This window comes from Chroicocephalus ridibundus, chromosome 1 (assembly GCF_963924245.1).
Source record: "Chroicocephalus ridibundus chromosome 1, bChrRid1.1, whole genome shotgun sequence".
Taxonomy (NCBI): Eukaryota; Metazoa; Chordata; class Aves; order Charadriiformes; family Laridae; genus Chroicocephalus; species Chroicocephalus ridibundus.
The window spans coordinates 159649889-159794067 of record NC_086284.1 but is presented as its reverse complement, the minus strand read 5'-3'; positions in this window follow the sequence as shown (position 1 = coordinate 159794067).

Below are 144179 nucleotides of genomic sequence, written 5' to 3'. Positions count from 1 at the left end.
AAAAGAGGAGGTATGGAAAATGATGAATCTTCCCTTTTTTGTCTTCCTTTTTGCCAGTGCTGCTGTAGAGGAAACCGTCCCCTTTAAATAAAGAGTTCCCTTGCTGTCAGCTTATTTGTCTACATGATTTTAAATCTCTCCTATAGCAAAGAAAAATTAAATGGGCTTTTGCTAGTTCTATGACATTTGTAACAATGCAGGGAAGAAAAAAAGCCCATACAATGAGCAGACAAAGGATAGGTGGAAGAAACTTCAAAGAAAAATGATGTACAAAGGAAGAGTAAGGTGGTAGGAAAACCAAGTTAATGGAAGAGGCAAAGACTCTGTCTGAAATTAAACCCTAGATAAAGTGGGACAAAAGACAAATCCTGCAAATGCAAATATATTAATTGACTTGTATTTGTGAAAGATGCACCGTGTGGAGCCATGTTTTCCATTTTCATTTTGTCTTTCTTGAAAAGGCTACTGTTATTTTTCCCACTAGTATTGATCAATGCAATAGAAAGCTTGTTTTCAAATAAGATCATTTATTGGAGAATTAAAAAAAAATGAAGATTAGTTAATGAAGCATTGGCACTTTTATTGACTCTGTGTGTGTGGGAGGCCCGAGAACATAAAAAAACCCCAAACCATGCTAATAGACTGCAGAAACAAGATAACACCTATGTATTTCGCTGTGTAGAAGATGCTTTTAACAAAATGTATCATAAAATGAAAAAGAGCTGTTTATTGGTAACGGTCATTGTTTGTTTGCCGTCCTGGTTTTGCTCTTCTCCCGTGATGAAATGAGTGTATGCACTACATCACTACAACCCTCACTCCCCATGCCAAGCACTTGAACTGAAGCTCTGTGATTCAAGGGGCTTCAAAAAAGAGCTCCCTGTGTCAAGATTTAGACCTCCAATTGTAATTTCACCTATGTGCTCACCTGCATTTATATTCCTTCTCTGCAAATGGAGGACTGGTGGTACTTGCTGTCTGCTTAGAAGGAGGCAGCACCCATCCTCTTCTCCTGTCCGTTGCATCCATAGCATCTCTTTAGTTCTTGTTCCCTTCCTCCCCTCAGAGGGTAAGATTTTTAAAGCAGCTTAGAAGTGTAGGCCCTAAATCGCAGAGAAATTACTGAAATTTGCATTTTTAAATGCTTTGTTTGGGTTTGTAATGGGACATAGGATGTACAAGACATGCTTGTATCAACTCTACCCCTACATCTCCAGAGGTTATTTTCACAGGCATTGTGGACCAGCCGGGCTCCATCTCAACCTCTCTTCTCTTAGAGAAAGACAGGAGACACTATCGAATGAATCCTCAAAGTCCTGGGACATATTGAGTGTTACGGGTGTTTTGATGCATCTAAAACCTTAGTGTTGCACTCCTCATCCATTCTCATGCACACATGTGTGGACACACACACACACAAACAAGCAATACTGAATTGGGCTTGTCTGTTCTCACCCAAACTGATGAGTTAAAACACATGAATTGAAAAAATTGAGGGACTGACTGACAGTATGAAACTTCAGGTTACTCATATTGCAAATACAGTGTATTTGTCAGTTCACAATAAATCACCTCATTGTCATGTAACAGACAGCATGGAGAACGTTAGTCTCCATAAACATCCAATTTGCCTACTTGTACTGCAAGTGCTCTTCTCTGGGAACGCTGCTGCAGCGTTTTACACGCTCTCTTGCTCACACGTGCATGTTACTTGAAAGGATGCTGTTTTCATAACTGCAAAATACCACTGGAGACTAGGCAGTTTTATTAAAAGTGTGTCTCCTGCTGGCAGTTTACATGTTTTGACAACCACTTGGAAAGCAGCAATAATCAACTCGAGAGCGTGCAGCATATGGCCTCGGTGATGCATGGCAGGAGCGGCGGAGGCCCAGCTCCGCATCCCGCCCGCCCTCGCCCCCGGTGTGCTGGAGTGGAAGGCCAAAGTGCAGCTCCGCGTTCATTACCACCTAATTATCCGGCTCAACGTCTTTCAAAGTCATTTTTCCTCATGACTAAACTCAGTCCAAATGTTTTTATTTACCTGGGTGGACAGATATTTGAAAGGGTTTCATGTCATCCCATCTTTGCACGCTCGTGGCTCCAGTCTGAGCAGAGGCTGCACCAAGGTAGGTCTGTGTTATTTGGGGACGTGAGGGAGCTCTGCTTTCTGCTGGCCAAACATAACTAATTTTGCAAAAAAAGTAGTAAATTCTGGGCTCCCCTCTCCATATCCTAGTGCAATTTGAACTGTCACATGCATAAAATGAATAATTTTTTTTTTTCCCCCTAAAATTAATTATAGTGAATCCTAGGCCACAGAGTGAAGTCAGCACGGGGGTGACAGCACAGATCTGTCACAGGGAACTGTAGGTCAGCTTCTAAATGGACAAGCTGTTTTTCTTAAAAGCATCTTTCTTAAGCATCTTAAGCATCTTTCCAGTGCTTAATTACACTGTTAAAAGAAGGCCTTTGGTATCATGTACTTTATCTGTTACTTACAGATGGATCCTTTGAGCGCAAACGAGAATATAACACAATGGTTGTGTCTTGTGGTGGTTGGATAAAATGAAATTTTGTTGCATTTCATGAATTTACTACTGATTTTACAGATACCTGTATGGAACTTACAAACAATAAACTTTGAAGGAATAATAGTGGAAGGGATGGAAACAGTTTTGAGAATGAGGAGAGCTTCTTGCAAACCCATGTAACTGCCATGACCAAAATAAGAGAGGCTTTCTTTTCCTCTGGTGAAAAGTAAAACAAAATTAAAGGCAAACTTCCTACCCTACACAGTGCTTTATCACGGCCAGATTGCCTTTGCTTAGACCCGGAGCTAAGCACGTCTTCTTATGAGGAAGAGTCTTATTCATCGTGACTAGAGTGGTTTAACAAAACATCCTGCCAAAACCTTTCTTCAAGCTTTACCTTGTCTTTCATTTGTCGTTCACCCCGGTGCTATATCGAAATCCATCCGGTTCTCCTCTTTATGTCTCATGAAGGTAGGCTGCTCTTTCCAGTCCATGCTGCAGAAACTTTCACCCAGGCCCTCACCTGCAGATTAATTAAACTTCTATAGATTCCTGAGTGTCTGCCCCATCCAGTGTACCTGCCTAGGTCTTTCTTTTGCATCTCACGGAGAATCTCACCATCATCTTGGAGTAATTTCTGCAACTTTCCCCATATTTCAATATCCTCATTTTGCTTGTTATTTTCACTTTGTCCTCTGCAGCATCCCTATTAGCTATATCTAGGCTCCTTTTAAAAAACACCCTACGTCCCCTTAATTTTATTCAGTGGTGCTGGATGTGATAAATGGTTTGTCTGTCCCCAGTTACTTTTTTCTGCTGCTGCTTCTTTTTCCGGGTCTGCTCCCCCCTTTTCTTTGTTGAAATGCTAGCTGAGAGCAAACGATCATTAAAATAATTCATACGCATGACAGCCGGCATGCAGCTGGCCTGTGCAACTAAGAAATCTTACTGACGTTACCTGTGTCTGTTTTTGTTTATCTTTTCAGTATTTGTTCGTTTTTAGGGTATTCCGGCTTAAGTAATACAAACTTGTTTGGACCAGAAGTTGTCCACCTTTTCAGAGATTGTCTCATAATAGTACTCAAGGGAGACTTAGTGTTAAATGACGCCCTGAGTACTAATTTAGCATAAACAGTAAAACTCCCAATAAATTTGCGCAAGTCTATACATTTCCAGAAGGAAATATGGGATAATTCTTGTTTGATAACTGGTGCTATCAGCAGGATATCCTGCAGATCCTGGTGGCAGGACGAGAGGCAAGGGGTACAAACTGAAACACATTAAATTCTCTCTGAACACAAGAAAGCACTTTGTTGTTGTTGTGGGGGCTGCCCAGAGAGGCTGTGGAGTCTCTGTCTCTGGAGATACCCAAAACCTGACTGGCCACAGTCCTGAGCAACCTGCCCCTGTGGACCCTGCTCAAGCACGGGGTTGCACCAGGTGATATCAAAAGGTCCCTTCCAGCTTTGATTCAGGAATCCTGTGATGCCTCATGGCTGAAGCAGTGAATTAGCAAATTGACTATGAGACCAACGGGGAAATTTCTGACAAGAGGCTTTCCCAAGCAAATCGTCAGGTTCTACAAAATCAAAGTTATCCTGTGCACGAATTTTGTGTTTATTTAAATTGTTCAATGACAAGAAAAATTAAAGGGGTTATTTCACTTTGAATTGTTTCATCAAAAAAAAGAATGGTCTCTGGATTTTTGGAGCTGACGTTCATGCTAAATTTTAAGTGCGTTTAAGGGAAACAGCACTCTGTGGGCCCTGGGTGCAGTGCCATAAAGGGGGCACCATTTCAGCCTGCACATACGGCCTCGTCTCTTTGGGAGCGCCCGTCCCCTACCAGGCAGCTCTGGGGGTTCCCGGGGGCATGCCTGGCGCCTCCGGCTGGATCCGGTCTTACTTTTGGGTTCAAAGCTCAGGAGAAATAGTGTGGTTTACAAGGGACAGAGCTGTAGCTTTGCAATTAAAAAAAAAAACCCTGATTTTTCCTCTTCTCCAGAATTAACCTCTTGGCTATATGTAAGCCTCTCTGTTCCCATTATTGCAGTGCCTCTCGGTTGTCATTAACATCTCAGCTGCACAAGGAAGCAGGTTTGCTGTTTTGAAACCACAAGTCTGAACGCCTTAACATCCGACTGTGTTGCTAGACTTTTATTTTAAATATCCCCGGTGTTATTTTCTAGCTACTACTACTCTTCTAGGTTGTTCTTGGGGTGAAAGTGGTACCGGCGCCTCAGATGTCCTTTGACATGGTGCGAGCCTTGCATGACTTGCAGAAAGCTGCCTGCATTTCCAGTTTGGCCCAGGGAGCCTGGAAATTACTGTTACTGACAGAAACATGGTTAGTACTCTCTGAGAAGAAAATAAGACTTTTGACTACAAGACATATACACTAAGCAGGGCGGCTTAAAGGTCATGGCATGTTGTATCAAAAATATTTGAATGTAGTATCCGAGCTCCTTGTCTAATGCATTAAAAGTGGTTTTTGTCAACACTAGTCACTTGCCAGCGTCAGTGTGGGTCTTATTCAGTGTATTTGCTGCTGTATACGGCTGCGTGGGAGCCATAATATCAGGTCAAGAATATTGTCATGGGTTTTTTAAAATACTTTGGGTATACCTAAATTCTGACTGTTAGTACTGGACGTTAGCGTCCTTGGGCTGCTGCTCTAGCTAACGTGGAAAGATATGCTCTTATTTTGTATCACCCTCTAGCAGAGCTTGATTTACGTGCTCTCTCCTACTTGCCCCTTTGAGGTTCAGTCTCTCCATGCTGCAGGCAGGAGACTGGAGTCTGCAGAGCCGTTCTGTGGCCCTCCCCGTTCCCCAGCCTTGAACGTTTTAACGTACAATACAGACCTAAGCAGAGCTTTAATCTTCACAACTGTTACAGAAAACACCATTTCCAAGAACACTGTTCTGTATCCATTGCCCCGGTTCTGTTAGTTTTTCTGTAGTTTTCTACTTCGTAGTTAATTCATGTAAATATTGAAACGTGGTCAGTCACGCTAATGTTATTTTCCTTAGATAGGTTTACTTAAAAAGGAATAATGACACAATTTTGCTAGTGGATTTCTGGGGATCTTGCAGGGGTGAGCTGGCTGGATGCTGGTAGTGTTCCCCTTTGTTTCCAAATGGAAATAACAGCCTGGACAAAGGTGGCTGAATGAGTAAAGAAAATCAGTATTATATGAAAATTCTCAAATGGATAGCGTGCTTGTGTTGGCCAAAATACGTTCATCTCAGGCTCTGTTCCATGCAAGAAAGCTCAGCACTTGTACGCAGTCTCTGACTGCAAAGTGGGTGTAAGAAAATTCCCAGTCCTGTCTCCTGCACACAGTCCTCTCATGATTGGTCCAAACATTTCCAAATTGCACAGTTCCCTCTGGAAGTCTCTCTTTGACAAAGCATCTCATGACTAACAACTCTGGTTTGAGAAATGAGCCCACGAATCAGTGTTTATGTTATCTAATGCATGTCACGTTCATTCCACACAATGCTGGTTTCCCTCAAGGTGCCACGGTTCGCTACATTAGATGTCTTGTGTAAATCCAAATGCACCGTTATCAACACAGCCTGTGCAGTAAAAAAGTGTGAGGAACTCTAGCTAACAACATATCCTGTAGTGATATTCATCGACCTGAACGGCTCATTTTCTCAAGTGCACAAAAACATTTAACTTTGCTCCCCTTGCGCAGGGTAGGTCTTGGTGTTTAGACTTCCAAGGCTCAGACTGGAAAAGGCATTCATTCAGGGTATCGCGTCCTAGTGGATGGAGTCTTCTAAATGCCTTCGTGAATCTGTGCATGGGGCAGTGAAGAAATAACAGAAGCCCATTGTTTGTATAAATCAGGATGTTTCTTTAGCTTTCTTGTCCTGACGCTTTGCATCTTGAATGGTAAGCAGTGAATTCATTAAAATATTCTTTCTGGAAAAAACAGGATAATAAGCTAGCACTGGAGATAAAAACCACTTCCTCAACAAGTTGGTAAAGGAGATTGCAGAAGTTGTACTTTACACATTGTCATGAGATGTGTGCTTTACCTTTGTTTCTCAGTATTAGTTATCCACCTATTGATTTTAGTTTTCCTAGAAGTGATTCTTGCTGTTTCTTCCACATTTACCTTGTAATTGATGCAGTAACCTTTTGTTAGCTTAGAAATATACTCTTTAAAAAGTGCAAGGTACATCCAGAATGCAAATATTCCATATTCCTTCTGTGTGGATTGCTCAGAGCTGATGATAGGTAAAAGAATAATAATATTCTGGGCAACGAAATATCCATCTTTAAATCTGGTTTCTCCTTATCGTTTCACGCAAGCACTGAGGACTATTAGCTGTGACACCTAAAAGCATGTACTGCTTGTGTTCGGCATGTCAATAGAAAACTCCATTAACATTTCTGAGATCTGAGTGTGGTATCATGTGAAAAAGTGCTTTAACAGTGATTACAGACTAACAAGAAAGCACCTTTCTTCATCTTGATGGGTCCTATGCACTGGTTGTTTTGATTTAACGGCTTGGAAAAAATTTCTGTGGTGCTTTAACAAGCTCCATTTGTCAGTACAGTAAGTTGCCACTTTCACACAGATTATTTAATGAAAACATTTCATAGCTTCAGAGCTTTACAAGCATTCAGTTAGCAGCCCTTATTTCACCATAGAAGGATGACTTAAGTGCTACCCTGTTTGACTTATGGTGATACTGGAACAGGGGCCATGTCATCTGTTAACTCGCAGCCTCTCTGTGCATATGCCACAGGACTCCGTGTAACAGGAGTTATTTCTAAAACTGGAAATAGTTGCTTGGCTCTGCTCAGTTATAGCTTTGCAATGCGTAACAGTATCCAAATACAGTTGTTTGTAATGCATGTTGCCGGTAGCTTTTCACCCGGGGAATCTGCTCCCTGATGAGCGATGTGTAAAGAGGAAAACTCTGCAGGGTGAGAGTTTAACTTGGCTTCTCATGCCCTCCTGTTTGTACACCCCTCGTCCTTGCCTGGAACTTCTATTTAGGGTGAGAAAAGTTCAAAACATTTGCTAATGAGAAACTCAGCAGACCAGCAAGTTTTGCCAAGGGGTTTTGTTCATTTATTAGGCAGCAGGGTGTGACGTTTCCCAAGATCCTGGTGGTGTTGATTTAGAAGGGTAACTCCATATGGACCTTCATTGACTCCAAAGGGAGAAGAATATCAGCCTGCTTTTGGGACAATCTGATTCACAGGTGATGTTTGTAATCAGATGCCCAAACATGACGGCTGTGAGCATTCGGGCTGGCAGTACTGCAGCTGTAACACACAGAGAACAGCAGGCCCTGGAGTCCTCAGCACAAGAAGGACATGGATCTGTTGGAGCAGGTCCAGAGGGGGGCCATGAAGATGATCAGAGGGATGGATCACCTCTCCTATGAAAACAGGCTGAGAGTTTGGGTTGTTCAGACTGGAGAAGAGAAGGCTCTGGGAAGACCTTATAGCAGCCTTCCAATATCTGAAGGGGGCCTACAGGAAAGCTGGGGAGGGACTTTTTATAAGCGCATGTAGTGATAGCATGAGGGGTGATGGCTTCAAACTAGAAGAGGGTAGGATTAGATTAGATATCAGGAAGAAATTCTTTACTGTGAGGGTGGTGAGGCACTGGAACAGGTTTCCCAGGGAAGTTGTGAATGCCCCATCCCTGGAAGCATTCAAGGCCAGGCTGGATGGGGCTTTGAGCAACCTGGTCTAGTGGGAGGTGTCCCCGCCCATGGCAGGGGGGTGGAACTAGATGATCTTTAAGATCCCTTCCAACACAAACCGTTCTACGATTCTATATGGGATAAGGCATATGCAAGGTCTCTTGAGAGGATGATGTGTGTGGGAGTGTGTATGTGCAAACATGCATATATATACGTACTTAAAACTCTATGTATGTACAACATCCCCCCCCCCAAGTCAGTGAAATCATATATTGCACAGAAGAGTGTGCTCATGCAGTTGGTATAGGGATGCTCCCGAGGCCGCTGCAGGGGTGCACCCAGTTGCGGTGAGGAGCAGGAGGCAGCCCTGTCCTTCTGCACATGCCAAAATCGAGGGTACTCCACACCGGACACTTTTTGTCTCCTCTGACAGTTTCTGAGGGATTGGTTAAGCGCTTTGGTACTACTCAGCCTGGAATCCGGGGAGCTATAATTTATCTGCTTATCGAGTGGATGGCATTTAATATCATACGCATTCAAAATCATCCAAAAATCAAATAATTTTGGATCGCACGCACAGACTCAGCACCTTATTTGCATTCATTGCTATACAACATCTGAGGGTTTCTGCCTCCCCCCCACCCCCACCTCGCATTCAGCCTATGGAAACGCAGGGATTTTGTGGTGGCATTAAAATGCCTGGGCGACATCCTTGCGCTATTTCAGCCTTTTCTTCCACACCCAATTTTCTTGCCGGGGGTGGGGGTGGGGTGGGGGGGGAGGATGTGAGAGCACTGTGCCTTCTTTTCCTTTGGTGACTCCGGGCGATGGGGCTGGCTTTGCGGGGACCCCTCCGCTGCCCTTCTCCCCCCCGCCCCCGGGATGTCCATTGTGCCAGGCTCACTCATGCATCCCTAAAATTCCGCGCGTGCAGCAAAACGCCGACTTCCAGGGGCAAGGAAGGACTTTCCCGGAACTTCCCCCCCCCCCCCGCTGGCTACAAACACCGCGTTTGTTTTATGCCCCCCTCTGGAAACAGCCCGGCCCCGAGGAGCCCGCCCGGCTCCACGCTCCCCAGCCCGGGACAGCCTCCCCCGCCCTGCCCCGGTGGCGGCGGGGGGGGACAGCCCCCGGACGGGCCCCCCGGTCCCCTTAATCCCCCCCCGGCTCCCTCCCCAGCCCCCGCGTTGCCCAGCCAACAGGCCAGACAAGCAGGTGATGCATTGACAGGGAGCAGATGGTCTCCCGCCGAGGTAAGCGGGGGCTCAACAATGAAACCATATTGATCATATTGCTCCTTTTCTCTGCTTCAACTTCGGTCTTGAGGTTTCGCCGCTAATAGCATCTCCCCCCCCGCCCTGACCGCGTCCTTCCTCCCTCCCCCTTTCTCCCCCCCCCCGCCCCGACTTCCCAATTTCATCACAGCCCATCATGTCCCAGCCCTCACCCTGCCCACCCAGCTCCAGCCCTGTGTCCTCCCCGCCCGAAAAGCCCCTCTGCAGGCCGGGGAAATCACAGGGTGCCCGCCATTTCCATTTCCCTTCTCTAGCTGTGGCCGCCTCCCCCCACGACACTTTAACCCTGCCCCCCCCCCCCCCGCACTTCACTCACACCCCCTCTCTCCTGCCCTCCCTCCCCATTCAGTGTGGGGGGGAGGAGACGGCCAGCCCCCCCGTCCGCCCCCCCCCCCAGTCCGCCCCACGGAGACAGGGCTCCCTTCACCCCCTGACTGTGCACCTCTCCCTCCCCGTTCTGTCCCCTTGGCCTTTGTGTGCATGTGTGTAAAAAATAAACTGGGGGGGGTGTGTGTGACAAATTTGCTCCCACCTGCCTTGGGGAGAGACCTTTAGATCCCCCCTTCTCCATTTGCTGTCCTGTCTGTCCCCTCCTATACCTGCCTGTGGCCACAACTCCTTCAGGCTGCTCAAACACGTTAAAATGACCGCAAAAGCTGATGCCTTTCACTCCCTGTCCCCGTTACGTCCCCTCTGCGCGCCCTGCTCCGACGGACAAGCAGCCAAAAATGTCCCCAGTCTCTTCCCCTGCTTGTTTCTCCCCCCTTCTCCCTAAGCATTCCCTGGCAGAAGCACAAGAAGGAGCCCTCATGTTTCCATTTTGCTCTTTCCATCATGTCCCCCCCGCCCCTCCCCACTTCCCTCTCTAGTCTAGTGTTGTGTACAGATAAACAAGAGAGAAAACCTGGGCCATGGGCCTGCCTGGCCCCCTCCCGCCCCGTTCCCCAGCCGCAGCCTTGTTTTCACTGCTGCGTGAAGATGCTAACGCCCAGGGCTTGAGCACCGCTAGCCACTATTCACAAGTTTAATACTAGCTTCATAGCTGTCACATAAATTCATTACCGACTTCAGGCTTCGAATGGCAAGAGGGAACTTAAGAAAGAAAAAGAAGCAGCATGTAAGGAAAATGAAAAAAAGAAATCCTCAGGGCAGTTTTCTATGGTATCTGCACTTGTTTGCAGGTGGTTTTTGAAACTATAACTACTGTAACTCCACGCAGTGTTCTCCAAAGTAGCTGTCACATTGTGTGGGTTTTTTTTAAAATCTATTACCCCGGCACACACACACACTTTTTTTTTTTTTACAGTAGATAAAAATGCCTATAAAGCCTTCACCCCTCCCATTTCTTTCTGAGAGAGTGGGGGGGGGGGGAAGGAAAGCAAAGAAAAAGGCTTGTGAATGAATGGAAAACAATGCAGGGTCACAAAGCTGTCGCAACCAATGTCATAGTGGCGCTGCTGGGCAGGCTTACAGAGGACTTCTTGTTCCTTGATTTTTATGGTGATCGGTAGAACGCATGTAGCACTTTGCGAACAGGTTTAGGACAAGTGGCAAAGAAAAGGCCCCTCACAATAAACTCTTTTCTACAGCATTGGGAGCATTATGCCCGCAAACACCTGTGGTTTGCAAAGAGGGAGCTGTAAAGGACACACACAAAAAATATATATAAATAGAGGGGTGAGACATTGTTTTCAAGTTACACTGCATGTCACAATTGTGCACAATGGAGTTTTGTTTTTTTTTTAACTCATCTGAGACTATGGAGTTTAGAAAAGCACCAGAAATATTACTGAATACAAATGCCAGCATTTAGAGGATGCTGAGCTTGGGAGACAGAGAAATGAGATGAAAAGAGAAATGGAAAGATCAGCCTAGTAATCCGGCAGGGTATCGGTGCTGCTCTGTGACGATGTGGCAGGAGCTAAGACTCTATTATTCCTTCTGAAGCGTGTCTCCGAAGCAGCCACCAAATCCCCACGCTCTGTGAAGCAAGGGCCTGTGCTGAAGGTGGAGGAGCATCCTTGTTTATACCACCCAGCCCAAGGGGGGCTGGTATTACAGTCTAGACTTTCTTGTCTAGGTACTAGAAACTAGTTAAATGGGATTAGACTATAAAAAATCCAATTTCTCTTCCTCTTGTGTTGAAATAAAATAAGAAAGTAGGATTAAGGAAACCCATAAAAATGCTCCTCAACTTCACTGACTTCAGGCCGGTGAAGAAGACATCTCTGCACCCCAGGGTTTCTCATTCCCCTAAGTGTATTCTGAGTAAGGCCCCAAAAACTTCTTGGGGTAAACACTGCTCTTCATTTCTGAAAGGACAGGTATTTACTTTCAAAACCTGTAACAAAGGTGCTCACTAGCATCCAGGAGAGCTCTGCCCAGGCAGAAATCCTTTCTTCCCCTACAACAAAGTAAGTTGTTCATTATTTCATAAAACTTAAATGTTGTATGAAGCAGACTTTCTTGCCATTTGAAAAAATATAACTTATTATGATTCTCTAGATCCTTGGGCCATTCCCCTTTTCAGTTCCCAGTTTTTCCTTTTGGATGCAGTTCCTTAAGACTTCACATTTCTCTTTGTACGTTGGTTTTTCTATTTATTTATTTACTCTGCAGTCTTAAATTTACCAAAACCTGTTTTACTTTGGTAAATTATAGAAAAACCAACATTCCTTGTCTTGATTAGTTCTGTGTCTAAGAACTTTGTTTTTAAAAAAAAAGAAAAAAAAGACTTCTCAATTGCCCCCAAACTTCATCCTATCTCTTTTCAATTATCGACATAATTATGGATACAACTTTGTTGATTTATTGAAATATGGCGTATTTGAACCAGAGAAGACTGCTGCATGTTTCACTTGGAAAGTGATCTGATATCGTGGCGAGGGCGTTAACTGAAGGTGGGGAAACCAGAGCGTGGTCACACATCTCTTGTACGACAGGCAGTGCTCGGAAATATCACGTCTTGATTCATTTGGGAGCCTCTGGAATCAAGCATGACTTTTTTAACTGGAACAGAAATAAATAAGCAGGCTTTCACTTGAAAGAGAGTTGTATTTCTGAGGGACCCACAAAAGTAAACTAATGCTTGGTAGTTTAAGATCACTAGCCTGAGATCTGCAGCTCCTCTGTACAGCTTTCCTGCAAATCGGAATGAGTTGGGAGCAACTACAATGAAGGAGGAACTGAACGATATGATCTACTTCATTCTTAATAAATGAAACCGTCTTCTCTGTTCCCCAAACAATTTGGTTGTGTTTTATTTTAAAAAGGGAGATACTTTTTTTTTTTTTTTTTTAAGGTGAGTTGGAGCTTTTTAGTTTTATGTAAGCACTCTGAAGGTACTTGCACAAGAATTTAGTATGAAAACTCTACTACTGCAGTTTAACCTTGTAGGGGTATGGCTTGTCCTATTAAACCTACAGTTCAAGGTACTACAGTTCAAAACATCACTTCTTAGTGCAAAATTCTTGCTTTCTGTTAGTTACCTCTTGTATCGATATGACGGAATAAATGTGAGGTTTTTTTTAACTCCTCACATAGACCTTAACTATGGAGTTGAAACAAAGTACAATGAATCTTTTGTTGACCTCGGCAGGCTTTGCCTCGCTCAAAATTTCAGTGAAATTGCTGAGCAGGGAGTTGCTACTCTGATTCTGTGGTTTTTTACCCCTTTGAGCAAGCCTAATTGCCACAGTAAGTGTATCGCATTTAGGAGTTTCAACCCCAGGTACATGCATGTGTTCCTCTCCTGTTATGAGTTAGATATGCTTACCTTACAATTGGCAACTGCATTAATTACCCTGAGTTAAACAGCAATCTGTTATCTTTGGCTAAAGCATCACCAAAACCTTTTGTGTGGGACAAGCCTTGGGATATTTGTGAGAACCTGACTCTGACTGGGTGCGCTGGTGCTAACACCGTCACTCCTAGACCTTAGCACGCAGTGTCAGATGGGGCAGGGGAGCTCTTGCTGCTCCCATTCTGTGTGGGCTTTAGCAAAACAGGGTTGTGAGTAAGTGGCATTTCCTTGCAAGTTTAAAGAAACATCAGTCAGGGATTTTAGCACCTTAATTATGGATTTTAGCACCTTAATTATGTTACCAGTGAAACTGTGGTTCTCCCATGCCTCTTGAAATGCTGATGTGCTTACCTGTGCTTTGTGATAATGAGGTTAAGTAAGTTCAGCATGACCAGCAGTGATTTACTAGTTGGGTGATATTTTGCCTGTAAGTACTCGAGACTGATAGCTTGATTGTGTGGGGTAGATCTGCTTTCTGTATGCTTCGCTAGTTGTCGCTTGAGCGTGGACTGAGATTAAGATATTTTCTTTGCCTTTGGATCTGTTCCAGACACTTTTTTGGACATCTCTGGACCGTTCATCTTTCAGAAGTCCAGAGAGATGTATACTATGTCCTATTTTGGTCAACTTGGAGTTGATCAGACAATGAACCTCACATTCAAATGGATATTGGCTAGGACAATTACAACATAATTAATTATTGCAATTTATCACTTTGCAAATCACTAGTTTGCAGCCTAATCCAGGAATTCTTTAGAGCCTTGTGTAGTTCTGTTAATACCAATCAAGTGTGGGACCTTGAGGCCAAAACCTTTCCTGGTTATCCATCTGTATACTTTCATATATAAATAGTATTACTGAAGTTGATGGGACTAGTTAGAAGTATAAAGCAATGCATGGAAGTGGTTGCAGCAGTGAATCCCTAATTTGCCTTCATTCATTATGAATTGCTTGGCATAATTTGATTTATATATACAAATACCTTCGGACATGTATATTTATATACGTGCTTAGGCACATAAGCAAAATTTACCTTCTCTTCCAATAGCGACGAAGTAGAACTTTTTTAACCATAAAGCAAAGGGCAGGTCAAGCTTTTTGAAAATGGCTACATACTGTTATTAGGACTTCGTCATTTAGTTTTGTAAAGTCTGTAGTCATCCTTTTTTGCAGTTCTTGTTGGCTCTGGGGAGTTTGCTGACTGTGGAAAGACTATTTTGATTGAGATAAAGTCTTCCTGACACTCAGAATATACCCTTTGACCCATATCCTCTATTTCTGCTTTCTCATACGCACACTCTTCCTTTTGTTCATGGCAAGGAAACGGATTAAAGAGATAGCAGGCAGTGTGAATTTTCAGCTCTGACAGAGCCTTGAAGCATCATCAAATAAGATTATTACTTTGAGAAGGGCAAGCAGTGTACTTGTCTCAGCAGCCTGACAGCGTGTACTGACTTGTTCTTAAAGGTGCTCTCCTGGGCAAGAATTGATACCACTGAGCTGAATTTATCTGAGTAAGGAGTGCTGGAGTGGACGCTACGGAGTTATCCACTATACAGCTTTTGGATTCAACCGTGTTTCTGTAACAGGGTTTCTAAGTAAACAGTATTTCGGCTTCCAAATGCTTCAAAATGTAGCCCTGCCACATCCCTGGTAACTGCAGTCATTGGTTTCCGCACTGTGGCAGCAGTCTGGTTGTGTGGAGTAAACTGAAGGACAGGATCCCAAGTTTCCTAATTGTTTCCTGACTGCGCTGAGCAGGGAGCCTATAAAAGAGTTGGGATTAAATCTGCATCTGAGCAAAACAAACAGGGCCCATTTATTGTATGCTGAAAGAGGCAGACTGGTTGTAGTTTCTGCCTTTCGCATTATTGTCACCGTGCTACGAACACCATGGCTGCTTCCTTCGCGCTGACAATTGAGAACTCCAATATTCCATACCTTAAAAATCTAGCGTTATAGTTTGTTGCATGGTTTTCCACTCATTCATGTTGCTCCTCAGTAACTTAGCAATGACCAGTCAAGATATGCACACACCATATTGTTTCACGTGTTTGACTAGAACACTGACAGATTAATAGGAAGGGTAAATAGCTACGCACTCTGTGGTGGCTCAGTGTGGGCTGGCAGGATTGACTGCTGCCAGACTTTGTTGTATTTGCACAGAGGAAGCCGCAGCAAAAGCCTGCTGGGGCAAGGTGACGTGGGTCATGGGTATTTGTTTCTCATCTCTATAGAAAACAATTGTCCTCTCAATGGAAGACAGCTTTTGGAAACTATGTGGTTCCACTAGTGGGGAAGCATTTGTACTTCCACAGCACTAAATAAAATGCAGCTATAGAGAGGCAGATGTGTTAAGTGTCCGCAATACACTCCATATCACGCATGGGACTTTGCGTTCACACACCGTTAAATTATTTTCGTCTATTTCTTTGACTTGCTCAGTTTAGAAGAAAAAGGGTATTGCTCAGATTTTTATTGATAACTTCCTGGCAATTTCTTCTATGCTGAATACTTCTCTATGACATCAATTTAAGAAGAGCACAAGGGGCTGCATTTGTCCGTGAGATAACTACTTTGGTTATTACAAAAGATCATTATTTTAACAATTGCTAGAGCATCACCTAGGAAGCTCATCTGAGACCACATCTTTACAGAAATAGATACCATAAAAACCTACAGTGACACTGAGCTTCTAAAGTCATTATAAACTAGACAGGCACCTAGAGTAGTATTTTTTTTCCCTAGTTTCCAGTCGGAGGTGCATTACAAGGCCAATTTTAGACAGGTCAGATACAGGTCTGAGGTCTAGAGTCAGGACCATGGCTTCTTCAGCTATGGAGATGCTGGGAGGGCAAACTGAGGCACTCAGGTTCAGTTCCTTGGGCAGGTGGTCTCAGTGCCTCCCCAAGAGATGAAAGTCCTTGTGAAGGTCACGTGAACATATATCAGCTGGATGTACATTAGGTAGTTTAGGTACTGCTAGTGTCGTTGTGGCAGTACAGAGCGCTGGAGAGGCTGAAAAAAAAACACTCAGGATGTTACCATGTGCTATTTCCAGGCTGCCCCTCCTGCCCACCTCAGAATACCTGAGCTTGGTCGTTGGCGCTAGCTTGGGGGTGCATCCACACAGAATACAGTCATGTTATCAGGCAAACCTGATGTCATCTCCAAAGGTCACACAGAGTGCCCTGCCCACGGCAATTTTAAGCTAGAGTTTCCAAAACTCAGTCTTGTGTCTTAACCTCCCTCCTTTCCTAAATTGTCCTTGAGGGTAAACCAGGTTTTGCCATGAACTGCAAAGATGCAGGGACTTCCCACTGTGTCTGACCACCACAGAGCGCTGATTACACAGCGTTAGGAACTTTTCTGTGGATGAAGGTTTGTGTAATGTTCACTTATGGGATGTCCTGCTGTCAATTTGGTTAGTATATATGATTTTATTCTAGGTATGGTGGTGGCGGCATGCAGTGCGTGAAAAGCGTCAGCCTCATGCAGCGTAGGCATATGCCCAGTATAATATTGTTTTGTCTCACATTCATGCGGTTCATTTCCTTGAGGCAGAAAAACCCAAACCAACCAAAAGAATGGATGATTCTAAGTAAGTCAACACTTTTTTGAATTCCTGAGACTCACTTAAAATAATCTGTGGTAGCTGGAGAAACTATTCATCGCCTATGTATAATTTTCAACGTTAACAGCCCATAAGAAAATCAGTGTGGGAATCAACCTCCTATTGTTAAGATAATGTAAATACCTGACAAAGAGCATTAACTCCAAAATGGGAGGAAAAAGGCAATTCCTGTCCCTCCTTCCTGCAGTCTGTTTTACCCTTTCTCTGCTCCAGTGTAATTATTTGCACTATAGCGAGGTGGCCATAAAGTACTATTGGCCTGAAAGCGCGGTGGCATGAACAGGTTGCTGTGGGGTGAAGCGGTGTGTGAGCTTGCAAAGCCTCAGTGGCTCCCTGATGAGTTCCCCTGGCTGCGCAGTAAATACCAAAGGGCTCGTCTTTCAGTGCAAGCTGCAAAAGCTACTTTGCATTGCTTGCAGGATAAAAGATCATGCATGAGGGTTGTAGACAGTAATAGTCTCTATATTAAGGCTCCAGTTTGCCTCACTGTATTTGTCTCATATAGATGTGATCTGATTTGGTGATGTTTTATGGTGACTTTTGTAGCGGTGGAAATGACTGCAGAAGACCTAAGGATCCAGACTGGGCCCCAGACTTTTTTTTTCCTCCTCAAGTAGAATATTTGAATAGGTTAATGGCCACAATAAACCTGTGGACAGTCCAGAACCACATCATCATGTGACAGTGATTAGTTGCTGCCGTTTGGTAATGGAGACAAGACTCTCTTTTTCCCTCATTTACAATGACCTCGCCAGCTGTCACTGGATCTTTTCAGCATATGCAGAGACACTGTGAGGCCTCCGTGTGATGGAAGAGGGCTCTGGTTTTTGGGTGTACTAAGTTTTACTGAAACTTCAAGTTTACTTGGACTATGTATATTTATATACTCCATTTACATGTATATGAAATTCAGGCAGTGCAGTCATGGAGAAATTAAACGTGTTGTCTTTCAGTTGTCTTCCAAGGTTTCTGGGCTTGCAACAGATATATTCGATTTGTTTGATGGTAAAGACACAACACAACTGCATTGTAAAGAATCTTTACCTTTATGCCAGGTATGCCAGACTGTAGAGTTTGTAGAGCCAAAAGGAGAAGAGACATAAATAAGAAACAGTGTCAAACATGAAGATGCCTCTAATAACTTCCTAACTCATATCGCTGGCAAAATACTGGAGACTCTGTGTAAGTTTTATGGTGTTTGGAGCCTTTTTTATTTTTCTTTGTTCAAAATGGAGACGTCCCTGCCTGTCTCTCAGCAGCTATTGCAATATTTTCTTCCTGATGTCTCCCTGCCATGGGGCAGGCAGGCTCAGGCATCCCAGGAATGGCAGCGACTCCTTGGTCAGTGCAGGACACGAATGGCTTCAGGTATTGCTGAAATAACTACCTCAGGTAGACGTCTTGCCTCGGGAAAGGGAAATGCCCCAGTAACTATTTTTTATGCTATATGGCTTACGCATCAATATTCATAGAGGTCTTTACAGAGGCTCCCCATGAAATTAGGGTGTAGTTTGATGTTCCCTATGAAGACTTTGGCTAGTAGGGCCTGGTGCTGTCCCACTGCACAGGGGGTGGCATTTTCATCCCAACTATTTTGGTGTCTCAAATTATACAGTTCCGGCATGAAAAAGCTGTGCAGAAACTGTTCTGGTCAAAACGCTGGCTTAAGCTTGAGCAAAGGAGCTACTGCTGTCCCCTTAGAGCCCTAATAATTGCCTTCTTCAAAGTAGTTGCCTATGTGGGTAGAAGGAGAAACTAGATATATGTGGCAACTGGGATGTGAGCAAATATACGGGAGGTCTGAGAGTGTGGGGCAATTGGGCTCTTTAGAGAGATCATATCCTCACTTCCCAGTGTGGCTTTTGGCTGTCTGGATCTGTACAACATGTTTGATTCATTAGTGTCCATCATATTCATGATGGATCTTCATCTGAATTATACATGGTGGGATTCATCAGCAGCTGTACATTTAGGATTGGTAAAGAATGGAATTAAACAAAAGCTGTTTCAAATTTTACTGTTATGATTGGATTTTCTTTACAAGTTGCCTGTTGCAAAGTTAATGGTTATATAAAGTATTACTATTGGTTATTTCTGGAGAATCCACCTCATTTGAAATGTTTGAGGCATTGTTTTTGTGGTTGCAGGTAGCACAAACTGGTACTGTCAAAGATACCACTGGAAGTTAGGCACCCAGTCTCTGTAGAATTTAAATAAAATTGTGCAGAAAGAATGTCTCATGTAAGCATATTGCCACAAAGTATAGCAAAAAAAAAAAAGCAGACATCAATTTACTTTCTTTAATGAACTCACAGCGAGCATCGGCGCAGGCAGCAAGGAAGAGTACATCATACTGCAGTACACATGCACAACGGCTGCTTTCTAATGTACATTTAATTTTTTAAGGACAATAAATTACGCTGATAGAGACCAACTAGCTCTGGGAGACTCCAGATAGGCACTGATGAATGATGAGCAGGACTAAATCCATAATGCTGGCTTAATTGGTTTATTTATTTTTTAATAAATTGCTGTTTTTGCATACTCATTGCCAGGAAAAAAGAATGTAAAATTGCTGATTTACTTTCCTTTCAAAGCATTTGAAGGAGCAGGGCATCCCACAGTGTATTTCAGTGCCGCCGTTTAGGCTTGCCTGACGGCCAGGAGGAGAGGAGGAGCATCAGAGGAGTCGCTGTGTGGCGCAGGGGCTGAATTCTGACCCACTCAGTGAGGAGGCGGGTAGAGGAGAGGGTACGAGCCTGGGTACCGGCGGAAGAGAGGAAGGAGGGAAAGCTCAGTTTGAAAGAGGAACAGGTGCTGTAATAGGATGAGCAACATAAGGCAGGTGGTATGGGCATGTAATAGGAATTAGCCCCAATCACCCGCACAGTTTGAAAGTTTCAGAACTGAGAAAGACATATCACATTTGCAAACCACTTTGGCATCTCCCAAATGCTATGAACAATGTGGGTGGTTAAACCCCTGGGGGCTCAGTTCTGTTGCCTTTGCTAATTTTACTGCTGGAGTAGTCCCTCTTCGGTGGTAGTAAAAGGGGGCCCAGAATCTGGAGTTCCCTTCAAATGTATGACAGAAAGACCTCTATAAAATGGACTCCGCCTAAATGATTCAATAATTAAACCTACAATTAAGATAAAGATAACATCTGGAATCTTAGAGGAGAATTGCTGGAAAGTAACAAAAGGCATGTGAGTAAACCTGTCAGGTACAAAAGTCTTACAGAGAGAAGGACTGGCCTCATGGAAATATGAATAATTTGGCACTGTTGTCACCCTCCTGCCTTGTAGGGAGATGTATGTATGAGCTCAGGTGCAAGTCTGTAGTTCTGGATCTCTGTCGCAGCCCCTGAGCCCCGCTGGCAGAAAGCGTGTCCCTTCTCTCTCAGACGCACGGCCACTGCTGTGGGAGCTTGTCGTCTTTCCATAACTTACAGTGCCACTGGCTCCAGGTTTCATATGAATAATCCCTGAGCCATTACCCAGCCCTTTCTGTCAATATGATGGTAAATACTGACAGCAGGAACACTTTTTACTGGAGCACTGGTTCTTTGGAGGCTGTAAGTAACCCTGCCCTTCTGCAGAGCAAACGTCATTGATAGTTTTCTGCCGCAGCAGCTTGTACAAATCCTGCAACAAAATGATGATCTGTTAAAAAGGGTGGGTCACTCGCGTTTCCAGTTCAGGAGGTATTTTTCAGGAGCTTTTATTTCTTGCAACGTGCCCCTGCGCTGCGGGGCAGGACAGGCTGTTGTTTTGGAGGACCTGCTTGCTACTGATCGCCGCTTGCTGCTGCAGAGCTTCCCTGCTGCGCGAGGAGTGGGGTGGAGAAACCTGGGTGGTTCGGGGGCAACCTGTAGCCGTGGGGACTGAGGACCGAATTTGGGGTTCTGCATGGAGCTCACCCTGCTATTATTACCTAAAAATTTGTAGCGTGGTATTGAAGTTCATTCAGGCTGAAATTTCATGGACGCAAAATTGCAGTTGGGAAGTAGGTGGGTGGTTTTGTTTTCCCCCCTCCCCTCTTTCTTTTTTTACAAAAGGTCTTGAGCTTTTGTGCTGGTTTCAAGCTGGTTAAAATATTCTTTTTCTGGTGAATTTTAGTATTTCTTTAGCTTCAAAGTGCTCATAAGCAAAATTATAAAAAAAACACCACACGGTAGCATTCAGAATGCGTATAAAGGCCAAGATACAGGATTTCCGTATTTGTTGTACCATATTCTTCCAATGGTCAATGAACAGAAGGGTTCAGTTTTACTTGGCCATATTGTCTGGCATTGTCTGGTGGCTGTGGAGACAGTAGTCAACTTACATGCTATCAGATTAGTTCCTGCAGAATTTAATTAAAGGGGTCTGTCTACACCAGCACTTTTTCTGGGTAGGGTTTAGGAAAACCCTTCCCTCACATAAAAATATCTTGGCTTTTGTGTTTCTTTATTCCATTTGGAGTGTTCTTTTTATCAAAGCTTCTGCTGCATTGAAAACCTGCATCACGTACAAGCTCACTGTGGAGTCTGTAGCTGTGATGAGAGATTGTTAACAGAGACAGAAAATGCTGCCGAAAGTGTCAGTGCTTTTGCAAAACAACCAGCTCTTAATGACTAGAAAGTGTCATTTGAAATCCAAAATTCTTGCCCTTCTGCTACTGGCTGGTTTGTTTATTGATTTTTCAGAATATCAGTTTGTTCCTTCAACAACAGCTAAGTTTTTGAAAGGCAGACGTGAAGGAAGCCTCCACTGAACTCAAAATCCCTTTTCAAAAATGTGGAGATGAGCAAGCGGAACTGCAGACCCCGTTTGCTTATCGTCCCACAGCTTCCGTTGAGAAGCAGAACCAAGGGCTCTGTGCCTGCAAAAACCGTGACACTGAGCTAGCTACGCATTTGCCCTCTTCCTGATTTTCCACACGGAGGGTGTGTGGCCCTCCGGGATCAATCCCCTAAACGCCTGGTACGACGGCAGCCTGACGCCTCACACATCCGCGTCCTCCAGCTCCCCGCTGGTGGAAACGCGTCCCGTACGAAGGAAAAGGCAAAGGCAAAGCACAATTATAGATCTTTGCCGGGTTTCTGATGCTGGAAAGACCCAATCGAAATTTCTCATCCGGCTGTCCCGAAGAGAGGAAAAACACTTATCGTAAAGATTCATGATCTGAGAGCCCGATAGGATCTGCCGTTTCCATAGAGCCGGGCCCTAGATTTCCCTTTAATGTAATTAAGCCTGAAGATTTATGAATACAACAGGCCAGAACTTGATCCATGTTCATTTTCAATTACTGCAGTGAAAGGCCTCCATCCAGATGTCTCTATTTACAGCATTCACACAGGCAAGACTGGGGGCTGGCGGCGGGGGGGGAGGAGGGACCGCAAATTGTCACACTTGTTAATTCTTCACTGAGGACACTCAGCAGAGGTCTTGGCTTTGACCCGGCGACAAAAGGCAGGGGTCCGCTGGAGCAAGTGCATCAATGATGAGGGGACTGACCCGCCGACCCGCCGGGGTCACTCCCTCTGCTTTGTAGGTATTTGGGTAATAATGGGGGTTCATTCCTTATTTTTATTTCTGTTACAGTGCTGGGGCATGGAAAGAAAGAGAGGAGCTCTGATGTGAAAGACAAACATACATAATGAGAGGATCAAGCTTCCCCTGGCAACAGTAACCACTATGAAATGCTACAGGGGAAATACACAGTACTTAGTGACCCACATAATCAGGCCTATTTTAGCAGCATTGTTTTATTTTCCTTTTGAAGCCTTTTTTTTTTTTTTTTCCATGTTCCCAGATCTAGACTTTAGTTTGACGAGCAATATTTGGGCATAACGTCTTTTCTCTGTTACCGGACCTAGCCTGGTGCCCTAGGTAGGCTTTTAAATCATGCGTGTGGCGGCTGGTACAATACCAAGCCTTGTACTGTCTATGTGTGTTTTTATTCCAGTTCCTCAGGGCTCGTGACAGACTCATGCTAGACACTTTTTTTTCCCCTTAAAAATGCTCAAAGAAAAGTAACTGAAGTGTCACTGTGAAAAGAATACTGTACCTTTCAGATACGCACACAGAGCTCAGTGCTTTGTTCGTCTTCGCCAAAGCTAGTGAAACATTGTGTGTTCCTAAAAGCGGCAGTTTCTCTCTCATAATGGCGTTTCTATTTTCACAGCACAAGGAGTGAGGCTGTGACAGCACAATATTGTTTTCACTGAACTATAATTGCATGTCATAAATTAAAATATCTTCATTAGAGCAAACCCTTTACAAATTTTCCAAAAGGCTAGATTATTTCTTGAAATAGCAGAAAATGTTCCACTCCATTAGCATTTCAAAGAGATTTATTTCTTTTGCCTTCTGAAGCCGTACCTTTTTTGGCTCACAGATAGGTTTAGAGGTTTTAAAGGGATTTGAACAAACTTTGCCAATGTGAAATTATGAGCAAAACCAGAAGCCCAAAGCATCCTTTCCACTTTCAGGCAGTGAATAAAAGCTGCACAAATACTGCCCAGGAACGGCTGCTATATAAAACTATGTGGAAAAAAAAAAAAAGGGGGCATGAAGCACTGATGCTATCAAAAATGTCCATTTTTTATCACTTATCAGGGTAAAATTCAGAATTTCCTAAAAAAAATAAGAGAACAACCCTGAATAGTGGGTGCCACTAATTAGGATAGCCATCTTGTAATCAGTGTAAGACAAGGTTGAATCCTGCTCAGTTGGCTTCAGAGATAGAATTTGAATGCGATTCATACTCGGCCATTGCTCTCACCATGAGGTATATTTTATCTTCAGGTTTAAAACCTATTTTAGCTTTAGGCTGTCTTGGTTTTTAGCACAGTTGTCACCTGGGACTTGCTAAGCCTCGTGGCTCTAGGTTTCATCTGTAGTGGGGCTCCTTGTTCTCATAGACAGACGGGGAGAGCAAGGCACAACCATCGTTTCAGGGCCTCTATGTAGTTCTCACCTATCTTTTTGGATTAGAACCCTCTTGTCACGCTCCTGGTGTCCCACCCCTGCAGTACCTCTGAGGAAAGCCAAGGCAGGCAGCTACAGGTTGTCAGGGAGGGACCTGGTGGTTCAAAAGGCTGATCAATAATAAAGAGAAAAACTGATAAAAATATTTCAGTAAAAGAAAATTCCAGAAAATTCTGCTACTGTTTATGGCTAGGGTGAGAAGATCAGAATCCTCAATAGCAAAACCTACGTTAAACTGATTCCAAACCATCACGGCAAAAGGAATGGAGGAGTTGGCAAAAAGGATGAGAAGGATCTTTCTTCTCATTAACCATCCGTGGGAAGGATTGGACTGATCCCAACCAGTCTTTCTGGCTATAAATTACAATTTTCCGAAGAAACAACCATTTTACTTCTACGCAGAAAGTCAAGGATTTATTTTATGAACTAAGAAGTGAGGTACAAGATATGTGGCATGATCTTGTTGCACTCATCCGTTCAATTCTTCTCTTGAGGTCAGGAGAAAGGATCAGCCCGTGATGGTGATGCTTTCCATAATCTTTATTAACCTTGATCACATCTTACAGAGCACCCTGTGCAGGCCTACTGGGAACTGGGCCAACGCAGAGCATTTCAGAAAACCCCACCTGCAGTGGTCTGTGATTAACATTGCAAGTATAGACAAGTTGTTGTAAGTGTGCACTGGTGGTTTCCATGCCATCTTGCTCAGGTGGTGCTCGTACTTTGTTTGGTTCTGCAAAAGGCATCCTGAATAAACGTTGTGAATTTTTATTTAATGTAAGATCAGAAATTCCATAATTTTAGTTATTTCTGATTAAAAAGCCTTGACAAAAGATGACGAGAGAAACCCCTTGTTTGAATGAAAATGTTAATATGAACGTGATGGAAAAGAAGGTAGATGTTTGCTATTTATAAGATTTGTTTTATTAGAGAATGCTTTAACTTCACATTATTTAATATCACAATTAAACATGATTACATCTTGATACAGTAAGTAAAAAGCCAACAAAAGTCACCTTTCTTCTTTCAGGGAGAAGCGACTCTTTCTCTCTCAAGCAGGGAATTGAGGCAGTGCAGTTCAAGCTCCTCTTTGAGGGAGGAGAGATTGAAGCCCACAGTGTAGACCACAGCTAGCAATTTGTACGGCATTGTTGAAGCAGCCCAGGGGCTGCTCTGTCCTCAAGATTCACTTGTGTTAATATTCAAACTGAAGTTTTCTATCAGATTTTTACAGAAGCACGGTCCTGCTGAGGTCCATAGAGATGTGCTGATTTAAATCAGTCATTATTTTTTCTTCTTCTGCAGGTAATGATGGTCTCGTCTTGCATCCCAGGACTTCAAAATATATATTCCAAGGTTTGACATTCAAGAAGTTGCATATTTGTTTATTAGGGACTGAACATGAAGTATCACCACGTTGTAATTGTAATAAATAAATACTTAGTGGGATTTTATCATCTTCTTTCCATGACATACTGAGACGCTTTCAACTTTTAAAATACTCTTTAGGTACCTTTTCAAAGCTTTTATTCTGAAATATATTGCTCCAGTGCACTTGAATTTTAAATGCTGTTGTAGGTAATGTAGTCAGTTTTCTCTAACCTTGTACTTGGTGGATGGGGAGGAGTTCTGCCGAGGCAGGGTTTTCAGGGTCAAACATGCTAAAGGAACGGAGTTTGAGAAAAGAGCTTGTCATATGAGTAAAACTTAGCAGAAAAGTAACATTGTGGGAGCTAGCTTGTGAATGCAGTTGTCATGGATGACAAGCAAGGTAGCTGGTAGGTGTGACATTGCGTCTGGACTTGCATAGTTTTGGTGACTAAAGGAGTTGAGGAATTTGGATGTTTGAGGTTCTGGTCTCTCCCTCATGCCCAATTTATCTGGCAGAGGGCAGCATCACAAACCTGCCAGCTCTTCAAGGGAAGACACCAGTTCCTCTGTCTTCTCCTTCCACAGGGGGAACTGGGATTTGGGGACCTCTGTGGTACTGGTCTGTCTCACCTATGCCCTTATAGAGGCTCTGGATTTGACTTTGAGTCTTCAGGGAAGACTTTGGGGTAAAAACAGGAAAGGGGAGGTGTGGCTGAGGTGTGAAAGGGGGGAAGACTCCTCCTGCAGTGTCTCCTCCTGGTGTCTGTATATACCGTTGTATCAATACAGCTGGTGCGCTCATGAGTATTCTTTTCTGCAGTAAACCCGTCTGCAATGGTCAGGGGTCCCACGTATACCCAGGATTTATGCATGGGCTTAACCTGGACTTGGTTGGTTGGACAATGGGACTGCTCTTGGTACAGATGGGGTGCACTTATCTTTTGCAGGTTCAGGACCGAAGCTGATGGGTCCGTAATTGCATCTCTTCCTTACACAGTTGAATTTGCCACTCGGCAAAACGACCTGAGATGATGTAAGCTGCTTTATTAATAAGATATAACCCTCCCTTTTCCCCCATACCCTCTTGAATTCTGCTCCAGAGATGACTGAATTCATCCTACATAATCTCAGCAATGAGATCTGGTTGCTTTACGCTTTTTGGAAAGATAGTGTAAAGGCCTGAGAATGGTCAGAAATTATGATTTACTGCCGGCACCTCTGACTGATGCCAGTACACAGTCTATTTTCCAAGGGTTCCTCTTTCTTTGTTAACCACAAACAGTAATGGTATCTTGAACTTTCATATACTGGACAGTTTTGATCTGTTCTTCTACAAAATGTTAATTTCATCTTATTGTTATTTGTCCTTTAAACAACCAGCCTTTATGCCTGCGATCACATTTATTGGCTTTCATCAGGCCTCAAGAGTGTACGTTCGTCCTTTAGTTTATCATTTACAAGATGAGCTCATACCCTCGCTGAAAATGCCTGAGAAAAAACACTTGGCTGCCATTGGCACACCGTGGATAATATTCAGGTAAGCATTTATTTATTTTTCCCACTCTACCATGCCTTTCCCTGAAGATTTTGAACACTTTGTCTTGAGCCACAGCGCAGAAGGTTAAGGTACACTTATGAAAGCCTTTGAAATACCAGCAAAGACACCTGTTTTGCTTTCTCAAAGAAATCAGACCAAGTAATCCGCTACGCAAGGCATAAATGACTTCCTATCACAGGGGAGGCGATGTATTATTTTATTATAAGATGTATTATTTATTATTTTTTATAAGATGTATTATTTTCAGAGGGACAAGAAAAATCTTAAACTGACCAGCAGCTCAATATTGCAATATTCAGTAAAATATTTTAAAGCAGTTCATATTAAAGAACTCCACTTTAAACAAGGTTAGTGTGAGCTTGACGATCTTACTCACTTACTGATTCGAAGTCTCCTGAAGGCCAGAACATTTGTAAACCTCTTTTAAAATAGCCTTGAATCCAGTGTCATGGAAACATGAAAAGCATTTTCCTAACCTCTAAACTGTATGGAGTTGTGGAGGACTGATCGGTCTTTCTCTTAAGTATTTTTTTCTGACTTAGATGAGCTGTGCTTAGTTGCTTATTTTTTTCCAAAATGTGTTTTTTTGTTAAAAACACCTGATATAGTAAGTAGAACCGCAAGTACTCCCATTTGCCTTTTGTGCTGTTAATGTGATATAATTGCTGTCGTGAGGATGGTTTTAGCTTGTTCTCTGAACAGGGCCAGGAGTCTGTTGTCACATTGGTGTGTTACAGATACCAGTGCTCCCTTCAATATTCAAGTGTTTTATGAAAGTAAGAGCTAGAAAATTAAAGTAATTAAAGTTGAAAATCCCCATTGCAACTTCATTTTAACTGAGATGCCGTTGATCACTTGTATTTTGTTTTTCTCCTTGCGGGTTTGATAAATGAGGCACTTGCCACACCAGTTAAAATTTCAAACTGCGTGTTTTGCTGTGAGGTTTCAGATGAAGTTTATTTGCTGCCTAGGTAACAAATCCAGATGTGGCACTCGTCTGTGTATTTTACTGAATTATGTGGAACAAGCTGAGGACAAACACGGGAGACCGAACTCAGTTAAAGTATATGCTGTGGTATCCCAGTGCGTTACTAGGGGAAACAAATATTGTACTCCTTGTCATTTGGATTTGTCTGGAGGTGAAACCAGAAGCTTGGCATTTGGACATGAAGAACTGCCTGTATGATTTCCATTATCTTTCGTTGACCTAAGATTGTTTTATTTTAGAAAGTAATTGCTTTGCGTATTGATTAAAGCCTCATGACTCTAGCGTTTCAACAGAGGAGAAAATTCAAGCAGAGGGAAGAACAGGATTGATTGCTGCCGCAGAAAACTAACAGCAGTCTGTGTCTTTTTATCTCTGACAACTTTAATCTTGGAACTGGTTTTCTAATTGTGATTCACTTTAAAGTGTATACTTCTGAACCACAAAGCTCGGCTTGCTGCTGGAATTGATAGTTATTGATAATAATTTTGCACGTCGGTGTAGTACAGAGATATGCCTTCTTGCCTTCTTGGAAGACCAACTGCATTTTCTAGACAGTAATTCACCTGGCAAACAAAAGCACCGATACTTTGCCACTAAAGGGATTACTGAGAAAAAACCCCACAGCCCTGCCATAACATATCTAACTTTCTGCTCTGGGCTGTTTAGCATGATAATGACCTGAGATTCAATACTGTAGACATTTAGAAAATATAAAAGGTATTTTATGTGTTTAATAAGCTTAGAAATGAAATATTCACAGTACGAGTACATTGTGTTTCTAATGCACCTAGAATCATACTGATTTCAGTGGGAGATTTCGCAGTATCACAGCAAATTATCCTCCCGTTGCCAGACCTCTCCTCAAACCAAAATGAGTAAGTGATCTGAAAGGGGATGGAATCATCTCTCTCTATTTTGATGAATGGCTCAACTGCTAAGAACAAATAGGATTTAGCAGCTATGGTGGTGTTTGTGGTGAGTGCGGTCTCAGGCTCCCTCTCTGGGCTGAGACTGCCCCTGCTACAAGTCTTTCCATCTCTGCCCTGGCTTTGGAAGCAGAGTTGAGTCTTTCACACTTTAGGAAGCGGACTGGGGGGATTGGAGAAGGAGAGAGAATGAGCTTGATTTTGAGCAAAGAGCTGGGAGCAGTCCTGGCTCCACCGAAGTCAATGAGAGTTTTCTGTGGCCTTGGAGAGGGTCATGATTTTGTGTGATGGTGGGGATCTATCAGCAAGGCCGTGGATGCCATCCCATGCTGGATCTGAACAAAGCTGCTGACAAGTTTCCTATGAGGGAAATGTTCAACAGAAGGCAGTTTGCTGGGCAGGAATGAGATATAGAAATACTCAGTCGTGAGGGACCACAGCTGAAGAGGCTGGAAATAGTTTAAAAAAACCCCACCACTCAACTTGCATCTTCTCAGAAAATAAGAGAAATGTTGGCTCCTAATGTCTAAAGTTCTTGCACTGTAAAATGATTAAACACATTCTGAAGGTTGAACAACTCCATTTTATCTTATCGTCACTAAAAGGATGACTAAATTTGGTTAGCACTCCAGTCTTGTTAATATTGATTGCAGTGCTTTAAACATATTATGAGATGTTCTGAAATCTTGGGAATTACACAGACTTTTCCCTTGGATACTTAAGGTCAAATCCTGTCTATTCTGTGCACTTTGATAATTGCAGGGACTGTAGCGCACATTTGCTGTGACCAAAGTAGCCTGAAGGAGGATCCTGACAGTATTGTCTCAACCTCCTCAATAGTTTTGCTTGTTGTGTCGGTGGTTTAAATGTGGATTTGTACATTTATGGTGATAGCTCTTCTATAATAGTTCAGAGAAATATTGGGAATACATTATATATTCAACATGGATCTGTACTCTGAATTATCTTCCATTTTTAAAGGCAGTTGTTTGACTTAGCAGTGGTGTGTTTGAGAGACTCCATAAGGTAATATTAAATTTTAAAAAAGCGCACATCTGTCAGCTCTTGACAGCAATGAATCTTAAGTAGGTTTGCAAGTTATTTATGGGTATCAAAGTGATGTTCCTATTGTAGATCAAGAGCCATAGCGTGCTTCCCCTCTCTCCTGCTTTCCCCCTTGCAGTGCTGTAAATCTAACTTCTGCCCATCCTATTGTTCGAAGAAAAGCAGCCATATTGTGCTGATTGCTATTAAATTAAAGCAGAAAGGGAGGGAAACAAATGCGGAAGCCAATCTTACCAGCAGGGATACCACTATCTTTTATCTTGCCTTTTGGGGGTCACAAAGTCATGGCAGGCAGCTGACCTCTGATAACCTTTTCAGTGCCACAGCATGCAGTTTCTTTCGGAAGAACTTAATTAAACACAACTGAAGTTCCTGGCTAACATTTGTTCCTGAAAAGAGTCGTCTTTGATTGGTGTTTTCTGCCGAGGGGACAACAGAGATGCTGCTTTTGTTCCGAGGAGAAAAGTTAGCATATGTTAGTTAAGGATTTGTGGTTTCCTATAGTGGTGCTGGGTCTTTCTGAAGATTCAGTGGGGTTCTCAGCTAGCACAGGAGCACCACAGCAGTGGAGAAAAAGCACAGCAAACAAGCTTAAAACATGTTTTAAATGAGGCTGCTCCAACTTACTGAGGGCTATGTGTAGTTTGGTCTAAGGGAAATAAAATTATATTCTCCTGCTAGAGTTGGTGATGTATCTGTGATAGGCCGTGTCTTCGGTATGGACCATGCGGTATGGAACATGTAACCACTAAAGCTTAACTGTGAGCCCTGACAAGATTAATTGGAGCAAGATGAGATTGATTTATTTCTTCTGTTGTGGGAATGTGCTTGCAAAGAAGGAGAGAATAAATAGTTTTTATGGTACAAGATATAAATTGAGAACACTGAATTTAGACAGCACCTGCCAGGTGAAGCGTGCGTTGTCGTGAGTAAAGCTTTTTAATTGCAGCAATATCTGGATATAAGTCATCTTCTGTGTGCTTTTTTTTAGTTCGATCATACTGGCATTTTGTACGTGGAATCAGTGGCAGAACATGTGACTAGAGAGAAAGGCTGTTATTAATGCCTGGAAATGGAGCTGGGTTCTGTACTTCGTGTTTGCTGAATCTCTTCGAAACAGGAACCATTACTGACAGGTCTCTTGGTCTAATTCAGTATATGTGAGCATCTGTACGAGCCTTTGGTGGAGATAAACTTAACATTTTAGCTTTACTGCACTAGCAACAGGCAGAGAGAAGACCTTTCCTTTTCTCAGTGTCATGGGCTGGGAGTTGGCAGCACCTAGGTCACAGGTTTGGGCAGGGAAGATGTTCCAGCTCGCTGATAGGAGGAGTGATATCCCGACAGAGGGGCAGCTCTCATCAGCTGCTACCCGCTGCCATAGCATACGGGCTTCTCAGTTTGCAATGTCTCACTTTGTTGCCTGGGTCGAACCATGTGGCCTCTCCGGCAGCTGAGCTCCTGCTCTGCTGGAGGTCCTTTCTCAGTGGGATAGGAGCTCCCTGTGAGCTCTTGGGGCAGACAGGAGCAGAACAGCAGCTCCTGCACCTGTGGGGTGTCCTGGTTGTTGCATGGGAGGTGGCGCTCCTTCATAGAGTGTGCTGGGACAGGGTGTGGGGAGAGAACGGGGAAAAGGATACAATATACCACAGGAGACCCCTTCTCCTTGGCTAAAGAGGCACCCACCTTAGCAAATCCCAGCTAAGCAAAAATTTTCCCATTATTTGCTCTTCAGTCTTCTCTTGCCTCCTTTTGCCCCGATCTTTGACACTGTTTGTCTTAATCTTGCAGAAGAGAGGCATGGATGATGTTTGCTGAGGCTGCGTCGCCTTCCTCGGAGTTAATGTGTCTCTGTGCAGGCAAAGGGTGCGGAAAACGTCTGTTTTCGGGGCTGGGGCCGTACTGAGCAGAAATGATGCAGTCAAAACTGCCTGGGAAGATCAGGTTACCAACTCATTAGAGGGAATGCGTCCTAGTAACTGTAAAATGAGCTTCCATATTCCCTCATTTCTAGCATCTAATTTGCTAGGTGGTTTCGTATATTAGCATACATTGAAGTGTGTGGGCACTTGTGTGGCTCTTTCTTTAAGAAACAAAAACATTAACCCTCTAGTACACCACCTGTTTGCACTTCATTGTCAACTGTGAGGGGTTATTTTATTGGCTTCATTGTTTCACTTTTCATTAACTTTTTTTCTTTATTAACATGCAGGCTGCAATCCGATTTCTTTTTGCTAGAAATGGACTTCGTTTGTCATTAATACCATACTTCTGGCTGCATTTCTTTATTTAAAAGAAATAAAGGTTTTCTTTTATATCTAGTCTTTATATCTACCCTTGCTCTGTGTGTCTGTCCTAGTGGCTTTCCAAATGTACTTGATTTAGCTTTTCAATATGTAATTAATGCCAAACAAGTTAATTGCTTTACAAGTGTCCAAAATTCCCTCGTTTCATTTCTATTCATTTATCAACCTTCATTATACAGCCGCTGTTCCACATAAACACAAATGATTGTTAATGAATGCCTAATGTCGTATTCATTAGAAAATCAGGTTAATGGCTAGTAATGAATATCCGAGCTACTTGTTACTTTCAAGTATGGTTTTTTTTCCCTTGTTGATTACAATACGTCTTTAATCGACAAAGAAATCATACCTGTGTGTTAGGCCAACTGAAACATGATGAGGTCAAACCTTTGCAAAAACCCACAACCATTCCCATATTGCAGGTGCTTTCTCTTTGGGGGGAATACTAAAGATATTTGACAAAGACGGACAACCTGTAACTGCTAGTTTATCCTCGGTTTGTGATTAATCTACTTAGGGGGACTACTCATGTTCTTAAAACTGTGACAAAGATCATTCCTAGATGCCTTTCTACAGTGAGAAGAGATCATAGAGGATTAATATCTGTAGCTGGCACATACTGAGCCATATAGTAATTCTAGTGAATAGCACATTTCCCATTGTGGCAGCGCGTGGTACAAACTCTAACACTTTCCACCTAGTTTTGCAAGCCACTAAGGTTCAAGATAGGTGAGCACTCAAATTGAAAGCGGTGATAATTTTTATACTAACTAAACTTGATGAGATAGTACTATTTCACGTGCTTCTATATATCCACGTGCTGTTACAGATCATGGGAATGAGCAGCTCTTACGTAATTTAGACCCCAGATCCCCAGCTGCTGTATATTGTTCCACCCCATGAAGATGATCTGCCCCTGTGAACTTCTAAAGCAGCATTGGAAGAATACATCTGTATGGCTAAAACCGCTGCTCCGATAGCTGATGCATGGAAATACAGGTCTGCACTGAATGTTGGGTAGGACCTGAGACATTCAGGAAATGTGATTTGGAAAAGACCTTCTTTGAATCACAGGTAAAACTGAGTCCTGAATTTTCTGTAGCTTAAAGTTTACTTGAACTTACCCCAGAGCAGATATGAGACTCTACCCTGACCAAATTGCTTTCTAGCTACGAACATTCTTTCGCCTCTACCGGAGGTAGCTCATTTTAGCTTCTGATCTCTTTAACTGTTGTACATTATGTTAACTCATTAGCATGGCTGGTGTCTCCCTCCTCAGTTGTGGCTGCATTTCGATGAGCGGAGCAATTCTTAGATGTTGGCTACAGTGAAATGTTTTAAAATGTTGTGTTTTGACTTACAAGGGTTCAGTAATCCTGATCATGCTAGATTATTCAAATACAAATGTGTGTATATGCATGCATGCATGGTGTCTTTTCGCAGATATTAGAGATAAGTAACATTGAATAAAATCTCTTGTCTTGCGTTATAAGGCTTTGCCTGCCAAAAAGATTTGGCTATTTGACGTTGTATGTCCATAATAACTAGGCTGTATTTCATATTTTATTTTATAAAGCGTTGGCTCATCTTTGTTTGCTATCGCTTCTGCCATGGTAACATGAAGGCCTAGAGATCCTAGGAGCATTTGAACTGGAGCTATAGCTCTTCTGAGGGCTCAGGAAGCAAAATATCTGGTATTGTTTGCATTGACATCCATCAACAGCATTCCTGTTTTGCCTTATTAGACCTTTAAGGGACTTCACAAACATATTGAACAATAATGGTGATGAACACAGTCCTGCTGGACACCCCAAGCACAACGGCTCTTTACAGCTATAAAGAAATTACTCCTTATTGGTAGCTAAACCTTGAAATAACACATTTCCCTAATTATAAATGGTCCCCAGAGTGACTGTGCAGACTGCTGTTTGTCAGACATTGCAGATAATTTTTTTAAAAAAGAAACACAATACAGTTAAAATGTAATTGACTCTTTATAATGTCCCTGTCAAACAAATTACAATGTGAAATAAGATGAGAGAATTTATGCAATGAAAGACAGTAAATTGTATTTATCACTTAATGAAAGTATTTAAGTGGCAGTGCTGCATCAGAGGGCATTATCTGCTCCCAGTTCATGTTGGTAGTTTGGTCAGGGTCCCTGGACCCATGGTCAGGATTAGGGTCCTGTATCAGCCCAACAGGTAGGTGTGTGTTACGTATGTTGTTTGATCTCTGGGAGCAGCACTTAACACTGCTTATGGTCAGAATAATTCCCAAGTGTACATCTCATATGTTGAAAGTCGAATATGTGCTGTGGGATTTTTCTGAATCATTTCTACTGACATCTCAGATTTCATCAGCCCCCTCTCTGTCTGCTCAGCACTTTGCACGACTGAACTTTAATGAACGTCCAAAAATGTAGGCGTGTGCTGGGGTTGCTCATTAGGCAAAGACAGCTGAAATGGCTGCTAGATACAATACAGAAGAGCATTGTGGTATCTCCAGGCACGTCTTTTGTGGGTGGCTTTAGAACATATGTATGATGGATTCCTGGGTCTGGCCTGGAAAGGTGACCAATTAACCCCAATATAGGGCTTTAACCTACTATGACAATAATAGTGAGTTAAGTCCCGGGTATCTGATTTTACTTGCTTATGATTTTTTTGAGCAAGTCAAGAGTGTCAGCCAATATATGATGGAGAAATCTCATGCTTTGTCTTTCAGTTGGGCTTGGTGAGTGGAAATATCTGTTCAGGCAGTCTGGTTTTTAATGGTGTCTAGCCCTAGATGATTTAATTTCTAGTAAATTATCAGCTGAGTATTTGATTTCAGAAGCTGTTTACTAGTGTGACATGTACAGAGCTGAGAAGCCGATTGAGGAAACCTGATTATGACAGATCACCCTGCCACACTGCAAACCTGCATTAGGCAAGACTAAAATATGAGATAAAATTTCTGTTATGCCACCAGAGAGTATTCTTAGGTCTGTTATACCTTTGAAATCTCTGTCTGAAGTATCTTCTAGAAATGATGTGCTCAGCCTGCAAAACCAGAATAAATAAAGCCTCAAGTAATTTTTAAATACATTACGGGCTGTCCCTTATTACACAGCCTGTGTGAGCGGAGTGTAATGGGATGGAGATGTTTCCTGTTGCTCTGTTACTGGCACCAGTCCTCGGTTCACAGAGGGTTGTTTGGCTCTTCAGTGCTCTTCACTGACGACCATCCTGCACACAAATAGGATGGCTTGTATTTTTGACCCTCTCATTCTGCTGCAAGGAGGAGAAAGACCCTTTGTAGCAAAATGTGTAGACTGTAGACATGCTTGGTATTTCAGAAGTGTTGCTGGCAGCTGAGGAAGGACTGGTGGGACAAGTAAGGGTGAGATGCCCGGGCACGTGGAAGTCCTGGACTGAGGGACAGAGCGTGGCATGTAGCATGGGGAACTCATGGAGTAGCACAGCTCATCGCTGCCAGGTGAGCCAGACCTACAAGCTGGCAGCGAGCAAACATCCAACGGGAAACACCATCCTAGACCTCCCTTTTCCACCCACAAAATTAAGCAACTTTTAACACTTTTTAGTAAGTGCTATTGCCACATCAGTAGTATACAGCATGTCCAAAACTCCCTTCATAACTGTGGGAGATGCTTTTGCTTATTTTCCGTGCATACTTAATTTCTCATGTAGTTTTTAGGAATTTCTGTTTTGATCAGGCTTGGAGCTAGTATTTTCATGCTGTTGGATAGCTCTTGATCTTCTGACTGATTAAATAACACCTTTTCCACACACAAGGATTATAAAGCAACACAAAACAACAACAAATAAAACCTCGCTTGGTGTAATCTTTAGTACTATTTCTAGTACTATCACCTTTTGCATTTAGTGTGCTATTCAGATGACTCTGTGAAGAATATTGTAGGAATACATAGATGTTGAAGCATTGATTTTATTATTCATCTGCTATGTAATAATCAAAATCAGCTTTATAGGTGCAATTTTCTCTTCACTAGAGGTACAAAGCAGAAAAATTACAAGAATAATTTCATCTTTCTCTTTCAAATAAAAATAAATAGATGAGTTCATCAAGGAAATTGCTGACCTGTTATATTTTTTCTTTCATTTGCTAATGATCCCCTTTTTGAGTGAATGAAGCTTGAGCCTGGTGATTTTTCCTGCAATGTGTACGTGTGTATCTGGTAAATTAATGTCAGTGTGCTGGGGAAGATGGTAGCCATAGGCCAGGGCTTTTCGTTGCCATGGATCCATTGCAGACCTCTCTGATTGTAGCTTGTTACGGCTTTGTTTAAACAAGTAGGAACTGGGGGAAAAAAAGGTTTTCAGCTATTTCTGTCATTTACATTTTAAATGTTCTAATTGTCCTAATTTCCTTCCTATTTACAATGAATGGTTAGGGGAGTAAGCCTTCAGTGGTGACCACTACACTCTTCAACCTCAGGCCACACACTCTGTCCATGTTTTTTTTTCCCGGTGCTATTCTGGCATGGAAGGATTTAAGCCTGCCTCGGGCTGCCTATGGGAGACAACATGCTGTACCTTAGATACACGCATACTCATCACCTATAAAATATTGTGTGAGAAGTGACAGCGCTGATTTGAGCATTAGTTTTAGAAAATATTGCTCAATGCTACCATGCTATTGGACTTGGTCAACTGTGGCACTTGCTGGAATTCACCAGAGTGTTTTAAATAGAGAAATACACCCTCATAATATTTTCCATTGCTGTTTGTATTGAGACTGGGTTTGCGTTGAACACAGCTTGCCATGTGTGAAGGCCAGCGACCTGCTCTGGCCGTGGCAGTGGGTACCAGCCTGTGCTGCAGCCGCTGGTGTTGTGCCGATGTCGGGGACAGTCATGGTGACAAAATGTCAGTGGGCATCTGGCCTTGTATGGACAGTAATAAAATGTCTGTGTCCAAATGTGTCTTCCAGCGTGGCCTTCCCATGGGGTCTGCGGTGAAAGATGGGAAATGTGTGAAATTCTGCAGGGGTCTGAAGAATCAGATTTTTGGTACATTGCTGCTGGTCTGAACTCCACCTTCACCAGTGGACCTGTCTTATCTCTGTGTCCATGTCAGCTATACCTGTGCAGATAGTGCCTCCCATCTCTTTCTACAGACCTTCTCCTGTGTATTGGAAGAGCTGCTAGACCTTGTTTTCATTGCAGTTAAAGTCCTTTTTACCTTACTATATGAAGAAAATTTAAGGTGGCTTCAAGTGATGTACATCCAGTTTACTGTTACTTTAAAATCGTTTTTTACTCATCGAGTGGGTGTATTTGCTTTAATGTAGATGAATCCAGCTTGTTTCTAAAATTGAGAGCGGTATTTTACCCTAAGGGAGAGTATTGTGACTTTGCTGTCACTGGAGATTTTTAAGGTTGTTACGCTTACATGCAATATTTTGTAACGGTGCCAAGATAAGATTGATAATTATTATCCACTGACTATGCGTAATGATGTAATTAATAACAGTGCTAATAATAAAAGCCAATTTGTTGGCTGGCTTTCATTTATTCAAGTCTGCAAAGTGGGGCCCAATCTCTTTCTCCTTTCTTTTGTTCAGCTGTAGCATACAGCTCGCTCAATGACAGCGTCTAACTTTTCTAAGACTGCGTGTAACCCAAAAGACTCACCCAAAAGACCACCCAAAAGGGTGGCCACAGAAAGCGGTCCAATGAAGTGCCCCAGCACTGTAGAGGGAAGGGGCAGGATTAGGGCCGCAGTTACCCCATTTTCTTCCTCTTTTCTCATGGCAGTCCCAAACTGTAGTCACCTTCTGCATTTCTTCAGCCGTGAGGTTTTTAGGGCAGAGGCAGTGAGGAAATAAAGCTGGTGGAGCAGCTGATGAAACATCACATAAGATGCTATTCCACCACCTTTTGCAAATGTCACTGTGATGATGCTGAGGCAGTAGTCATTCCTGGCCTCTTGGCTTTGGTGTTCCTTCAGCTTGGCCACAGACCTTTCTGCCTGCCTGTGTTGTCTATTTAGGCTGCGAGGGTTTTGGCTCAGGATCTGTCACTTGTTTCCTGTGCAGTGTTGTGCATGGTAGATCTCACTTCTTCTTGGCCCTCAAGTTGTACAATTATAAAAGCTGTAGTCACAAAGACGACAATCTGTCTGGGAGGGAGAGGAAAGGAGATGGACTGATAAACTTTAGTCTAAGGAATTATCTAGTCAACATTTGCCTATATGAATCCAAATAACCATGGCAGTGGGCTCATGCTTTTATTTGGCCAACGTATGGAAGATTCCCCACCTGCCTTTCTGACATGATACATATTTCCTCTGCAGTACAAATAATCCGAGTGTTTGTGGCAGCTTCTTCACGTTGCATTTTCCTCTGCTATAAGCGGCTCTTAAAGCAAGACATACCTTCTTCCTCTTGTCGCCCAGTTGTGGAGGCACGCAGAAGTGAAGTCCATAGTCCTGCAGCCTTGAGGTGTGCAGAATGCTGCTGGAGTCAGCAGCGGGTGTGTGCAGAAGTCTGCGGGGCTACCTTGATAATTTAAGTTCTGGCTCTCTCACAGCACGTCCAACAAAATAATTTCTCGTTGGCCAAGTTACGCAGGAGCTTGCAGCCTTTCAGGGTATTTCTCCACAACGCAGCAGCTCGGGAACATCGCTCCGACTGACTGCAGCGCTGCGGGGAGGCTGCTGGTCCCTGACGGGCAAAACTTGCAGGTTTTGGTGCAAATTCTGAGCCTGGAAAGGGAAGAGGGGATGCAGGCGGTGCTGGTGTGCCTATAGCGATATAGATATACTGGTAATACCCTCTAGTGGAGACAGGAGGTCTGCCAGCAAAAGGAGGGGGTTTACCAGCAAATTTAAATGCCAATTTGAACAGCTTCAGGAGGGCTTTATCAAATAACTGTATGGCTGCTACAGGTTTGTGTATAGGAAATATTTTACTAGTACATTTGTGCTAGTTAGAGAATGTGATTTATTTCTGAGAGGCCTAGACACTGTTGTTACTCAGGCAGAGCTGTGTAGTGTAGACCAATCTTTTGCTACATCATTCTCAGTGTTATACATTTACATGGGGCTAAAGCATTGTATTTCTAATTAAGTAATTTACACTCTATATTGCATAACTACACAATAGAGAGGCTGTTAGCACTTCTTTTTTTTTTTTTAAACTTGTGTTTTCCTGATGACTGCAGGTAGCAGAGGTGAAAATTTGTTGTGTGCAATTTATCACTGCTATTACTCCTCTGCTTCCCTGCGAACTCCATGGGAACACTGAAATTTCTGCTGGTGAAATAGAAAGAGGAATATGAGAATTCAGATGAATAAATAAGTAAATAAGTGAACAGCACCAAAACTTTTTTATTCTCTAAGTCATTTGCATGTAGAAGATTGCATGATATTTTGTCAAGATTTATAGCAATATTGTACTGGGATGTTTAGATATTTTTCAGTAATTATTAGTCTGGCATATCTTCTACTTCTGTTATAAACCACCTTGATTTTAGTAGGAATAGAACTAAGATATATTACTTTTCCCTGATGTCTCTGTTTTGTTAGGAAATAGTATCAGTGTCGTAGAGGAGCCTCAAGAAAGGGACAATATACATAAACCAAAAAATCTCTAGTCTCTGCCTTGAATAATTTATCACTTAAGCAAAGAGTATTACTTCGAATTGGAATATGTTAAGATGGAGGAAGAAAATTTGTTGGAGATCTATGCTATTTTGCATAGTTCAAAATACACAGTTTTACAAGTTACCTTTCACTCACAAAAGCTACGTGAGAAATTGTTTATTTAATAATACAATAGACAGAATTTTAACATATTTTTCCAGACTTTTATCAGTGTTGCAGGTAGGGAAGCATTTTAACATAAAATATCCCAGTGGTTACATTATTTAAAAAAAAAAAAAGGAAATTAAACTGCTGTAGATAGTGCAGCATCAAAAATAATAGGAAAAGAGCAATGCTGGTCCTTCAGTATCAATACTTAATATATCAATGTGTATACTCTCATTAGCACGTTGGTTTGATTACCTGGTTAAGTGAGAAAAGTTTCCATGCCTTTGGATTTTGGATGTTTTTTGGATGCAAGGCCAACCTTTACTTCTGCTTGTATCGTTTTGGTTTGCACACAGCTGGAAGAGATATAAAGTGCAACCTGGTTGTCCACACCCTAAGGTAGTTCAGTGGTCTAGAAGTTTGCTTTCCGAGGTGCAAGTACCCACAAAATTACTGGTGTAATTTTGCTGACATCTGAGGAATGTCTCTGGACTTACACCTCCGTAAACAACAAGCTTAATTAGGCCGGTCGTGTTGCCTGCTTAAATTCTGATGGGCTCAGCTTGTTAAATTGGGTTTTAGTCAAGCCCAGAGAGGGTGGCACTTAAAGAAAACGCTTAGTATTGGCGTAACGCTGCTTTCTTTGACATCTACTGGAAGTTTTGGAAATCCCATCACGGCTATCTGATTGTTGAAGCCAACGTGATTAATTATGCATGAGTGGGTTGGCATGCTAGGTACGGCATCTTAAATTTGTGTGAATGCACCAAAACCACAGGAGCCAAGGTTACTTTCTGAAGAGCGAAGTGGCTATGTTGGGTTAAGACGTATTGATTAAGAAACGCTGCTTGAATGAGACAATGGCACGTGGCTGGAGCGGCGCTGGAGTGACGATCTCGTGGATGGCTTGTTTACTCTCTGTCGAAAGCTTCTCTTCAAGGGAAAATCACACCCCTAAAGATAAAATGACACGAAATTGCAGTTTAGGATCATGTGATGCTATTATATATTACATGGTCTGTGTGGGATAGATGGTGGGGAGCAAGAGGCGCAGCAGCAGAACTGCGTAATCTTCCCTCCAGGTATAAGCGACTTAAATTCACCTACCAGGCAGGTCCTGTGAGGCACTCCTGTTTGCTATTTGTGCTCTGGAGGGAGTTATTTCGGCTGTGATCTGAAAGGCAGCCAGCCTGCAAGGTGCCAGCCTGCTAGCCATCCACACTTTTTTATCACAGATTTCTGGAGCTTGGTTTTGTGCTATTTTTTTTTTTAAGAACCATAGAACAAACTCCAAATTCTTGGCAATAGCGGTAAAACATTTGCCTATTTTTGTTTGCCATTTTGAAAGGGATTCAGTTTTCCCCTAGATCTATATAACTTCTCAAGCTTAAACAAAGTGCAGAGAAATTAATCTGTGGTGATTTTAAATTTTTTTTTCTTTTGAAAGCTGTTAGAAAATGAAATGGTGAGTAGAAGAGGGAGGGACACTCAGCTTTTACTGGAGCAGCTCTGTTATTTGCCCTGAATCCCTGTGTCCTTGGACAGACGGAGAACAGGTTGCCCAGAGAAGCTGTGGATGCCCCATCCCTGGAAGTGTTCAAGGCCAGGCTGGATGGGGCTTTGAGCAACCTGGTCTAGTGGGAGGTGTCCCTGCCCAGGGCAGGGGGGTTGGAACTAGATGGTCTTTAAGGTCCCTTCCAACCTGAACCATTCTATGATTCTATGATAAGTCATGGCCGTGAGCTAAACAGATGGGTGGAAATGCAGGACTGCCTCTCCCCTGTGGTCAGCGCATTGCCCCAGTCTCCCCATCCTGCTCCGGAATGATGCTGGGGCTGGACCACAGCCACTGCCCCGGGGAGCTCACGGTGCAGTGGGAGGGCAGTGCCAGGAGGCAAGGACACGGCAGAGGCAACGCTTATCACACCACAGTTACTGTAGCAAGAATTACGAAACTAACTGCAATATGTGATTCGGACCAAGACACAAAAATAGCCCCAAATCCCCCTTTTTGTATATAAAATCCTAAAGGAGTAGTAAACCGTGTTTTGTGCGATGCCAACTGTATAGAAAAAAATGCAGTAAGTTCTCCTGGTGTTTTCCTTTCTCTGTATACAAAGGTATGTTTTAACTCACAAGAACAGTCTAAATATCCCATTAATGCCTTATGTGTAATATTAGCAAAACCCCTTTCAAGATAGATTACAGTATTTTGATTCGTTACTCATCAGTATGTATAATTATCGTTTAACAATGTTATGAAGGACTGATGAAGGGAAGCAGGTGTTTAAACATGCAGTACCAGTAGTTTGACACAGCATTTAATTCTCTTTATTTGCACTTTTTAAAGACATCTATTCAAGGAGGGAAAACAATGAGGCACTATATAGTCATGAGTGTTTGCAAGAGAAAGAAAAAAGATGTTTAGTCAATTTTTGGAGCAAGTATTTTTTAATTAATATGGGTGAGGTTTTTAATGGTAGTATAACATTATCTGAAGTTAGTGAAGGTAAAGAAGTGTGTTACAATTTTAGAGAGCGCAAAGTTGATATCCTTAGGTGGGCTGTAGACCCATAAAATGTTTCTGGGTATCAGGGTTATGAAAACTACAGCTTGGTTCTGAAAAGCCAAGTATGATTTTTAAAGTCCACACACTGGAGGGTGCCGCTGCCAGGAGGTGGCTACCAGGGCCACGAGGAGGGCCAGCACAGCCCCATGGGTGATGCCCACCCTCCCTGCCCCATGCCAGGCTTAGCTGTGTCCATTACCTCCAAGAGGGTCAGCATCCCTGCTGGAGGACACCAGAGGGAAAGAACCGCCACCTCTCCAGGGCTTTATGTGTCAGAAGTTGGGATCTTCAGGACCAAAGAGTACTGTGAACTTGTGCCCAACCATCTCCTTGAATGAGAAAATTCCCATTTACCTCCAGGCAATGCTTTCTGGTAAGAGGTGCTTACCTCTTAGGTAAGCATAGAGGTGCAAACCTCTATGATTATGAGCCAACCTTTACCAGTAGCAGTGGTCTCCCTGGCCACTGCAGTTTGTCTTCTCGTAATTATTACTATTTAGCTACCAAGTCTTAATTTATATAGGTTACTAGAGCCTTAAAAATAATCTTTATTTGGGTTAAAAAGTTGTAATTTCCCTCCCCTCCCCCCACCAGATTTTTCTCTAGTGTCCAAAATAAGGCAAAATGAACTGGTTTGCATTCTGAAGCAGCAGGTTTTGTATGGAGGTTTAGCGGGCACTAGTGTAACCAGAGTAGGCTCTTTGAAGCAGTTCCGCAATGCAGCAGCGCCAGAGCTGAGCTTCCTTTGAACAGCAATGTGGCACACCTGGCTGTTGCTTCTTTGTCAGTGGCAGACAGGCTGAAGTCTTACGAGACGATTCGGGACACCTCTATTTAGTTATTAGCTCTGTTTTGTTGTGGAAGACCAGTTTCAACAGTCTGGGTGTGTTTGGTATTAATGTTGCAGCCTGACAGTTCTTCCCGGTGAGACTTTCATAGCATCACAGAATGGTTCGGGTTGGAAGGGAACTTAAGGATCACCTACTTCCAACCCCCCTGCCCTGGGCAGGGACACCTCCCACTAGACCAGGTTGCTCAAAGTCCCATCCAGCCTGGCCTTGAACACTTCCAGGGATGGGGCATCCACAGCTTCTCTGGGCACCCTGTTCCAGTGCCTCACCATCTGTTGATGGGGGAGAGGTAGGTACCTCCACAGAGAGGGCAGTTTAGCCACGTCTCCCAGTCCTGTTGCTACTCTGGTGGCTTCATATCTCTTTTTTATCACTCTCCAACTAATCTTCAGCTAGTTCTGTGCTGCTTCACTTGCTCTGTTTCCCAAGAACCATCCTCCGCAGGAAAGAAACCTATGGTTACAAACCCAATGATTGCTCTTCTGAGAGGCAGAACGATTTTTGCATTAGCAATTGTGCTATTGCCATCGTGACTTGCTTTAAAGGTGACAAATCTATGCCCTGCCTTATGGTGAAAGTCATTGTAAGTGATCCTAATGATCCCTGTCAGCCGTGAAATGCACACATGAAAAATAAACATTAGACGGTGTTTCGTGATTACACCTGTGTTTCTCTTTGCCTGATAATTTTGTTTTTCCTGCACGGTATTCTATTATTTATGAAAATGGTGTCTTTTTAAAGTGACTTACTTTATGGGCAACCTTAATATTTCTTTTCCTCTGTTTACTTTGTCTCCTAATTGCTATTACATGTCATTAACAGGGAGGCTAGAATTATCGCACCTGCTGGGTCAAATAGCTGAGATTTTTCTTCCATTTCTCATTGATCACCTTCTTCAAATTGGTTCTCAGCGTGCTTAACAGGTATAGAAATCTTCCGTCTTGCTTGTGCTTTGTTTTTATTAGGCAAATTTATTTATTAGTTCAAGGGTAATGCTTACAGTGAACCGAATTGCAGCTTTGAGCAGATCTGAGTTTATATACTGAGTTAGGCCCTGGGCAGAGGCAGTTCGGGACCCTGTGTCAGCTCTCACCGTTTGTCTTGGAGACACATCTCTCCTACCGTTTAGCACGGGAGACAACCTGGGCAAGGTATTATCATGCTCAGCAATCAGTCCTTTCCACTTGTGATGAGTTCGGTGCAAATTCCCTAAGGATGAGGCTGTAAGGCTGTAGTTTCCTTTGGGATAGGGTCTCCCCCCAGTCTGCCCCTGTGAGAAGTAAGAGGAAGTAAATATAACAGTATAGGCTACCTGTGTTTTATAAGTGTTCTCTAGCTGCTAAGGACTTTTCCTTCTTAATATGAGTGTCAAATGTTTTTATCGGGGAACTTTTTTGCTCTACACATGCGGTCGTCTCGCTTTTCATCTCTAGCATACGTCGTGCCCAACCAAGCCCTTCAGCTACCATAAAGCACTTTACAGAATTTGCATGCAGAGGTGGCTGTGTAAATGACAACTCCTTTAAAGGCTGTATTTGAGTTAAGGAAGGGGTTTGGGGATAAATACAGGTGGTCAGCATCGACTTTGTCCAAGGGACCTACCCCCCAGCTCACCAGGTGGCTGGTGCGTGGGGCTTGGCAGATCTCTGCTAAGATTTTGCTGAATTGCCTTCTATTTTTCATGGCAGTTTGAAGACTTAAAGAACGTATTGCCTACAGACCTCAGCATTGGTAGCTGGCCTGTTATTTCGGGTGCAGAGGTCACCCCTGATGCTCCTGGGCTCCTGCTCAGCAGAGGGGAGTTTTGGGGGAGCGGCTGCTGCAATTTTGAGCGTGCAAGTCAGGTGCCTGCTCTGCATCCTCTGCCAGCGATGTCTCTCTCTTTTGGTTTATACTGTAGGGAGCTTAGGAAGCCGAGCCTCCTTATTTAGGCAGCTAAATATGCACCCTGATGCTTCATTTCCCGAGGTTTCTGTCACGGACAGACCCCTGTTGTGGGGTCCCAGCAGTGACAGCGTGGCTTCCAAGCTCCCCCCCTAGGGTGCCCTGCTGCCTGCAGTGCCAGCACTGCCTCTGCCCCCAGCCCTGCCTGCCCCCCCTGGCCAAGGGGCTTTTCCTTACCCACCCCCTCCCCAGCATCTTCCAGCCTGTTGAAGAGGGTGAGTATGAGTTCAGCTCCTTCCCTCAGATAGCATCCGCTACGCCGCATGATGAGAAGTTATCAGGGCACGGAGCTCTCTTGACACACCGTGTCCATGATGCGATACCCAGAAACACACCAGCTTTTGTGATGAAATATTCCCATTTTGTCGGAGGGCTCCAACACTGAAAAGTTAACCGGGCTGACTTCAGCAGGAGCGGAGGCTTTGGGCACGCCAGCGGACACTCAGCCCGAAGAGCAGATCCTGCAGCGATGGGCTCGATGTCGTTTTAATATGGCTTTTGTGTCTTCATGAAAAAAAGAAAAGAAAAAGTAACTTCTGGTGTCAGTTGCATGAGAGTTGATGTTTAACTTTTTGGCCTTTAAGAAATTATAGTTTGACATTAAGTTTAACTTTCCTGGCTAATGAAATTATCATGATGGAACAGCCCAAGTAAATAGTAAATACAATAACTCTTCTTTGCCTGTTGTGTGCTTTTACTATTCATAATTTTTAGGACCATAGATATTAGATACACTTACGTAAGACTTAACGAACAGTAATTATCTTTTGGCTAAAGAAAAAGCCCAAACGAATGCTAAGCTGCATTATCGCTTGGCTTCTGACATGAGCTGATAATCAGATTTTCTTGCTTAAATCCGTGGTGCTTGAACAATGCTACCCACTGTCTGTCCTTCCCGATATTACCCTTAATTAGAAAGAACAGAAACACAAATCTGAATTATTTCAAAATCTGGTTTCCATGGTCAGTGGTTGGAAGGGCTTAACTTTATTACAAATAAACCTGGCTTTATTTACTAATGAAATCTGAAATGTTAGGCCTGTAATAGTAGATAGTCTAATAGTACGGTGTTTACATGCTGAAAAATCTTGTGCGGGCAAAGTATTTTGTAATAAATCGTTAAGTAATTGAATTATGATTCTTTTATCCCATTAATAAAGCAGAAAAGGAGACCCATAGGCAGCCCTATACCATAGTTTAGGGCAAGCAATGAGACATTGTTCTCTAGCCTTGCTCTTTGTATGCAACTTTTTTTTAAGATGCATTTGGCGAATGCCTGTTTCTGTCTTTCCAGATATTTGAGGTTTTGATTTGTGTTTTTTCCTAATCCTTTGCATTTACTGGCCCTTTGTTTCCAAACACTTGACATAGTAAAAACTTTTTTATTTTTTATATATGTGGCTGGGCAAATCATTGTATTTCATTCTTTTTATTTGTTTAGAGGGTTGGAAACCCACTTTTCACCACTACATACAATCTTTTAATTTGCAGCAATAACTTTTATTCTCTTTAAAACACCAGAAAGATTATTTTGTGCTACCCGATCTCTCTTATTCCACTCTGATATAATTGCAAATCTACTTCCATAGTTACTGTTGTGGTACAACGTAATTTTAGCAAAATGTAACTTTAAATCTACCACAAAACCAGAAGAGTACATAAATAATTTTTTTACTGCATGCTTTTTGTTCCACAGCACATGTGTATATATATATAGCACATTTGTTAATGTACCAGCATATGTACAAACCTTGTATCATTAGCTGGAGTTTTCTGCAGCATTTTCAAGTTATCTTCTTTTTCTAGTAAAATACATCTTAAATAGATGTTTGGGGCATAATAAATAGTTATTTAAGAGAAAAGCCAGGAAGAAAACCGCAGTGTTCTTGGCAAGCCAACAATTGAAAAGTACAGGTGCTAGGAGTGGGTATAGGCCTAAAGTAAATAGTTATGTTGTTTTTTTTTTTAATCAAAAGAAGGTACCTTTCATTCTGAGAAATTTATTTCTTTTAAATATTTGCAATCCACAACCGATAGCACATAACGCCACTTTTCTTTCTTCTTTGACAAAGGGAATAGCTTGTGGTAACAAGCAGATGCTTGAGTGGGCTGTGTGGCATGAGGTGTACCATCAGCCAAGAAAATCAATATTTACTGTTCTAGTATCTCTGTGGTGTGGGAGTTTGCCTTGTTTAAAAAGAGGATTGTGTATAATATATAAGGCCTTGCTTTTAGTTAATCAAAAGAGGGGTATTATTGAAAAGGGCACGTTCTCTACAATGAGTCACACTTAACCCTCCATGTCCTATGGTCCTGGTCTGTTCATTTATTATGCAAAAAAAAATCAAACTGAAACCAGCTGAACGTTTGGATCCGAGAGGTGCTTGCAGCCATTCTCTTCTTTGACAGTATTGGTTGCTACATAATAAATATGCTTAATAACAATGGTAAAAATGGTACTCGTTCACTAGCAGGGAAGGCGAGTCCCCAGCCACTGTCGGAGACCCCCCAGACCAAACGGCCTGGTCAGGGCTTGCGAGAGCGCAGTTCTCCTGCCGGTGATGGCAGCAGGGGCCAGCAGAGGATGCGTCAAACCCACCGTACGGAGAAGTGCTGAAATACATGTCTATGCGCTACTTGGGGAAATAAACGTTTGCCCTCAAGGAAACATTTGTAATGAATAGTACGATTAAGAAATCTCAGAAACAGTTTCCCAGTAATAATGGTTTACTTTTCGAGATTACATTTTACTGGAAAGACTAAGATCTCTGTTTTGCATTGATCTCCCGCTTTTCACTTTACATTATGAAAAGAGAGTTTAATCCATTGTGATAAATTCTCATGCAACCTTTTCCTGCACTGAGCCTTTCATCTGTAATTTTTAAATTCATAGTGGGGGAGAATAAACAAGGAAAAGAGATGCTAGAGATGGCTATAGGGAAGCTATGAAGTTTGTGAGCCAATTTGGTGAAACAGAAAGGTACTTACTCATGGAATGGAAATTATTGTTCATTTCACTGTTCGGCTTTGCTCTTCTCTTTCTTCTTCCATGGTTTATTAGGCAGATGCTGTTTACGATGCCGCACTTTTAACTCCTGTTTATGGGTTTCAGTTATGCAGGAGCATAAGCCTCTACTTTGTAAAACTCTTGATCCTATGGAAGGCTCTCAAATGTGTCAGACACTGAGCACTGCTTATAGTTTAATGAAAAAATGGAGTAGTAAGAGTTCCTAAGTCAGCTCTCTTACTGCTTTTCACTGCACTCTTCTTTTGCTGTCTTTGCCAGGATTGCAGGATTTGGGAATCCAGAGGGGAAGAGGGATTCTGTATACAACTAGAGGGTGGAAATGTTTTTGAACACTTTATGCACAGAGAACGAGAGCCCATGCAGAAGGGTGCTAAAGGAGCGTGTTCTGTCTCCCAGGAGCTCAGGAGCTGCATTACGTCAAGTCCTGAGCCCGGCTCAAAGACCAGGGCTTGGCTTTGGGGGCTGGTGGAGGGACATCACCCAGTGAGCTACTTCTTCCCTCTAACTACCTGTGAGCCTCATCCCCTGATGCTGCCAAAATCTCCTCCCTTGGCTTTTCGTGGCATTCGCTGGCTTATCTGGGAGATTGGGGTTAAGTGCCCAGGGTGAATACTGTAGAGCTGCCGTGCGTAATATAGGCAAGAAATTTATTTCAGTCATTGATGCCTCTCTTGACAGCCGGTGGGTTGAGCAGCACAGAGGGATGCGAGGGGATGTGGAGGACCAGGTCGGCGTGTGTGGGGGACTGGCCGAGGTCACGAATGCTCACCCAGGTCCCGAAGCTGTGGAGGAAGGACTCGGTGAGAGCTGTGGCAGACACAGGAGCACTGACGTGCCAAGTTAAATGCACAGTTACTGTGCATCTGATAAACATTCGTTCTGCATAAACCAAAACAGATTCTCTGGTAGTCATCATGCTGTGATGTTTAATTGGTCTCTGTGCAGCTCCTGGGAGTCTGCGGGCCTTATCTTGCCCAGCTTCTGCTGCATAGCCTTAAAAAGCCCACCTTAAAAAATTAAAATAAAGTTACTTGTTTGACAATGAATGTGAGAAAACAAGAAGTGAAGATGAATGGAAAAACCCGTCTACATTTCAAACGGCATCAAAGCAATATATAAATCTCTTCCTTCTCTTTATAAACTCTTCATGTTCATATGCCTGGATTTTAAAAAAGACAGATTATGCTGGAAAATACTTCCTACACCTCCACTTCAGTGCTGTTGCTTTGGGGCAGCAGGACAATGTCTCATTCAACATGCACAGCGGTGTGTTGAATCTCACTCGTGTTTCACTTTGCACAGTGGTCACAGAGGAGGAGCCGTCGCTCCTGGCCCCAGACTTGCAGCATCTTTGAGGATGTTGTGTGATCCTGGGCTCAGCACCAAGCTCCAGGGCCTTCCAGCTAAACTGGGGAGTCAAACCGAGGGGGGAGGGTGTTTCCTTTCTCAGAAGAATACGTGTGAAAATCCAGGCAATAAATTTGTGTTTTCAATCAAGGGAGGCTTAGGATGTTGGACCTGTCAGTGTTATAATTGTGAAGCTTTGCAGTTTGACTGTTTTTAAGAAGAAAATAGAATATCAAAAAGAAGTTCAGATGCGTGCTCGTAGTGTGGGTGCACAAACACGCATATTGTACACAGAAGCATTCAGTGTTTAGTGTCTAATAAGACTCAAAGTGGAGAGGAGTTATTTGCTATAACTACACTTGTACAATAAAATTATTCTTGCATTGCATGTGGTAGCATCATCTGGTGACGTAGACATACAGTAGAATCAGACCACATGCCCTCTTTATGGTAAATTTTTAATTTTCAACAATTGTAAATGGGTAAAAAATATCATATGCCAATGAGTTCCTCTTTCTTGCTTATTATCAGCAGCATAAAGGCATCATGTGTTGCTTATTGCATTACTTTCTTGCTGCTCTTGTCTTTTTCAGCAATGATGGTTGTAATTTGCTTGAACACACCAGTACTTTTTTTCATGCTAAGAAGAACTCTTTCAATTATCTGGTTTAATCTTCCCCGTAGTCCAGAACAGGTCACCTGGTGGACGGCACTAACATTGAAGCAGAGCAGTCCAATCTACATTTAAAGAGTTCTCAAGATTGAGGAGGCTGCTGTATTTCCCCCAGGCCAACTGTCCCAACAGCTATGTCACCCTCAGCAGCTTATACTTTTCTACATCCACCTTCCCACTTTTGGATAATACCGTACATTTATTGATCTCTTCAAGGTAGTCGTCTTCAAGGTAATTTTTGCAGGTAGGACTTTTATGGCCTTTCTTTCCTGCCTTGTTGCAGTCCATAGGCAAAGAAAGCTTTCATTGTGGCTTCTTTTCTGCGTTTCTGTATGACTTTGACGCAAAATACTGCTTTTTTCAAGATGGGCTGGAAGTGCACCAGAAACGTCATACTGATTTCCATGAATACCATATTCTGTGTTTTGGAAAGAGCCATGACGACACCTCGGCATGCAGGACCTACTTAAGAATATTGCCTTGAGTTGTTAGGACTCAGCAGGAGGGACTGTGTAACCTTTTAGCTTACCCTGAAAAGCAGAAGGTCCAGTTTGTTCCTTCCCAGTAGTCGAGGGTCAAATGTTTGCTCAGTGGGGAGCAAGACATTTTCTGTATAGTCTCCAGCTTCAAAGGAGAAGTGGTGTGAGGCCAAATGCCAAGTGCTTTGGAAATTTCTCCCAATAGACTGAGGGCTACAGTTTATCTCAAATTATTGCTAAGAAAGGGCAGGGATTCACCACAGGGAGTCTTGATAAGCAGCTCAAATTTAGGAACTCCCTCAAATCCTCAGCAATAGGTGTTTGGAAAGATACGCTGAGAACAGGAGGGGAATTTCTCCATTTAGAAAGTCTGATGTTTCCTTAAGATAAACTTGGATCTGAGAGATGTGAGAATTTTCTGACTTGTATTTTCAAAGTGACAGAACAAGTGTGACCTAGGCATATAGTTTCCAGCAATATATGGGGCAAAATTAAAATGTTCTCCATGTATTAGGTTGCAAGATTGTTTAGCATTAATTCATAATGTATTTAAGTGTCTCAGACTACATCTACGTATAGATTGCAAGTTGAATGTCTGACACGAAACTGCTATAAACAGATATGAAAAATAGTTAATTTGTGGACATCAAAAAGAATATTGGTAAAACAGGCAAGTTGGAGCATTCTGAGTGTTTTTCAAATTTTTACATGAACTAACTTCACCCTATGCAAGTGTGTAAATAAGTTGTAGTTCCTAGAATATGAAGGAAAATGTTTTATTGGTATATTGATTACCGGACATCGATGCTGCATTTTTAATCTTTATTCATTATGATAAAGTTTGGACATCCTGCTCTTAAAGTTGCATGCTATTATTAGTGATTGAAGACAACAAGGACATATTGCCAAATTTTAACTATGCAGGTTTAATTTTTCCATATTCACTGTCAGCCACAGGCAGAGTCTTCTCTTTTTAGCAGTTTCAGCTGCAACAGCCATGCTGCTTCTGAGAACGGCGTCAAGGAAAACAGCTTTACTTTGCTAATGTGGAAAGATTTAGACTGTTTCTTTGAGAAACACCGGTGTTCCTTGGGACCAGGGACTAGATCTCAAGCAGAATTTATGCCTTTATCTAGGATTTGCCTTTTGCCAGAGCCCTGAACTTTGCCAAGTGTATGATTATACGAAAAAAGAAAATAGTTTGTGCTTTGAGAACGATTAGGCAGCTAAACTCTTGGAAAAGTCCGCAGACCCTGAGAGCTCCCTCCCTTGCATCCTTCTGAACCTCCCTCCCCAGGGCTGTCTGCCTGGGCAGAGCTGCGGTGGTGGGGGGCTGGCAGCCCAGGGACTGGGGGTGTGTTCAGGTAGTCCCTTATTACAGCTGAGAAGCAGAGAGGACGCTGACGATGCTACACAACCCCAGAGGAAACACAGAAGGCTACAGAGCTTTGGATCAGTTGCTGCCCATCTCTGCTAGCTGAGACCTGGTCGCTCCCTGTCCAAGTTGCCTTCCTCCCTTTCACCGCAAATCACCCACAGGCACAGCATTTCCTGTGATCATGTACCCCTGACATTTATGAATTATCATTTACAGACGAATTAACAGAATTGCCTCTCTCGGTTTGGGCTGGTCGAATTAGCCTTTGTATTTGATAGCATGTGTTTCTTTTCCTTGTTCTGAGCCTAGGAAGGATGAAAGTGAGTTAATTTCCCAAGAAAATGTTCACCTTGATTAAAACCAGCAAGATTAGGGAGTAGTAGGGAGAAGCTAGATGCGAGAGGTAGGGGAGAAGCAAATCACAAGAGAAAGGAGAGGGTATAAGGAAGCCTGTAGGTAAAATTGAGAAATGGAGGTAGAGACTACTGGTGGCTTTTGAGCATGCCAAGGCAAAATTTAGACACTGCCATAGGAAATGAGCTGCTACAGTTATGGGTAGAGTTGATAAACTCGTGAATGCTTCTGCTTAGATGCTTAGCAAATAAGTGGTCCTCTGAATGTGAGTGGGATGGCTCACTGGAAATCAGATCCTGAATTTTTTGTCAGTTAGGCTGAAAGGTTGTCCTCTCTGGCTTTTAAATCCAGTTTAGTTACAAGGAAGCTGTCTTGTTGCAGTCACTCCCAGTTCAAACAAGGGGAAAATTTAGGCTCTGTGCAGCAAAGCGTTTGAGCCCATAAAAAGTTAAATGCAAAGCAGTTAAGTCTGGCTTTGGCTTTAACCCTAAGCATAGACTTAAGTATTTTGTCAGGTCCCACGTACGATGCCTGAATCCTTTACTTTGCCAAAAAGAAATCTGCTGAATTATGTTGTGGGCCTTTTTTCCTCCCCTCCAACATAAATTTTGAACATAGCCAGTGTTTCTAATTATTGTCTGGTTACTTTAGACAGGTATCTGCCTGATTTATAGAAAGCTCGCTCAGCAGCACGACTGTCATTCAGGATTTGGCAGAAACAGCCTTCTATTATTTGGTAGTGGTTTGGTTTCTGGAGGGCAGGCTGTAGACACAAACAGGAGACGTAGCCCTCAGAAACATTCATGCAGCATCCCTCAGGAAGGGAGGGGAGGTTATCCAAGAGTCCCCATGCTGCTGTACTCATATAAATGCTCCCTCTTTTGTTGCTGCTGGACTCCAAAGAATAAAACCAAAACACAAAGCAGAGGCGGCACCACTGAGCGAATGCCACAGTGTTCCCTTAATCCATGTGGATCAAAAACACGAACGTTTTGATTCTGTAAAGAATCTTCCTCAGCATGCTGGATTAATCACATGGATTAATAAAACACTGTTGCACTCACTCAGTGGTGCCTCCTCTGCTTTGTATTTTCTTTTATTATTCTTTGGAGCCCTGCAGGAACAAAAGATGGAGCGTTTATAAGAGTACCATAGGCACTGGGAATTCTATAAACCTCTCCCTCTATAAGGTATGCTTCTTGAATTTTTCCCCATGGATCATGCCCTGCAGATTTGTCTGCGTACTAAGCCCTGTGTTCCTATCTGCCTGAAATACACAGAGTTTAAAACCTGTGCTTTTTCCTTTCATTGTGTTTCTATTTAGTTCTGCAGAGAGTGTGGCAGGCAGCACATGTGGAACGCTCTCATTTAACTGCTTTTGTGGAGCAAACACTTTTGTGTGTCATTTCAGCCACTGGTTGGAGAGTGGAGCTGGTGGGCAGGGGCCGGCTTCAGAGAAACCCTTAAATCCAACAACTTTCATACGCAGGAGTGACTCAGGAGGTACATACAGACTGCACTTTTGATTAATATATACTCACACATAAAAATATATGCTAATGTTAGCCTTCATGAAGCCATGTGATAAGCTGCCAGCATCCGGCACCTGACTGTTCAACCTCCTCTCTGTGCGCTCATTCCAGCTCTCTGTATTTTTTCCAACATCTGCTTTCTGAAAGCACCCTTTTCTGCCTTGTAAATGTGAGGCTGACCCCTTCCTCGGCTGTAGGCCCCCACTTCTTTTCATAGGTGCAGGACGTAGGATGCGTAGTAATCAATCTTATCTCATAGATAGGTTAAAGGTCTGAAATCTCAGGATTTAGCAGAGCTAAAATTGAGGCTTTAAACTTTGTAAACAGCATACGTTAGGGTCTCTGGATGACCCTAATGGAGTTAATTTCAAGCATGCAAAATCACTTCTTTTTCATGAATAAGCTGCAATTGAAGTTTTTTTGATCCGTTTATGTATGTCACTCAGAGGGTTGGCTATACAGTAGTAAAAAAGAGTCCTAATCAAAAATAACTTGAAGACTTTCTAAAACATTCTGCTCATGGATTTGCATACCCAGGTTTTGTATGCATACAAGGAGACCCTGTAAGTGTTCCTGTGTTTATTATTTATGCACAGTAGTTAGAGATTTTGGCCTTTATCTGTTAGTTTGGTCTCACAGCCTTTCCACCTTTCAGGGCACCTGGGTTACGTTGAACCTAACAAATTACAGTGTCACGGTCTGTTATAGGAACTTAGCATGCATATGAACTGATGTCCTCTATCCTAGGCCTTCTGGACACTAAGTTATCTACTCTGTGGATGAAGATCTGTTATAAAGAACGTAGGTGCCATAACAAATCAGTCCAGCGTAGTAATTTTCCTCAAACAGTGAGTTTCTGTATCCTTACGGAGATGGACGTTTTCTCACGTGGCCAGGGGAGCATCTTTGTTGTTACATTCCTCGTTGTTTCTCAGGCTTCCTAAATTCTTTCTCTTCCTACCCACGCCTCTGTTCTGGCACAGTACTGCAGCATCTCCCATTTATGTGCACTCTATACAGTGCTGGATGGCTGTCATATTGCACCCACCGCTTGCTGAGTGCTCCAGGGTTCAGCCACACAGATTTCAGTCCTCCAGCATCCCCTGACCTTCATGGGATACAGCTCTTCAGACTCCTTTTCTCTCGGTGCCTCCATTTACTTTCGCTGAGACCAACTTTCCTCCCCTCTGCCAGAGACTGGTGCTTGATTGACTGTAGCATTACACCACCAGTGACCTGACTTTTTCTTTTCAAATGCTGCTCTGAAAATGAATCTCTTTTAGGCTGATAAGGCCAATTTCAAGCAGCAGGACGTCCTGCAGTGAGCTCCTCCTTTACTTTCATAGTGTATCTGCTTTGCCTAGGATTCCCTTTTTTATAGCCTGCTTTATTCTTTGAGTTTTAGAAATTCTCCTATGAATCATGTTCTACTATTGATTCATACTATGTACTATTCATTTTTCTACCATGTATTGCAGAAATTGTGGCACTTTGTTCTGTGGTTTTATTGTGCTAAGCACTTTCTGCTATCGTGTTTTGTAGTCAATAATGTTGAAATATTGTTTGGGACTATTATCTATTGGTGATAAGTGATTCCAGGGTTGTGCAGCATAATTTTCCATAGAAATTGTGAAAGTAAAAAGCATAACAACATGGAAAGAATTGCTCAATAAACAGAATTTTAAACATATGGGGTATAAGCTCTTTCACTCTGTGGTGCCATTCATTAGTGATGAATGGAGAAATATTTTCCTGTACAGACTGGTGTCATATAAGTATCCACTATAAAGCTTTTTACATCTTCCTTTCATGTCTTAGGTGCTGACCAAAGTCCTGTGGTGAAAGGAGAAGCAATGTCCCTGATAATATGCTATGGCTACTGACATATGTGATACGTTGCAAGGGAATCACATATGATATCTGAATATGTATTACTACTGCTGCCAACATGAGCATCAACTGTAGAGTTATAGTTGTCTAGAGTGGGAGCAATGACTGCTAGGTGCTGCAGGTACCTATCTAGTTTCCTGTAATGTTTCCTTGTTCAAAGGTATTTCTCATCCACCAAGACAAAAGAAAACACTCCCTTCCCCCAAGTCTTTACCTGGTAAACGAAACGTGTATATTCCTTTCTATTCCTAGATGAGAAGTGTTAGACTTCATATGTTTTGAGCTTACTAAGACTTTAGAGAGAACCTGATGGACACCCTCCTAAGCAATTAGAGAATTATAGTCAAGGTTACTCTAGAATAGACTGGATACAAAACTGACTACATAGCTATTCACCCAGTGCTACAGTTTGCAGTGCTGGAGATGATGACTTAAGAAATCTGGCGTACCCTGTCAGACGCAGGGCAGAGCCTGTCTGTTCTACTCAGCCCCGATCGCTGGAGTGTTTTGTAGTAGACCACAGGAAAGATGTAGTACCCATTTTGGAGCAGAAGGGATGATAAAAGTCTTGGCAAATCAGGGAAGAGTCTTCAAGAATACGAAAGGCTGTTGCAAAGAAGGAGGGAGTAATTTTTTTCTCTCCGTCCATGACTGATAGAGCAAGACATAGTACTTTTAAACAATAGCCTCAGAATGTAGTTTCAACCTTTTTTTTTTTGTTTTTTAAATGGCAAGGATATATACTTTGAGTGCTCATCATTTCTCAAAATAGCTCTGACAGAAATCTGTCAGGACTAGGACAGGTAAAGCTGATCCTGCCTTGGAGCCGGGGATGGAATAAATGACATTTGACCTCCTGTGATCCTGTACAGATGCATTTAGAAGTGTTTCTCTCAATACTGTTGTCACATTTCCCACAGTAACGGAGTAGGCATTCTGCCTCTCATCAGGCAAAGCCGCATAAACCCAAGGCTTAATGTTTTGGAGAACTAGGGATTCTTTTAAGACCTGGGGTCTAAATAAACTTATTTTCTTAACTGACTGCCTTGGGTTAGGTTCTAAATCCATATTTCAGCATCTGACTAGGCTTGGGTTTCACAACTGATGAGTGTTTACCAGTTAGCGAATTAGTTCATATATAGAAACCATAAATGTTTTATTCTAACATATCGAAGACATTTCTGTTGGGATGGCAGGGGAGTGGTAGGATAATTTTTTTTCAATTTTTTAGTACTAATTTAACACATCATTGTATCTGAAAGACACAACAGCAAAGTCATTGTCCCAGTGCATTCTTGCAGTTTTTTCCTTTGTTCTTGTTGCCTGAAGTTAAACGTTAATGTGCTCAAGCACAGAAAGAACATAAGCCAGCTTTAGGTCAGTCTCATCTCCCAAAATTGAAAGGACGGTCAGTTTAATCTCTCTCCACAGACTTCCAAATGATTTCCTCAGTCTCAGACATATTACCTTCTGAATTTTAGATTTGTTCTTTGTGGACCGCAGGGCTTTTGTCTGCAGAGCCAGAGCAGTTAACCTGGGGGTTATTGGTGCATTTTTAGTGTACGTATACTGTACAGTCTGCAGGTTTTGTACATAATGATTAGAATCAAGGTTTGCCCTGGCTATCCTGATTGCTTGTAAATGAAAGGATAACATAATACATGCTTTTTACTCTGGTTAAAAGAACTATGGACAAATTTCTGGCATATATTTGGAAGCAAGTGATTATGGGAGAAACATAGCTTTCCTTTTATAAATGCAGGTTTTAAAAAGGATCAGCCTTTAGAAAACTTGTGCTAGGAAGTGACTTCCCAGCAGAACTAAACTTGAACATGCAGTCCAAATGCAAATTGAAAGTTCCAAAAGGAAACCAGCCCCCAACTTTTTATTACTAGGACTATTTGCTTAATGTCAGTTGGTTTTAGCCTTCCTCATAACTCTTGGGAGCATAACACATGATTTCTAGTATATGGGATGGATAAAATTATGGCTTAAAGACTGCATACCGGCTGGGCTCAGGCAGAAGAGCTGAGACGGGAGGAGAGAAGCAGATACACTTTACAAGGCTGTTCTCATCGTCCAACTGAAGGTCTGATACAAGGTGATTTTGGGCCTGCCAGCATAAGTTTGTGGAAGGACTGCTGGGTCCCATGTCTTCAGCTAATCAGATTTGGGGTGAAGAGCAAATTTATTCTAAAAGCAGGAAGGAGGAAATAGGGTGACAGGTAGACCACTGACTATGTGGTGGGTCTGGAGAGATCCCAGGTGTCCTGGTTATGAAAGAAAGGCTTCAGTAAAATCCCCCTAAGGAGCCTCTCATGGTGGAATTAAGAGGACCAAAGTGACAGGAAAGGTAAGTAAGGGAAGGATAGAAAAAAGTCTGCTTAGAGCGAGGGGCCGTGGAAGATTTGTGCAGCGTTTCGTGGCAGAGAGGGAGGGAGCCGCTCCAGAGCATGGGACGCTTGGTGGGTCAGACAAAGGAGAGCCCTTGTGTATGCTGCAGCAGCCCTGGCACACAGCTCCACTTGGCAGAACAGACAGCAGAAACACCAGACCAGCAAGCGGAGAAAAAACCAAGAAGCTGCATATCTGTAGAGATACATCCAACAGCTGCAGGACACCTGCGTGGGTTTGTGCCTATTCCTAGAAATGCTACCGTACGTCCCTTCCCCAGAAATATCCTCTTTGTCTGGGAGTGTGGGAGTCCTGTATTCTCTGTAGAGCACACAAATATGGCAGTCCTCCTCATTTCCTCACCTAAAGGTACAGGTGTATCAGAAAAGTATGTGGACTTGGGGAAAAAGAGGAGTCCTACAAGAAAACAAGATAGCAGAAATCAGTAGCTGGTCTGTCTTGTTCAATTAATTTCTCTAGATTGATGTGTTATTTTTTCTCACCGGGCTTTAGCTATCTAGAAGTTGGGCAACTAATCTAAACTAAGCTATTTGTCTAAGCTCTTTTTATAGACAGAGAAAAAGATAAGCACCTTCTCAGATGATCACTGCTCTCTGCTTTAGATATCTACCTTAGAAGCAGGAGTACCCGTCTCTGCCCAGTGACCCTACATGCCTGCCTTGTCCTTCATCATTGGATGAGGCCTGAAATTACAGAAAGGTAGCAATGACACTTGCAATGTAAAGCAAAATTTGGGTATCTGGTTAGGGCTGCATTAAAGCTATTGCCGATTGGGATATGGAAAAAAGAGAGGAAGGGAAGCCTTAACCTAAGTCAAAGGTAAGTTGAGTGTTCCTTTAATAAAGGAGAGGCCTCACACCCTGTGCAATACATGTCAAAAAATGAACAGTTGACCATACTGAAAATGACCTCTCTTACTGGAGCACTGATTGTGTTTGGTGCAATAGCAAGTACTGGAGAAGTTAATTGCTAGAGCAAGGAAGGAAAGGGAAGAGCGCGATTTCACTGAGACTTTGTGCTGAGACAATGTGCGTTACAGGAGTAAGGAACCCCTTCTCTTGAAGAGACGTAGCAAGATCAAACTGGCAATAAATAGAACTGGCCAATAATGCCAGTTCTGGTTACTAAGGATTGCAGGTAGTGTCCTTCTGCTCCTGCTCAGCTTTTGAGACAGTCTTTGTGCATTTAACCTCCTGTGACGTACTTGTCTGCGCGCGTCTTCCAGCATCAGTCAGTAAGCAGGTTTTCGTATTTCTGAGAGTTAACTCAACATTGTGTAGGATGAGGAATATGATGAAAACCTAATGCAATATGTATTTCCTCCATTGCAAGTCATAACAATAGTACTTAAGTTATTTAACTGAGAAATTAAGCAAACACAGCAGTTAGACATCTTGTAGAAATCTTGATAATAACAATAAGAGGTTATTTTATATGAAGAGCGTGAAATGCTGTCAGTACGATCAAACAATAATAACCTGATGCAATTTGTCAAGAGTTGTTCAGAGCAGATGTGCAGAGATCCTGTAACCAGCCTGAGCGATACCACCACGTGTTGATGGTGACAAGGAAAGACCAGGAGGAGTTTTCTGAGGCCGTGATTAAGGAATTTTTAAGTGCTTTTGAGGATGTGTTGAGTTGTATTGTTTTCCAGGAGAGTATCTGAATGGGATTTAATCCTATGCTCAAGCACTTTTTCTGAAAGTGGTTGTCTTCTGGAATCAGCTTTCATTTCCATTTGTGGTCTAGTGACAGCCCCCACCTGGATTTGCAATGAGGTCATTGGACCTGAAAGGTGGGGCTAAAGGTATCTAAGTAGCTTTCATGGAGACTTACTCTGTTGCCTATAGCTACTTTCATCTTAAATAAGGAAGCGTGGCATGTTTGTATTCACAAATCCCGTTGTGCAATGCTCTGTCTCAATTGGGGCTGTCTGTGTCTCCATATTAATTCTGAGGGCAGCTGCAATTTCCTCCATTTCATGCAAATTAGCTTCAGCCTTAAAGCTCCTGGCAGGTCGCCAGCGTAGCCCTCTTTGGCAAAATTTGGATTCATCTGGGCAAAGGTATTAGCTCTTTTGCTTCAAAGGCCTTTATTTAGGCAAATATTTCAGTATTTTAAAGACAAATACTGAAGAAAATTTGTATCTTTCAGACAGATGCGTTCTTTAAGTACTAGAATGGCCCTAAAGAGAGATAAATAAACCAAAAATAATTAAAATAAAGGTATACGTTCTTGCTGCTTATCTTGAACATTACTATAAATGCCACTGCACCAGTGCCATTAAAATGCACGTCAGGAATTTTCCTTGGCTGCCTCTATGTGGCCCTTTAAGGTCATTCAGCTACATAATGACTTTTAAAGATATTCTTTTTGAAATGGAAGGACTTTTTTTTTCACAGCCTAGCTGAAAAAGATATTCCACAGATTTTCAATGCAAGTTTTAATGATATCTTAATTCCATCTCTCTGATTTTTGCAAAACAGTTAAACTTTTTAGATTGCACAATGATTTTTTGTTTTTGTAGTTCTTACAATTATTCTGAGAATGTTTTTAACTTTTGCATCATTATAAATACTCCATCTGTTTTTCATTTTATTCTGGGTATATGCTATTCTTTTTAAAAGTCTGATTTAATTTTTTTTTTCTGTAAAGATAATAAAGGTACTAAATTCTTCCTTCTTCTGTTCTTTTAACAAGGCTCATATTCATAGATTTCCCAGGCACCCATTATTTAAATTCTAGTTCTACATGGACAGTGACAATAGCATGAAAGGTCCCGTGTTCACGGTGTCACACTGATTTTGATCTTCGTTAGTTAGCAAATAAGATTTATCTTTTCCAGATGTTGGTGCCATATAATTTCTTGACCTCTTAGAATCAAGACGTGTTTGTCCTGTATGGGTTATCATCAACAGAAGTAGAAATCCTGCAGGAGAGAAAAGGAGCTGCCGTTCCGCTTGTGGAAACATGTTATTTTCACCTGGTACCCTCATGTCTACAAACCCTCTAAAGCACAATGGAGTTCCACAGGTTTGTCACTGAGATGACTTACTTTTCTCTTTCCTATTACTATTGACGTGCAAGATGATAAGGTCCCAGGCTGTTTGTAGCATCTAAAGTGTTTTCCAAGGCTAGTATTTAGAAAAACGTCACTATATTTGCACTACAGTAACTGGAGGCACTTTGCAACTGACTGTCCCCTGGTTCCTGTAGTTATTGAGCCAGCATTCATAAAAGCTCCCAATTTTTAGGCCGTCTGTTGTTGTATGCAGTTATGTCATATCTGCTGTTATCTCCTCTCTAAGGTAAACCATGCCAACCGTTTCAGTTTCTGTTCAAGAGCTTTTCTGTGGCCTTCTCTGGGCTTCTGTAATTCACACAATGCCTGGTCAGCCATGGAGAGTCCTCTCCTCACAGAGAGGTGAAGGCACCTGGTCTGCCTTGTGAGTTTCCAGGGTGATAAGAAAATTATATAGATATTCATTCTTCAGGAATGGATTGAAAATTACCGTGGTTTATTGTTCGGTAAAATATGGTTAGCTTTTGTAGCTGCTGTAGCTGGTCTCCTGGCCAGATGCTTTAGGGGGTTAGGTTTTTAGAAACATTTCTATGACAGTCAGCAGATAGTACAGTCTATTGTTTTACTTGTGCTGGAAAATCGGTTATGTCACAAAGTGAAGAAATAAACATAGCAGTTTGCTAGGGATGCTGAAATATCCATTGTGACCAGTCACAGCCAGTGAACGTGACGTCCACAAGGTGATGGATGTCTCTCCTTGAGCGGTTTAAAATATGTTAAAAACTTTCCTTGTAACTCTGGGAAACATACTTCTGCCTGAAGAAGGGAAGAATTTGATTTGAAGTACTATCTCAGCCACAATCAAGGCTGGTGGATCATAAACTCCACGAAGTTTCACCTTCTTTTAATCATAATTTGTATTTTTAAATAGATATTTATTTACCAAGCAAGCGATTTTACAGGGAGCTATGTAGTGACTTGGGTACAAATGGTATCAATTTGATCATGATTAATTAGAATTTAATTTAAAGACAATACAAAAGTTCTCAGACCTTGGAATACTGAAAGACAACTGTTGACATTTTCTCAATGTATTTTGCGTATGTAAAAATCTTACTAAGGTAAACAATTGAATAACTGCCTAAGGCTTTGTCCAAATATGTTATTAGGTACATCTATCGGCACAGCTCAGCTTTATTTTGAATGCTGGTAATTTCCATAACACAACTCATGTCCCAGTTTATTGCTAGTTGGGGTGGAGTTCCAAGGTATTTTGGTTATGTAGTTACTTTTTTTTAACACAGAACATTTCCCAGATCAGGTACGGCTGAGAGTGTGGTCAAAGCAACTTGAAGGCAGTAGCACAGATAAGCACAGAGGACAGGAATGTCCTAAACAGCTTTGCCTGCAAGTTTTTGACTCATGAAGCTGCATCCTGGAGTTACAAGCCTTGATCTTAAGCTTGACCTGGAAACTGGACCAGAGCTTCATATTTGAGTCCTGGCACTCCACTTCTTTCTGTGTTGACATAATTCTACTCTGTGTTCTTTTTATGTCATTGCTACATGTTAATCAAAATTAAAATACTGTCCCCAGAAGGTCCAAGGAGGTGCTACCAAGGAACTTATGGCATCAGTTAAATCACCTTTATAATTCTTTAGACTCCATCAGCTAGTGAAGAAAAGAGAATAAAAATAATACTAGAAAGGAAACAGCTGCCTTAGTCTGTGCAGGTGAAATCCACTTTTCCATAGACATTACCACTATTTGAACTAAACAGTATGAACTCCTACTTATGCTAACAACTGTTATCAACAAGATTTAGTGGAGCATTCAGCTGCCACATGATGATTTATCCGTTTGACACTCTCACACAAATTAAAGGGAATGATCAGTGCCTGGGACTGCACCAAAAGTAACTAAATCAGCAATTGTATCTGTTCATAAAAACTTAAGAAAAACCAAAACCATCAGCACTGTCTATGCATGTTATCTGTGTCCAAAATTTGGGGTAGTCCTGGAAAAAAACTGCTTGCCTAGTTGACAGGCTGAACACATAATGAAATAACAAGTGCAGATACAGATTTCAAGACCTACCTGCTAGTCAAATCCAGAAAGTGAGTCCAGACCTGTACAGAGCTAGCCTTTGTGGTCCAGTTGACTTCTGCTTACTCCTGGGTTAGTCATATGGCCAAGAAGATGCTTTGGGGAGGGAGGTGGGCCCCGTTGGTACCATGCTGGGCCATGTGATGCAGAGAGGGTGAAATTCTTGCCCGAGGTTTGGCAGTGACAGGGACAGGGTCTGAGCAGGGATCAGGCTGCACACCTGGTTTTGCTTTGTGCCTTTTATCACTGAATCTATGTGAAGGAAACTGAGGTGTCTTGGCTGCCTGTACTGTCCCTTTTGCCTAATGGGACAAAGAGTGGCTTTTGCCTAGTGTGTTATAATTGTAATGCATATTAAAATGTGCGTTTATGTACTACACACAATATATATGCCAGAGTTGTAGTTGTTCCCAACAGCAGTAGTTAATTACTTACAGGTCTGTTTGTAAATAGTTGCTTTTATTTTAAAATGGCTTTGGGGTGCATTTGGGACTTTATTAATGACAGGCAATAGCCAGAACCGTCAGCTTTCCTCAATATGGTCACCAGTTCAGGAGGTCTGCACAATATGGGGATATTTCATCCTATAGAGGAATGTAGGTAAGATCTCTTTTTAATTAGAGGGCTAGAAGAAAAAGAATCACTTCAGTGAGCAAAATGTGCTTAGAGGTCTTAGATGAGCTTTTAAGTCCATTTGATGGAACCATCAGACGTATTTACCAGCCTCGGTCCTTGTAGGTGAGTGTTTGCTCAGAGGTCTGGGACTGACTCTTCAAGGGGCTTGCACACTGCAGGTATTCAGTATAAATTCATATGCATCAAGCACTCAGACAAAGAGAAGTGTGGAGGAACCTGCGTGCCGGCTGTTTACACAATGCACCTCAATTGCCTGAGAACAGAAGACGTCTGTTTGAGAGCTCTACATTGCCAACCCTTTACGTGGGTCGAATTCATCATTTTAAGAAAGGGAGCGGCAAGATGAGAGGAGCACGAGATGGTTTATTGCAAAGTTGCCTTAACGTTTGAGAAATGGAGAAATTTGGTCGAATTGTACTTTTCAGCCATGACTTGCCGTCGTCCATCACTCGGTGCTTTAAGAGTCATCGGGGATTCTTGCGGTGAGCGCAGCTTGCTGCCAGAAAATCTCAACTTTTGTTAATGTATAGGCATTCATCATCTGCTGTTCATTAACACACATATTGCTAATGCCTGGCAATGGAGCGAACATTTTTCTAGAGTGGGGTCGAAAAACTAATTATTCACCATATGGTGGCCGGCTCAGCAACAATTGCTGAAGCCATGGAAGCAAAAGGAAGTTGGCTGGTTGATTTCTTTGGGCAGTTTGCACAGTGATGACTCTCTTGACACATGCCATTCATGTGGCCGCTGCATAACAGATGGGCTAAGGCTGGGAACTGTGGAAAAATCATGGCAGAGATCTGGTGGCAGCCTCTGTCTTTTTATCCTTCAGAATGACTTTGGGTCACGTGGGCTGTGAAAATAACAAGTAGGGGATTGTGCTCTGAGGATTTCCCGGCTTCTTTCATAAAGCCAGAGCGTAATTTTGACTGCCTTTTCGTATTTTGTTTATTAAAGGGATCAGGGTTTTAGATGAAAGAGATTACTTGGTTTGTGGTAGGGGGCTGTGCTGTGCCCATGACACTCGGCTCATTGTTAGCAGGAAAAATGCTGGCAGTTTGATAAGGGATAAGAAAATGGAGGGGTTTTAAATTAAAATTTAAATTACTCCTTATTTGTTCTTTTCTCATTTGTAAATCTCACATAGGCAAGTTAAGATAAGAGCTGTTTTAGATTCAGAATACTCAAACCTGAAATGAGTTAGTGTTTTTTCCAGAGGAGCTTAGTAAGGGAGGGTAAGATTAATTTGAGCATGCTGCCTTTCCAACTTGTATGCTTTCTGGATTTCATATCGTCCCACCAGTGCCTGAATGGGGAAGGCACCGAAAGTTTCCAAGCAGGGGTTTGCTGAGCTTTAGTGCCATTCAAAATTAAATCGGCTGGGTTTGAACTGTCTGCCAATTGCATTATAATTGATGATAGCAAATTGTGGCAGTTGAGAATTTTCTCATGTCTCCTTTCACAAGAGTTTGGAGGAAAAGCTGATGAGCAGCAAAGGTATTGCCAGATCCCTTCTGAAGCTGCGCAGCCTGCCCGGATGGGTACTGGTCAGACTGGTCGTTGCAGACGTAGGATGGGAAAGGAAAGGTGACGTGAAAGCAGGACTGCGCCTGAAGTTGCCCTGCAGGAGGGAAGGTTTGCAGGTGAATCAGTCACAGTCTTTTGGGATTTGGGTCTGTCTTGTCAGGAACAAAAGACAAAGTTTCTTATGTGAAATGTGGTATGTGAGGTCTTGATTCAGGATTTTCATTCTGTAAACATTTCTTACTGTTGTATTTTATCTAAATATATATAGGACCTCCTCCCCCTCCTAAAAAAAAAAAAAAGAAAAACAAAACCAGAAAGAAATGAAAACCTCTTAAATGGCAAACTTCAAGCGATATTTTACAATTCACTGGTTTTGAGTTTTCTCTTTATAAGCAAACGAGCACATTTGGCTTATCATCATGACTTCACGCTGTTGGCTGTTCACAGGGAACACTGTCATTTCAGTGGCTGTGTGCCTCAGAGACGGCATAGTGACACTGAGCAGGCCATCGGGTGAACGCCACGTGGCTTTCAGGGTCCTCACATCAGCCCTCATGCAAACCCCATTTTCCGTTCTTCCATATCAAAACCTGGCTTGTTGGTTTTGGAAGTGGGATCTGCTGCTCTTGTGGTGGTGCTCAGGGGCAGCCTCTTCGCAGGCTGGTGTTTGCTGCATCAGTGCAAGCACACAGGAGAGATTAAGCAAAAAGAAAATAATGTGGTTTTATCTTGGATTCTCCTGTCGTTATTTATGACAGGCCAGGGGTAAATAGCACTAGTTTTTATTAGGGCACAATGCTTTCCAATAGGTGATCAGGAGAACACATTTTACCAGCTCTATCTCCTCTATGAGAAGGAAGTTCACCACCCCATAACACTGCTGGCACTGAGTATTGCTTCTGGAGAAGGAGTAAACCAGTGTGTTTTATTTGATTAACTTCTTCATCAGCTTTGCTTTCCCTGCGTTAAGCTGAGCAAGTGTAATCTGGGGATACACTGTGTTCCCCTTAGCCCTGCTGGGCATGACCTGCATTTCTGCAGATCTGCTTCTCTGGAGATATTCAAAACCCACCTGGATGCGTTCCTGTCCAGCCTGCTCTAGGTAAACCTGCTTTGGCATTGGACTAGATGATCTCTGAAGGTCCCTTCCAACCCCTACCATTCTGTGATTCTGGGCTCTTGTGATCTCCTTGGTCCGTGATGGCTCTTTCTCTTTCCCAGTGCTTACCTCACCTTCCCTCAGTGGTTCCCCTATCTGCAGTGGGTGATACTCCTGTTTTTAGCAAGAAGTGGGTCCAGCAGAAGATTAGGACCATTGTCTTCTAGCAGTTGCTGGAGAAAGTTTCCATGTCTCAGTGGGTTTAGACTGCTAGAAGACTGGATTTTCAGAACACTGCTCCTCTTTAGCTTTTGGAGGTAACTCCAAACCCTCAGCACCTAATGAGGTGTTCCTCCACCTGTGCTGCACCCGCTCCCCTGAGCTTGCAGAGCTCTCTGCTCACTTGGCTGGAAAAAGTCCCTCAGATTTTGCATAGAGATTTGCAAGGAATTCTTATGATTGTTATTTATGAATTTGCATGCCTGCCAAATGTGATGGCTAATAATCTCCTTTCCCATGAGAAAAATCCAGAAGAGGATAAATATTTATAAGGAAAATGCCACAAAATTCCTCAGGCCTCAGGTGAGATGTAAAGGCATTTTGGAGACTTGAAGAGAGGAGAAGATGGCATGAAAGTGTGTCCGTATACACATTTGCACATAAACGTACAATATACATAGATACACACACAGTTCCATGACATTTTCCAGACATGCATATATACGTATGCAAGCATATATTTGATAGCGCACATTTATTTTAAAAATAAAAGGCGCATTATTAACAATACTGGGTCACAAAGAGCAAAGTCAAGGAGACTAAATGTAAGAGTGGTCCTGGTTTAGAATGGCAGACGTTGCCCTAAGACCTTGCAAACCAGTTTCTTCATAAAGTGCTTCCAATCTAAAAGATGATTTTTTAGTGATTTCGCCATACACAGCTACTTGTCTCCTTGTCTGTTGTTAGAATCTTATCTGAGTATTTTACTAAAAGCATTTGCATTCTTTTTTTTATTTACAGTGCAATTAGGGAAGTGTAATCTGTGTTCCTACCCTGTTTATGAAATACATTAAACATACAGGGCGATCTTTAGACTTTAAAATGTCAAAACCAGTTTGGTATGAAGGAGGTGAACAGCCCAAGTATCTGTGTGGGGGTCAATATTCCACCTTATAGTCCAGTTGCAGAAGACATAAATTAATTTCTCTGTGTTAATGAGACTTCAAATGATTGTTTTTCTTTTTTAATCAGCTGGAATACCACACGTCATGGGAAACAGGGTTTAATACGTTGACTATTTTGCTTGAAGTGCTCTGGAAGACTGAAATTTGGCAGAAACGTTTCTCAAATCAGAATTTGCTGTTGCTTGCTCAGGTTCCTGCAGGAACTGGCGATGGGATGGGTTGTACATGATTCCTTATGTGAAAATTAAGCTGTGGCTGTGCTTTGGCACTTCTGCTGCTCACTAAACAGTTTTGTTTTTAAAGTTTGCTTCACAAGAACCTCAAAAAAGTATTCAGGCTTTTAAAACAGATGATAGATGACCGTAATGTTTTGCTTTATGAATTAAGATATGTTGTAGGAAAAAGTTTTGTTTTGTTTTTAATTGAACTAAATACCAGACATTCAGACATTGAAGTGCAGGGTTTAAGTTTAGCTTTTGTTCACCCCACTCCCCACCCCTCGATGCAACCAGCAAGAGAAGAGCTTTGAAGCCCAGATATAGCAAAAAGCTTTCTTTTTGTGTCAAGGCACAAGATCTGCCATGCCCTTTGTCTAGGGAACTGGTACACGCTGGCCTGCCCAAAAATCTCTATAAATTGCCATAAATGATGGGTACAGAGCAATGCAGCCATTTCTGGCGAAGACCTGAAGCCCAGGGTTTGCTACTTTATCCAGTCCTCTTAAATCATAGCACAGTCCTTTGCTGAGCTGATGGACTCACCCATTTGGATGGGATATGCTGTTTATTCTGTTGCTAGGCTAAAATGCCTCTTACTTTAGGAACAGCTGAATTGTGTTGCTGTCATCCTTGTTCAATACACATCTCATGTAGATTATATGAACAAAATTGGTTTAAATAGGAGATTAAGTGAGGGATGTGTGGTGATTATATGTGCCTCTAAGCATTAGGTTCGGTATTTAAAACTTTGCTGTGTATATTTTTTCTAAGTCTGTTCACACAGAGAGTAATAAAAAATCCCTAGTCAGAGTATAGGGATTTTTCCAGGAAGGACATCTTAAATACTTCTTGAATTAGCCTTGTTTCAGTTTTGCCAGCCTTATTTGATGAATCATCAGAAACGTTTACTGGTTTTTTTGGCTTTGCTACCATCTCCACCATGCTGAAGCGGGCCATTAACTCAATATAGTTTGGAAGATCCTCCACTGTCATTCTCCTGTCACATATTAGCAGTTTCAGAGCCATAAACAATGAAAAGAGAAAAAAGAGAGAGAGAGTCTGGATATTTTTTTCTTCACTTCCCTGTGTTTTATTTACACTATATGTTTTCATCCTCAAGCAATTGAGTTCAAGCAGATAGTTTAAATGGGAGATTAAGCAAGGACCGTACAACCCCTTTTGGGGGGAATCTTAGACAAAACTTTAGTGTCCATTTCCAGGAAGCAATTCAACCTGAATTTGATTTTAATTAGATTAGGGTGGGGAGCAAACCTCCCTGCTCTTAGTTATAATTCTTCTCAGAAGAAAATTTGTCACAAAACTAGCACTAACCATGGAAATTGGTGGTTGGAGGGGACCTCAGGGTGGCTGGAAGCCTCCAATGAAGCAAAGATCAGCGATAGTTGTGCTGCTCCTGACTAATTTGTCTCACAGGCTTGTGAAGGCCTCCAGAGGTGGGGTCTCTGTACCCCCTGAGCTGGTGTAACCCAGTTGGACATACCTTTCTTGCATGGGACCCGGTTCATGGGTTTGCCGCTGCACTCAAAAGCAATTGAACTTGGAGCCCTGGAAGACATTTGGGTTGTGTCTGGTGGTTGGAGTTTAAAGCAGGTTGCTTCAGATTATCTGCAAATGGCTTGGCACATAGGGATGGGTTTTTTTGACACAAATAAATTTAATCCCATTACCATGGGATTAAATGCTTCTGTGGCCTCATAAACCTGTGCTCATCCTAATGCCACAAAATGCCTTACTTGTTATTTGATCTGGCCACCTTTACATATATTCCATTTGATGTCTGTGTCAGCATCAGGTTTTTGTATTGCCTGTGAAGCGTACCTAAAAAAGATTGATGGTAAACAGGTCTTGCGGTTTTCTTCTATTTGCCAGAGAGTGTGTAATGTCATTCCATTTATGATAATGTTCTCTGCATTTCACCAAGACTGTATGATAAATTATCTGTGGATATGAGAGCAACTTACACTCTATGACTTTTTGGTCATGTACTTCAGTGTTGCTGAAAGTTGTCAAAAAACACAAGGGAAGTGACTGGTGAGCAGATTGCTTTCTGATAAGAGTAAGGCATGTCCGAAAAGATGTCAGATGCTTGTATATGCTGTGGGAGTCTAAGCCTATACATAGCTACACAACTAAATAGAATAAATGTTTGTAGCAGGTTGATTGTATTTATTGTGTTGGTACACTTGCCAAACACATGACGTGGTGGACACTGGGATTGACAAAAATGACAAAAGTGATAGCAGTGAACAAACTGGGGATGTATGAAGCAGAATGAGAATACAAGTATTCGTGGTGTGCAGATTTTGCATATAAGAAGATTCAGTTTTGGTCCATCACAATTTAGCCAAGAAGCGTATTTTCTTCTCCATGTAGCTTTGGTCTCATGCAAATTTATAACAGTCCTGTAAATGTACATGCATGGACACAAGCAAGAATATAGACACCATTAAACTCAATAAACTCTGAGCTTATTCATATAGCTGCATGATAGGGCTCTAGCTGCAAGACAGGAATCTTATTTTCTCTGGTTGCTTAGTGCAGATGGCAGTTTTCCATAACCCAAAAGTTGTTTCTGGCACCTACCATCTGCTAAGGAAGTCCTCATGAACTGTATTGTGGAAAAAAAAAAGCAGAAGCTTAAAGACAAATGGTGGTTTTGGATGGAGGAAATATTTTTTCCCTATCCTAATAATGAAAACTTTACTAAGTCCATGTTTTTGATAGGCTTTTTTTTTTTTTTTCCCCAAAAGACAGGATTTGTTGGGAGGGTAAGAAATTGATCTCATTGGAAAAATTATAAAAAGGAGATATGTGTGTTGACAGCTGGGATGTGTTGATGTGGTGGCTCTTTTCTGTAGCTATCTAATTTTTGTTCTGAGAACATTACACAAACTCAGGCACTCACTAATGCAGCAAACAAGGACGTACTGCCAAAGCAAATTCCAGCTGTGAACATGCAATCGATTCCGTGGCTCAAATAGGAGAGTACCCTATGCCTGAATGTAATTTCCATGCGCATTTGTCTATTTGGCTGCTCCCTCAGTCTTTGGACAAGTGCAGTTTTGCAGTCAATGCAGAAGCTGACCCCGTCGATCTAATAATAATAATAATGAAAAATATTTGTTGCGTGGCGTGTTTGGGTTTGCATCTGGGTTTTCATTAGTATTACCTGAGTGAAAGCCAAATCCTGGCGTACGGCTGTGTGGGTGTAGTTTGACTGGCAGGCGGGTGTCTGCCTGAAACGCGGGTGGGAGGTGTGTGCTGCCTTGGTAGGGGTGGCAGGGACCGAGTGCTTGCTGGCAGGTTGTCCCCACCTGATGTCCCCTGGGTGTGAGGATGCACCTCCAGTGCAGGGAGCTCTTGGGGGCTGCCTGCTTGTAAGACAACATTGGTCTTCAGTGCTGAAGAGCTTGCAGGTTAATGGGAGGTCCATAGCAAGGGTCCCTTCCCACTCTGTGGCAGTATCAGTGACACATTTTGGCACAGCCATGGCAGCAGCGTTGCCTCCCACGCACCAACCCATCTTCTGGGTCGCTCCAGCGGGTCCGTGCTGGTGCCTGCTGACCTCCGCTCGCAGCCTCGGAGCATGGGACGAGCTGTTGCCGATGATGAATAGAGATTAGTGACCAAACCTGTGCTTTTCTCCCAGCAGGCACCCAGCAGAACAGCAATGACCATGAACAATGTGTCTTCTGCAAGGTTTTAGGCTTGGGAGAGCACTTTTGGGAGCAGGGAGCCACAAGAAAAGGCATTGGGAAGCATTTCTGGACTCGGGGAGCACAGCCTTGTGTCCATGGGTTTCAACTAAGGTGGTAGACACTTCTGTGCAGGTGTTTGTGCTGAGGCTGGGGGGAGCCTCCAGGAGGGGTGTGCTGGCTGTGCCCACCTACCCTGCGGCAGCCCCCTGGCTGGAGGGGCTCCGGGCGTGAGCCAGGTTCAGCCACGCTCTCACGAAACCCTTGTGAGATCGGGAGCAGGACCTGCTTGGAGAGCAAACCACAGCATCTGCTAACCTCGCCTCCTGCTGTGCTTTGAACTCACACTTCTGGAGATCCCTCGTTTTGCCCCAAAATCATCTGTGCAGAACAGGCATCACCATCAGAACTCTCAAGTGAGTTTGGATGGACTGATTTTGGTTTGTTTCTTTTTAAAGGGTGATGAATACTGGATGGGATATATTACTATTTAGTGCTGAAATGCAAAATTTAATTTCACTGAGCAGTCAGACAGGAGAAATACTTTCAGACACTCAGCTGAAACATACTGGATGAATTGGATTTAAGGTCTGAATGTGGTTAATGTACATTCCCTGTACCTGATGCTACGCGGGACCCAGCTCCATGCCTGTGAAAGCACTTACACGTACTGGGCGTTGGATATAGCAATATAGTTGCAGCTTTTTGTGCCCAAGTCCAGGGCCGAGGACACAGTGGAACCGAGAGGGACTGTCTGCAGAGCCAGAGCGTGCAGCTAAATAGGCGCAGAAATGTTCTTTCGAGCTGAATCAGAGACCGCCTCGCGTTTTGAGGAGTGAACGTTGACAGTCAGCAGCTGAGTTCCCCCGAGCCATGCTCATCGCAGGGCTACAGGGTGTATTTTTTGAGAACGTCTCAGGAAATTATTTCCCATTTTGCTCAGCTGTGGCTGTGGCCATTCAATTTTGTTTCCTGGGAACATGGTGCATTCCTTATTTCCACATTACAAGTATGGAAAAAAAATTATTTTTCAAATAATGTTGTGCTTGGTATGCAATCTGTATTTCATTAAAAAATTCACTAGCACTTGCTGAAAAAATAAATTAACCAAAAATCTTGGAACGTGACAAGAGCATATAGGCTTGTAGTAAAGTTTTATATTGTTTTTACTAAACCACAGGCTTTGAATTCTGATTAAGTTGTGTTTCAGACTCTGGACTGAAGGTATTTAACACTTTTCTTAGTTCGTATTCTTTCTGAATAAACTGTGTAACTTATGGTATAGTTAGGCCAGAGCTATAACAGCCTTAATAAACTGTTGATCTCTGAACATAAGGATTAATTCAGCTTGGCTCCCACTGAGTTTGAATCTCATGTTTGTCCCGTTTTGCTTAGCTTGCAATTTGCCATTTTTGACACCAGGGAATCCACACCAGATACAGCAGTTATGAATCTGCAAGGAAAATAAATAATAATAAAAAAAAGGCTTCCCTCAAAGCTTGTACTTTATTAGAGCAGAAGGGAGCTGCTCAGAAGGAGCCTTGATGGAAAGTGCAGGTCTTCTGCTGCCTGGGAAGCCACAACCCCGGGCTGAATCTTCTCTGTGGTGAGGAGAGAAGCAGTTTCCATGCAGCCCTCAGCCTCTCCGCTGAGCCGCCTGCTTTGCCGGGTCTGAGGTTGATGGAAACCCGTCCGTGTCGTTCCTGGTGCCTCCCCAGGAATCCCGCCTGGGCTGCTGTGTCGTAAGGCTGTAAAACTGATCTGGAAGCAGAGTCTTCTTTTCATTGCTCAGCTGTTAAATAAACAGCCTTCCCACATGTTTTCGAAAAAAGGAGATTTTACAGAAATGTGTCGTATTCAGATTTTCATTTTAAATATGTATCTGTACAATTCTGCTGCATGCTGAACAGCTGTTAGAAGAAAAGTTACCAATAAATAATATTATCTTTCTGGCTTCTAACTGTTTAGTGGGGCAGAAAATTATTGGGAAGCCAGTATTTGTTCAGTTAACAAAGGAGTCAAACTATTTAATTTAACTAAATGAATGAACACCGATAATGGAATTTTCCTGTCATCTATTAATTTTACTAAAGAGACCTCTAAAACGATTGTAACGGTTTTGTCCCTTCCATGCCATCTAAGGGCCAGACTGTGAATGTCATATACTGAGAAACAGTTGCCGATATAAGTAATACAACTGGCATTTAATTGGTGTAACCTCACTGGCATTATTTTCATAACTGTTGAAGGATTGGTGATAGATTTTAGCCTGCCACGCTCTATCCTTTTTAATTTGATTTTCAAATGCTTTTACAAGTGAACAGTCTATTATCCACTCAAAACCAGAGCATCGCTGCTGACTACCCGTTACTAGTTAGCCAATACAAGAGCTATTGTGGGAGCTCTACCTTATAGGAAGAACTGCTGTTCAGCCTAATTAATACAGATTATTAGATTAATTTTTTAATTGAGTCGCCTAATTAAAGTAGCCCCCCTACTTGCAGTTAGGAAGAATATATCTATTATCTTGCGTTCTCTTTCTCCGTTGCCGCTGCGCGTTCAGCTCCTTGCAAAATTGCCGCTAAGGAGGAGGAGGACCGTGCAAAGTGGTCGCTGTGTTTGCGTTGGTTGCCAACTTCCAGACGTATTCTGACAATAACAGGTTTTGACAGAATTTTTAAAGCGTTTTGCCCCCCTGTTTTGGGGCGATGATGAATGTGCCATACAGATGACCTTTACACAAGGCCGCATGCTAATATTCAGAACCGTGCTTTTGTTTGTCTGGAACAATGGCTGTCATTAAGAAAGCTGAGGTTGCCAATATGCCCCCCTGTTTCAGCGCCGGATCCTTCCTGATTGGGCACCGGGAAGCATCGTGTGCCTTTGACTGAAATGACATGGAAGATGTATGGTCCGAGTGCCGTCCTGAGCACCACTGCTGTGATGGGAAGAAAACCACGCTGACCCAAATAGACCTGCGCTCAAACAATGTCGCACCAAACGAAGACAACATATTGGGAAGAAAAATGCTTGTAAACTGTGTGTGCTGGAAGATGTATTGGCCAGACGGCCATAGGGCAAACTTTGAACTATTGAAATCTTTAGAAATATTGTTTAGTTCTTGAACAATACTTACAAACCTAATTAATCAAGCATAGATGGTTATTTTCACTCTTTACATACTGCATCATTTTGGGACAAGAATAGGGCTGTCACATTTATTTTGCTGACCACTTCCCAGGTGCTTGCTGGCAAAAGCAGGGCTTGAACATACATTTCCACAGCAATCCTCAAATTCCAGCCTTAAGAGAACTCCTGGCCTTCTCCTAACCCTTAATGTGCTTCAAAACTTCCCATGTGTTTCCATGTTTCTGTCTGTGCATTTCTTGGGCTATGACATTTGATTTTCTTTTCGGTTTAGTTCATTTTATATTTAAGTACTGCTAGGAAGAAATTTGACATCTCATCCAGAACATATTTTAAACCTGACGTGAACATAAAGAGTGATGGAGCAGCTAATGGCATAATTTTAATGTCAAACCAATTGTATATGTATCTCTCAAGAGATGTGTGGGTAAGAAGTTCAGCAGAAGACCTGTTATTACTATTATTTTTTTCCCTAGTGCTTCTACTACAGTTTTATCTGTAGAAGCTCTTGGAAACTACTTATGGCATGAATTCCTCTTGAACTGGGTATAAGCTAAGGACTTCAGTCTCTTTTCAAACCTCATACTCTTTGAATCCACAGTCCTACTGATTTGCAGATTCTGGTATCTCTAGCTTTATATTACTACTGTTATAATAAATTTTTACTGATTTCAAATTTTTTTTATATACACTTTGTGGCCAAAGCCTTCTAGACTACTTACATGTGAATAACTTGACATTTTGAATTACTTTTAAGAGCTATCATCATGTTTACTAAGTCTTGAAACTAATTTGTACAAGCAGTAAACAATTTATGAAGATGTTAAAAACTTTAAAATTCACCTCAAGCTACTACGTACAGCAAAAGCCACAAAATATTGTCTCTTCTTGTGATTAAAATCACTGAAACAACATTTTAATAGTTAAAATAGCAATTATTTTTATATTTATTATAATAGAATAGTCACGCTAATATGTGTAAGTGGCCTCCTAAAGTAAGCTTTCATTAAGAAAAATGACTTTATATGAAAAGTTTTCCAATTCAGACCTTATTTACTATAGGAATGGACATCCTTAAGCACAGGCTTCATTGTGTTTGAATGCAATGCAGTGAGATATGCCCATAAAATACGGAGCTACTGAAAGAACCCAGGAACCTTTTTTGCAGTTCTAAGTCTACGTACTAATTCATATGGATGGCATGTTCGTTACTGTCTGATTTTTAAAGTACTGTTTTTAGCCTGCTCCCCTAGTAATCTCATGTACGCATATTTAATATAATAAACAGTCCATATAAAAGCATGTCTCTCCCAGCCGGGCTCGAGGTGGTGTGGGAAAATGTTCAGCCCTTGCTTGTCAAGGTCTGCTGCACAGGGAACAGAAGCATCCACTGCCAGAGATCTTCCTGCTTGCAGAAACGAATGGAAATACGCCAAAGGAAAAGCTGTTTTGATCGGGCTAGAAACATTGAATTAACGTGAAAAATTAAAAGCAATCCAAGTTACGTGGATCTTCAGGGATTGTGCACACAACCTGATTACAAAGTGAGGGTAGCTGCGTGACGCTACCGGCTAATTTAAGGACGCTGAGCTGCTACATCTGAGCAGACAGCATTTCTGTCTCCCAGCACTCAGAAATGACGAACTGAACCATCTCTTCACTTGGCATTCAGAAATTCAGGATCGTTGTTTTTATTCTATAAAGACTGGACAGGCAGGATTTTCATGTAAAAGGGAAAAAGAGGTGATGAGTTAATAACTTGGTGGTTGCTGCTCCACTGCATAGCATTTTAACTTTTTTCTCCATCTGTTTCAGTCCATTTTAGAGGAGAGGACAAACGGGTTGTGCCACCACAAGTCCTGGTGCACTGCAAACATGGCATTTCCAATTCCCCCCCACCCAGGAGGGATTCCCCACCAGGCTGAGGGGCAAGAAAGGACCCAGACCTCCTCAGATCCTGTAATCCAACATGTGTGTGGCTAAAGATGCTGCATTTGGTGTGCTGGGAAAGCTTCAGGAGGCTGTGGCTAGTTGGTGAGGGCAGAGGTGAGGTGCTGCCTGGGGCTGTGGTGGGGCAATGCCCTGGTTAATCCGTCAGCGCTCAGCTGTGAGAGAGCGGGTGCTGGGCCAGGTAGATGTTACCTCCGTTTTATCTCCTCCTCCCCTGTATGGACTCACTCGCTCTGTTTTACTTTCCATCTTGTCTTCAGCAGCACCAAACCAAGCCTGTCTGAGATTTCTTTATATCATCTAATATTCCATAGCGTATTTCAGAAACCAGTTACACCATTCACCATGTTTTAGACGCAAATGAAAAACCTGTCTTTAGAGTGTATTTTTCATAGGTTGGAGCTCCTCTCCCCTTCCTCCAAGACCAATTTAAATATTGATTGCTCTGGAAAATGGAAATTTCTATCATGAGGAAGTTCATGTTGAGGTTAATGCAAGAGAAGAGAAACTGAGCTGCAAACCTAAACAGTCCAATTGCGAGTCGTTACTCTGCCTTTTCAATGATGTAACGTGTTCAGGTCCCCGATGGCCTTATGAGTCAAATGTTGTTTTGGTCACTGTCTTGGTATATCTGTCCTTAGATGAAGATGGAGGTGACTTTCTGGCCCCGCTATGGTAGGAAGATGGTCAGCCCACGTGTCAGGTGGTCTGCAGGCACCACTTCGTCCTCCTCCATCATTCACAGACCTTCTGCCTGCACCAGCCACAGAGGTTTTATGTATCTCTATGTGCATGCAGTGAGAATAATACATAAGTCTTTCTTGGTCTTTTTGGTGCGTACATCTATACGTCAGCTCTGTTGCTGAGCGAAATCCTCACTTAGGTTTTTTTCCCAGAAATCTGCTCAGCTTTTCCTGTGCCTTCCAGGGTCCCCCCAGCCGTGGGTGTGGAAGGGGGCAGGAGCAGCATCCAAACCTGCCAACCTGCGCCGCACACAGGCTGCGTCTGGGTGGCGGAGGGTGGCGGCGGCCCTGGCAGCCCCAGCAGCCCCAGTTACCATGGCACTGGAGACATTCTCCAGGCTTCTTCATATTCCGCGAAAAAAATGCTTGGGGCAAACACCTTCTTTCGCAGAAATTTGGCATGACCGTCTCCTTCACCGCTGGCCTGTTCTTCCACCCATCTCCCCACAAAGAGGTTAATAAATGTTTACTTTTTTTCCTGTTTCCATATGGTTTGTTCACAGGCTTTTGCTTGTGTGTGTATGAATGCTCACTTGCATTGACTGCTGTGAGGGAATTGTTCTACTAATGCTGGCCATCTTCAAATCAATGCCTGCACATAACAACAGAAAGTGCCTCAGATGTAGTGGTTTCCACAGGACTATTGTTAGGCCTTTGTTAAGCATTTTTGAACCTAATAAATAATGTCAAAAGTCTCTATCCTCGCCAAAAATGTTCCTTTTGAAACAGTTCTAATAGTATTTTTGTTCTGCGATGTCTCCCAGTGTTGTGAAGAATTTGTGCCTCACAATGGGAATCTGGTATATCGCGTGCCGTGTTTATTTATTTATTTATTTATTTAGAGATGTGAACCCTTCTCTTATGGGCAGGCATTCCCATTTCTTTACATAAATGTTAGTTTTTTCTTGACTAACCATATCACTTGGAACTTCAGTGCTGTAAACGCTACTAAATTCCACAAAATACAGGCGGATCGAATCTTAATAATGATGGAATGAGGGGAAGGAAAACAAATTGCTGAGCTTAATGATATGCTATTTCAGTGAACCTCCTTTGTGTTTTGTTGCGTAACTCATAATTAAATTAAGTCTAAAGCAAGGTTTTAACAATTGCTTTATGCACTGAAAAACAATGATAGCAATGGTCAAAGATGATCACAGTAGAGCCCTCTGGCTGTAATATCTATTAATCTAGACCTTAATGTCTATTTATTCTGGAAAAATCTCTAATTGGAGACTCACTGTGATTCGTTATATCTTATATAGTACCTATTAGCGATAAACTTGAGCCGTCCTTAATCTGTGGTTTAGTTTGTGGATAGTATTCCCAATCTGCAGTGCAATAGTGTGAGGCAAATCAAGCTAGGATGAAACATATTTGCTAGATGTATTTTATTTTTGCTCATTTTACTTTGCTTGTTTTAATTGGGCTCTGGGGAAAAATGTCAAACATCCCATTTCTGTGCATTCGTACTCTCTGTGGCGCCAAAGCTGTTGGATGCTATCTGTATTAAACAACTGTTTATACCATGGGGTTTTTTTTCAGACATCTCACTCAGCTTAGTGCTAAAAGAGACATTTTAGCTTGTTTTCTGGCTACAGTAGAAAGAAATAATAGACTAAATATTTAGTAGGAACTGCTTACTTGTGGTGTTTTGTGGGAGGGTCTAAAACAAATTTCAGCTCACTACAATTGTAGTGGAGAATGAAACTCCATTTGGGGCTTGATTAATCAACCTTCCGATACTCCTGATGATAGTTTAGTGGACTTATCTCTGTGTTTGTTTTCTTTTACAGCCAATGCTTTAAAAAAAACACCCAAAAATATGTCCTCGCACAGGGATGCAGCACTCTTGGCCCCTGAGCTATGGCAATGGTGCGGTAACGGGAGGCAGGAGTGGGGACCGCGGCTGCCCTGCCTTCCCAGGAACAGGGGATGCTGCCAGTCCTGCCTGATGGAACACCGAGTCCATGATATCCCTTTGGAGTGGGACAAAAATGAGTTCTATCACTGCACTTTTAAAGTGCTGATAAATCCTGAAATATCTTCACTTCATCTGTTGATGTAGGAAAAGGGGATTAATTTGGGGTGTGGAAAAAACACCTGAAGAAGCCCCTCTGGAAACAGAGATGCGTGTTACCTATGCAGGGAATAATCAATTTTAGCAGAAGTTTTAGTAATGGCATTTTTGTAGATATTTTTAACTGCTGTGTTCCAAATTTAACTTGTAATTTCAAAACAAAATAAAAGATCTCTCTGGAGAAGGTTTCAGCCAGTAATAATGGTTTGCTGTCAGAAGTTAAATAACAGTATTATCAAAGTGACTGCCAGAAATGAAAAGGAAAAACCCCCCACATCTTAAAGGCTGTGTGAAAGTTTAAAAAGAAATATTAAGAATTTAGTTTTGCCATTGAGATTATGAAGATGAATACTGGATAAAACAGATCTATTGGACAGGATAAGTCAATAATAGTTTTTGAGTATATATGTGTTTTTATTTTATGTTACAACATCAGAAAAAAATTATGGTGAACTGTTTCCTAATATTCAAAAACTCTATGTAATTTTAAATAGCAGAAATTAGAAAGAGAGACATTCTACTTTTCTTGTAAACTTAGGTGGGTCCGAAAGAGTTTTAGAGTGAGGACAGAGTTAGCTTAGAATTATTTTGTAATTCACTAAAACAATAATTTTAACACCTACGTTTTCACTGTGTGTTAGGTTGCACAACACCGAAACACTGCTGCAAGGCATGACTGACCAAGTCCCCAAAACCACAATACGAATGCTGCCATTGGTTTACTGTAATAAAGTGGGAAAATAATTTTGTTACAGATAAGTGAAAAGAAAAAAGTTGAACAAAATAAAAGAGGCTGTGAACAGCACCATTCTCAACACTTTAATGAATGTCTACAGTCAGACAGACCTATCAAAATAATAAAAGAAAAATAGTGGAATGGCAGTCAGCTTCTTAAAACACACCAGTTATTATCCACCGTACCAGAGTATACAAAGCTACTGTTGATAAAATGGGGAAGGCTTCTGTCTTCTGAGGGTGAAGTTGTGTTGCTCATCTTGCTGTTGTCTTTGGGGTTTGTTTTTTTTTGTTTGGTTTTTTTTTGGGGTGGGGGCGTGGTTCTTAAGGACTTTCCTTCTCAGGAAGCTGTCCCCGTTGTTAGCTAGGACTCTCCTGAGGAAGTAGCTGGTTTGGAGGCTGGTGGCAGAGGCTGCCAAGCTGTGAGGTGTGGTGGCTCCTCTGTCACCAAAAGTGAGTGCCAGGCTGAGCTGTGGTGGGTAAATTACTGGCTGGACACGGGGATGCCCATCTGTGTCCCCAAGGGGCAGGCTGGCATGGACCTGCATGATGGTCTTCAGAAAGTCTTTGGGAGGTCTTCTGCCTCCTCCTGCATCCTGGTGGCTAGTGCTCTGGGGGAGACTAATTCCTATCATTTGAATAGTACTAAGGCAACGGGGCTGTCATCTCAGCTAGTTCCAGAGGGCGCTCCAGTTATTGAAAAACTGAATAATAATGGTAATAATCATCTAATGGCATTGTTCTTTTTTCCTCAGACAGACTGCCTGTAGCCATGCAAGGCTGAGACACTTTCTGGCCATTGCTCTTGCCAGTGCCTTGGACGAGGGGAAAAGAGGTGATGCCCAGCCTCCCCATGACAAACTAGCCTGACCCAGTGCCTCTGCCTTCCCCGCACAGCATGCAGGAGCTGCAGCCTGATGAGGTCTCTGGTCTTAGGGAGAGGAAGGTATTCAACCACAATTCACTCGGGGGGTGGGTATGGGCTTGCTTTAAAGTAGTTAGCTTCAGAAATGCACCATCACTGATGCAAAATGGGCCCCAATGAGTGTTTTGGGTAGGTAGCCCATGCTGAAACTGGTGTTTCATTGGTACCTGAGGTGGCTAGCTTGACTCTAACGTGAGTATGTCTATATGCACAGTCATTAATCCCCAAGGTATCTTAAATCTCCGCTGCCTGCTTGTTCAGTTACGTTGGTAATAGCTATTGTTCCCTGAGTTCACATTTAGTTACTGTAGGAGGTAGCCAAGAAGGTCAGAGTTTGAATGACTTTTTTTCTCTTAGAAAATCTCAGTCTTCTTTTTACACAGTATGGGATTTTTTACAAGATTTCATCTGATTTTTTTTTTTTAGAACAACTGGAGAAATTTAAAAAGGAAGGTTGATATGGTCTGTACTGAGACTGAGTCTAATAAAATATGTGTGGTCTTCTGAAAAATGAATCCAAGAATCCTAGTAAGGATTCAAAGACCTTCATGGTGTGGATTGTCTGATGCACTTCTAGTACTTTAGTATACAGGGCAGTTGTCCGTATGAGTTACACTAATTTAGACAGTCCAAAGAAATAAAGTGATCTCTTGGACATCCTAAATAATTAGAATACATAGGAGCTTTTTTTTTTCCTTTCACAAATGACTGACGGAATTGTTATATTGCTGGAAGAAACCTGAAGTACTTCTCTTACCCATGAAACATCTTTCCTTTGGCTTGTGAGATCTGTAGATTTCTACCTCTCTATACCACAAACAACATGCCCAACCTTATCGTTCATGTTCAAAGAAAAGTCCCTGTAACACAGATAGCAGATGCAAGAACAGCCCTTCTGCAATGGGCAGAGGCCTAGACTGGCCCTACAAGTCATGTTTAGCTCAGTAATTAAAAACATGGAGGTTACCTGGTGCGCTGGAAAAGCGAGAGGATGCACAGAGGGCAGGGAAAAAAAATCTGTTCATTGCTATTAGGCTTTGGCAACAAATGGAAAAGAGCAACTGATCTGAGTAACCTGATGAACTTCCAGCACAATGAGTGAGGCAGCATCGGGTGTGCTAAGCAGCAGCCGTGAGCGTTGCTGAGCTAGTGACAGTGCTGTGGGTGCCCTGAACGTCATATGCCAAAAATCCAGCTGTGACTACTGATGCCTCTCTGTGTGTGCACAGTTTGAAACTACACAAATTTTAATTGAACTAAGATTCACTGCCTTTCAGATGCAAACACGATATTATATTTCCAAGGGCAAGAGCATACATTTCCCGGTAGTTTTCATTTATATGAAATAGAATTCCTGTGGGGAATCTTCATTGGTTCTGCTGAGACATTTTTTCTTTCAGACTACGTTTCATTAGTGCATAAAACCCAGAGAAAAAAAAATAAATTAAAAACCTTGCAACTGCTGCTGATGAGGGGAAGATGGAAACCTTAATATTAAATTGACTGTGAGAGAGAATCTAAAGATAAAGATTTTTGGAGAGGAGAGTCCTTGGTGATCAATATTTGCTATTTCTTTTGCTGTTCACATTCCTGCAATTTGCATTTTCTCTTCCTGGAGATTGTGGAACTTCTCAGAGGAAATCAAGAATTCAGCTCTTCTTTTCTCACCTCACCTTGCCTCTCCCTTCATCCCTTTAGAATGAATACCTTTGAACATTAAGGATTACATTAAGCAACATGACTGTCATCTGTTGTTCACAGCTGCTGTCATCCCTACTCACGCTGCCTTCTCAGTGACCTCTTCAGTTCTGGTTTCGAGAACCTTTACCTTGCTGTGATAGGTATTTGCATTGCTTGCCGGCAGAGCCCCAAGGAGGCACATCTGATGTTGTTGGGGCTCCTGCGATGTAGGTCGCCGGTCCGGGGCCGGCTGGGCAGGCGGCCAGAGCTGCCCTCTGACTGCGGGACGGGAGCCGCATGAAACTCAGCCAGGAGTTTGGCTGGTGTTAGGCATCAGCTCTTGGCTGTGTGCTTTTCATACCCCCACTGCTGTGGCTCGGCTGGAAAAACTTTGCAGTCTGCACCTGGTCTTGCCACTTTTTGGACCTCGCTCGCGAGGGGAATTTTTTGGAAAGACAAGGAGGAGACTGTGTGTGATTCATTGTTCTCATTAGAAGACAGGACAAAAATTCTTGTGAGGATAGTGGGGGAAATTCCCTAGGAAATCAAAAGGTTTGACAGAGGATTGAATTAAATAACTAGGATTCCCCAAAAGGATGTATTTTAGTCATAGAGGCTTTCCACCTGGAGTCTCCTCCTGTCCACCACCAGGCTTTTGCAAGAAAGAATCCGGCATCAGGTCAAATATCAAATGTTTACGGGCTTCTGGGAGCCTTAAATCAGAGTAGGAGTTTCCTTCTGCTCCATGAAACGGTGTCATCCTCTCAGCTGTTTCATGTTTAAGTAAATACCTCAAAGCACCCTCATCCACAGCTCTTACAGTAGGGGCCATGATGAGTGAGAAAGTGTGATCCTCCAGATCCAGTTTGCTTGGACTCCTGTTTCTTATAAAGGTAACCCTTCCTATAAAGGATGAGTCTTACCCATGAAATATTACAAGAGCTGGGGACCTCACAGCATAGTTTAAATATTAAAAAAAAGTATGTTTTCCTAGGCACCACCAGTACCAAGTTTGATGGAAATTTGAAAATCAAGGCACAGTCTTTTTGCTGTCAGAACTTCACCTTTTCCTAAAAAGTCCTGAGATATGACTGTAGCAAATCGATTTGATGGTGACAAGTGAAAGAAGACAAAGCTATATTTGTCCTATTAATGACAGAAGTGAATTGCGTTGTGCCAGTCAGGTGTACACTCCTGAGATCAGAGGAAAAAGGCATTTTTTTTAAAGAGGAAAGCCCCTGATATCTTATGAAAGCACTGGAAACAGCTAGCTGAAGGTGATCTTCTTTTCCTCCCTTGTTATACTCAGAAGTGTATCTGAAATGCACACGTGCACTAGCTGGCTAAATATTTAATTGCAAATATACTATCGGGTGGATTTAACACTTTTCTTCTTTAATCATTAATTAAGAGACTTTGAATTTTTGAAGTTGTTTACAACCTGAAACAATTTTGTTTCAGAAAACTTCCACCTATGTTTTATGTGAACTGTTCCTTCTGACTGACAGCTAGTAGTTATTCATGGTGTATAATTGCTTTTCTAAGTCACGTGTGATTGTCTCCTTCCCCTGATTTGAGGACTGGGTCTTTCTAAAAAGAAGAGTAATGAGCTGTGATTAAAGATTGTTCTTGAGCACATGTTCGTACGTGAATACAGGAGAATGGAGGATATTGGAGAATTTGTCTTCCTTAACACTGTACAGACCAATATGAAAAGCACATGATTGTGGCCAAGTTAAAAAAAAAGGGAAAAATTCACTCCGTGTGCAACTCTGCCTTTCACAGAGACACACCAGCAGAAAATTTGACCCAGCATTTTTGTGTTATCCACAGAGTGCTATCAATCACAGGGAAATTTAAATCCTAATTACACTCTAATTAGGAAAAAACCCAACAAAATCAAACCCACATTGGTCATGAAAAGTCTTTGTACTTGGTAGTGCATTTTCATTTTATTCAATTTATGGTGCTGTTAGTGATGTCTGTACACATTTATCATCATAAACCCTTTTCTCACGCATGTCACTTTGCCAAAGTAATATTAAAGCTGAGATTATTCTGCCAGTTCTTAATGCTAGGATAATTAAAAAAAAAAATAAAAATTTCAGCAGATATTATTTATCAATTTGGGACAATAGAAATAGATGTAGGCAGGGTATTGTTTTTCTTACAGAGAAAAAAAATGTACACAACCATGATAGTAAATAGAACAACGGAAAAATATTTGTGTCTGTATTTTCTAGCTGGAATATAGTGAGGAGGAAGACATGGCATCTTATAGAGAATTCGATTCATTCTCAGATGCTTGAAACAGGAATTTGCACATGTGCACTGTAGCTGTGCTGAGAGTTTGGCATCTCAGTTGTCCTGAGATGCCACTGGCCCTGAGCACGCACAGGTTTCACATATCCTGAGAAGACGACTGTGTATATAGCATCCCCATTTCATGATTTCTAAGGCTGAATGTAGCTTTCCTCCTCTTTTGCCACTGGCTGCGTCAGTCTGCTCTCATCCTGAACATCAGAACACAGCAGGAGACAATGGTTCCCTTGTTCTCCAGACCCCTGTCTACTGAGACTCATGAGCCATGGAGGGAAAGAAGTCACCTGAAGGAAATGCAGAGGGTGGGGAACAGGGTGTTGTGGGGGATGGAGGAAGAATATGAGAGGGAATGGTGGAGGAAGGATGAAAACCATGGTAATGACATAGCTTGAGTTGCCTCACACTGCTGGTGGGGGGAGTTTTGTGCTTTGACCTCTGCCAAGGCGTTTCTTGTGAAGCTGGGTTAGTTGCATGTGTCTCATTTGCGCAGGAGGCCAGCAATCGTGTAATGATCATTTTCGTCACTGTTTTGAATGGTCTAGTCTGAGACTGCTTTTGCATCAAGCCCAAAAATCACAAATGCTGTTGAAAACTGAATTCCGAAAGAGGCACTGATAATACTGCTGTGGCTCCCATTACTTTTTAGTACCGGGTGATCACTCGCATACAGCCATAAAAAGCTCATAAAAAATTGTTCCTGAATCCAGAGGCAAAGGATGTGCCGTAGCAAAGATTAGTCTATGGGGCTTTCAACTCAACTTACATTCACAGAAATGTTTGATGCCAGATGAACATTGAGGCACCAACATTTCTGAGTATCTAATATTTTGTTGGAATCCAGTGTATGAGTATGAAGTAAAGAAACTGAGCAGATGAAATAAGAATTGTGTCATATTTATAATAACTAACCAGGGCTCGCTACAAGTTTCCAGTGATGAAATAGTTTATGAAAAAGATGGTTGAAAAAGATTTTATACCTGAAAAATTACTTTGCAAACTCTTGATTAAGTGTCAATTAATACTTTAGGAATAGCTCTCTTTGATTTAAAGAAAATACAAGGGGGAAAAAAGAGAAACTTTCTAGAAGTTTTCAGTGGTTGAAGTTGTTTTTTTAATGGGAGAGAAGATAATGGTAAATAGTGTTTCTTACATTCATTACTTCTTACTCTTGTAGAAAAGATTACCAATACCAATCTTGATTTTGAAATTAGGTGTGAATTTGAACTTCCTCAAGTCTCATATAACTTCATTTTTCATGGCCTTCATGCATTTAGTGTCCAACACCGTTGGTGACTACAAGAACACCCTGGACCACATTCTCAGCAGCTGAACGCTGGGTGGTTGACTGTGGGAAGAGAAATAGTTACACCACATCAGAGGCCAGTTCTGCATCTTAACAGATAGAGGAAGTTGTAAGAAATTTCAACCCCAGGTTCAAGGTTTTTCCAAAATTTGAGGACCCATTCAGTTTGCTTACACAGTTTCAAAGACAATTTTCTGTTCTTCTTGTTGTCTTGCCTGAAGATTTGTAAAAGTGAAAAGGGAGAAGCTGTCTAATAAACAACATATGCAAGACCATCGCTGACCTAGTTCAGAAGTACAAGCGTGTGAAAACAGAGCTGACTTCTTGCCCCCAGTCATGTTACTGGAAGTTTTGCCACTGACTTCAGCAGAGTGGAAGTTTCAGGCATTTCTCCTGTCTGAGTTGCTTGTAAAGGAATGTCTCTTTGCTGCAAATGCAGATGCAAATGAATTCACTTCATGACTAGTTCTGCTGAAGTGAGGCTTTTTCAGGCTTGGTGCCTATATTCCTATGCAATGCTCCATTTAAGAATCAAAAACAAGCCAAAATTTGATGACTAGAGAAATTAGACTTCTAATAATAAAAATAAGAATTGGTTTTAGACTAATAAATGGCTTTAGATAAATTTTTATTTCACAGGAGATTTACTTTAGGAATTAAATTTGTGTTAATTAAGTCCGGAAGCTTTTTAAAATGGTAACGTCTATCTGTCACATAAGTGAGAAGAGAATGTGCACACACAAAGACACTGTATAAGTATTGACTTAGATAATTTGCATGTAAGCAAAATTATTTTTGCAGTTTCCCATTTTTTTCCTGTAATACAGTTGGTATTGACAGATGAGTAAATCCATTTCAGCACCTAAGATGCGCCCATTCCATCTTGTTGTGCAACACACAGTGATTCCCAGGAAATGTTGTGAAAGTTTGAAGCAGACAAATGAAAAAGTCATGGGAAAATTACGTCTATTTCTCTCAGGGTCGCTGTTGTTTTTCCCTCAGTTTATCATCCTGCATCTCTCTTGTCTTTTCTGTGCTTTGGATGCATGTTGCTAAGAGCTGCCATATCTAGACTAAAATTCACCATTTGTCCTCTTGTACTGCCAGGTTTTTTATCTCCATTTCGCCATGAAATTACATCAGTATTTTGTGTTGCTCCCCCCATACTTCCCCAGTTTAAAGATGTGCTCTTTTAGATTTTTTTGTGTGTGACTTTAACAATGTTCTGTTCACATTTCCTTGGATAGACCCAACAATTGCTTGTTGACCCATTTTAACCCCTTTTGAGCATCATCTTCAAAGTGTAACTGTCCTTGACAATGAAAGAGACCTTCCTATTGTCTGGTCCTTCCAGGCAATCTTTAGCATTGAGTTAAATGGCTTTCAGATGGAGGAGTTGGCTGGAAGGAAGGAGACAAAGTGGTCTGTTGTTTCTGAGTGACTTTGCTAGAGTTTCCCTTTTTTCTTTTAGAATGGTGCATTTCTATAGAAGATGACAGACGTTTTGACAGGTGCAATATGCTTTGAACTGTTGTGTCAGATAATTCTTTTGTCTTGGTTTTTCCCAGCAGAGTGGTACGTCTCCTTAGGATGCTGATATGCATATTGTTTGCTTTTCATTTAGTGTGGTGAAGCCTTCCATCCTCCTTTTCTCTCTCCCTCTCTCACTTTTTTAATGGCCCTTTGCATATATGTAGCTAACCCAGCTGGGAAGGCGGAGTGACCATGACTTAAACCTCTCTCTCCAACCTTTTGATCGTGATAACTGACAGTTATAACTCAGGAACTTATAACGGTAATAGAAAAAGAGCTGGCAAAGACACACAAAAGCATGATCTCAAATAAAATCATGTTATAATCTCATCTTTGGCTGCAATGAACTATGCCCATGTGGAAAAGACGGTTTCAGGGCTGTTACTTCAGAGCAGGAAAGATTTTGCTTTGCTCATCTATGAGTTGGCCTGAATGAAAACAAACCACAGTCCCATCACACAATCAAAACTGGTTTGAGGGGAAAATGCTGAAGTTTTAAAACTTAAAAAATGTTTCATCTTACTCCTAGTAAGGGTGTTTTATTTCTTTCTTAACACTCTTAAAGTTACCACAGGGAGTATTTCTCAGTCAGGTCATTTAATTTTTTTGGAGTAAATAGAGTGTGTTGTACATTTGTGGTCAATGTTTTTGCAGTGTCAGCTATGAGGGGTTTTAGTCCTGCTATGAATTATTGTATTGTAAATAGCAGCACTGTTAAACCGGTCATGCAGAGAAGATGTCGGTATTTCTGCCTGGTAGTATCTTTTTATATCAGGCCTGCTTCTGCCTGCCTGCCTGTTTTGGGCTTAAACAGACTTTTCTACTATTACCTTTGATGTTTTCTTTTTATTTTCAGAGTTAACATCCCTTCTTTTGGTTGCCTGGGTATGACTCTCATTCATTGTGTTCATGAATGACATCCGTGTTACTGAAAGACAACCTGACCCTGAAAAATTGAAAACAAGATCTTCTTTTGCATTTGCTTCACATGGCATAAACTCAATGGGGAAGAGAGATTTAAAGGCTGCCAATTAAATAGAGGAGTGGACAACATAATTTACTGTAACAAGGAGAGGTGGCTTGGAAAGTTTTGCTTTATGAATCCTTCCAGAACATCTGAGAATTTGATTTAATAGCTTATGGCATATGTGTTTAAGAGATTTGTACCAAGATTTTTAAAAACCAGGGACTAGCACCTAAATATCTGTACATCGTAGTTCGGTGACCTGGTGGCCTGATTTCCAAAAATGGCAAGAACCCATCAACTTCTGGCGTTTCCACAGACATCTGCTCAGCTCGGAGGGATGCTTTAGAGTATCTTACTCTAGCATTTCAGCATACATGACAATTTTAAAATTATATGTGTTATTATGGTATATAGTGGGTAATATTGCATTAAAAAAAATAAATTACTTCTTCTAAAATGATAACATTTATGGGAAGCTTTTGACTGGTGCTTATGATATCCCAAACAGTGAATGGCTGTATTTGTTTCTTTACTAGTAGATGCCTCAGTGCTGTGAAGTGTTCTACAGCAGTGCTTGAGCATATGAGATCATTTGGTCTGAAATACATGGTTAAAGCATTGTCTGAAATGCTGTCTGCTGCCATAGACGGGTGCTAATAATTGATTGTAAAAGTGCTTCTTTGGAATTACTGAAGTTTTCTGTTTCTTCACTTCCTTTTGTTTTAAGTAAGTCCTGTTTATATTGTAACTCTTGCTTTTGTAAGTCAGTCATGCGAACAAGACACAAAATCTCTCCATTTTAGTAGCTATTCTTCTGAGCTGAAGGCACAGTATTTTTGCCATCCACGCTGTATGCTCACCTGTTACCACTAGTCTCTGGTTGCAGATTTATTCATGTATTGACTGATAACTTGTTGAAACTCCTTATGTCACAACAGTAGAAAATATATTTGCAACACTGGAAATTTCAGAACAGATTTTTCTAGTTACATGTTGTAGTCAGCTGAAAACAAGTTCTTATGAAGACTGTTGGATGGTCTTAACAAGAGGCCTGTTGTATTGACACCATCTCTAATTAGTATGTGTCATGGAAATTTCTCATCTTAAGAGGTCTGGCATCGTTCAGGGAAGAACAAAATGGAACCAATGTTAAATTGCTTTGGGCTCTTTTGCAGAGTAGAGTATTTCTGAAGCTGGAAGAATTTTGCCAACAGACACACAAGGCATGAATTTCTTGGGACGATGTGCATCACATTCAGTTTTATGGTTTTCCTTTCACCGTTTGAGGACGTTGCATAGCTGAATAGGTTGAAGGGGAACCCACGCCTTTTTCACAGGAGTCCAGTGTAAGCATGGCAGAGTCCTTGTTATGGTCATCAGTGAGATGGTTATTTATTACTTGATCAGTATCTGGAATTTCTATAGTGTTCTCATCAACAAAATGAAGGTGGTTGCTCTTTTGATCAGGTCTAGTAGGAAAATATGCGAAGAGTTCTCACAGGCTGCTGATGTCTCAAAATAAGCCCACTGTAACAATTCACAGGCTATACAAACTTCATGGTTGTCAAGTATTCTGCTTGCCCTTGCCATATAGACGTCATGGTTGTCACTGGAGATAGAGCGCTGTACCTTCTGCTCCGAAAGCATAGGCTCCTACTGTCAGGATTGGTATCGTGTTGCGAGCATGGGGAGACTATGCAAATTGGATAACATAATGCTGCTCATATGGGAGCTGACTGTGCTGATTCCCACGTTAATCCTGTGAGTGAATGCAATATGAACGAGACACCCCAAGGCTGGTTGAGTCCAAGCCATGTGCTCCTGACTTTGAGCAGAGCTGTGCCTGCTCTCCAGGTAATCAATCTGACTCCCGAGTGCTCACTAAAAGGTGCACCTGCCACCCAATAGTACGTCCCATTGCCACCAAAGTGTCAAGTGTGGAATAATCTGTAATGAATCCACCGATGAAAAGCCAATTAAAATCAACTGGGAAACTTTTCAGCAATTTGGTAAAATTTGGATCATACCATTAACAAGAAAGCCATGCTGGGCACGTCCCTTACCACAGGAATCATTTCACCTGTATGGCAGAATATCACCAGATTGATGCAGGCTTTCCTAGAGTGACAGAACATGAGAAAGCCTGCTTTTTTCCCTGGTTGGTGTTCAGGAACCATTGCAGGCCCATAGGGCAGGAAAGGGAGTTTGTTGTGGATTGGGCTGGGTTGGCCAATGACAAGACAACAGATGCTTTCCCCCACCTTTCACTCCAAGGAGAAGATGAAGAGAGATAAAGAGATTTATGAGTGTAAAAAAAACATAAGCTACTTTAATAAAATATTAATAAAAAAATAAAAAAGGACATAATGAAATAGATACAACATATACAAATATATACGAAACTTTATCAAGCTCTCAGGGAGATGGCAGGCATTGGGAAAGTTCCAGGCTGGACTCAGTGACAAATAGGAACTGTATTCCGGAACACACTGATGGGGATCAAAGGTAGATAAACTGAGAGGGTCCTCCTCAGACATCAGTCATTGAAGAGAGAGAGACATTCAGGAAGCCAGGCCATTAAAGAAGAACCCTTGAAGACAAGCCAACCTGACCTCTTTGCTCCCTGAGCTTTTATACTGAGCATGGCAGATGGGATGGGACACCCGATTGGTCAGTTTGGGTCACCTGACCTGTCCAGTCCTCCCCACAGGTGTGACCCCTCCATGGGGTAAACACCTGGGTCAGCTGATACCTGTTGCCACAGGTTCTGTTCTCACTGAACAGAAAGTTGGTCACCCCAAACCAGGACAGAGTTCTACGGGGTCTGTCCATGGATGGGAGTAATTTGTCAGACCAGGTCTAGAGTATTGAGTTAAGCAAGAGGCAACAGTATCAGTGTTGTTACTGACAGCTGCTTTTTGGTCAAAACATTTGATATTTTTTTGCTTTATGAAACTTTGAATACCATCATCTGAATATATTTTTATTTGAACACAAACTTTAACCTAATGTGACTGTTTCATACATTTTTGCATTCTTAGACTCCATGAGTTAGAAGGCAGCTCGAACATCCAAATTTAGTGGTTGACAAGAGGCCTTTTGTGAACTTGGAAAACTTAATCCGTACACAGGCTCCTCTTTGTCCCAGCACAAAATGTCTCATCTGACAAGACAGAGTCACACCTCTTAGGTGTGTTTTCCTGCTGATTTCTGCCCATACCCACTATGATCAATTAGCAGGCCCTATAGCAGTTTATGAATGTATTCTTCACCAAAGTTTAAAATCAGCCAACAAAACCTTAAAATTAAGTTTCTAAGTCTTACTGAAATGTCTACTGTAGCATGTTAGCGTGCTACAAAATTAATGGTGATAATGAAATCCCCATTAAAAGGCATAAAGTCATGAGTCCATTTAGTAGGGCTTCTTGCCAACAAAATACACTTCTGTGTGACTAGATTCAAACGAAAGGACGGACCCACAATTTTTCATCTTCATTATTATGTAGGTCAACATAAAATTCTCTTATCAATCGTCTCAGTCCAGTACTGATTTCATGCTGCTGACATATGATCAAAGTGTTAAGATGTCCTTCTAGCCTTGTATCCAAATGTGCAAGTCAAAAGTTAATCCCTTTTACTAGGTAAGGTTAGTCTCAGATGTTGTATTCTGCAATGTTTTATTTTTTTCTATTTGAAATATTTAATAAAATTGAATGTGTAAATTAATAGCTACAATAAATAACTACAATCTTATGTTACACAGCTATTAAAAACTTCATCTAAGCACTGACTTATATTGCTTATGTAGTGAAGAAAATGCTGAGAATGAATTGCCTCTGGTCTCTTGTCTACATCATAAGGGTGATGTTCAATCATTAAGATTTTTCTTTTATGGATGGTTTTCCTCATGGAAGAATTTGAGGATGAACTGAAAGAAATGATGCACACAGGTCAAGCAAAGTTCTCCTCATTACTGTGAATCCTACTGAAATATTAAATGTAGGAGTTAGATGATTTCTGAAATGATTCTGAAAGACATTGCACTTTTTATTCAGGCTGATTGCAAATTTCCTGTTTTTGTGTATTTTTCCTTTTACAAAATTTTGATTTTAGAAAAACAATATGTTCTCCAGAATCATACTGATTATTATACTGATTATTACCATTATACTGATTATTATACTGATTATTACCATTTTAACTAAAAATACCCAAGTGATTTTTTTCTTATAAATTCGATTTACTTTATTGCAGATTTTCTTTTTCATCATTATTTTGTAATTTATGTTATGATACAATTTAGAACATCAAATAGAAGGATGACATATCAGTGTGAAACATTTGATAATGTCAAAACAAAATCCATCATTGTATGGATCTCTGCAACAATTTTTTTTAATTCTGATTCCATGGGAAATATCCACATAACATATTTTAAGTTAGAAGTATACTAGATGCTGCTCATGACTTTTCCTGTATGTTTTTCTCTTCAAGTTTCTCAGATGTGAACATGATATAGAAAATCAATAAACAAGCAACTGTTCCAGAGTTTAGTTTGTGTATAGGTTGCCGGTTCAGGATTTTTGGTCATCTTGCTTGACTGAGAATTGAAATCAATCACTTGGCTAGGGTTTAATCTTCCTATTTGTAGTCCTGAGTGTGGGCACTAGCATTAGTAGAGTGACTGATGAGTAAATTGAAGGAATTAAGTACTTACTGTTTAACTGAGACTTACATTGATAATGTCACTCATTTCAATGAATGCTAGTCCAGATCACCTGGTCCTGGAATATAACTTTAGCTGAAATATACTTGCTGATGTTGACTGTAGAGAAAAGGATTACAAAAGGCATCCTAGTAGTGTGTTGCAAGAGGAGTACTGCAATTATTTTCCTAAAAAATAAAGATGGTGTCATTTGAAGATCCCCTTTTCTTTCTTCTTGTATCAAAACCCTATCCATCTGTGAAATGTACACTGAAATGCAAACAATTCTTGGACACTGCCTCTTCCCTGTTACCTACCTTGAGTCAACACTTAGCAACCCTGGAGGTCAAGCACAACCAATGCACTTACTTTGCATAGAGGACATGACTACACAGGCAGAAAGGCACTGGAGAATCTGAAACTATACTCATTCTTTAACCCCTGGTTTGCTGGAGTTTAATTTTGTGGCATATTTTCCTTCCTTCTCTCTTAAGAAGCCGGAACAGAAGTGATATTTCTAAGGAATTCTCTTAAGTATTCACAGCAAACTCAGCAAATCTCTGCAAATGCCTTTTTATCCTTTCAGAAAATTTCAGTGTAATTAATAGCATTTTTCCCTGTTTGAACTAAGCTTTGGGCATTGGGTATTTAGGCAACAGTGAATAAGTGGCTGGTATCAGACTTTCTTTGCTGGTGAAACAGGAAAAGATGCATCATGAAAAGTACAATTAGAATGATTTGGGAACAAAGCAAAGTTTCAGAAGATCTTTCAGGATGTAAGAGGCAAAATGTTGCGGGACCTACCACCGCCAGCATAAACGGTAGGAAGACATTTACATCAACAGGGCTTTTGTTCAGAGCGACTCTGATCTTGGACCACGATTAATATATTTGCCTGCAAACATACTAAGTCCAACCAACTGGCAAGGCAGTCTTGTTGAGGTTTTTCCCTCAGCCAAAGCAGAGAATGAGGAGTGGAAAAAGACAGGGACATAATCCCAGATCAAACAGTGGCAGTGCTCTGGGTCTGAAGCTGGTTCCGATGTGTCATAAGCAAACACATAGAAGGCGCAGCTGAATAGAAACTGAAAGGGTGCAGCAGCGAGGCTACAGAAATGGGAGAGAAGAGGGCACGTTGGTGGAACATTGGAAACCAAGCCCTTGCCTATGAGGGTATGTGTGTCAGCTGTACTAGCCTACAGAGGCCAAGGATGTTTTCACAGAGCCCAGGTGTCTCTTCCTTTTAGTGAAGATGTAACAAGGCCAGTCGTGAAGGTCACCTTGTTATTCCGTTGTATAGTCCTGTGGTCAAGGATAACACCTCAGTGGTTGAAGCCGAGGATGTAAAATCGTTAATACTATTTAGGAATACGTATTTGTTTTCATTTGAGCTATTGTGAGATGTTATTGACAAGGCTCATAAATTGGAAATTCTGAGCCTGGGAACTCCTCATTCCCTGAGGAATGCTGAGTTGCAAATCCATAATTCCGGTTCTCAAGGCCCAGTGCTTTCCTTCGTTATGTATATGCTAATGGCATCATGAAGATGTTTGAGTGTAACTGAGAAGGGAATTTGGTCATTAACTAGCACTTGTGCCTCTCCTATGCTGATGAGTTACCTCCTTTATGGGACCATCCCATTCAGTTCCCAGGCATCAGCTCATTACATTAACTTTGGGCACAGGCACATTTTTCCTCAGATTTTGCCACAGCCTTACTCTCTCCCTTCTCTAAAATGTGTCACATTGGCTTGACAAGTATTTTGAGTTTTTGCTATCTTTGGTTTCCTATTGTGTACACTATGTGAGAAACCGAACCAATCATGACGTAGTCACATCTGCGAAGAGGAAATCTGCCTTTAGTAAGATAAACTGAGACACGGGCAGACACACTGCAGGTGTAACAAGTAAAGCCAGGACAAAATCATTTGCTAATGAATTGTTTCAGAAGGATGTGTGACTTGAAAAATCGACACCTAAAAGGTGAGCTATCTTTCTCTGTCCCAGCATTACTTTGTCTTGGTGGTATGATGCATAGTTCTGGAGGAAATGCAGATGAGATTAAATACCGCACAGCTTTTCAGGTTTCATTCTGAATGTCATGCACTTTTCTGGACATAATGCAGATGAGAATATAGATCTTGTGCAAGCTTTAAAAACATGTTTCTTAAATGGTTTTCATCTTGATAGCTTTAAGGTAGCTTTCCTATATCAAGATGAAGGTTTTTGAAGATGAAGTGTTTGACTTATGGACAAATTTCAAAATATAAAAATTACCGTAAGTTGTTGTGGTGCAAGAAGAGGAATTACATTGATCATTTTGTTTTCATTTTACTGATGGATGAATGTTGAAAACGGCCCTAGTTAATTTTTGTGTGGGTCAGCATTCCAGTAAAATGCTGATGTGTATTTCCCTCGTACTTACTGATTTGAATATGATCGGGGTTGGATGCCCCAAAATGATATCTGTATTTATATTTCAATTATATGAAGGGGAGGAAGGGAATCCCAGATCTATATTTTCCGTAGTTGGCAAACACCAGAGTATTTTTAAAACAACTGGTTTGAAAGAGCTGCTTCTTGAACTGGCTGTATATGAGCAGGACTAATTTTGTTACCGAATGGTGGGGGGCAATGTAGCATAGCATGGTTACAGTGTGTTGAAGCCTGTTTCACTACCAGAAGAGGGTCTCTGGTTATACATATAGACCTGATCCTGCACCACTGCCCAGACCAAATAAACCAGGGATCATTCAAAGGCCAAGTCTTCCAGTTATCTTCCAGAATGCCTATGGCTACCTAGGAAAGAACAGACCGAAATAGATGGACTGCTTCAGCCTGCAACAAGCATCCTTGTTCCTGGCAGTGTTTTGTTCCTGGGAAGCAAAATGTGCCAGCAGAACATCACTGCCTGTCTCTTTGGCTATAGCTTGGTCTTAGCTGCCTCAGACGTCAACGTTTTTAAGATCTGGAGAGTTTGCAAACTTACGTTTTCCCCACATGTTCTATTGTATGCACAAAGGAGGAATTAATTATGTATTTGTTTTGCTTTTATTTGCTGGCTTAGGAAAGAGTCTGTGTGTGAGAGTGTTTGTGTGTGTGTGTGTGTTTAACTTGGCCTTAGACTGATATTGGTATGGTGGCTGGATGATCTCATTTCTAATGTCAGTTTTCCCTTATTTTTGGTCCACACGAATGACAAGCTTCTCAATCAGTTGTATTTTGTGCCGTATTTAATTCGCATGTAGGTACCCAATAGTAAATTTGTTACAGGGCTTATCTTTTTTTCTCATATAAACTAACATAAATGGCATAGAATTCTTTTCAAATTTATTTCATATTAGCCCAAATTCAGTGCAGTACGAGATAAACAGTAGACAAGAAAGCGTTATGGGCCCTCTGTAACTTCTGACTACACCGTGATCTAGTTACTGAATGAGCCAGTTCACCCAGGGAGTGAGTTCGACAGAGTGGGTAAGGATTTCAGAATGTAGGCCATAATTCTTTGCTATTTTTTGTCTGTATAATTTTATTTGAACTTGTTAGCTTCAAGATTAGTCCCTTAGCAGAAAAGCAACTGGTATCATTATCATATAGTTCCAGGCGTGTAAGTCATAGGATGTTTTCCAAACTTATTTTACTTTGCTTGTAACGAGACAATGACAACGTTTTGTTTTAGTTGTACTAGAAATTATAGTGGATAAAGAAAATGGAGCCAATCTGTTTAATGGGGAATGAGAAGTTATTTTCTTCCTAGTTTCTTATTACTCTACTGCTTTAGTTCCTGGCAGCATTGCATTAATGTTAAGCACTGGTCCCCGGCATCGAGTGGCAATTTATCATCTTTCTTGGCAGGCTTCCTGCTTCATCCTGCACCTGCCTCCTTGAAAGAAAACAAGACATCAGATACTTATTCAAATAATGCAATAGCTGATCAGCAGAGTATCTACACAATGGTAAGTTATCCATGATAAAAGGACAACTTTTTCATGCATTATATGTGACATATGTGTCCTTTCTCTTAAGATTTATGACATTCATGACGGTTAGTATTGTTACTATAATCAAATCTTTTACAGCCTAGCTGCAAAGGTTCAACTTATTGTCAATAGATTTCTATATAAGAGTCAATCAAGCAATTTCATAAATGCTTTAAAACACCTGCACTCTCCTTGGAAGTGTAGAAATAGCAATACCATGGTCTCCTCTTTCAAGTCATGAAGCTGCTATGTCTTAGTAATTCTCTAGAGGCAAACAATGTGGAAGAAGAGTCAAAACGATATGTTTGTTTGTATTTGTTCCAACTGAAACATACATATATTAGATGTACATGTGAGTGCGCATACATATATATGTATTTACACTCACGTATGTATGTGTGTGTGTATGTGTGTGTGTATATATAAGCTTTCTGAAGAATAGATTATAACCTTAATGCACAAATAAAGAAATCAAAGGAAAGCTATATCTATGAGTCACGATGTGAAGAGAATGGTAGGAACTATTCATAAAAACGATACCTAAAATCTTATTCACAAACATGAAAGGAAAGGTCATGTGGTTTACCAGGAATTTGCATTTTACAAGCCTTGCTGGAAGCAAAATACGTAACTGCTGAAAGCAGGATGTCATGTTCCTGCTGGCATGGGAGGTGGGTCCTTTGGTGAAGGCGTTAGCCTGAGGCGTGGAAACCAGTTCTCTGTGGTGCCACCAATCCCCTGGGACTGGCTTCTAGCTTCTCTGAGCCCTGCTTCCCATCTGTTAAATGGTTAATCGTAGCCCTTCCCTATGCATTGTCCGTATGTGTAGTTATCAAAGACACACATGGGCACCAGTCAGCTTCTTGTATTTGACCCAAAGCATTTAAAATATTCAAACAATACAGCTGCATACGGTGGCATGGTGGTTGATAAAGCCAGCTTACCTTCTACTGAGGAATACTGTATTATCCATGATTATTAAGAATCCATATCAACAACCCACTGCGTTAGGAGCTGTAACTCAGGATAATTCTTGCCTGAGAGCTCTCAATCTAATGAGAAAAACAAAGAGCGGGTAGAAACACTCCGAGAGAATGGAGCAATTAAGAGAAAAGTGGCAGGAGTATGGGCATATGTAGACAGCTGGTGCACAGATAGAAGTTCCTGAGTGTTTTAAATATCTTAATATAAATGCTAAGAAGCAAATAAGACAAAAAACTGACCTCAGGGAATTCTCTCTTTGCCATAAATTTGCCAGAAGGAGAGAGACACATGGATCATGATGAAAAAAAAGTCATAACTGTTATGGAGGAGTGCAGGGGAAGAGGTGCCACGTACAGGTACCTTGCACAGTGAAGAGGTACGGTGCAGAGCTGCTCAAATTACTAGAAGACAAAATGCTTCTTCCAGGTGCCCGCCTCAAAGCAGGAACTTGAGCTCAGGAATCCCTGTGCCAGGCAAATGCCCTGGGGTTGGGGAACGGCCCATCTCCTTCTTTCTTGTCAGAGCTGCTGCAGTTGTGCATAAAACTTTTAAATGTGGCTACAGAGAAGGACTATCATAGTGACAACCAGGTATTTTAAGGCAAGCTGCTTATTCAAACCTCAACGTTGTGAAAGATTCTAGCTCAGTAAGTCACATTTGCCTACTGAAATACCATCTGCAAGAGCCGTTTAATCCAGAGGCTAAATCTGGTCTCTGTCTCCTCTGAAAGAATTCTTTGTATTGATATTCTGATTAGAAATTTGCATTTATTCATAGTCTGGTCTAAGATGAGTTCCTGTTTTATTTTCTGCCCATGCAAAGGGAAGATTTTCTGGTTTTATGCAAAAATAATTCTATAGCTATCACGCAAAAAGATTTCTAATTTGTCTCGGTGTGCTGAGCATTAGAAATATTTGCTAAGTCCTGAAGTTCTGCAGACCTGGTTCTGCATTTATCCCTAGGGTAAGGAGAGGGTTCCCATATATTTGGTAGGCTTCTTGGAAAACTTTCCCGTCATTGTGCTTGCAGTGGTGCAGACAGCTGTGCCAAAAGGCTGGTGGAGGGCTGTCTCGCTGTTGCAGTATGAGAGCTTGCCTGCTTTATTGCACACAAGCCTTTTTATGGCTACTCAGTTTTGACTAGCAAATTGGTTTTCATTCTGCCAGACTGGAAAGATGAATTTTGCTACATTCATGTGACCTTGGTGTTTGACAGAGGCCATCTTCCCTGCCAGGAGTGCGGAAAAGAGAGAGAAAACGACAGCACGCCAGTCACAGTGGCAGTGCTCCCACCTTACAAAATCATCCATTAAAAAGATCCCCGGCTGAGTATTGTGGACTCCTGGAAGCTGACAGACAGTACCAGTATAATACTTAAACAGCACTACCAAAGCTCATAGGTCTCCTGAGTGGCGATGGGTTGCTTGGTTTTTTTATGTTCTCCTGCTCTTGCTATAGCGCTGGTGCAACGCAGTAGCGATGGGCAGGTTTGGTAGCAAAGGCTTTCTGCGGCACATCACCCCCACACAAACCAGAGTCCTCCACTCCTCAGAGCGTGATTTAGGTCTGCGCTCCTGTTGCTCAGCACCGTACAGCTGGGGGTGACCTGGGGAATTGGTCCCAGCTGTTGGACCTCATAATTTAGAAGAGGAGAACTGCTGGAAATGCTCTTGGGTTGTTTTTTTTTTTGTCGTACTGTATATGTGGCTATTTGATTTCTCAGGTTTCCTTACATGTTTGGATACCCTAATTTTTCCTAATGAGCCCTCGTGTGCAACTGCTTAGCACATACCAGCCTTAATGCTTGTGACTTAGAAGCTTTGTTCAGTAGCAACAAAGGCAGAATAAATGCATAAGGCTTTGTGTATCTGGTTGCTTGGGCAAGTTGCCGTACTTAGCAAATGCAAAGATATTAAATTTCTATTCAGATGATTAAAAAAGAGCTTCTTCATGTTTTACTGCATGACTTGCTCTGTTTACGGTGCATTAGGTGTTTACTATAGTGATAGAAAAATGGCACCTTCTCCATCTCCCTCTCTTCTCCTTTGTAACAGATGTTTCTTCAGAAGGACTTGCCAATTACCCGTGTCTCCAACAGCATCTAACAAGATTTCATTTAAAGAAGAAAAATGTAACATGTACGCTTGCCTTTATTTTGTTAAGTTTTGATTTCTAAAGGTAACAGCTAGTGTCAGGTTTCTCAAACTGCTCCTTCTATTTCTTGTTTTCAATTGAAACAGTGTGCTGTGTCAGCAAAACCCACAGCTCACTGCCACGCTCTCTTTTGTGTGGCAGTCGTTTGACACATAAAACTAGCAGCTGCTCTTAAAGGACCCTGCAAATTAACCGTATTAAAGATACAAAACATGAAGGGGTTCTTTTTCATGACGGTGGGAAGCTTTCTTAACTACATTTAATTCAGGGATAAACCTTTCCTGCCGTAATTAAAAAGAGGAGTGAAATAGGAGCGTGTTTTACATACAATGGGATTGCCAACACCGAGAAGATGGGATGAGATGGGATCAGGATGGCCCGTGGAGGGGTTATAGGCTCAGTTCTTCCAGCAATTACCCTGACACCTGAGCTGTAGCTGTGTGCAATTTTTGAGTGTCAGAGACGGTGTCCTCTGCCTGCTGTCACTGCAGATGTTTGTGTTGTGTTCAGCTGGTATGCATGAGTGTCACCAGTGTGAGAGCTTTTGTCTTTTGTGAAGAGTTTGATGATGCTGAAAACAGCCCTGCATCCCTTGGGGCACTCCTGTTTTTCAGTGAAGTTACACGGGACCTGTGGGTCTGCATGGTCTATAAACACATACAATCTGCGCAGTGCAATAGATATGAAGGACTGAAATAGAGCCCAGCAATCAGCACTTGGAAAACTGTTTTGTTGGGGGTTTTTTTGGCCAAATTTTATACAAACCTGGAGGAGGTAACTTGCAATGATTTTCATCCTACAATTTATTTTTTTTTTTTATTTGGGATGGGAACTGTTGTAAATTCCTGAGGAGAAAGAAAAGATCCCCAAAAATGAGCCAGGCAAGGTCTTTCTATTGGGATGATTTTTTTTTTAACATAAAATGCAGCTTTTTAGTCTCGAGTTTCTGCAACAAAAACTCACCCTGGTTTAAGTCAGTGCCATCCAATCTGTGCTTCCAAGACAGTTATACCCTGCAGAGGAGATTACAACAGCCTGTGGGCAGTGAGGCAAGACAGCGTGGCCAGAGAAGCAACCTGTAGACAGTTTTCCAGAGAAGAAAAGGCAAACCCAGAGCATGAGTGCCAGGAAGTCAAACTACCACTAGGAAGTTATGGCTGCCCATTCATTCCCACTCTAAAAGCTTCCCGCTGTGACAGCATCCAGTCTTCTCCTCTGTGCTTAGATGTGAACCAAACTGACACAGATGGTGAAAAGAACTTCCTACACTACAAAAGGAAAAGAGACACAGGCTCCTCAAAACTTTCTAAGGACTTGACTATTGCCAGTCTGTTTTATCCTGCAGGTACTCAGGTGTCATTGCATCAGTGGGCAGTGGGGCAAAGCTTCAAAGCAGGTAAGCTATGTCATGTTGCGAGAACCACACCGAGTGGTAAACGGGCTTCCTCAAGTAATTCCAAATCAATGTGAAAGTTTTGATAAATAATACAGATTTTGAGTGAACATGAAAAAAATGCAGAGAATTCATGACTATATTGTGCATTGTGTTTAGAAATTGTCCCTCACCCCAGCATTAAAGCCTAAGGAGGATGAAAGCCTCATGCCGTGTTTCTTCAAGATTTTTAAAAAAAATTAAAATCCATAATAAATTTTACAAAATATGTATCAGAATTAATTTTTCCCTGTGCTACTGCTGTTCTCCTGGAGAAGGTATTCTGTTGTTTCAGTTACTTTATGAGATGGACCTATAATTTTGATAAATATTTACTGACCCAGTGTTTTATCAGAAACCAGAGAACTTAAGCGGGTTAGTTCTTCAGGCTCCCAGCAACCTCTCATTTTAACGCGTGTGAAACATTTATCTTTCATCAGGAGTGCATAAAGTAGTTTGTTAATCTGTAGTAGGAGATTTTTGTCAACCTGACATGTTTAATTTGCCTCTGCCATATAAATGATGCCAACTGTACAGCATTCAATTGGAAAATGCCTACCAAAGGTCTGTTTCATGAGTGAAGCTTGCAAGTACTGGGCAAAGCCAAAATGGTCTCATAAAGGGGGTTGCATTTGCAAGGGAAAGAGGAAAAATGGTAGCCCCTTCTTGAAATCGCAGCAAAACTTCTCGGCTGATGGCACGAGCAGCACCAACCCAGCTAAGACAGGAGGAATATGTGGATCTGGGCAGACCCCCAAAGGACTGACAACGTTTAATTGCTGGCAAAGGGAAGTAGTGGGATTTAGGGCTACAGTAACTTTCACGCAAAGGTCCAAGTGTAGCCTGAAAAAAACCTGTGAGAATTTTCAGGGACCATCAGCCAGGGCCTATTGGCCTGGAAGGCAATGGAGGTCTAGAACAAGAAGAAACTGGGTTAAACTGGAAATAGGGCCAGATGCTCTAAATCTGGAGCAGAGCTTCATCCAGTGTGTCAAGGGACTTGTTACCATTAAGCAGGCTGAGAAGAGCTTGTGATTTTGTCTGACCACGATGTGCATATCAGGTGAGGGTCAGTGATGTGAGAACGACACATTTGATCTGGACCCTGACAATAATTACTTGTTCATTTTCCATGAAGGACTGAGAGGATCATGCCTTCCTGTCCCAAACAGGCCTGCAAATGAGTTTTTAAACCTCAAGCGGTCCCTAAAAACATCATTTCAGTTGTGTGTTGGGATATCGAAGTTGCAAACGCTAGCTGCTTTTTCTGGTTAATTACAGTGATGGTTTTTTTCTCACTGATGGGATTGCAGAAGGAATGAGCAATAGCAGGCTTGGCCTCATCCAGAAGTGACACAAATCAGCAGGAATTTTTCCTTTGTCTTCAGTGGCCTTTTATCTGGCCATTTGTACTATTTGGCAAATGATATACAAATGAAATGATTCATACAAATGAATACATAATTTAAAGTTTGGATTAGCTTTGGTGCACTAATAGCTGAAGTGACAATGCAAATCACGAACCATATATTCAACTGGAATGTCAACATTTGATCAATTTGCAAATCTGAAAATATTTGGTGAAAGCATTTGTGACTAGATTTGAATAATTTATACATTCAGTCCTTTCACAGTCTGTCCACAGTGATCCAAGTAGAAATACAGGTGAAATTAATCACATACATTGCTAGCTGCAGATTAATCTTTCAGTAACTTTCGGTGAGGCCAGCCACTGTTTAGTGTTTTTATTTAGTAGTGGAAAAAAATGTAGGAGCCCTCCGGTGGTCAAAATACACCTCTCAGTTAACTCATGTTCCCTTTAATGCTAGAGCAATTTAACTGATAAAAAAGCTTTATTCTAGTTAGTATATTACTTGCAAGCTATTTTTAAGATAATTTTTAAAGTATTAACACTTCTGTCATCCTGCAACTATGGTTAAGCTAAGGCCAATTGTTTTGAAAATTTCCACATTGGAATCAAGAAAAGCTATCAGCACCAAACCCAAATAAATTAAGCAAAGATCTTAGGTAGAAAAAGAGGTTCGCTGAATTCCCAATGCTGTGTGCTACACGTCCTACCTGAGCACAAAGGGAGTCTAAAATGAGCAGAACAAGCTCCAGGTTACATTCTCCGTAAAGAATGCATATACGTCCGGCTGCAGTGAGGTCTTCATCCGTGCCTGGAGACCTCACATATCACATAAAGCAAATAACTACTGATAACAGTACTTTGGCATATACTTGACACCGAAGTGAATGACTGCCCCTGGGCAGTGTGACTGTGAACTGAGACTCTGATGGTTCTCTGAGAATAAGGATAGATTTTTGGTAAGTACTTAAGAATACATTTTTACACTTGTCCATTACTGAAGTGTTTTATAAACCATAGAGAGAGGAAAAAAGACCCTGCAGCAAATTGTGTGTATCATGGATATAAAAAGAGACTCAGTAAAAAATTGTTTCCTACTCATGTTAACAAAATGTAGTTACAGCCAGGCTGGTTTTTGAAGCCAGAACTCCCTTGGTGAGGGTTTATAGCAACAACATGTTAGGGTTAGTACTTCCATTCTCACTGAAGCACTCCAGTAGCTAACATATGTGAGTTAACTAACTGACACAGACATTGCAGCCCAGAATCAGCGTAAATCATTGTTTTGCTTAGCATTTGTGGGAAGAAGGGAAGAGGAAAAATTATGGCTTGGTGTCTTTGCTCTCCTGCTCATGCATTGCTGTGAGTACAAGGCTGATCCCCGAGGCGTGCTAGCGCAGTCTCTTCTGGTGCTCGCTGGCACTGCATAGGTGTAAATAACCTCCCAGTTTTGAAGGACTACTCCTTACTTCCTGCCTTTGACCATGGCTGGTCTCTTTGAGGACCATCCCCTGGACTGGGCGTTCCTGGAGCTGAGTCCTGATGTACACTCATACCCTCGCCCTCCTTTTGCTGTTAGCAGAGTGTTTCAGCATGCACAGACTGCTGGTTTATGGGTCGTTCTCAGCATAGCTGCTCACGTGCTAGTTCATGGCCAGAGAGCTTAGCACCTTGTTCAATTAAATCTTCAATCTGAATGTCCTTATATGTAGTGCAGAGTGTCTTCATAGCACAGCCATGTAACCACTGAGAAGGATGCTAGTGTTTACTATGTGTCTGATTTATCATACTGAAATTAGTGCAAAAAATTTTGTTTTTTGCAGTAGGGTGGGACTGGGTCTAACATGGCCTTGAGTATCTCTTCATTACCAGAAGATAATGGCAAGATGTAGCGTACTTCTGAAGGTAAATGAATTCTCATTGCGCTTTTGTTTGCAGTCTGCTGGAAAAAAAATCACCACGCACCCTCAGAAATGCTTTATCTACTCCTGAAATGCATTGCAATAGAAATTTAGAATAAAAATATCAGAATCTTCTTTGTTTAAAGATGGATGATCACCCTACCAGTTACCAGATAAGTAAGAAGCAGAAGCAGGTTAACTGTAGTGTTCAAAGTACAACGTGCTGCCTACTTTTCTTTCCCTAAGAGAAAAGAGAGGGAAAGACCTACAACAAATAAATGGGATTGCTAGATACAGCACTTCGCAAAATGATAAGATAGCTACCTTAAAGCCCCATTTGAAAAGGTGTATTTTCCTTTCACCAAATATCCTACCTTCATGTCGAGTAGGTCAGCGTCCTGGGGAAGTTCACCTGAACTATATGAACTGAATGAACTAACTATAACAGTCAATGAAAACCAACTCTTTAACTTTATTAAGCAAAGGGAAATTGATAGTATAACTAATATAGCGCTCTGAAATATCATTGTCAACCCAATATTACATTCTTGCCTAACGCAGGCAGGAGGTCACTGTGGTTTGTCCTCATGAAGTGCTACTCCTATTGCTAAATGTACAGGTTGTCTTACTGGTCCCTGGCATTAAAGAAGACAGAAAACCACCACATGCTCAAATTGTTGCTGTTTTCCCAAGCCAGACCGTTGTCTGGGCTTTTGCTGCTCCCAGCGCTGACCACCCGCGACTCCTGCTCTCCTGGACAGGAGCACTGAGCCTATCACTTTGTAGGACTGAACTCTTGGGAGAAACATAAATTGCCTTTGATGGAGGCAACTCCTCAGCCCTCAAGAGGACAAGCAGGGAGGTGTTACATGCTGTCCTTAACCACGAAGACACTTCAGCTGCCTGGGTAAGATCTCCACTCATATTGCTTTCATTGTAGAAACTACGAGAGGAAATGGGGATAAAAGGGAAGATGAGGTGATGTTTTAAAATTCTTACCACTTTTACAAGTGTTGGTGAAAATTCACAAGCTCCCTTATTTATCCATATATTTAATTAAATTTGCTTCTTTTACAATGGGGGTTAGTTGGTATTGTATAAATGACTAATCCACTACCATTGAACGCAAATATAGTGAATGCTGTCTAACCTGGTAGCAGCAAGAAACCATCTGGAAGCCTCACATGAGGCTCTGAGCAACCTGGTCTAGTTGAAGATGTCCCTGCTTACTGCAGGGGCGTTGGACTAGATGACCTTTAAAGGTCCCTTCCAACCCAACAGATTCTATGATTCTATGATTCTCAGAGCCTCATCAAGCCTGGCCTTGAATGTCTCCAGGGATGGGGCCTCCACCACCTCTCTGGGCAACCTGTTCCAGTGTCTCCCCACCCTCATTGTGAAGAACTTCTCCCTAATGTCTAAATTAAACCTACCCTGCCCTAGTTTAAAACCGTTGCCCCTCATCCTATCGCTACATGCCCATGAATAGGTATGAATATTGGAAGAATAGGAAGCTCCAGCTTCCCCCGCATAACCCCTCTGTAGGGTTTGGTCCAGCAAGTGTCCTCCAAGCTTGCCCAACGCAACCAGCATGACTGAGCTAAAATGGAGTTCTGGTTGCATTTCCTAAAAAGGCCCATCAGCAGCAAGGATGGAGAGAGCTGTGTCATGGAGGGAGCAGGACTCTCAGGATCAGTTCCTGCCTTTGCCTGAGGAGATTCAACTCCACATCCTCCATGTCAGGGTCCTGCGTGGCAGCCACTGGCCCTTATAACCTGCCTGCTGAAGCCGTACCTCTGTGCAAAACAGAAACAAAAATGTATCGGGCAAAAAAGAGAGAAAAGGAAGAAAGTGAGGTTGTCATTCAACACTGAGGAGGAAGGAGGCCTAAGTCTGGTTGCTGCCACTGGTAATTTTATCAACAATTGATACAGGTACAAAACAAAAACAATCCCAGGACTCTACCAGGGCTATTTTTCATAGCAGTAGCAAATTACTTGTGTTGGAATTGTGTGATAAATGGCCGCAGAGCTCATCTGGGGGGAATGCACAGCGGCTCTGTGGTGATAGCTCTTGAATACATACTCCTGCTCCTTTCCCGCTTCTGACTGTGGAAATTAATTACCTGAATGACTTCATACTGAACAAGAGCCGAATTTTTCAATTGTATGGGAAAAGACATCAGAAACAGCTTATTTTCTGGACTGCATTTTTTTTCTTTCCAAAACAAATAATAATTTTGATGTGATCCTATAAAAGTCTGCCTGTGAGATGTTTGCAGTATTTTAACATTGGACGTATTCCCTTTGGCAAGTGCTGTAGTATTACATGTAATATTGAATTATTATAAATTCAGAGTCAGTTTCAATGTTAAATAGTTAATGGGAGTACGGTAGTGGCATTTTCCCTCTCTGAGGAGATATTTGAGCGGGTAAAATAAGATGGTTGGATTAAGAAGAATCAACAGAAAAAGGGCTAGCAGCTGTGACATCATAGACAGATAATTGCATGTCTTTAAATCACTATTAAGGGTGCATATAGCAAAAAAAAAAGCAGTATCTGAAGGCTCAGTCTCTCAGTAATGATACAGCTGTACCCACAAATAGAGCATATTTGGGACCAGCCCTGATAGGTTAGTGGTGAGGGCAGAATTGCTGGAGTCGTGGTATTTTGCTGCTTAGTTAAAATGGTGAAGGAAGAAGGAGAGCAAGAACAGTCCTAGGGCGGGATGGCTCCATGCAGGGTCCATTGGGGTGGTCAGCAGGCATCTATGAGGAACACTACCTTCTCAGCATGCATCGAGGCTTTCTACTCATGGTGAGTCTGACGGTTTCTTTCAAAGCGGTGAAGTAGTTCCTACCCCTCAACTGCAGTGAAAGACCCTGAAAATTTTACAGAGATCCACCAGTCAAATCTTTTTGCTTCTGTTCAGCTGCTCTTGAACATTTATGCCTTTACTTAGTCAAGTAAATATCTTGTATGCACATTTCCTCTCACTAGTATCTCCTACTACACCCAAACACGTAGAGCTTTGCTGTCCACCTGCATGCAGCTGAGTACCGTCCAGATTTGCTTAAGTCCATAGCCAACCCCAGGCTCTAGAGCAAACCCGACCCATGCTGCTTTGGCAGGAGAGGAAGCAGACGAGAGTGGCAACCTGTAGCTCATGGTCTGCAAAACATCACTGAAAGTAACATTTAATAAGTTAAATAAGTTTAATAAGTTTAATAATTTAATAACATTAGTGCTACTGCTGGAACCAGTCTTCAGTCTTCAACTTGTTCTGCAGAGCTACCCAAACCTGTCTGAACTTTTTTTTCTTTATGTCATTTTACTGAACTACATTTAAAGTCCTCTGCTAAAAAAGTCCTCAAAATCAGATATAGTCAGGGGTGGAGAATAAATTGTATTCAGCCTTTTGAAGTGTATGACAATTAACTGCAGAAAGGAATTAGCAAGTTTAAAATTTGTCCATAAATAAATTAATAAGCCTTGAGTAAGCACTGCTCAGGTATGTTAGACATTTGAAGCTTACTTAGCTAAAGGAAGAGTCCTGCATAATAACTGTGATGTATATGGGATGGTTGCTCTTTCCTTGGAGAGAAAAAGACGACCGAGTAGTGGATAAAGGACGCTGTTGCTAAAGAAGAAAAAAGAAGTCTGAATCTGGAGTTCATGGGTTAGAACAGGCACTCCCTATCCCTGTCGCTACCCCATGCCTGCCCTGCTTGGAGAACATGCTCCACATGCACCCAGGGATGCTGTGATAACAGCACAGGTGGGCTCCTGGGTGGGGATTGCCTCTGCACACCTGGGGGCTGCACTGCAACCTGCGAGCAGTTAAACTGCCCTCTGAAGGAATGATATAGCCATTGTTTTTTTGTTAATCGTCTAGTGTTTTCCTAATTACCCTGAAGTTTTACAAGGAGTTTGGCCACAAATGGAATACTTAGCAGTGTAAGAGAATAATACCTTGTTGTAGGGATGTGGGCAGAAATAAAAGCATGACAGCTTCCTCTGGGTAGCATCATGTATATTTTAATGTAAACCTGCTCAAATTACTCCTTTCGAACTGACTACTTAGCAGGGGCTGTCTAGGTAGGAAACGTGATCCCGTTTGTCACAGGGTCTGTCAATGTGTGAATGGAACTGCTAAATTGATTTACAGTGTTTTAGCACAGCTACTCCTGGACATGCAAGGCTAGAGTTACAGAACAATTAGTGTGAAGACATCAGCGGTACTTTATTTATGAAGGGTTTTTTCACGTTCTGTAATTAAGTCAATCTAACCACAGTTATTTATGAGCTGTAATTAGCAAAAAATATTCTCAAAAAGTTAATTACAGTAGACTGACCAAGGAAATCCTGATCTGTAAATGTTTTGCAGCTAAAACCACTGTTACTTATATAGATACTTTCATTGAGAAGTTTTTATGTCCTCCCTACTTCTCGCATAGGACAGGCTCAGGGAGCACATATAAAGGAGATGATGCTCTTCAGACCAGATGCAGAAGTGGAACATGTGCATGGCCTTAGCCCCAAACAGGCTTAAAACCTCTTTTAAGATTATTTGAGTTAACTCTTTTTCCTTTGCTTTGCTATGGATCGAGGGGGTGTACATGTACTTCCAGCAAGCATGCTGCGTGTGTTGTCTCAGTCTTTACAGATAAAGTTTTTTCATCTTCTTCCTGATTCTTTGGGAAGTTTTCCCTGACTGAAAACTAAGTGGTCAACTGTGAGTTGAACATGAGCTTTTTTCAGGTGCTCCAGCAGCAGACCAAGATGCAGATTATCATTTGTTCTCCTGAGATCCCTTGAGGGTTCTCACATTCACAGGTAGAGTGCTTTCAGTTCCTTGCATTTTTACCTAAATAACGTGACTTGAATGTACAGCTTATTTTGCAGATGATGGTACTTGCTGATATTTATCTATGTGGTATTTAATGATTTTTCAGATTTTTCAGAGTCACCAGGTGAGTATGGGTATCTGTCCTCAACGGCTTGTACTGTGGGGAGGGAAAGACCCTTTCCCTTGGTCTCAGTTTTTTTAAAGGCAAAGAGATTCTGTGTAGGAGCCAAGACCCTTAGCTGTAATATTTTCATTGTCTTTGGCAGCAGCAGGGCAAAACATACAGTGACAGCAGATCAAACTTGAGAAGGGAGATAAGTAAGGTGACTGAGGTTGTAGAGAGATGGGGATTGGTCTCTTCTCCCAAGTAACAGGCCATAGGACAAGAGGAAAAGGCCTCACGTTGTGCCAGGGGAGGTTTAGGATGGATATTGGGAAAAATTTATTCAATGAAAGGGTTATTAAGGGAAGTGGTTGAGGCACCATCCCTGGAGGTATTTAAAATATGGGTAGACATAGTGCTTAGAGATATGGTTTAGTGATGGTTTTTGTCAGTGTTACATTGATGGTTGGACAAGATGATCTGAAAGGTCCCTTCCAACCTAGGCAATTCTAAGATTCTGTGCCTGAAGTGTTGTTGCCTATAGGCTTGTGTTTTGTTTGAGGGATGTCATTGTCTCATACTTGGCTCAGGTCTGAACCTAAATTTGTCCTGTATCTTGTGGGCCATCTATCCAGCTGCTCACACCCCCCCTCCCCCCACCCCCAGCCAGACTGTTGTATCCCACAGTTTGGGTTTGAGGGCTTTGTGAGAAAGAGAACCTGAGGCAAAGCTACCTGAACAGCTTGGCCTCCATCAGTGGGGATGAAGCCACAGTGAGACACACACAAATTTATATCAAGTGATGGCAACTGGCGGGAATGTCTTCTAAAATCAGATTTCTATTGTGTGAGTGGAAGCGCCCCTTACTGCAAATTCAGGCAGATTGCCTTGAAGTGGCTTGCACAGCCCCGTTTGCCTTTGCAGTAGCTGGGGAGAGAAGTTCTCATGAAGCCATGCAGGCAACATGCACTTGGTCCTAGCTTAGGGGACTTGTTGGGGCATGAGGCAGTCTGTCTGGGCTAAATTTGTACGGTGTCCATCACCTTTGTTAGAGAAACTCTTGCTAACGTGTGAAAAACCGATAGAGAAAGCATCCAGATGAAAGTTTCTTTTTTTGGTACGGTTTTCTTTTGCTTTCTCAGGTATATTAAAAAAAAAAAAAAGAAGAAGAAAAGAAAAAATAGGCCTCTTAAAAGGCCCTTAAAATGTTAGAAATGGTTTTAAAATATCAGTAATTCCATTGATGTTCAAATCTTTTAATGCTGTTATTGTCAAGTATTTCTTCAGGTATCTTTGAATGCAATAATATGGAAAAAAAGGCCATTATGGTAAAATAAGAGGTTGGTGACTTGGGCTGATAAACCTGTTAATATTTAGAATGTGATAAAAATCTCTTGGCCCTTGTTCAGTCTCATTTATTGTAACATTTTCTGACAGGATTGCATGAAACTGAATCCACACAGGGGAACTGAGATGTTCGCTTTACTGGACAATTGTCTAAGACTTGGGATGGCACAGGTAAGCTGAGGATTGTTTCCTTAAGGCCTTCTTAAATTTTATATATTGTGTTTACATTCTCATTAAAGAGCACCAGCCTGTATATCTAATAATAAACACTACCGATTCCCTTAATAAACTGCTGGTTTATCCCCTGGTTTCCAGTCCCTTTTCTTATCTGATCTCTGCTCATGCAAGGTGCTGGTTTTTTCCCTCTGATCTTGCAGTTTGTCTTTATTACACATCTCGTGGGCTGCTGAATGAAGGCTGGTCTCAAATGACACTTGCTTTTGAAGGTTTGATTGCTTGATTTGGGGACCTAAAAGCTCTTGGCTAGTTTATAATTCAATGATTGGGTTGGTTTTTTTCTCCAATATTACATGCATTTGTGTATGTTCTTTCTCTGACCTTAAGTATAGTGATACATTTACACAGATAGTATGTTTCATAAACACTACAATGGGGAAAATTTGGATGAATCTTATAAGATACTGTATATGGATTTGTGTATCTGCGTATTATCACAATTTCCAAATCGCTCAAAAATTTCTAAAAGTTCACCAACTATGAGTTTTATTTTTCTGTCAGTGAAAAGAAACATATGAATAGCTGCTGACATACGAACCTTCATATCGCCACGTTATTGCTATTGGTAAAAACTGCAAAACAATTAAAGATCTGTAACTAAAAGCAACTGGAGACTCTACTAAGCTGTCAGGTATATCAGATACTGCCAACAAGTTCTTGTCCTAGCAGCTTTTGTCGGGGCAATTTCCCATAGAAATTTGAATGAGAAGGGTTTATACATGGCAATAGCAGGCAGGAGCGGTTTGGTGCAGAGGAGGGTAGTGATTTGATAATTCAGGTTGGGACTGGCACTTCCTACATCAAGAAAATGTGGGAAGACAATGGCAATAGTTGTCAGAGGCATCGACAAATGGGGGACAGGTCTGGTTTTGCTGGTGGTGCTTGGAGGATGAGAAGCAATGGCAGGTAAGAGAAAAAAAGAGTCAAGACTGGTTAAGTCACTTTGAAATTGATGACAAAATCCTTGAACTTGATCTGTAAAGATAAGATGGGGCAACAGGGTAAAAAGATGATCTTATTTGCTGTGGGGATCATATGAAAACTTACTGGTCCTGGCCTTGCAAATGTGTAAGGTGATGTAAGTAGGTACAATTTCAATGTCAAGGGACTTTAAACAAAATTCCTCTCCTCTTCTGTCCATTTTTATTTTCTTATGGCCTATTACATGTAAAACACAGCAATATGCTCTCCACGGTGCATAGGCTGGGCAGATGCAATATTGGTTTAAGGAAGCTTACCTGAGTCTAGAGGCGTCTACCTTGCTTTAGGAGATCTGATCCTTACACATGCTTTTGAAATTAGACCAGTGTCCAATAATTCCCCTCTTTAATTTGTATCCATACATTTGCCTGTTTGCTGAGCAACTTTATATCATTTTTCTACTGAAAGTATTTCCACAACTGTCAAGATGCATAAACGGTTTCTGAATACAGCGCAACTGCTGTGCAAATGGGAGCAGAATTTGAACTCTTAGGCAAATATCTGAAGCTTAATTATTATCCTGATCCAATTAAGTTTACTGTGAATCTGATTATAATAATACTGAATTACTGGAATAGTACTTCTGAAAACACGTTGACAATGCAGGTCCACGGTCACTGTCTTCTATTGTATCCCAGTTTTTTATGCTGAGACTGACAATGCGATTGTAAGACTATGTGGGTATAGTTTTCGTTGTGATTAAACAAACTCTTCCTCGATCTTTTTGACATTCAGCTGTTGCTGAAGATGTTAAAGCAAAAGTAAATGTACTAATCATTGGTAACAAACCAGCCTAATCCACGCTGACCTACAATTTGTTTAGGATCCTTTGGAGCAACAAAGAGATTAAAGTATATAGAAAAGAAGAGGTAAACAGTGGGTCAGAGATTAGAAGTGAAAAAGGAAAAGGCTGGTTTCTCCCAGACCACACACTGATAGTGGACCTTTGGTCAGTGATTGTTAGAAAATGTTTCATGTTTCATTTTCCCCCAGAACCTTAGAAACAGAAGGTTTGATTGGCACTTGTCATGGCTGATAGAGAGACGAAGATGCTTTGGTAAAAAGGAGAGGGAGGCAGCCGTGTCAAAAGCAAAAGTAGTCAAAGGATGATTCCTTCTTTCTGTGGTTTTGTCTCTTTCTAAATTATTCAAATCTGGGTGGCATCTTAGGATAACTGGCATTTTGACACAGCTTAAAGGATTGTCTCACTAACTCTATTGAACTAAGGCTGCCATCCTTTTTAAAAAAAATTATAAAGAGGCAGATCTTCTATAATCTGATATGTATACAAACCAAAGGCAGCTTGATGCAGGCGTCTTAAATATTTGGGGGGGGGGGAAGCAATTTTATCCATTTTGTGACTGATTGTCTTCTGCATCCATCTGCAAGAATGCTACTTATTTGTTTAAAAAAGCCTTTATTTGATTTTCTTTAGAATATCCATAGTTGTTTGCCATGCATCTGGTGGTTACGAATCCAAGTCAGGCCAGCTGGATTAGAATCAACAAATGTAGGGAATTTTCTGTCGAAAGAAGGTACCTCACCAACAGGGAATCTCCTCTATTGATGGTCATCCTGATTATGGATTTTTCTTTTAGGGGCAATTTTCTTTCTTTCTTTCTTTCTTTCCTTTGAGAAAGGGACCGTGTCCCCCCCTTAGTGCTTTGTCTGAGCCATGCTGGCTGGCGTAAATGGGCTCCCCAGGGTTAGGAGCTCCTCTGTCATTCTAAGCTGCCATTTTATGCTTTGGTGTCCTCTTCACTTATCCATAACCAAAGCCAAATCCTGCTCACGTTATTCACAGGAATCACCCACTGAAATAAATAATTGCATAAATTTAACAGGATTAGATGTCCAGTGGCATTCTGTGCTTAACTTACTAAAATCATTCAGCAAAGCACATGCTTCCCACACAGTTACAACCATCGCAATTGGCCGTAGTTAGCAGGAAAAGTATCACCTTGGTCCCTGTATTGATGTATTTGTTTTGAGCTCCTAGCAAGCCAACCACGAGCCTTCATTGTCTGGCTCAGTTTTTTAATCCCTAGTGAAGACATTCTTTGGTTTTCTGAAAGGGCCATTGGGCAGACTCCTTGCATGTAGGGTGCCCAGTTGGTTTCAGAGGTCCTTCGTCCCTACCCAACAATGTCTGGCAAGCTAAAGTCTTCCTAATGGACAGATTAAAGTGGCAAATAAAACTAACTGGTTAAACACAACTTTTGATAATAAAACACTGAACTCTAGACAGATTTGGCTGATTTTTTTTCCTAGCAGCCAGTTTAGCCCAAGAGATGAATCTTCCAGACTTTTATGAACAGGGCGTGCACATTCATTATTCCAATAACACAGAGCAAGACAGTCATGAAAAGTTTCTGAAGAGACAGCTGAAATGAGAGTACTCCCAACACTGGGATCATGAGGTGATCTTTTACCACCTTTTAACTCAACAACAGGAGTAGGAACACTTGGTGCTTTGAGCTATTACATCATGTTTTTCTTAACTATTCACCAGGGAAGGGCCAAAGGAGATGCACACCTAGTCTCTAATTTTTCTTTTTTTTTTTTTTTGATTTGGAGCAATTGTAACTCTTCATACTTTTACATGTGATTTACCTTTTGTCATCTTGCATTATAAGAACCAGTTGAAGATTCACACAAAGAGAAAGATAGCTTTTGCACTGAAGGTGTCATTTCTGAACTCTGCAGAAGGCCCGATGAGACTCATCATGTGGACTTTGGTAGACCTCCCAGCGTGGATTACAGAAACCCCCAAGCTGCGGAGCAGCAATAGGAAGAAGAGGAGGAAGAAGCACAAGTCTTTCATGTTAATTCAAAACTCCAGAAGGCTCCAATCCCCCTTGCCAAGGTACTGAAAATATAACAACCTCTGGCTTCCAAGGTGGTGAGTTTTTATGTCTAAGCTGGAGTTTGATTCCAGAGATCAAACAGGAAAAGGGTAGCTGCACCATTAGAAACAAACACCTGCCCCCACCATTTTCTATTATGTTATCATGATTATCAAATAACCCTTAATCAGCAGGAATACACTTCTGAAGATTATGTCTTCTGTAAAGTGATATCTTTCACAATAGCAGAAGACAGACAGGGGGGCTATTTTCAAAACTAAACAATACACTCAGAACCTGAGCAAGCCTTCCTTTTATGCAATTAAACCTATTTGTGTGTATGAAATACTGGTATTGTCACGTGCCCAGAAGATATTCTGAATCTGCACCAGTGACAAGCATGAAAGTTACAATTTTTTGCATGTGCAGTTTAAGCTGCTCTGCTATATAATCCCGACCCAAAGTTTTCAAATGCACTGTTTCATCTGATTAGAACTAAAAACATCCTTGTTGATGTTACCATGTGATTGGCAAATAAGACTTACATCCTGTAGTGTGTAAGTCTTCGCAAATTCCAGTATTAGGTCCCAGATTTAAATTAGACAGCAACAAATAAAGCAAAATGCTGACCATCCAGAATATCCTAAACTGGAATTATTTGTCCATATTGCTGAAATCAGTGGCCTTAAAGTGCCGACTGTATGATCTGTATTTCCCTCAAACTGTGAAATTAGATTCCTTTTACGGATCCATCACGGTAGTATTGAGCCATTAGATACATCATACTACACTTGTCAGCCAGCCTTCCCCGTTCATTGGGACTGTAAAGCATATTAAGCAGACAATAATAGTGCCCTTCAGGATGATTAGGTTGTCACGTTTTCCAGTCGAATAATGTACTTTGCTCCTGTATCCCACAGGCAGCAGAGGGCTTCTTTGAAACCCAGGTCCTCTGTGCTCCACTCGCAGAGGTAAATGCCAGGGACTTTTCTTTGTCCTCTGTCCTTGAGTTTCCTTCTCCAGTTCTCCCAGTGTGGTACCTGTGAAAGTCAGCACAGATGCCAGGTCTTCATCCAGCCACGCTTCATCCCGTGGTGCCAGTTCCTGGAAAGAGGCTGAAATGTGCTGGCAGGCTGCAGAGTCACAATGTGGAGTGAAAAGAGAGTTGTTCAAACAGCATCTAATGGACTTAATCCCCACTTCCTGCCCTTTCAGGGTAACAGCCGAGTTTCAAAGGCAGTGCAAACTAATACACGACTCCTAGGAACAGTTTGACAAAGTTAAAACATCCATCAGACTGAAACTGGTGGCAAATAAAAGTCTCTCAAGAGGCTAGAAAGGTGAAAGACAAATTTCTTTTGAGAGTGTTTCAATCTACCCAGCGACCGGCAGCCTGGCCGTGGCCAGGGGGTGAAAAACGCAGCCTGCCCGGGGCAGTCCCTGCCCTCCTGGCCTCGGCAGCCTGATTTCCTCGCTGCGTATGCCAAGGCCTGGGCGGCTCGGGAGCTGTTTTGGTGCCACGCAGGGAAAATTGCGCCTGGGTCCTGTAGATGTTAAATTTAACTTAAGTGGGGCCAAACTCGCATCCAGCTGTGTTTCCCGTTTAGAGTCAATAAGTATTTCAGTGGCCAATTTCAGGTAAATCATCCTTATGTTTACCTCTTCCAGTTACTGCTCCCTTTATTTGGTTGTGTCTGTACACGAAAAAATACACAGCGCAGACCCCGCTGAGATGAGCTCCCTGTTACTCCTCTGGAAACTCCCTCCCGAGGCAGTGGGTGGATAATAAGGTATCACTGACTTTAAGCCTCCTCCTGCTGCGCCAGAACTACAATGGCTGTGGTGCAAAGTCATGCTCTGTTTTAATGGGTCAATTTTGTACTTGCCAGCTTTATGTCATGTAAGGGGATGATCCTCCGGGACACTTTTTTTCCTGTATCAGGTCTTTTTTATCCTCTTTCAGGTGGCATTAAGCCACCTTGGGGATATTAGTGTAGCATAGCTCCACGTCATACCTTTCTGGTTGCCTTGACAGAAACACAACTGTGTGTTCACACCTGATTTGGATGCCATTTGTAGAGCTGGGGACCTGCTATTGCATGTTCTGCTGTTATTGATCATAGCGGTGTCATGTAAATCTTTCAAGGTGTCAGCATCAATTCGAGCTTTTCCGCTACCACAGGGATACCCGTGTGTGCAAATGAGCCGTGGGGTTTCCTGCCCTGTTGTCAGCCGTGTGTGTGTTTTGTCAGTGCTCCTCTTCTGGGCTGGGGCATCCTCCTCCTCCTCCGAATCACTGCTGACAGCTCCTAACAGCGCAAGTGGCGGCCCCGCAGCCCCTTTTCCCATCCACGCTTGCTGTCGGCAAGATTCACGCTGAAAATGCCAACAAAGCAAATTATATGCTATTGTACAATCATGCTACAATCATTTCTGTAGAAAATGTGCCTTTAATAAGTGCATTGTAAGAAGTTCCCTTCTCTTTTGTGGTTAGCATAATGAACCTTCAGACAGCATTTTGAAGAAAGCATAGCTCACTAAGCTCCTATTTCTGTGTTTATTTATCCAGCAATTTACATTAAGCGACAAGTATAATTAGCTTTTCTGGATAAACACTAAGCAAACTGGGAGTATTTTAAAAACATAATAGGGCACCCTGCAGTGGTTATCTTTTTTTAATATTTTATTCAGAAAAGATATGCCCAGATGCCACAGATTCTCCTCTTTGTCACTGCTTAATGGCTGGTATTTCAAGACCCTTGCTGAGCCTTGTCTGCAGGCAGGCATCTACCCTCAGGAGTCATTAAGGAGCCTTATCTAGGAAAGGATTTTAAGGTGTGCTGCTAAATAGTTTGTCCAAATTAGCACTTTCTAAGGGTCTAATCAAAGCAAAGTGACTGGGCCCTGACTCAGTCACATCAGGAGGAGGACAAACGAGGTGCAGCAAAGGCCAGAGAAAGCCCGAGGCAGGACTATGCACGAACCACCGCGGCAGGGGGGCAAATACCAAGGGAGGAGTTGAGGCTGGTGTTTTCAGGTGTGCGTAGATAGCACAGTGCAGCTCCTGGCTGCAAGGGCCCAAGGAGCTGGTGCTCCTGGGGCTTCGTGCCTAACCCTGGGGAGTAAACCTCAGGGGGGAGCTGCCGTCTGGGATCATGGCATGCGCTGCTCAGAGAGTTTTGTACCTGCTCAGGTCATTATAGATCATTTTTATAATGATGTGCCTTTATTTTCAGAAAAATGATCCTATGAACCCGGAACTGGCTGCTTGTAGCTCCTATGTGCTGTTCTGAGCTTCTAGATGAGAGTCAGGTTGTATCTGTCCTCTCATCCCTGACACATTTCCTTCCTCCTGGTAGAGCCCAGTCCTGAAAACCGGTGGTTCCCCTGTGATCTTCAGAGCAATCTGCACAGGAGCATCCATCCCTTGGGACCTTGCGTAGCCTCTGCACTGCTGTTCCTGCCTGGGGACAATGGAGGGAAGTCAGCAGAGTGGAGACCTCATTTGCCCATGAATCTCCAAGTTGTAAGTCAGTCTTTATAGACTGTCTCTTTAGTCAGCAGAGACATAATTTGTCCTGCCTGTGTGGAAAAGCCTGCTTCTCTCCATTGACCACAGAGGAAGCCTGATGTGTCCTTACTTAGGCTATCTACTAACACCTGCTAGTGAGAAGTGTCTTCCTCCTTCCGTGGACTTAAAGAAGCTGTGACAAAGCCCTCTGGGCTGTCCTCCAAGGAGCTGTTAGCTACTATTTTGCTCTGACAGGGATGCTGGTTGGAGCTGTGTGCCCTCTCTGGTAGAGTGACAGCACGGACACCACAGTTTTGCTGGCTTGTAAGGAGGCAGCGGCAGTTCCTTTCACCAGCAGAACAGCGAGGGGAAGTAGGAGGGAGAAAGTGTTTATGCATCAGGCCTTTCCACTTTCACACCTCCATAGTGAACAGTTGGATGTTGCGTATTTTTGGAACAAACAAAATTCAGCAAACACCATCTGCTTCTGTCAAAATGAGCAACACTCACTAAAACAGAAACAACGATATTCATTAAAATACCTCTGAAAGAACAACAGGTCCCATAAAAATATAACAAAGGCTGAGGTTTTGTTCAACGCCAAAAATATGGGTAGGAAGAAATGTTTGTGTTAAATTTAAAATAGAGCTGTACCTAACAGCAGCCTCCTAATAAACCAAAAAATTTACTTTGATTTTCTTCTGCATGAAGTCAAAGTCAGAAATTTAGCAACTGCTTATTAATCTGTCTCCATCACAAGGCATCTGAGACACCACACAGAAGGTACAACATCAGTTTGAGTGCATTTTCACTTCTGCAGTGTCACGAGCCTGTTTTCCCCTTACACAGAACCGAAAGCAGTTCAACCTGATGGGCAAATTCCAAGTTGTCATCTCAGATGTTGTCACTTGTTCAGCTTTGTTTTTCTGGAAATGGTGCAAGCCAGTGAATGTCCAGTCCGAATCCTTGACCTAGTGAAACAATTCACTAAATGAAGACCCTTGGAGCAGCTTTATGACTTCACCCTAGGAGGGTGCCTTGAGGCTTCTCTGCTTCTCAGAGTATGTCTGATATAACCATCACTCGGTGTCACGAAGAGGGACTTTTCAGTGATTATGTAGCTAAGAGCATTGCTCTGCTGACATTGCATGGCATGGCTCTTCTCTGGTCCCCTCTTAAGTGGACTGTGAAGAGAGACTTGGCCAACTTGTCTGCGATATTGGCATCAATATCTTATCAAGGCTATGTTGACACTGCTCACTTCCGAGGGCTGCCGCTGAGAGCCTGTCATCACCTGAAATATCATCCACATGACAGACCCTTAATGTGCCCTCAGACTACTCCAGGCCTCTATCCCTGTTGGACCAGCCAGGTAACAAGATGCTTATGCAGGTTCTGCTTTTGGAAGACCTTGACAAATTTGTAATGCCATCTGTAGATGTTGTACATTATCCATATGGAGAAAAGGGCATGGACCTCCTTTCAGGAACAGGAGGCAACCCAGGCCATGGGCTCCTAGGGATCTCAGCAAAGGGGCTAACCACAGCAGGATCATGTTCATGGAAAACTGCACAATCTGTGGAGCAATGTGGGTGGATGGGACCTGGTCATGCTGTAGGCATTTTAGCCAACTTGGGCAGCTCCAGATGGAAGCAATTCTTGCTGGGTTAGGTGTGCAATGAGAGATAGTACCTTTGTAGCCCTGCCTTCCATACTGTCTGGGTACTGGCAGGACATTTAGGGATGGTGCTTGAGTCTGTTCAGTGTACATGGTCAGGGAATCAGGCCTTGAGAGCATCTCCAGGGACTCCAGCCTGAAGTAATGTAACAAACCTAGACCTCATTCATATTCTGCGATTTCTTCATGTGAAATTGTATTAGAGCTGTGGGCCATGGTATTGAGCTGGAAGTTCATGTTCAGTGGACTATTCATCGTGACCCTTGGATCTTTCTATTAGGAAGTCCTTACATCTGGTCACTTCAAAGCTCATATCATTTTCCTGTTTTCAGCTAGCTAAACTACCCAGATTACTCTGGATCAGCACAAAGCTGCTTAACATTTTATCATCCTCCCAAGCAATCAAGGGCCACCTCTGTGGTCTTCTTTAGTGACAAGTTTTTCTTCTGCATCATTGACAAAGATGTTAAATAGGGGTGGGCCAAGATACAGCTCAATACATTTTCTTCATTCGTAATTACATTTTAGACCTGTCAGCCAGTTTTTAACTCACTGAATAGGTACCATGATAGTTTTGTGTCATCCTGGTGTCTTAATCAAAATTTCATATGATACCAAGTGAAATACACAGTAGAAGTCCTAAGTCTATTACCTATATCAACCAAACCAGTAATCTTATCCAAAAAAGAAATCAAGTTAGTTTGACAAGGTCTATTTTCATAAACCTGTGTTGACTGGCATTAATTATATTTCCCTCCTTCCATTCTTTATTAATCAAATCCCTTATCAGCTGCTGCACTGTTTTGCCTGGGTTTGATGTCAAGCTGACAGGTCTATAATTACCTGGGTCGTGCCATTTACCCTTTTAAAACAGTGGCACAATATTAGCTTTCTTCCCAGCTCTGGCAGTTCCTCGGTGTTCAGTAAGTGAGGAGTCAAAGAACTGCTCCAATTTCTGTTAAAACTCTTGGAAACAATTTTCCAGGTTGGCTGATGTCTAACTTTTGTGTTTGCTTTTTAATACCCCTGTAAGCTGCTATTACAATGGAAGGCACTCTGTGATGATCCTACGATTTCACATCAGTGAGCTCAGTATAGCAGTTTGGTGGTTTTTTTATTTATACCAAAAGGCTATATATTGACCACTTTTGCTTTTTCTTTATTACTATTATTAGGATTTATATCCCCTCTTCTTACTGTCAGTAGACTAATGCCATTGTTAGGATTTCTTTTGTTTCTGATATAGTTTAAATCTTCCATTGTGCTCATTTACCTCAAAGCGCTGTGTGAACTTTAGGTGAACAGACTTCCAAAATCCCCCACAATTTGACTAAGGAGCTCAGCCCCATGGAAGTCAGCACATTTCCCAGGGTTGTTCACAGCACACCTAGATGCTGCCACCATGCCTATCGTGATATTGTGTGACTCACACAAAAGAGCCTGGGCAGTCAGATCTTTGGAGGCTCAGCCCATGCTGGATCCATGGTGCATCCTTTCCTTGGGTCCACCCACAGTGGCAGTGGTAGGGTCTGTACTGCTCACTAACTGACCCAAGGACCAAATAGGTCTTTCCGTGCAGCCCCTGCAGGATACCCATTAGAAATATATTCATGACCTTCAGAAAAAAAGATAAGAAGGAAGGGGTGAGTGTACAATAATGGGATGGAGAAAACTCACAAATATTAAAAATGGGGCAAAAGAATGATTTCCTTGTCTCAGTGGTGCAGGTGGGAGATACAGGAAAACAAGGCATAAATCTCTGCTCACATTCCTCCCGCTTTTTGAGGAAACTTTGTTTTTGCTGCATTTAAACATTAAAGATGTATTTTTGGGAAGGACAGAAGATAAGGTGTTTTTAGACAGGTTCCTGCTGTAGGTTACCATTTCATGCTACACTGTGTATAAGAAAGCGACCTGTGTCCTTTAAGGGGAAGTGTGTGGGGGTGGGCAGGGTGCTGGTGTCGGGCAAGGGGAGGCACAGGCGAGAGCTCAGTCTGTAATCAGATAAAGCGAGCTGCTTGGTATTAGCCTGTGAGCTTTGTCCAAGCTCCTAGCATCTTCAATGGGCCAAAGCGCTCTCTTCATTTGTCACCCCAGCGCACCTTTTGTGTGAATAATTTCCCATTGGTATTACCCAGAGCTTGGAGTCGATAGCTGACTAGCCTCTTTGCTTGTACTATTATTTCCAGCAAGCTTCATACATCTGCAATAAATCCAGGAGGATTTGCAAGTGGGCTGAGGAAGTATGAGTGACAGAATGAGCTGATAAGGCTCAAGTCCCACAGAAACAAAAGGTTTCCCATTTTGTCCTGACAAGACAGGCGCTGCCTTGGAATTGATTAGATTTCATCAAGTTTTTGCTGGCTGACCCCAGAAGTTCATGCAAGTGAAGAATTAAGATCCCAAGCTCTCTCATGCTCACTAGTAAACCTTCACATAGGTGCCAAGGATGGGAGTATCTGTTGTGAGTTGGGTTGCCTGTTTGTTTTCATAAAGCAGGATCACTTTTTTCTGCTTTTTCTGCTGACGCTTTTTTGATAGTAAGAAACTGAAAAGTGTCCAGTGACCCACAGCGCTATGGACAAAGCATCTTGCAAGAAACTTAATTGCAAAGCGAGGTATCAAGCTACAATGCTATCAAACTTTAATACACTCTGAAAGGTTAAGACCTAATGAGGTAAAGCATAATAACTTCCTGTAAATCCTTATTCTTATGCTTGTGCCCAACCAGGGAAGCACAAGACAGAAGCGCCATGGATTGGAAGGCCTGCCTGATATCATAGAGCCAGACCACGTTTGAAAGTCAGCAGAAAATCTTTAGGAGGGTGTAAAAAGGTGCAGGTTGTCTTCTGCTTTGGTAAAAGTGGAGACAAATTTGGCATGTTGGGCTTGCACAAAGTGTGGCAGGAAGGCATGACTGGACTGGGCAGCTGGGCTAGCAAAGGGAAAGCTGGAGTCAGAAAATTAAACCTTTCCAAAAAGAATGGAGTCTTGAGAGAAGTGGATTTTTTCGCAGCAGATATGATTATTTGAGCTACACAATGTGGTAATGCATAAGTTTTATCAAGGGCTACAGGTGCTGTGAAATCAATTGTCCTGCCCATCTCTTGGGCGTGTGCGAGGGGTACACGTCGACCTTCTTCAGTTTCATCCCACTATATTAAGAATCTTCTCTTACCTGCACAATCTTTATCTAATTGGTTGCATTCATATAGTTATGCCCAGGGAGGCTGTTTGATGATATACAGCTAAATTTGTTCCCTCTTGGCGTTTCCTATTACATGGCAGAGCTTTAGGAACGGCAGACTGGCTGTCCCTTGCCATTACAACGGCATTCACACCCTTATTTGCAAAGAGTTGGTAACATTTGCATAAGCTAGGGAGAGGTATCCAAAATATAAGGATTTCTGTGTTTATGTGTATGTGTGTGAGAGAGAAGAAAGGGGGAGAAGCGAGGAGAAACTAGTTTCAGACCAAAGTCTGAATCTTAAATTGCAAGATGTATTTCTTTCTAAGGGGGAATAAAGTGAGTTATTTACGATGCCTCAGGGATGCCACACCTGGGAGTTACAGGAGTGTCTGTTGGGCCTGTAAAAGGAGGTGCCCTTTGGACCCCTTTACCCTAGAAAAAAGGTCTCCTGTTTCATATGAAACAGTGTTCCTGTGTGCCTCAATTTGCTTTGACTTGTGTAACATGGGAGTACAGACTTTACAGACTCTTGAACCTATTCTATGCTTTTATCTAGCAGTGGTGGTGTGTTAAATCTCGCTCTGCACAAAATTCCTGGCAAACATCAAAAACCTGTAAAAGTGTTGGGACGCCTCATTTAGGAAGCACTTTTGGTTAAATGAATTGTCATTTTTCTTGTTACAGGGTACATAAAAATCATTTGTTTTGGTGAAAAATACTAGCAGGAGATTTTGAACCCAGTCAGATGCAAATTAGAAAAGAATTCCCTTGCATTTGCAAAACATTGATAGGCTTTCTTTAAAGTGAGCTGATTTTTGGGAAAACACATGTGTGCTTGTGCGTATTCTTTTGACATTCAATTTATATCTTTACATAATATTATTCTTCCCCCTGGTTCCATATGAAATGCTTCATTCTGAAGAGCAACTAACTAGTCCAGCCTGAGGGTTGTACCCTCTCACCATCCCACAAACCTGGCCAGCTGATGACACTGGTTCAGTACAGACGTGCTCAGTACAGGTTTGGTTTGAGTTTGGCAGCTGATTTTTCTTAGAATTCCCTCAGCTCTGTGAGAACGGAATAGCTATGGAGAGAGGACCTGAGCATGACTTTGGATGCAATCACTTCTGCCACCAGCTCTGGGCTCTCTGGTAAAGACGGGGAGCGGAGACAGAGCCTGATGGCAGTAGGGCAGAAGTGTGTGCCTGGCTGTAAAGTACTCAGCAACAGTAGGAGAAATATGGCAGACCCGCATTTGGGTCTGCCCGAGCCCAACTGCATGGGCAAATGCGATGAATTGCGTAGTGATATTTCAGAATTATTGCTGGGAACCTGAAGGTTTGGGTTCCCAGCCCTGATGTTTGAATGGTCAAGTCCCAACATAAGGTAGTTTCTATTCCAGCAAAGCTTCTTCAGCTCCTTGTAAGTGGTATGCTGATTTTAGTATTTAATTGAGCCCCTGATTATTCTTTCCCTTGTAGTTTCCTTTCTATCTGTCTCATAAACATCTATGATTGCCCAGTCAACGGCATTACTTAATTGGCTGAAGATCCTAATCCAGCTTTCCTGAAAGGAAGAGCATCATAGACCCAGTTGCCAATTATTCCATTATCTCTATTGACAGCCTGGTGTAGTTTGATGTCCTTCAAAGCTCTGACACGGATATCCCATGGGAGACCATTGTCTTCAGTTAAAGCACAGTGCTGAAGAGCAGTGATTTTCTGTGTCCGCTACCACCATGTTTGCTGGCTTTGGAAATGTTACTTAATCTCTTGATTCCCCTATCTGTAAAATGGGAATAATGTGTTGTTCAGGGAAGGTTAAGAGGGTTAATCCTTTGATGTTCATAAAATGTTACCAGATCTTCTTTACAGTTTTAAGAACACACAACAAATGTTATCAAAAATGAAGTTTTGGAGGTGGGTAGGAATAGAGGTTGCTACTGACTTCATGTTACAGCTGCCTCAGTTTTTCTCTTGTTTTGAAATGTTTTGGAATGCCAAAGCTAAATTTCCCGTATAGTCTGGCTTCCGCCCTCCTTGCGTCATGACATGGCCTTTCAGAATGCAGTACTGTAGTATTTTCCATAATTTCCTAGCCTTTAAGTACTTGACTTTTCAATTTTAATATTCTTTTAATATAAGAAGCTTACTGTGAATATGAGATTTTTAGTTTACAAAAGCAAAGTAAGCCACCTTCCCCTCCTCAGGAACGGCGTGTGCTGCCAAAGCTGACGTGACCCATGAGCTCTGCGTGGCCCAAGGTCCCCATGCAAGTCCCCCCAGCCCGGGCGCTCCCCCTGGGTGTGTCCTGAATCCTCTTTTATTTCCCTGGCATCTTACGTGCCCTTTCCCTAACTACCCTTGTTCATACTCACCTGCCAGGCCCTTTTCTTCTGCAGATTTATGACTGTTTTCATGGGACGTCTCCTGTGTGTTCTGTGAAGCACACGGGAGGACCGCAGAAAGCAGTTATACAGGCGTGAGTGTGTGTATGGAGTAAATGCTACAGGTGGTGCACAGCTTCTGAACAAAGGAGCAAAGACTAATTTTCCTGTTCTCCACTGCAGTAATGTATCTTAATTTTTCTCTTAAGTGCCTTTTTGAGGTAGGATTTTAGAAATACTGGACTAGAGAAGAGTTCTAGTACTACCTACTTTTTTTTTCTTTTAGGGGAATAAATTTTAGTTTTGCTATTCTCTCTGAAATATTTGGTTAGAATGGTTTCTGATTTCAATAAAACCAGTCTTTTTATTCCTCGACATTAGGCAAAAGTACGTTATTCTACCTGTACCTAAGGAACTAATAGCTTTGCAACTGATTTGCTGCAAAGCTAGAATACTTATATGCTTTGGAGTCAAAGACTTGACATTTGGCACAGGGTGACTAACTAGTCCAGCCTGAGGGTTGTACCCTCTCACCATCCCACAAACCTGGCCAGCTGATGATACTGTTTCAGTACAGACGTGCTCAGTACAGGTTTGGTTTGAGTTTGGCAGCTGATTTTTCTTAGAATTCCCTCAGCTCTGTGAGAACGGAATAGCTACGGAGAGAGGACCTGAGCATGACTTTGGATGCAATCACTTCTGCCACCAGCTCTGGGCTCTCTGGTAAAGACGGGGAGCGGAGACAGAGCCTGATGGCAGTAGGGCAGAAGTGTGTGCCTGGCTGTAAAGTACTCAGCAACAGTGGGAGAAATATGGCAGACCCGCCTTTGGGCCTGCCCGAGCCCAAAGACCTCTAGCAGCCTTTTAGGGCTATGTATTATGAGAGGTACAATGCACGTGGGGCCCAGTTTCCCCTGACCTCAGTCTCCACAACTCCTACTGGGGGCACTGCAAGCAAGCTTATATTGAAAGCTATGGAGCTGTTTTTAAACGGTTCTTTACGGCAGAGAATAATTAATTAAACAGGTGGTTCCATGAGCGGTGCTACTAATGATGGCTGCTTTCCAGGGTCTCTCTCTCGTGTGGATTTCCAGGCTGTAACAAAGGTTGAGCTCATGCTGAGGTCTTTCCCTCAATGAGGGAATTAATAGGGCCTCCCTCCCTCCCTCTACTCTGCTGCCTATTTTCATGAAACTTGTAGGTACTTAATTCCTGTCAAACCTCTACGCCTCCGTCGCACTTGGTCAAAATTGATCGACGATTTTGAAACTTCCTGGGGACAAGGGGAATAAACAAAGAAAGAGAAACAGATGCATGAGGAACATGGCTGGAGAAAACCAGTTCCCTAAAACTGAAATTATTGCCCAAGATTTGAATAGCAAACTGCTCTTTGTTTGCCCCTTTGGCCACAGCAGAGTGAAATAATAAGTAAGAGGGGATCTATGCTGCTGGTGGGGCTGTCCACACAGTTTTGGAGTCCATGTTTTAAAAAGATGTCAACCTTTGTAGGGGGACAAGCGTCACCAAAAACTCCTTTAAGGATGTCTGACAGAAATACTGACAGAGCTCCACTTAATTCCCTCTGAATGTGAACTTTACCACGGCATGTAAGTAATTTTACAGGGAGGATGTACTGGATATTAGAGGGTTCTTAAACCTTGTGAAAACTGCTGTTGTTGAGACTGAGCACATTTTCAAGTGACATGTAAGCCAAACATGGATCTTAGAAACAATGTACCATGCATCTGTATGGGATTCTCCATATTCTGACAGCTTCAGATCAACACAGGACACTCTTCCAGAAAACTGTGATCTAGCTAGGTACAAATAATTGGACTGATTACACAGGTATATGTGACATCCTTTGGCCTTTGTTATGACCCAAATCAGAGTAGATGGTCTAAGAGCCTAATCTGACCTTAAATATTGGTTAAATAAAAATGAAAGCTTGCCTTCCTGATCCTCCATTTCTGGGAGAGAGATGACCCTCTCTCTTACCCCTCTCAAATTTGTCACAGGCCTATTTGGTTAGCAACTCAGTTGAAAGTGAAGCTGCAATGTTATGAAATACTTGGTGAAAAGAAAAGTCAAGATTTTATTAAGAGCAAACATGACACATTTATTCTTTTATGGTTTAATATTTTCCAGAATCACCAGATGGCGCCAATGCAGATCATCCTATAAGTGATGTTTCACAGAGGGTTGGAACATCTACGTCTCCCAAGCCCATGTCAGTGTGCAAACAAAAGAGGGCAACTTCTGAAAATTTCTTGTGGGGAAAATAGGTGTTAGATCCTGGGCAAGTGCTCATTACTAAGTGTGGTGCAATTCTTATTCAGAAGCTATGCCACTAGTGCAGTTGATCCTCTTTCACTTAAATCTTTCTTAGATGCTGCCAATAAAATAGATATATGCAAAACCAATTTTGTCAGAAATTAGTTTTCTCATTCCTTTCAGTATTGTAATTTAGTTTGGAATTCAAAAGCGTATCATGTGATAACAACAGTCTTGGAGCATCTGTCAATTTGTGCTTGAAATAGAAACCTCTATTGCTGTTTTGCCATGGAAAGCAAAGATATTTTTGCTGTTGTTGTTATTGTACAGATTTGGTTCATCTGGGTTGTATAGGATAAGAAACAATGGCATTTAGGCATCTTTATTTGTCCTTTTGTACTGTTTAGGACACAGCTATAAACAAACAATGAGCCTTCCCTCCCAATAAGAACCTTTCTTGCACATGCCCCAAAACACAACCTGAAGACAAATGACTCTTTTAAAAAGAAGCAGGAGATTTATGTTGCGAGCTTGTTTAGATACCAGTCAGAATACCGCATTGCCACAACCCTGTGAATCACTCCCTTTCTCTTTACAGTAAAATAATATTACCGATAACAATGATGACGATAACAATAATAATTCAGATTTTTTTTCTGGCACCCTTTGGCAAATTATTACCTCTATTTTCAGGTTCTCACACTAAATGAACAGGAAATTAGAAAAGCTGTGTCCCAACACTTTTTCCTCATCAGGTCCTGAATTTGCTGGCAGTTTTCCTTGAAGTGAAAATGGAGTTTCTTTCATATGAAGGTGATGATGAAGTGATAGAAACAGCAGCATGGGGACATAGAGAAAGAAATTAGAAGGGAACAAATAAATGTTAAGAGTAGTTTGAATGCAGAGGTGACATAGTCAGTACCATCCACAGAACTCATGAGCTCAGCTTGTGTTTGTGGCATGACCTGACATTTCCCTCCAATTTTCTCATCCCACTTCCAGCAGTTTTTCATGCTGTGTTAGGTGTGAAGAAGCAAGGCCAACTTCATACAGCTCCGTAGCTCAAGGTTCTTGTCTTCTTGGATGATAGGCCTGGAAAAACCTTGAGGAGAGGGAATCACGTATGATATTTTTAATGGTCCAATGTGTCCTACTTGATCTGAGTCAAGAGAGAGAACTAGGAAAAGGTGTGTAATTTCTGTGGTATAGCTACTTAATACTGGAAGACAAAAGTTTATGTTGGTATGCCTGTCTCTTCTGACTGGAACAAACCAAAGGAATTTGGTTTCTATTGCTGCCTCTGGACTTGGGAGTGTATATGGAGGATGCTGCTCTGCAGAACTCGAGTCTGAAGAGGTTCTTTTCTGGGACATTTAAAACAAACAACAACAAGCCCTCGCCACGCTCCCAGACTACTGCCTGATCAGGATGGAGCTCTTATGCGCTATACATGTTAAACATCTCCTATTCAGAGCTAACTTTGACTTTGTGCCCTGGGCCAGGTGAAAAGACTTTTCCAAATAAGAAAGAGTAAGAAAAAAAACCAAAACAAAACACAAGAAGCAAACCATAAATTGAAATTTCTACAAGAGGAGGTTTCTGTGGCTGGCATTGTGCATTTTTAAAAATAGTTTTCTTTATAGCAATTTAAAAAAATGCTTAAGGAAAAGTGGGGAAAAGAGTTCTTTTATGGGCTATTTTATACCCTTTTTTGTCTGCTCTTGCAGTCGACTTTTTGGCAAAATACTGCATCTTCAGCCAGGAGAAGTTGGCGAAGCACAAAAGGGCTTTTGAAGCGGTAAGTGTAAATTCAGACTTCTTTTCTTTTCTTTCTTCCTTTTTTTTCCTCTCCCTCTCCCCTCTCCTCCTGTGTCTGTAGACAGTTAAGCAGAAATAATAAGCGCCATTGCTTGCAGTACACGTCCCATGAATTACGCTCACATCAAATGTAACTTTAGAATGGAGGCACGCTTTATTCTTTTCGACGAACTGTTCCCCTATCCATTCTTTATTTACATGTCGTGAGCCTAAGCGCTGCACAGCCAGTCAGAACACACACACAAGAGGGGGGAGAAAAAAGGAGGCCATTAAACAAATTAAAAGGGATGGGGATGACTAATACAGTACTCTTGGAATCTGCAATTTGATTAGTCTGAGTTTAATACACAAAAGCAGCGCCGAAGCAGGAGGGGAGTCGAAGTGCTCTTTAATAACCTTCTACAATTAAATTATGGTGATGAATTTAACTATTCTGTGCTTCTAAAGGGGTCTTATTATCTGATTGACTCTGAAAGAAAGTCAGTATTTAACCAGGGTTCTTGAGTCCAGCTATTGGAAGACATACAGTAGTTTTATGCATTAACAACTATTTTTTTTGTTGTTGCGTGCCTCTTCCCATTTGAATTCATCTGTGATTTGAGAAAGATGGCTCTTAGGGTTATTCCCACTGCTTTTGATAGGAGTGTGTGCTGGCCCTTTTAGTGTACTGCCCAGAGAGTTAAAATGAAAATTGCATGGTTGGGTTTGTCTCCTGTTCTGTATTTTCACTTGTAATTTGTAATTTTCATTTATAATTTTAGACTGCTTCCCTCTGCTGGCCCTCTCCATTGTCTGACAATGCATCATTCAAATGTAGACAGTGTGTAAAGCATGCTGGGATCTTTGGAAAGGACTTTTGCCATTAAATGGCAGTAATATTGTTCCACAGTTTATCCTGAGTTCTGTTTTTCTCTCTGTCCTTCACTTTACACGCTTTTACATATGCTGAAGGTGGAGTAAGATGTTTCACGTGCAAAGTATTAGTAGAGAGGGGAATTGAATGCGTTCCTTAAAATGCTGTATTTCTTTTCTTTTTTACTAGCAAGTATATTGATCTTTGACAGAGAGAGAGAGGGGAGAGACTTCATGATTAGCTTGATGTCGAAATCAGAGAGCTGATTTTATTCGAAATAGAGGGATATGATAGAGGCAGAATCCAAATGTTCCAGCTTTTACTTTTAATGTCCAAAATGCTGGAGCTCCTTTGCAGAATTTGATCTGAATATTTGGATAGGATCTAGGCTGAGGGGATGAAAAGAGAGAATTATGCAGAGTACTGACTATTCAGCTAGGGCCTTATTCTGGTACCTATTTTCGTGCTAAGTTGTATCTTTCTCTGCCAGTAGTTTCACTGGAAAAAAAAAAAAGAAAAAAAATATACTATTTCTGGTGCTAAAATACTGTGTATTTGAATGAGGGTGCTATCTCCAGCCCTCATTTTGCTCCTGCGCGCGGTGCCCAAGCAGGCGGCTGGGTGCCTCTGCTCCACCAGGCCAGCTGATGGCCCTGGAGCCGGTCCCCTGGCACGGGCGAGGGACAGCGGTGTCCCCGGCTGCCTGCACAACACCCGCCCGGGTGTGGGGATGGATTCGGAGGTCTTCATTCAGCTTTTGCGCAGCTGGCTGGCTCCGGTGAATGAGGCCGGAGTGTAATTTAGACCTCCGCCGCTGCGCAGAGGAGGGAAGGGGGTCTCACCCCCTCGCTCTGTGCTCCCCGCAGCATCCCCCCGCTCCCTGGCAGGTGAGGAAGAGTGGGTCCGAGGGGTGCTTGCTCTCCTTCTAGGGCGTTTTTGCGGTGCTGTTGTTTCATAAAAATGTGTGATGACAAAGTATAGTGGTATGCTGCTCTGCAATAGCTCGCTGTGGGTAGCAAAGGAGCAGCTAAGGCAGCTGAGGAGTCTACATCTTAAGTCAGCGTTGAGTAGCAAAGTGCAGGCTACATCTCTGCCAGCCTGACGTTGGGTGCCCTGAATGGATGAGAGGGGTTCATGTTGGCTGCCCCGAGGAAACACGAAAGCACATGAAGATGGTCAGTGCAGCAAAGACAAGCCCTTCCTGCCAGGGCTGCCGGCACAGCCTGCGGAGAGGATGCGGGTGCCTGCACTGTGCTGCTGGCAGGACGGTTCCCTCCATCCCCTGTGCCACGGGAGTTTGTTCACCCTGAGGGCTCCTCTGGCCCCTGCCAGGTACTGGGGGTCTCAGCACGATTACTCTGTGGGCTGCAGGTGCCCCCACCTTGCTCCTGCTCACAGCTTTTGGGATGCTGAACTGGTGATGGCCAAGTTTCTGGACACTGGTGGTCTCTATAGCTCTGTTAACCAGGATGCAGCCATGGACAGTTTACGTGCATTCAGAGGTTCTGCTCTTGATTTTTTGGCCATGATTTTTACTCATGATGATCTATTTTTACCTCTCTGAAGGGTCAGTTAAGACCAAGTACTTTAGACCAAGGGTATTGGAAGAAAAATTGTATTAGTGTTTTGATATTGCAGTTTATTGTTTTGTTTTAACAGTAAAATCCTTCCTCTTGCTTATTAGATCATGGCAGAAACTTCCTTGAGAGCCAATGATGACAGGCGAATATGATGTCAGTTTTTAACAAGATGCCAACCAGAGGTTTAGGAGAGCTGATTTTTATCAGAAGCTTTTATACTACTTGTGTAGTAAAAAAATACATCGTGAGTAGCATCCGCGGCTCACGCTTGGTGAAAAGGGCAGCACGCTGCATGAAACCTAGGGATGCTGGGCTGAGCAACGCATCCTTTTAAGAAGATTGTGCTCCCAAATTAACTTGTTCTGATGCTAAGCATAGCAGAAACAGTGCTGCTGCTAAGCAGAACAATTGCTTTTCCTTTGTAGTCTGCCTGCTGGTTTGTTCAGGCCTGCTTTGTGTTCAGCCTTGGCTGGGTCTGGGACAGTGGTTCAATAACTGTGAAGCTCTGTGTTTAGATCCTAGCCAAATCAGTGACACACAAAATCAGGGCAGGCAGTGAATCGCCAATGTGCCAGGTTTGGGAAATCAGCCCTCTGAAGAGATGAGCCAATATCCTGTATTTATTTTGCTGCTTTCTGTACCCATTTCTCTTGCATCTGGGTATTTAATACATATTTCCAACCAGCAACACATCAACCTTAAATTAAATTCCCTACTATGGATAGCAAAAACCAGGCCCTTCCTTCCCCGTGCTGTTCCAGCTGCATAGCAGTCACCAAATACAAGACCACGTTCCCCCCAAGCCCCCTCCCTCTCCTCTCCCTCCCCAAAAGCAATTTTAAACTGCTTGACTGAAAGCAGTATTTGAATGAGGATTTCAAATATGGACTCAGGCTTTCTCTTTAGCTCACCGTGAGAGAACGGCACAGAGTAAATGGTCGATTGCAGTGAACGCGCCGTCTGTAATTAACTTCAGTATTCGCTAGGTAAAGAAGCGAGGAATGAATCAGATGCGCCTAAAATGAGCATGGTAGCGCCAAGTATTAAAAAAAAGGGTTTAAAACAAGGGCAAATTTTACCAAAAAGGTAAATGGGGACTTCTGCCTCCTCCCCCTTAGCCAACTGTGGTGTCAGAATGCAAGGAATAGGCAGTGTGGTGAAGGAAGCAGGGAAACAAGGCAAAAACGTGGTGGTGGAAAGGCAAGTGAGAAGAAAGAGTATGGTTTCCACAGGTCCCCCCTTTCCAGCCTGCCACCAGCCTCAGGGGTGCACTGAGCATTGCTGTGGTCCTGTAGGGCTTGCACAAAGAAGACCTTGGGTCCGGCCCTCTCTCTCTGTCTTGTGTAATCTCTTCCATGAACTCCATCTGAAAGCAGTCATGCCCGCTCCCTCTGCACGGATTATCAGGCTTTTAAAGACCCAGACTTGGTCTTTCTTTGGTGGCAAGAAATCTAATTTCCAGGTTACATTTGTTTTCATCCTAACATTGCCTGCTTGTTTAGCTTGTTCCCCTTTCTGTTTGCTTACCTTGGAGATATTTATTGAGGCAGTTGTGCTCGGCCATGGTTTTGCAAGGCTGACCAAAGCAAGCCCCCTTTGGTCTCCCTCATGCTCCTCTCATCACCCTGGACCTGTTCCTCCTGCATTGGGGAGCAGCAAGGACAGGGGAGCCGGGAGTCGAGGATGAGGGCAGGGTGGGCAGGACAGTGGCCTCGCTGGCAAGACCCCCATCCCACAGTACTGAAGGGAGGTGAGCAGGGCATGTCCACCGTCTGTCACCAGGGTCAGACGCAGCCCAGTGATTGCAGACACATCCATAGCAATGAGGCAGGTCTGAGGTCAAGCCAAGAAGTCAGCCCACGGGTCAGGGTCAACAATGTTGCTCAGGCGGGGAACCAAGGGCAAGTATTGGAGCTTAAACACAGCTCCTGAGCCGATGGGTCGAGGCCTCAACGAGGCCACTTGTAGTCCTTTCCATGGCAGTCAGACCAGCAAGGTTAGCCAACGGCGCCGTGTCAGGGCTGACCCCTCACCGGAGCAGCCCAGCCCCCAGGAGCATGGGAGCAGTGGCAGAGACCATTGGGGTGATCAGGAACAGCTCTGAAAGGCTTGAAGTGGGGTAACCAGACCTCCAGCCATCAGCACTGATAAATTCTTTCCACTGCTATTTATTAGTGATTCTTTACTGGAAATATCCCCCCCATGACAGACCTTACATCAGATTTTTCACATCTGTGTCATATTTCTGGCTCATAGTTCTCTCTTGCTTGGTTGATCTCACATGAACTTCCACCTCCTCTGTCACCTGCACTCGGCATATCCCTATCTAACAGCAGAAAATCCTATTATTAATCCTGAAATATGTGCCTTTGGACATTGACCTGAACTTTTCCCCTTCGGTCCTAAATAACTTCCAATTCTATGAGAGACTCTGATCCTTCTCCTTTTTAACCTTTTGCTAGTTGAATGACGGCTTCTCCTGCCAGGTATTTGCTCACCTGAGTCTCGTGCTGCTGGCCAGGAAGAGGAAAGGGACTACAGGATTATTCCATCCTGTGAATATTTCTGACTTTGACAAACCTAATACTCACTATGACACAGATGTCCTTTTTTCTCTTTCTCTGTATTTCCTTCCATGCCCTTCTTTTTTCTTGTCCTCTCAACCTACTCTTTTAAAGGTTTTAAAGGCGTGGGAGCCATGTTTCTTTCAGAATTTTGAGTGTAGAATTGCACTTAGATGCTGGTTCATATCATTTGAGCTGCGCTTTTAAGAAAGTGTGCCGATTAGCGAGAGTTATCTCCTTTACATTATGGTGGGGACACTTTGCTGAGTTGTATTTCAAGTAATGAAGGTGTTTGTGCCTGGCTGCAGAGATGAAAGACCCTTTGGCAGAAGTGCAAAAATATCACAATTTGGTTCAAGAAAACAAGCTTCATCCTAAAATTTCATGGATGGCATGGATCATTGCTTATGGAAGATTTTTATCTGGCAGGTTGGCAGTTTTGAATCCGAAGAAGTTGTTTAGGTGTGAACATTTACTTCCATGTTTCTGATCCTTTGAAATCTTTGGGTGAGATGAATATGGAGACAGATATTTTTCTCAGGTGAAGTGCCACTGCAGATCTGCTGGGACCTTCTGCTTGTTGGGAGCTCTTGCAAGAAGTAGAAATACTGAGTTTCTCAGGATAAGTGTTTGTGAAACCTGATAAAACTCCTGTCGTATATCACAAAAATTGTGAAAGGTGTGTTTTTGTGTTTGTGTCTAGGAGAGAGAGAAGTTGAACACATAAAACTAAATACAGCAATACGCCAACCCTTCTACCTTCCCTCCTGCAAAACAGTACGTGTTCACAAGACTTCTGGTTTTGGAGAGTCTGCTTTAAGACATTTTAATGTTAGCAGTTGGCAAGCTGATCCTAGCGGTTTCCCAAGTCCCCCTGCCGTTACTCTTTTCCATGATATTTTGCTGAAAGGCGGTCTTCTCCAAGGCGGTGAAAGGCAGTGTAGTGACTGCATATGAAGAATGGACTATGTTTTCCAGTCACAGTGTGACATCAGTTTCCACACTGACAACTGAGCTTGCTCAAACACGCTTCCAAACAACGAGATCTTTGTGGCAGAGTCTAACAAAAGCCTTAGCCCCTAATGTGCTGCCAGGCCCAAATCATCTGTGTGCAAATGACCCCGTGGTGCTGCCAGTGTCATTAAGACCTGTGTCAACCTGTGGTCTGAGGGCTATTTGCACAAATTTGTCTAGCTGGGGAGGGCAGCTCTGGGCAGTTTGCTTCTCTTTCCCAGTTTCTAAGAGAAATGTCCTTGTGCTAATGGTGAGAGCGGCCCTCTTTTATGGAGCCCTGCCTTGTTCACTGCATGTCTTGCTGGTGCATGGAGAGCAGGCAGAGTCCCATGCGGCTGTAGGGTACCCCTGCTTTGCTTGCCTTAAGTTTTGCTGAACAGAAAACTGTGGAGAATTTTTATTTCTCGCCTTTTTAGGGTGAAAACTTACGGGAGCAGAGGGCGACCTGTGCAACAGTGCCAGAGCTGTTAATCAGACTGGCTGTGTAAAGTGTGCTTTCCCTTGTGCTACTCAACACTTACTATATAACAAATCTATTAGCAGTGGGAAGGGATGTGAATGTATAGTGAGAACCTGAGCTCATCACCTGTGCGCAATTATAGCATCTTTTCCTTTCTGCTGCTGTACTTTTTCTGTTGAGAGTTTGTGAAATGCACTGGTAGCCAGCCATCAAAATATTTATTGGCTTGAGCAGAGCGGAATACTGGCTATGTATGCAGGTTCTCAAGGCAGCAAGCGAAGGAACTGATGTGATGGGATGTGACAGCTTCTCTGTTGTTGATTTTCAGTACTGAACCTAAAGTTCAAACTGCTGCCTGGAAAGATGTTGAATGGGGGCAGAGATCAATAGTCCAGTTATGCTCCAAAAGATTCTGCACCCAAATTAAAGTGAGCTTTAGTAGTCAGAGATACTCCTCAAAATAGGAACTTGACTCCATTAAGGAAACTATATGGACATTTTTAAAACCGACAACAGGCTCTTAGCATTATTTGTTGGTAAAATTGAATGGGAGTGACCCCATCCTGGATGGGATCTTGAAAATCCTTTCCATTTCCTGATGATTTCATTCTTGGGCGTGAAGAAAAGTCACATGTTGCTGGAGAGGGGCATCCCCATTCACCTCTGCTGCAAACCCCAGTTCCCTGGTGATTCTCCCCTGATGCCTTGACACATCTGTACTCTGACATGCCTGATGCAGCTTCTTCTGTGTGTATAAAACAAATGAAAAAAAGTCCTCGTTGCTAAGCTACCAACCTCTGGAAGATAAAATTTAACCGAAGGTTACAACCCGCTGCTTAGCAAAGCTCTGGTTTTGAAACTCCATCACTTTCTTCCAGCTCCCTCTGAACATTTCCCCCTGAAAATATCTGTCACTGCTGTCACAGGACCGCTCACCCTGCCAGGAAGGCCACAGCGTGCTTGCCTTTGGGGCTGCCTGGCAAGGGCGGGCTACCGAGCAGGCAGCCCGGAGTGCCGATAGCGAAAAGTGGTCACCTCCCTCCCTCCTGCCTCTCCTCTTGCGGCCTTTCATTTTCCGTGGAGGGGAGGCACAAAAGGAAACTCCACTTTTCAAGACTGTTCAGTTTGCATCGGGCCGAAATGTGTTTTCGACTGAACAATCACTTTCTGTGCAGACAGTGACAGCTCAATTGGTCCAAGGAGGGGGGCGGGAGGGGGTGCTAAGGTTTTCTTTCACTTCTTGTAACGTTAGACCATGTCAAATGAGACAGTTGAAACAACACCCGGTTTGTTTGTCTTGCGGCCTGGGCCGGGGTGTGAAATATTAGGACAGCAGCAAAGTGTCTGCATCTCTCCACAGCTGGAGAACACCTCCCACACAGCTTCTGCCCCTCTGCTCACTCAGTGGGGACCTGCAGAGCACCTTTCTCTGGATAAAGGCTCCCTTGGGTGCCAGGTTTCTGTCCCTGGACTCTCCCTTGAGCATCTGAACAGATCAAAGGCATATTTGGAGGGCTTTGCTAAGCTCCCACCCTTACAAGTTCCTTACTTGGGATATAGGGTTGATTGAAGTAGAATGCTCAAGTTTCAGGTTATCCCTGAGACTATTCTTTCACTCTAGGCTTCCTTTCTGTGCTTCTTTCCCTTAATGCTATTGCTACATTACGGTCTTGATTGAGCCACAGGCGTAAACCCGTGCAGCTGGTGAACTTGAGAGCAGGGGATGGAATCCACAAGTTTGTGGTTATAAGAAGCGTGGCATACCTTCATATTTCCTTCTCAATCTCTCTCTTTCCCCATAAAACACAAACTATGCTATTTTTGCCCAGTTTCTGCATTACAGCAGTAGTATTTACATCCTTTTTCTACAAAAGATTTTCATAGTTTGTGGCAACACCTGCTTTAACATAGAGTGAGGGTTTGGTTTGGGGTTTTTTGGTTTGTTTTTGTTTTTGTTTTTTTTTTTAAATTGCCATTACTAGTTATTTTGGGAGGTTCTAAGCACCAGCAGAGGCTGATAAAAGTCTCTAAGAAGTCAGTCCTGCTCCTACTTAAGCTATTCTTCAGGAAAGCCTTTCAGTCTGTCCCTACAACTACAGAGCACCGATCTCAATTCTGCTCTATCTCCTGGAGAATCAGTAATCACAGGACTGAACACAAACTTTTAAAAAAGCTCAAAATCCAAACCACGTCCTACTCAAACTGTTGAATCTGAAAAGGGAATGTTTTATATTGATCCTATAAGATCCTATAAGAAGCATATATGTGTCAATATGTCAGTCTGACCAAGACAGAGGAGGCTGGTAAAGCTTCAAGTGTAGTAAGAGCACATGCCATTAATGTGAATATATTATCTCCACTGGATACATTTACCTACCTTAATTCATGCAATCCTCTAAATAGGACATGTAAGGACCTGTGGTCCAGAGGGAGCTAACACAGCGGGGTGTGAAGCAAAGCAGGCCCAGAAAATCAACAGCTTTGTTAAAAGTGCGCAGCCGAATGTGTCCTGTTGGGGATGAGATGTGTGGATTCAAGCGCGCAGTCATTGCCCTGGCTGTGGGTCACTTGCTCCCAGACCTATGTTTGTTGGCACAGGCTGAAGCACACTGGAACGTGTGGGTACAGCAGCTCAGGTCTCCATCAGCTGTGGGATCTCTGCCTCCAGTTTGTGCTACAGACATGGCTGTCATCTCCTGTGTGCCTTAGAGCTTTCAAATCTTGTAAGAGTGCTGTAGATTGTCACAGTATCTTTTCCAGTCAAAAGCTGGATGCTCTTTATAATCAGGCAGGTAAGCGCTGAAGCTCTATGACAGGAGTCATGCTGTTTATTTCAGGATGCCCTGAGTTATTCTAGACTATCAGGTACCGGGGAGATGCACAGAGTTTCTTCCTCTGCTAGGTGCTGTGGCCAGGCAATTAGATTTAGAGAAGACCTTGAAAGTTTTGTTGAAGAGGTGGGGTTAGCACTTTTTGAAGGCTGAGGAAGGCTATCTAGGCGGGAGAGGAGAGGAGAGGAGAGGAGAATAGAGGAGAGGAGAGGAGAGGAGAGGAGAGGAGAGGAGAGGAGAGGAGAGGAGAGGAGAGGAGAGGAGAGGAGAGGAGAGGAGAGGAGAGGAGAGGAGAGGAGAGGAGAGGAGAGGAGAGGAGGGGAGAGGAGAGACTGTAGACAGGGAAATGTCAGGGGGTGCACAGGAGACCTCTCTGACTTGTTCGTTTATGGGAGCGCACTATGAGAGGTGACAAAAACTGAAAAAAGGTAATAGTCTTATACGTGAACCAATTTGAAGTAAAAAAGGTTGGTTTGGGTAAAAGAGGCTGAAATACACATCAGTTCTTGCTTATTGAAATCTTTTTTTCTCTGTCTACATGTCTTCATATCTGATACTTCATCTCACTGAGAAACTTAATGAACATCAGTGTCTCTGTAGGAAGACTGTAGAGTTTACATTATGTATTAGCTCAGTATACTGGCAAGTCATAGGCAGATGTCAACTCCCTCCTTTCTTTCAGCATTTCTTTATATTCACATGATTTTTTAATTTTCAGTTATTCTGCTACTGCTACTCTGTTGTATTACGTATTGGGACATAACTAATTGGTGAAGAAGATGATGTGGAGCCAAAAAAAGCTTAATTACTGTGCTTTTGTGCTCAGTAGAGGGAAAGAGTGAGAGGTTTTGAGGGTTTCCCTCATTTTTAACAATAAAAGCAGAGCTTAACTACACATTGTCAAAGCCACACTTCTGAGACACTGGAGTTCTGCCCAGAGGTGACTGGCTAATTTTCTGAAAACTAATATTGTGAGTGTCTTTCCAGGCTGATAATGATAAAGATGGGTACTTGAACCACTGGCAAGTTTTGATTGCCCCTTCAGAAGCACTGACTTCCAAAATAAAGCTAACAGATCCATTCCTGGAAAGGTGTGAGAGGGGGTGGCGAACACTTCCAGTATTCTTACCTTCATCATTTATTTGTGATATTTGGTTGGTCAAAGCTCCCCTTAAATAAAGAAAAGCAACCTGACCAGCAGCACTGGCACATACGTGTGATATTTCTTTATTGAACAATTCCATACATAACCCAACTAATAAATGAAATAAAACAACTTTCTTTTTCTTCAGTTTGGGGAGTAAGGGTAGTGTTAACAGTCTGAAAGGCCTGGGGAAAAATCAAAGCTCTGAAAGAAGGGGAAGGCCAGAGGTCAGCAGTGGAAATGGGGGTTTTGCCTCGGTTCTTATGCAGGCAATTTTGGCCAAGTAGTTGGGACGGGACCAAGAGACAACACTAAGGGTGCAGTCTACTTGTGCTACTCAGTGTTGTGTCTTTGCACAGTTTTTGTCCTTTTTTCAGTTGATAGCTACATTTTGAAAAGTGGCAGGGGATTTGGGATCTGTCCCATTTTGGTCAGCCAACTTGGCGTAATGTAGAGGAGTCTAAATATAGCTGCAGGAGATGTTACTCATTAGGCAACTGAAACCACTAGAAAAGATAAAAATATGTCAAATACTCTGTGGATTTAATTTCAGTCCGAGCTAGTCTCCCTGTATAACAACTCCACCTCTGCGTTAGTTGCTTTTATTTACTTTCTACAACCCAGACATTTAATTATATCTAAATGTTTTGTACACACTCAAGTATTAGCAAATCTCCCAAGTTCCATAGAAGTGCTGAAGGATATTCATGCCCAGCATTAAAACATTTGGCTCTTCAAATGATTCTGGTTTGTAGCTGATGTACATCAGTGGAGCTGTGCCAGCTTCCTCCAGCTGAGACTTCGGCCCTTCACTGCTGGCCTTTTTGCAGTTCTCTTATCATGATCCTGTTTGAACCATCCAGACATACAGCACGAACTCTGTTAATACAGAAAACCGGTACTAGGAAATACAGACATCAAGAAAAAGAAGTATAAAAACCTCCGTGATTTAATCCAAACCTTACAAAGGCGTTGTTTCTTTGGGCACTTTCTTTGAAAAGACTACCATTTCAAACAAAACAGAAGGAAATTAGTAGGAAGTGATTATGGAGACAGGAAATCTGAAAGCCATGAAACTGTAAATAAAGTGTTATTTGTACTACTGTACTTGGTGCCCTGCTTTGCATTCCCAGCACGAAATGTTAGACAAGGCTTTAGCACCAGAGCAGGGACCAAGTTATTTGGACGCTTAAAAAAAAAAAGAAAAAAGAAAAAAGGCTCCAACCATGTATTTCATATGATTAAAAGAAGCAAGTCTTTTAGACAAATTATTTTGCATGGAATTCATCTGGGCAGATTTTTATCTGAAACTTGGAGCCCTGCAGCCAGTCTCCATTGCAATTTGTTCCTCTCTGCAAAGGATGTGACTTGTTTAGACATCAAACACATATCAAGTGGCTTGATGTTAGTATTCTGAAGCATCAGCTCTATGGCAGGCACCAGTGCTAACATCATTACACAACTCATGTTGCACGATGACAATCCAGTTCAGCAGTGCCTGCATTTATTTTTTATTTTTATCAGACCTATAAAGCTCATCTTTTCCATTTGTCAGCATTATCTTACGTGATCCATTAATACAGCTGAGAGGGATGCGTTACACTGTGCACTTGTATCTCAGTTAATGAACCACCTTTCCCTATAGTAACAACAATGAATGAATGAGCGCAGATTTTAATTACTTCCATTATGATGCGTTTGCTTTGGCAGTGGTTACTGCCATATGAAAAGTTAACCAGCGAAGTTATCCCTCCACCTTTAGTTGTTCATATATGCGCACTCAGAAAACATCCCTTTCCTCTCCCTTCCTCAGCAGCAGTTTTCTGCTATAGTTTAAAAATTATTTGCAAAGCTCAGAGGGATTATAAACATGTTTTCATGTTGTGAGAGGCCACAGAAGTCCTGTGGGCAGTAGTCAACCCTGAAGGACAGAGGGCTCACAAAACCAAAACTGAAAGCCTGATTGTTGTTTCACTTGAAACAACACTTGAGTTCAAGCAGAAACAACTGCTTGAAACTGTGGTAGGGCCTTCAATTCCGAGTAGTCTTTCACTTTCACGGTAAGAGATTATGGGAGTAAAATTTGGACCTCGATGTTGAATGGACATCCATTTGGAGGGAGTTCCAAGTGTGGTGGTGAGACCTTCAGTGCATCTAGACTGGCAGATCCCCATATGCCAAGAAAACCAAGACAACGTCAGCATTATGCTTATTGCTGGTAGAGTAAGCTCTGCGAGCATTAGCGAGCGGAGCAAGTATAAGACTGGACAGAGCTGGACAGAGTGGAGAAGTCAGCTCACGTTAGGAGAGTTTTAATACAGCTGGGTGGCTCCCCCAGCCAGTATTACTGCTGGTACTATTTCAATGGCTGCAGAGGCAGTTAAATGGATAATATGTCTCCTGAGAGCATTTTTCACTGGATATAGTTAGTCCTGTTTAAAATGTGGACAAGTGGCAAGACAAATCTGAGGTAGCTGAGCCCTGCTTGCAAGTCCTCACCATTTTGATGCCTGAAAATTCAGCAAACACCTCCTTTGCAAAGAAGGGGAAAGGAGGAAAGGACAAGGAACGGAAGGAAAAAATTACACTTGCTTTCTTGTGGTACACCGGAGAGTGTGTGCTATAATACCAAGAGACAGAAAGATTTGGGGTGGGCTGCTTTACTGATTTAGAGAGTATTCTCAAAGACTCTTCAGTGCTTGGTTGTGTATGGCAATGCCTAAATTCTA